We start from the raw sequence: 144,179 nt of genomic DNA on the forward strand, positions 1-144,179 counted from the left end.
CTTGCAAAGTAACTTATAGTCAACATAATGTTCAAATGAGACCATCAAAATAAAAGTGTTACCCCAAAAAAGTTGTAAATATTTACTACAAAAAACATTTTTGGATTTGTTGGACCTACACTTGTGCCCCAAAGGGTCATGCCTGGTTTCGGGGGAGGGAATGATTATCAGATATCTTCAATAGACACCACCCAAAAATGAGAATAAAATTCTCTTTAAGTTTTCAGTGGCTCTAAAATGATACCAAACATGAAAGGGAAAAACTATAGATTCATATGATACGTTCATACTTGACACTTGACATTTGACCTGACATTTGATATTCAATAATATTCCTGACATTTTTTCAACAGTGCTTCTGATCTGCCTACATTGACACTATTCTTTAAGAGCTGCTGTGCAGCCAAATTATGTACCAGTTATCAATGTAAAGCTGCTTTGACACAATCTGCATTGTAAAAAGCGCTATATAAATAAAGGTGACTTGACTTGACTTGACTCATATGTGGTATATTCTTAGTGAACTTTCAGTGACTTCAGTCAGGCTGAGAAAGGATGGGATTTGATAGAGAGGGATGAGTATATGTGGTGTGAAAAAGTGCTTCCTGATTTTTTTGTCTTTTTGCATGTTTGTCACACTTTAATGTTTCAGATCATCAAACAAATTTAAATATGAATCAAAGATAACACAAGTAAACACAATGTGCAGTTTTTAAATGAAGGTTTTTATTATGAAGGGAAAACAAAATCCAAACCCACATGGCCCTGTGTGAAGTGCTTGCACCCTGAAACTAATAACTGGTTGGGCCACCCTTAGCAGCAACAACTGCAGTCAAGTGTTTGTGATTGAGTCTGTTACAGCACTGTGGAGGAAATTTGGCCCGCTTGTCTTTGCATAATTGTTGTAATTCAGCCACATTGGAGGGTTTTCAAGCATGAACTGCCCTTTTCAAGCTTTTTCAAGCATGAACCGCTGTCAAGCCAACAGCATCTCATTAGGATTGAGGTCAGGACTTTGACTAGGCCACTCCAATTCAATTCAACTCTTGTCTCGCCAGTCCACAGAGTATTTTCCCAAAAGTCTTGGGAATCATCAAGATGTTTTCTGGCAAAACTGAGACAAGCATTTATGTTCTTTTTGCTGAGCAGCGGTTTTCATCTTGGAACTCTGCCATACAGGCCATTTTTGCCCAGTCTCTTTCTTATGGTGGAGTCATGAACACTGACCTTAACTGGGGCAAGTGAGGCCTGCAGTTCTTTGAATGTTGTTGTGGGGTCTTTTGTGAGCTCTTGGATGAGTCGTCGCTGCGCTCTTGGGGTAATTTTGGTCATCTGGCCACTCCTGGGAAGGTTCACCACTGTTCCGTGTTTTCACCATTTGTGGATAATGGCTCTCACTGTGGTTCGCTGGAGTCCCAAAGCTTTAGAAATGGCTTTATAACCTTTTCCAGACTGATGGATCTCAATTACTTTCTTTCTTATTTGTTCCTGAATTTCTTTGGATCTCAACATGATGTGTAGCTTTTGAGGATCTTTTGGTCTACTTCACTTTGTCAGGCAGGTCCTATTGAAGTGATTTCTTGATTGTGAACAGGTGTAACAGTAATCAGGCCTGGGTGTGGCTAGAGAAACTGAACTCAGGTGTGATAAACCACAGTTAAGTTATATTTTAACAGCACTTTTTCACACAGGGCCATGTGGGTTTGGATTTTATTTTCCCTTCATAATAAAAACCTTCATTTAAAACTGCATGTTGTGTTTACTTGTGTCTATGATTCATATTTAAATTAGTTTGATGATCTGAAACATTAAAGTGTGACAAACATGCAAAAAAATAAAAAATCAGCACTTTTTCACACCACTGTAGATGAGCGAGGAGAGAAGTCAGGCCGTGTTCCTGTGCTCTTTTTTGAGATCTTCTCTCAAGGTAAGTGGCTTTTATTGTTTTATTGCAGGATGTTTGATCTCACATTCTGTCTTAGCAAAGCCAATCTTAATTTTTTTCTGTCATTTTAGATAGTTCTCATGCAGATGTATGCTCAAGTGCTTGTTGAGACTTCGTCACAGACTCTGGACTCTATAAAGTACAGAAAATAGAAATTCATTTCCTTGTTTGTGTGGGGAACAGGGAACTTTGTAATGGCATGACTTTTTCTGGTATCCGCCTCCTGGCTTTTGATCCGGTGCTCTTTCCTGGAGGCACTGGCGACTAAGATGTCATCCAAGTACATAAATATAAAAAGTCCAGGTTTCGTAGGATTGAGTCCATCATGCGCTGAAAGGCTTGTGCAGCATTTTTGATTCCAGAAGGCATGAAAATGTAAAAAGTCCAAATGATGTTATTACTGCTGCTTCCATGTGGAGGACTGGCACCTGATGGTATCCTCATATAATGTCCACTTTCAAGAAATAGTTTCCTCTGATAATTGGGCTGAAAAATCCTGAATATGTGGAATTAGGTATCAGTCAGGCATGGTGATTATCTGCATGTAATCTCCATTGGGCTTAACCGTCATCCGCTTTTGGGACTATGAGGAGGGGTGAGGCCTAAGGACTCAACTTTTCCAACTAGGCCTTGGCAACTGCCAATTTCACTGGATCTAATTGTCGGCATGAATCACTGCCTCAGATGTAGAGATATGATGTACAACCCAAAAAACTGGCCACTGCTGAGAAGAAAGTGGGTTTAGTGGGGGTTGGTAGGGGAGTGCCCTTTTTTTAGATCAGAGCAACTGCCCCTCAAAATTCCTGTGCACGTCCCTGATTTTGAGATTGTATTGTGTCGTGAATTTTCCTTGGGGAGCCACAAACGGATTCACCCTACAGCGAAGGAAACCGGATGGCGAGGCAAAGTCCCTGAAGAGGAGGGCTGAGTGATTCCATTTGCTGCAGAGACAAACATTCGTTTTTTCTATGAGAAAGCAGTTGAGATAGCAGATTCAGGGCTCAACGATTTCCTACAGTTCTGTCTGAATTCTGCAGCATTTCCAGATAACGTGTCACAATGTTCTGCCTGGAAACAAAGCTTTGAGTGCTTTCCAAGATCAACTAAACACTGGATTTTCAATAGTGAAGTTTTATTCACACTTGTGTGTCTGGCTGAAGTCACAGAACAGCCTTTCTCCTTTTTTTCAAGGAAAAAGGGATCCTTTCCAGGCTGTTTTCCAAGAAACACAAATAGATTCTACATAACGTAGAACCTGGAGGAGCTGAACGTATGAGAATGAAACAAAAGAGAAGGCATTGTTGAATAAAGTTCTCATCGCTTCACAAAATAAAGGTTGATCACTGTAGTCACGCTGACTATTTTAACATTGTCTTTACTGCTTTTCACGACCTTGAATGTTGTTGCTTTACATTGGGTATAAAAAAAAACTTGGATTTCAGCAAAAAAATCTTAATTTGTTTTATGAAGATGAATGAAGGTCTTACAGGTTTGGAAGAACATGAGAGTGAGTACTTGACAGAAATTTTATTTTTGAGTGAACTAACTCTTTAAACATCTAGAACTAAACTCTTCAGACATTCTAGCATTTTAGTAACAACACCCATGTGATTTAGCCTACATTTGACCAATCAGTTTGGAGTTAAACACAGCTCTGAAGAGAGAACTGTCCATTTTGACTGCACTTTTTCACTCTCCTCACTGCAACCTCCCATTCACAAGGATCTCAGAGGATCATGTGGTCTCTGTCAAAGACACGCCCCCAGATACTTCAATATTGCTGTAGTCCAGTGATGCTGTTCCATTCATTCAAAGTACCAAAGCATGTTTGAGAAGAAAATGGAGCTTTTCTTTTGTTTGACTGCAACAATTTCTCTATTCTTCTTGGAGGGTAAGACATTTACTTATTTATTTATTTACTTATTTCTCTTCAGGTCAACGATAAAAAAGAATGAGCAGTTTATAAAGTTTCCTGCTCAAACCAGAAGTCTAGTCAAGACCCAGATCCAGATCCAAGTAGCTTAAATACTGTATTAATGAACCAAAATAATATTCAATAACTTTTCACTTATTTTTCTTTACTGAACAAATATCAACAAGACAGCTAACAAACATTTTATAAAAAATGTAATAGCTACATAAAAGTGAAAATAATTCAATACACTTTAATTTTGTAGTAAATTCATGTCAAGTTATGTCAATGCGAATCAAATTAACCAAACTTTGGGTGCTTTCACACCTGCCTCGTTTAGTTCGGTTGAATCGTACCAGAGTTCATTTGCCCCTTTGGTGCGGTTCGTTTGGACAGGTGTGAAAGCAGCAATCGCACTCGGGTGCGCACCAAAAGCGGACCAAACAAGCGTACCGAGACCTGCTTGAAGAGGTGGTCTCGGTACGCTTTCAAACGAACTCTGAAGCGGTTTGCTTGAGATGTGAAAGCAATCTTTGAGTGTCTTTGTCTTAATTTACTGATGGATAGAACAGCCAATCAGAATCCATCAGCTTTATAGAGCGCGAGCATTTGACAAACTAGAGCGCGCTTAAATAAACAGAATGTTACCGTAGGTTGGTGTGGACACTATAATTACCTTTTATAGTAATTTATCATTCTTGGTGTGAGAATCCATTCTCAATTATTTTGTTACATTGCAATAAATTAGCATAATATAAAATGAATGCAGTTATATTTTCAGGATGAGTGAATAGGTGCCAATCCTCACAGAAATGGTCGAGCACCCACGGAAAAACACGAGTTCTTCATTCATTTTCAGCTCTGCTCTCACAGATATTACATGTGTGCATTCAATCTTTGTCTTGTGCACTCACGAATTTCCACATGAAACTCAATGCTGCCAAAAGCTTTCAAAATTGCTGATTTAGTCAGCCAGTTGTCTTATATATATAAAACAACACCCAGCTAACAATGTTTTGTTCTAAGAAGTTTTCTTGATGTTAGTGGAATATTTTTTAAGGTTAGTATGATGTTCCTGAAACAGTATTTGAACTATTCCACCACCATCTCAACAATTAAGTACAAATGAACTTGTGTTGTAGGCACTAAAACAGTCCAGTACTTTGTAGACAAACTAAATTCAACCAGATGCTGAAATAATTAGACCGGATGTAGTGCATTTAGTTGTCCTGAGACCACACAAGATCAAAACTCCAACTTCAACTGCTGTTCTCACGGTCTGGCCTAGCAATTATTTTAAAAACTGTTGTGCACTGAAGTTAAGAATATAATTGTGAACACCTATGAATGCATGCAAACCTGAAGGATTTGATATATAATGCCATAGACTTACATAAAAACATGAAATGGTATTATTTGAGTGATAATGTGTTGGAAAATAACAATACACTTATTTTCCACTCCTTCGAATTATATTCATCAGGGAGTGTGAATTAAGCAATGATACATTCTGGTTGTGTGATTATATTATATGAATATGAATCAAGTTATGTGAATCAAGATGTGTGTTGTATGGTGTATGATGTAGCCAGCAATGAACAACTTATAATGATATGTGTTTAAAAAATTGTGGGGGGTTTTTATGCTACTTGTTGAGAAACTTTTTCACAGCACTTTCCTGTTTTATAATTTTGTACTCATCATGTCTGTTAGACATGGCTTATAATTTTATGTTCATTTCTTCTTCAGGTGTGTCTAGTGTTGATACAGAAGAAGTGTCAGTGATGGAGGGAGATTCAGTCACTATATGCACTCATGTTAATATAAACCAACAAGAAAAGATTAAATGGTATTTTAATAACACAATCATCGCTCTAATCAAAGGAGATCTCAGTGTGATCTGTACAGATGTTCAGTGTAAAGGTGGTGATGTGAGATTCAGAGACAGACTGAAGCTGGATCATCACACTGGATCTCTGAACATCAGAAACATCACAAACACACACTCTGGAAATTATACACTAATCATCATGAAAGGCAGCGACACTGAAAAGATCTTCAAAATATTTGTTCATGGTGAGTTATATGTTTGAAAGCAGGTTATGTTTAAATCTCATCATTGTGTTTATTAGCAGCTGTTTCTCTTTTTATCTCCATCATTGAACAGAACAGAATTAATTCCATTGATGATCCATTAGTTAATTTTAACAGTTAGTTTTGTTCTTTTCATTCTATTTCTTATCATCTGTTTAAATACATGTATTATTTCATATTCATTGCTTTAGTTCACTGGGGATCCAAAGTGCAGAAGATTATGTAAATGTGTGAAGATTGTGTGTTTATCTCATATATTGATCAGAATTGATTGCAAATCATTGTTGAAATTTCAATGCAGTAATGCATTGTACTATACATGTATGTGTGTAATACATGTGCAGGTCTTGACATATAAACAGTAAGGAGTTGACATATAAACAGTAAGTCTATATAAATAAAGACATCCACAATTAACTTGATATTCAGCAGTTTGACAGCTCAGTTTATTTTGTATTTATTCCCACTGAATTTAATATGCACAATTATTTTCACAGTTAATACTTGTTGTGGAGATTTTTCCCCCAAGAAAATCCTCCAGCATCTGTTGGTTTATGTTTTTTTTAGGTGTTTCTGCTGCTAAACGAGATGAAATGAAAAGAAAGTCAGTGGAGGAGGGAGAATCTGTCACTTTAGGTCCTGGTGAAGAAAGAAAACCAAATGATGTGATGACGTGGTATTTTAACGACACTATCATCGCCAGAGATCGGAGTAAAGATGTTAATGAGAGATTCAGAGGCAGACTGAAGCTGGATCATCAGACTGGATCTCTGACCATCATGAACACCAGAAACACAGATGATGGAGAATATAAATTACAGATCAGCAGCTGCAGATTCAACATCATCAGGAGCTTCAGTGTTTCTGTCACTGGTGAGTATTATGTAGTCATTTTAATTTTAGAATACATCATTTTTAAACTGATCCATTTTTTTTATTGACCTAATATATCATATATTAGAGTATCTATTATTTACTACTATAACAAAATTAATTAGTTAAATGCAAATGAAATTTAATTCAATGTATGAACAAAAACAACTAAAAAAGCCATGTTTTCCTTTTTATTATGGATCACTGTTATTCTGAGCACCAGTGGTATTTGTCTGCAAGTCTAACACTGGAAAAAGTTAGGACTGTACAAGTATATTTCACATTGTTGCAATGGGTGCAGATTATGCTGGTTGCCCCGTTTGATAATGAATTCATCAACAAGTTTAACTATCAAATCTGAGATTTACGAAGCATTTGTGAATCCAGGGGTGAGGTTTTGTAAGGTCTATTTTCGTGCAACTTTCATATATTTATTAACAAAGGTTTTATTTCACAACGCAAGCTGTTTAACCTAATATATTTAAAGGAAACTTTGATCTACTTTAAACTGAATCATAGTGTTTATTGTAGATAATTATATGTCATATGTTATTATAGTGTCACGGAATGCACGCAGACAAGATGGTAAGATCCAAGCGCAGCATTTAATGTGATAATGCTTGCGTTCTGCAAGTGAACGGCGCCTTGTGGTGCCATCACATAGGGGCACAAAATCACTCTCACGGACCTTTTCCGGGACTGTTCCTGGCTGGTGGAATGACCTGCCATGCTCTATCCGAGCAGCTGAGTCTCTAGCCATTTTCAAAAAAATGCTGAAGACGTATCTTTTTCGTCAGCACTTGACCCAGTTATAGTAGCACTTACCTTGATTTCTATTCTTTTTCTATCTATTTGTGTATTTATTAAAAAAAAATCTTGCTATGAGCACTTTACTGACATAACTGTGACTTCACACATACTGTTGTTCTCATGTTGATTTGATTGATTCTACTACTCTCATTTGTAAGTCGCTTTGGATAAAAGCGGGCTCCCTGGCTGGAGTGGACTCACTGGCTGGAGCGGGCTCTGGAGTGGACACACTGACTGGAGCGGAATCCCTGGCTGGAGTGGACTCACTGGCTGGAGCGGGCTCTGGAGTGGACACACTGACTGGAGCTGGCTCCCTGGCTGGAGTGGACTCACTGGCTGGAGAGGACTCACTGGCTGGAGTGGACTCACTGGCTGGAGCGGGCTCTGGAGTGGACACACTGACTGGAGCTGGCTCCCTGGCTGGAGTGGACTCACTGGCTGGAGCGGGCTCCCTGGCTGGAGTGGACTCACTGGCTGGAGTGGACTCACTGGCTGGAGCGGGCTCTGGAGTGGACTCACTGACTGGAGTGGACTCACTGGCTGGAGCGGGCTCTGGAGTGGACTCACTGACTGGAGTGGACTCACTGACTGGAGCGGGCTCTGGAGTGGACTCACTGGCTGGAGCGGGCTCTGGAGTGGACTCACTGACTGGAGTGGACTCACTGGCTGGAGCGGGCTCTGGAGTGGACTCACTGACTGGAGTGGACTCACTGACTGGAGCGGGCTCTGGAGTGGACTCACTGGCTGGAGCGGGCTCTGGAGTGGACTCACTGGCTGGAGCGGGCTCTGGAGTGGACTCACTGGCTGGAGCGGGCTCTGGAGTGGACTCACTGGCTGGAGCGGGCTCTGGAGTGGACTCACTGGCTGGAGCGGGCTCCCTGGCTGGAGTGGACTCACTGGCTGGAGAGGACTCACTGGCTGGAGTGGACTCACTGGCTGGAGCGGGCTCTGGAGTGGACACACTGACTGGAGCTGGCTCCCTGGCTGGAGTGGACTCACTGGCTGGAGCGGGCTCCCTGGCTGGAGTGGACTCACTGGCTGGAGTGGACTCACTGGCTGGAGCGGGCTCTGGAGTGGACTCACTGACTGGAGTGGACTCACTGGCTGGAGCGGGCTCTGGAGTGGACTCACTGACTGGAGTGGACTCACTGACTGGAGCGGGCTCTGGAGTGGACTCACTGGCTGGAGCGGGCTCTGGAGTGGACTCACTGACTGGAGTGGACTCACTGGCTGGAGCGGGCTCTGGAGTGGACTCACTGGCTGGAGCGGGCTCTGGAGTGGACTCACTGGCTGGAGCGGGCTCTGGAGTGGACTCACTGGCTGGAGCGGACTCACTGGCTGGAACGGACTCTGAAGTGGACACACTGACTGGAGTGGACTCACTGGCTGGAGCGGGCTCTGGAGTGGACTCACTGGCTGGAGCGGGCTCTGGAGTGGACTCACTGACTGGAGTGGACTCACTGGCTGGAGCGGGCTCTGGAGTGGACTCACTGACTGGAGCGGGCTCTGGAGTGGACTCACTGGCTGGAGCGGGCTCTGGAGTGGACTCACTGACTGGAGTGGACTCACTGGCTGGAGCGGGCTCTGGAGTGGACTCACTGACTGGAGTGGACTCACTGACTGGAGCGGGCTCTGGAGTGGACTCACTGGCTGGAGCGGGCTCTGGAGTGGACTCACTGGCTGGAGCGGGCTCTGGAGTGGACTCACTGACTAAAGCGGGCTCTGGAGTGGACTCACTGGCTGGAGCGGGCTCTGGAGTGGACTCACTGGCTGGAGCGGGCTCTGGAGTGGACACACTGACTGGAGCGGGCTCTGGAGTGCACTCACTGGCTGGAGTGGACTCACTGACTGGAGCGGGCTCTGGAGGGGACTCACTGGCTGGAGCGGGCTCTGGAGTGGACTCACTGGCTGGAGCGGGCTCTGGAGTGGACTCACTGGCTGGAGTGGGCTCACAGGCTTTCTTCTTTCTCCTTACCCTGCGCCTCCCAGTGGGATCTAGGAGATCAGGGTCTTGACTGATAGAGGGAAAGTCTCTATGGTAAGGTTCTGGTTGATCAGGTGTTGCCGACTGGCTTCTATGGCCGAGATATTTGACAAAGCCCAAAAAATCCAGGATCTGAAGCCATTTAGTTATTGTCAGAAAATGCCACCAATCAGGGAGTCGAAACAAGCCAAATGTGACTAAATATCTCTAGCTCTGCCCACTTCCATAAAGCAATTGGCGTAATCGTATAATCTTATTCAAGTGCGTATGTGCTTGTTTCCTGAGTTTCTGTGACAGCTGTTCATTTCTCTCTCTTTAACATTCTTTAATTTTTTTGTTTCCTTACAGATGGAGGATTGATCATTGATCATTCTGCAACATTATTCCCATTGACGTGAATCAGCAAAAACACACTTCAGCAGTTGCAGTTTATTAACCTGGAATATATCTACATTTATCATTTAACATGCTACTTATAATAATTGCCTTTGTTTAAGATTATGGATTAGTGAAGCGCTTGTGGAAGAGGTTTGTTTTCAGCTGTTTCTTGAAGGCTGAGATGGTTTCAGCAGATCAGACTGAGTCGAGTGTTTCTGAAAGAGATTCATTGTGATGAACCACTGGGTGGCGCTTATTCACTGTAGTTACTTCATTATTATGCATTCAGTTCAACAATAACCTAATTTTAGTATTCACCAATCTTGATAAATTCATAGAACAAATGCTTTGTGATATTTAGCAAGATAGAAACACTCAATTCGGTATTTTATGCTATATTTTGCATTGTGATAACTTAAGACTTTAAGACAATCCTACAGCTGTCAGGACAGTCAACATCATTTAAAAACATATTGGACAAATGTGAAGAGGATTTGCACTGCACATATTGTACTGTCAGTTTTCACTTGATTTGTTATCAATGTACTGTATTTACATACTACAATGTGCAAAGTGTATAATAATTGATACACATTGTTTTGCTTCAAAACAAAGATTGCATTATTGTGATTCAGCACAGAGCTGGTTTGTTTGGTTCATCAGAACTCAATAGAATTTGAAATCCTTATGGAGAAAATTAATTGGAAAAATACTTCTATAATATATGAATCAGGTTGTCACTTTTGCACTATATTTACATGTTTGTATTTTAAGTATATCATTTTAACTCTTGCCTTTAATAACAGAATAAATGTAACTGTTTCACTGTTATATATGATCATTATTTAACCAAATTATATTTTCAGTGAAACGACTGTGCCAGTGTTGTTTTAGTGTCAGTTCTGCTCAAAATGATTCATACCCTTGGTAAATATGAACAAGGCTGTGATAAAATAAATAAATAAATAAATCGGCATTGTTAATCCTTTTGATCTTTTATTTTAAACATTTACAAAACCTAACCTTTCATTGGAGAATAATAATTTTAAATGGAGGAAAAGTCTCGTTCTGAAATAAATGTTTTTCTCACAATTAATAATACACAGCAAAATCATCTCCAAATCAACTCTGCTCAGAGTACATTTGGTCCCTCTCTGAAGAGTAAAATAACACTGAAGCAGAGTTAAAGTTAATGAGATAATTAAGCAATTAAGTGATGATTGAGCATTAGTGATGAACACCTGCTGTTAACAAACAGAATCACTGAAGAAAAGAGAAACACAAGAACTACAAGTGACTTCAGCCAAAACCATTTAATTGGAATCAACTGAAGATAAAAATCGTTAAATCTCTGAAGATCTGGGGCCGTATGTATAAAGCCGCTCAGAGTAAAATAAGTGTGTCAAAATTCTAAGAATGATGTAATTTTACTCTTATTAGAATTAAGAATAAGTGTGATTCATAAAGGTTCTAAATTATTTAGGAGAGCTGGAGAGGTCTTCTAACCTAGTTAACAAGATGGCAGCAAAGAAGAGGAGACACACACTTTCCAATGAAGATATGATGTATTGGAGGTATATGATGACATAGAGTTGATAAAATTATATAATCTAATAATATATAATATTGTAACAGACCTAATAAGAAATTACATAACTTTAAATAAATGTAATAAATTCAATAAATATAACTTAAACAATAATTAATACATTTAATGCATATTAAATGACTTTGAATATACTTTTTATAATTTTAAATGTAACAACTTCTCCCACTCTACGAATGACTGTAGAAATGAATCTTTCTAGGTAACTGGAAAATGCAGCAGTGCATCGGTGATGACTTGAGCAGAAAGCAGGCTCATTAATAGTACTATTGCTAAACTTACCTCACCAAACATAGTGGCCAAAATTTATGTGCAATTTTTTTATGATCCTACAGTTTTGCTTAAACCATCAAAATATGAGGATTGAGGAAATATTTTTTATTTTTACGTTTCATATTATTCAAATGTTTTAAAATATGAGGGAAAGAATAAAACACTAAACTAAGCAAAGGTAGTCATCCGGCAACATTTTTTTGCAAAAAAAGGGAAAACTACAGCCACAGGTTTCAGAAAAACAAAAAAGCTCAGGAAAAAGCATGCTGACTACAACACAATTAATAAATAAAAATAATATTGTATATAGAATAAATAAAAAAATAATAATAATTAAAACAACATTTTTAATATTTTATTGGTCCTCTTGTTTTTGCATGTGTTCACAATTTCTTTGTAATTTCTTTGTATGACAGCCAGGCCAAAAATAATTTTAAATAATTTTAAATTTCATTTAATTTTCACACATGAAACGATTGACTCCAAGCACAGCTACACAATATGCTTACATCTTTTAACACATTTTTAAAAATATTTGAATTAAAGTTGAAGATGTCAATTTTCATATGCCTGGACATCACATTTGGTCACCATGTTGGTGGTCAGTGTTTCCTTTAGTTGGGCAGTTTGACTCTTGGGTTTTTGTGTGAGTTTGTGCTCTTTGTACGTGTTTACTAAAACACATCATTTGTTGCAAAGAAACCAGAAACAATGATGATCAGGTGATATAGTTTTCTGCCTCATAAAGCAGAATAGTTTACTAATCATGCTCCTGACCATTATGTGAACAAATATATAGTATAGAAAACAATAAAGTTTGAAGTCACTGTTATGGAGGTGAGTGTTTGCTTTAGATGGGCTCTTGATTCTTGATATTTTAACATTAGACTTTCTCTGGCTGCTTTAACTGTGTTTCAATACACACTTGTTACAGCAAAAATTGCAAGAGAAATTCTGATCAGATGGATTTGGTTGTTTAGTGATGGTGATTCAATCATCATGATTCACTGATCATCTCCAGAGTCTGAACTCTGAGTGTGTTGAACTCATGTAGGTTTTGCATTAATTAACATTTAGCTTTTTCTGTTTTTTTTTTTTTGTTTTGTTTTTTCTTAAATGCATTATATAGAGTGTTGAGCAGAGTCTTTTAGACACACAGACATCATGAATCAGCGTATGAACCTCAACAATGATGACAAAAAACAATCTTTTTTGTGACTTTATTAGCTTGTTCTGTGATGTTAAACTGTTTATCTTAAAATTTTGTCACCATTGTTGAGGTTTATGAAGAATCTTGATGTCTGTGTGAGTCTACATGATGCTGTCTGAATAATACTTGCAAAATGATAAAAACTTTAAAAGAATCAAAGCAGAACAGGATTTTATACATTATCACAGGACTACAGCATGAAAGAAATACAATATTCAGAGATCAGTGAATAAGACCACTGTATGATGAGAAAACTATCAATAATGAGCAATCAAATCCATTAATAAGCAATCAAATCCATTTGATCAGACTTTTTTCTCACTTTTTGTAATAAATGTGCTTTAGAAACAGTTACAACTGGAAAAAAAAGTTGAAAAGTCAAGGGTCAGGAGCCCAACTAAAGCAAGAGCTTACCTCCATAACGGTGACTTCAAACTTTATTATTTTCAATAATACATCAACACCTCATTAAGAAGTTTTGTATGAAAGAAACAAAGTCAGAGTGGTTTGTAGTGAAGATGCAGATATCTAGAGAGATCTGTTAGTGTTTCATGTTGTTTCTGTTATCTGAGTTTTGTGAGGTTATCATTGTGCTGGAGAGTAGAGCCTGTGCTTCAGTCAGTGATGATCCAGAAACTCTGATGATCTGCTGCATGTTGCTTTATTTAAAGACAGTAACTGTGTAGTTGCTGATGCAGTGATACAGCAGTTACATTAGCTCATGCATGTTTTGTTGTCAGCTAATGACTTACTGCAATAGATTTGCATTTTAAAGAAAAGGTTTTATAAAATGTGTTTACTATCGCGTAGAGCCACCAAACAGACTATAGCACTGTTTCATCCCACTTTCGGTGTGAATGGCTTTACAACTGTAACGACTATCTGTCACTACTTAAAAGAGTTTGTGAGCCGCGCCAAATTAAATGGAAGTGCGGCCACAGCTTCCTTTTCAGCTTCCTTCAGCAATGACAGTAAATCATTCCAGTCTTTACAGCCACAAAAAACACTGACGCATATTCCTGCAGCTGGCGGACCTGAATCGAACACAACAGTCTTTAAAGTTCTTTCACACCAAGGACGATAACTAGGCTATAACAATAGTCGTAAACAGCTCTAAAATTGTTCAAAATTTAAAATAAAAGCAGTTCACACCACAACTATAATGCTAATTATATAGAGACATGATATCATTGGAATCACTTTCAGAATGTTTTTTTTTTTTTTTTTCAGCTGATGAATGATAAATAAGCCAATCAGAATCCATCCTTCTTCAAAGAGCTCAAGCATAGAGAGAAAATGTTATGTCATGGCAGACAAACAAAATGTTTATGGCTACTCACTTAACCCTGGTTCCCTGAGATAACGAGAACAAACAGTTCTCTGACGCTTTTGGGGAAATTTTTCAGAATCCTGAAGCCTGATTGGTTCACGTCTGTGCAGGGTTGCCTGCCAAACAAGAAATGCCGTCCTCTCAGAATATTTTGACTGAGGAGCAGCTAGCATAACTAGGAAGCGTAGCAGCACAGCAAACTATGCAGTGCTCATTCCCATTATCTCAAGGAAACCAGGGTTACTTGAGTAACCATAAACGTTCCCTTTTGGTTTACTCGCACTGTGTCAGCTTACTGACACTTATAGGGAACTTAATCCAATAGCACATGCTACAAGCGTAGAACGGAAGAACTTGGGGGCACTCAGTCGAAGGCTCCTTGATCAGCTGCATATGGAGAGGCTCAGGTCACGGCCAGAGCCTGCTGCACAGTACAAGAATTTCAGGCTGACAACACCCGTGCTTAAAGAGCAGGGATTTCCAGGTTGTAAAATCTCATGAATGTGGACTGCAAGGACCAGCCAGCCACTACACAACTATCTGCGATAGAGACTCCACTGGACCACGCCCAAGAGGAGGCAATTCCTCTAGTGGAGTGGGACCTTACTCCTAAGGAGCACAACAAGTCCACAGATTTGCAAGCCACCGCTATCGCATCCACAATCCATCTGGAAAGTCTTTGGTTTGAAACGTGCAGCCTCCGATGCTGACAAACAGGGCCCTTATGGCACAGAGTGGATGAGTACCTGCCTGTTCTCCATGAGTGGAAGAGCTGACAGCACTTTCTGAATGGGGTGGGAAGCACTTTTGGCAAATCCTGCAGGTCGCTAACTCGCTTGACTGGCACTAAAGCCAGTAAGAGGGCAGTCTTAAGCAAGAGGGACCGAAGGCTGGTCATCTTGAGCGGCTCAAATGGAGGGCCCTGAAGTGCCCTCCATCCATCATTTCCGAGCACCATCTTGAGAAATGAAACCATTTCTGGCCGTAAAAGTGCCTTGTGAAATGAGCCCTCGCCTCCAAGATCATTCTCATGACCCCTTTGTATACCTCCTTGTTTGATACCCAATAGTTCCTTGTTGGTCTATAAAAGCAATAACTGTCCTGTTGCCTGAGCAGACCAGGATGTGATAACCTCTGACTTCCATCAGGAACTCCTTGGAGGCCAGAATTATCGCCCTTATTTTTAGACAGTCGATGTGCCATTTTTTCAAAGGAGTTGCCCATGAGACGAAGGTGATTCTGCCATCGCACAGGGTGCCCAAGCCTGTCTTGGAGGCATCTGTCATGACTACTGTCCTCCTGGAAACAAAGCCCAGCATTCTCATTCTGATAAAAACGGGATGATTTCCAAGGGACCAAGGCCTTGACGCAGTCGTGTGTCACCCTAAAAGTGTGTTGGCCCGTGCTCCATACATGACGTGGGACACAGACTTTCAAACAAAGCTGGTGGTCCAGCAGCTTCTGAAACCTCTTGAGGGGGAGAAGAGAGCCCACCTTGAACAAGCTCACGATGCTCTTGATTTCAGGGCATGCTCTTGTGAGAGCCAAGCCTGCAGTGAAAACCTCCCCCTGGAATGGAATTCGTTGGCTGGGGAGCAGCTCTTGCCAAAGTTGACTCTGAATCCGAGGTTTTCCAGATGGCTGAGGAGCAGGGATCAATTGGCACATAGCTCCTGTTTCGACTGGGCTATAAGCTGCCAGTTGTCAAGGTAGTTGAGATTCCCCTCTGTCTCAGAGGGGAGAGAAGTCTATGCTCTTTGTATGTGGAGCTAGAGAGAGTCCGAATGGAAGGGCTGAATATTATTATGGGCCTGGGTCGCTGTTGAGTCGGATGGCCTGTCTTACCATAAGTGGTGCTCCATACTACTAGGATGGCCATAGCATGCCTGATGGCTTGGGCGGTGGCTTTGGTAGCGTGCAGGGCCAAGTCTGTGACGCTGTGCAGCTCTTTGAACATTGAAGGGTCAGGTCCAAACTCAATGTCATGGAGATGCTTGGCCTGATAAACTTGAAGCACCACTATAAATACTTCCATAGTATATGAATCTGGATGTCACTTTTGCACTTTTTTTTGCATGTTTTTATTGCAAGTAAATCATTTTACTTTTGCTTTTAATAACAATTTTCAAAATGTGCACATTTTAAATAAACAGTTTCTGTGTTATAAATGACCGTTATTTAAGTATCTTTATTAGGAATTGTAGTTATTCATATTTTGAATTAGTTTTAGATCTTCTGTTTATATTTGTGCAGTCTACCACACGGTCAAACGGCTCAAAAAGTATAAAATGTATCTGCAATTCCTGAAACTCACCACTAGAGGTCACCAAACATCACAGCTTGCACTATGTAATTTACTCTGCCACTACTCAGATCAGACATCTAAATACAACTTATATTAAATATATAGCTAAATCGTGAACAAAACTATAATGAGAATAATACCATTTTAAAAAAGTGCAATATGAAATAAATGATACTGGAATGTCACATAAAACATGTGGAAAAAACCACCATGTCCATCCCCAAGTGTGCTGCACATCCCAGTGTCCTTCTACAGTATAGGTCATAAAACTGTCCCTCTCCAAGTAATCGATTAGGATGCGAGCCAAACTAAAAAATGCAATTACAGATAAAATATTTTTTCCAAATACGGTTTCTGTCATTTTAGGTAGTTCTTATCATGCTGATGTGTTTTCAAGCCATTAAATGTTGCATTTTCAGTTGAATTAGGGGAAACTGCTTGAAACATTCACTGTGTTCAGCTTTTGTTTGATTTGTTCATTGCAAACAGCTGAAAGTCTGTAAACTTTGCCAATAAACCTGATTAGCAGTGGCGGTCAAATAATTCTGATTGCAACTGTGTTTCTTTCCTTAAACAGTGTGATTTATTTTTTCATATATATATATATATATATATATATATATATATTCTAAACTTTTATAAAATTCCATTTGCATCTTTACAGATTAAAAATCCAAGATATCTCACAATATTTATGATAATCTTCTGGATCTGATTTCATAAACCAGAAGAATGACAGTAGCCACGCCCACCAGACCAGAGAGGACCAATCGGATCAGAGCTTCTGTTGGACCACACCAATGGACTTCTGAGGGGAAAAAAATATCAATGAGCCAAAAATTATTTTTGCAAAACAGAAAAATATTAGGGACTTATTCGTAGGCTGTGTGGGGAAATAATATCAGCACTGTCGTACCTGCACCCACATAGCAACATTGTGTCGGGCCAGAACCGGCCCACATCTGGCACATGTGGCATGATGATCTGGCCCACATGCTGCAATGAATTACGGCCCTTGTGTGGGCCGTTTCTGTCTGCCAGATCTGAGCCACAAGCAGGCCACAGCAATGCCACATGTCAGCCAAGAGCAAAGAAATAAACCAGAACTGGACCTTATCTGAGCCACACAATCTGTGTATATTAAGTATAGAGTGATCTCAGCCTTAATAAGCCTTTTAACAAGCAGAATCATTAAAGGAAAGAAGAGAACAGAAAAAGAAATGAGCAGAAACACAAGAACTAACTGACTTCAGCCACAGCCTTAGATGAAATCAACTGAAGATGAAAGAAGACATTAAATCTCTCAAGATTTCAACAGAGGATGATTAAACAACTCCACAAACAGCATTAACAGATTCACTTATTACTTACCAGATTGACTTTATTTCTGTTAGACATCAACAAAGGTTGTTATTGAGAATTAACAGAGGTTTAACTCTGTTTCATTTGAAGTCACCATCAGTGATGGGCAGTAACGCGCCGATTACTTTTTTCAAGTAACGAGTAAAGTAAGGGATTAAAATTGCAAAAACAGTAATTAGATTACTGTTACTTCCCCGTAAGCAGGCTGCGTTACTGCGTTAACCATGATTTTATTTTGTGAGACTGTCTCGTGACGTGAGTCGTAACGTGATAATGACGTATGAGCGCCGCGACGTCAGTGGTAACATGCGTAGTGTTGAGCAAGAGATAATATGGAGCGCGGGAGAGATCAGGATTATGCAGCGTTTAATGCTTGGAAGTACCGACATTACTTTGAGTTTGACTCGGTTAAAGGTGACAAAAACATCAGCGTCCGCTGTACACTCTGCGTGGGAAGAAAACTTTTATCTACAGCGAAAAATTCTACCTCAAATCTAAGCAAGCACCTAGCAAGCCAGCACAGTAATGTGAAACTTACTGAAAAAAACCCTGAACCCCCAACTGACATGACGACTGCGGCTACATCCAATTCCACCAGGCGAACCTCGGAGGGCCCCTCTCCTGCTACACTCAAAAAAATAACTTGTTGGTCTAACTTAATTCAATTATGACACCTATTTCCACACAGTTGAACTGATTTATTTGAACTTAAGATAGGTTAATTGTACTGATGAGTAAAATTCATGGTAATTGAATGAGATCACACCAGTTTCATTTGACATATTCTGTGAATGTTTCCTGAACATAATTCATTCTTGTGATCCAACCAGTGCATTGCAATTCAACTGGTGCCCTCGTGCAGTGTTGCTCAGTTTTCTGCACTTTTAAGGAAATGGAAAGACCTGTTAGTGTTTAAGTGTTTAATGTTTAGTTATTTTGAACATTTAAAAGAGTTTGTAGCGTATATATATAAAAATTTTTTTGTTACCATCATGGTGAAGATGTGCGCTTGTGCTTAGGCTGTGAATAGCTGTTGTACACAGACATACATGTTTCATGACCATTGAGAGGAATAAAGCTGATGACCATATGTAGACTGTGTAAATTATGTGCTGGCCCTCAAACTAATTTATTTATATTTCTATAAAAACTAAACTAAAATATCACTTTTTCATATGCAAGTAACATTTATAGCATGCAAGTAATGATCAGGTAAAGAACTTCTCATCACTGGCTTTAGCACAGTTAAAGCTTGTTGAGAACAACATAGATTGATTTCATGTAGCCACCATAGCCTAACCACAAGGTCTACACTTCAGCATAATGGTAACCTCAAAAAAATCGACATAACATAAACTCTTTTAAATGTCAAATATAACTGAACATCAAACTTTAAAAGGTATTTCCCTTTACTAAAAACACATTAAACAGCACTTAAGTTCAACATTTACTGTCCTGATCTTTCCCTACGCAAAGCATGCTGGGAACTAGAAATCCACTGCCCAGTTTCAATCAATGCAACATAAATGATTCATGTCATCCCAACACAAATGGTTTAGGTTAACCTAACATTTTGCAAATTTAATTTCATTTAACGTAATACAATTGAGTGCAAATGCCAATTAAGTAAAAAACTAAAGATTTGTGTTGGTTCAGCTTATTTTATTTAAATAAACTGAACAAGCAGCTAGAATCATTTTTTTGAGTGTAAACAGGTGAAAATAGACTTAAAACTAAAAGCAACAGGACTTAATGCCGATGAACTGAAGAAGCTCGTTGCTGGCTATATTGTCGAGGACATGCTGCCAATTTCCACTGTTGACTCTGAATCGTTCCGACGCATCATAGAAAAAATACCGACCAAACACGGTGTCAAGCTGCCACAGAGAAAGTCATTTGCGGCATACCTTGAGAGAGAATACGACATAATGGACGCTAATTTGAAGGCTGCACTCGGAGATGTAGACTTTGTTTCCACCACCGCTGACATCTGGACGGTGAATAACAAAAGTTTTATGGGTGTAACAGTTCACTGGATTAATTCCACTTTACAGCGCAACAAGGCCGCCCTAGCATGTAAGAGAATTAGAGGCAGGCACACCTATGATGTAATCGGAGCAGAGATTGAAGAAATCCATTCATCATATAGACTGCATGGCAAAGTTGTTGCCACTGTAACTGATAATGCATCTAATTTTGCCAAAGCATTCAGAGTGTGTCAGCCCTGTAATTTGGATTCTGAATCTGAAAATGAAGAAGAAGGTGATGATGAGGAACCGACTTTTACAGATGTCATAGAAGCTCTTTCAACCACATCTGGTGATGGACAGTTTAGCCTCCCTCCACACTACAGGTGTGCATCACACACAATTAACCTCATTTCAACAAGCGATGTTGACAAACATCTAAATTCTTGTGCAGACACAAAGGCTGTATATAGGAGTAGTATTGCAAAATGCTCTGCTCTTTGGACTAAAGCAAGTCGATCAACATTAGCCTCTGAACAGGTGGAGGAAGTCAGCCGCAGGAAACTAATGGTACCCACATCCACAAGGTGGAATTCCCTGTACGAGGCCATTTCCAGAATCATCACAATTCCGATGAATGAGCTGAATCCCCTGTGCGTAAAACTGGGAATCAAGTGCCTTAATGAAAGGGAGTACCTATTCTTACAAGAGTACTGCACCGTGATGAAGCCCCTGACCGTAGCACTAGACATCTTACAAGGGGATGAGTGCACCTATGGAGCTTTACTACCAACACTCACAAGCCTGATGTCAAAGACACTTGCCCTGAAAGATGACCTCTCTAGAATGACAGCCAGCCTTCCAGATGTTATTGTAAAGGTAAGATTATTATTTGATAATTGATTTGGTTGGATTTGTTGAATTTATTATGCCATTCATGGTGGGCAGATCTTACACTTTGTTTGTTTTAAGCAGTGAGTACAATTATTAAAATGATATAATATAATAAAAGATCAATTATTCATCCCCTGTTCAATATCAGGGATATTGATCATCATTAATCATGAATATTAATCTTAAAATCAATAGATGATTGAAATAAAGAGGTCAAAACAGCCTCAACCAAAATTAAATCTCATACAGTATTGATAGCACATGAGATGGTTTAGGACAGTAGAGCCCACAAAATAATTAAAATAGCCAATTTATATTGTAAAATAACTATATTCTTATTTATATCAAATTGTATTTTACAGGCCATCAAGATTCGTTTTGATGCTGTACTGGATAGCCGAGAAGGACTTCTTGCAGCGGCCACTTGTCCCAAGTTCAAACTTCGATGGCTGAGAGATGAGCGTAGGAGAGAGCATTTGAAGGAGCTTCTGACAACAGAGTGTCGTAAAGCTGCTCCTGCAGCTGACAATGCTAATGTGTCCCAACTGGCAGCCAGCCCAGCTGAAATGGACTTTTTTGATTTTGAGAACCAGTCCACAGAAAGCTTCTCAGCAGAAAATGAAGTAACTGACTATTTAAGGTCAGGGTATGAGCTTGAGATTCTAAATCAGTTCCCAAACCTCAAAAAGATGTACATGAAATACAACACTCCAACTCCATCCAGTGCACCAGTGGAACGGCTGTTTAGTTTAGGTGGATTGGTGCTTTCCCCGAAAAGGAACAGACTGTGTGATAGGAGGTTTGAGAAGCTTCTGCTGATGCGATATAACCACTGTTTCACTCCGAAAGAAAACAAAAAAACATAGGGCCTTGTCAGGGTAGCCATAAAATGAGGCTGGACTAACAGCCTAAATGTGGCATGCAACAGCATTTTCTGTTTAAAGATGTAAACACTTTAATGTTAAACTGCACTTTACTGTTAAAAGACGTAAATGTTAATAATTTGGAATACAGTCAGGAGAGACTTTCATTTTAATTATTTTATTGCTGTATTTTATTTACACCTAATGAAGGATTTTACAAAAAAAAAATTATTTTATATGCTGGAATATGCAGAAATTTAAGTTAACAGAAGGACTTTCTTTCATTAAAATATGGTGGAATGTGCAGAAAATAGGTTTAATTGTTCAAAAAGTCTGAGACTGTTGCATTTAATTTAATTTTTGCTTGATGCAATGTGCATAAAGTTAAAATATTAAAATTAATAAAACAAGTTTAAAAAAAATGTTTCATTTGATTTAATTTTAAGAATTTAAAGAATAGTATTAGGCTGAAAGGTCTATTGCTTTTTAGCGTATTCAGGTCGTGCATCATGTTTTTGAAAAATAACTTATTAAAGTAACTAGTAAAGTAACTAATTACTTTTGAAAATAAGTAATTAGTAAAGTAACTGGATTACTTTCTTGGAGAAGTAATCAGTAATCAGTAACTAATTACTATTTCCAAGTAACTTGACCAACACTGGTCACCATAATGGTGAATAGTTGTTCCATTAGTTGGGCTCCTAGCTCTTATTATACATTTGTCTTTTCTGATTGCTGTGACAGTGTGTTTGTTGTTACAGTAGCAAAGGAGGGTAAAGCAAAATGTCATCAGGTGATGATAGTTGTCTGCTGGTTGTTTTGTAGTCATCATGAAATGGCCTGATGTCTTTTGAATCTAACAATTGTGTTGCCGTTAATGCATTTACATTATATGTTACTACAGAATGAACTATTGCACCAACCAGAACATTTTAACAGACATGAGCACTAAAAATTAGTCTATGATGAAAGACACAGACATCAAGAATCAGCATATGAATCTCAACTATGGTGACAATCAAAAGTGCCACGCTGCAATGCATGCTGGGTGTTTTGTAGTATGCTGGTACCCAGCATGCATCCCACTTTTAATTGTCACCACTGTTGAGATTCATATGCTGATTCTTGATGTCTGTGTGTGTCATCATGAACTAAATTTTAATGCTCATGTATGTTAAAATCTTCTGATTGGTGCAATAATTCATTCTGTAGTAACACAGGTTATAATGTAAATTAATAGCAAAGCACTATTAGATTCAAATGATATCAGGCCATTTCATGATGACACAAAACAATCAACCAATAACCATCATCATATGATGTCATTTTACTTCAGCTGTCTTTACTACTGCAAATGTGTTTAACAATCACACTGTCACAGCAGACAGAAAAGACAAATGTACAATAAGAGTGAAGAGCCCAACTAATGGAACAACTATTCACCATTATGGTGACTTCAAATGAAACACATTAGAGTTAAACCTCTGTTAATTCTCAATAACAACCTTTGTTGATGTCTAACAGAAAGTCAATCTGGTAAGTAATAAGTGAATCTGTTAATGCTGTTTGTGGAGTTGTTTAATCATCCTCTGTTGAAATCTTGAGAGATTTAATGTCTTCTTTCATCTTCAGTTGATTTCATCTAAGGCTGTGGCTGAAGTCAGTTAGTTCTTGTGTTTCTGCTCATTTCTTTTTCTGTTCTCTTCTTTCCTTTAATGATTCTGCTTGTTAAAAGGCTTATTAAGGCTGAGATCACTCTATACTTAATATACACAGATTTTGTGGCTCAGATAAGGTCCAGTTCTGGTTTATTTCTTTGCTCTTGGCTGACATGTGGCATTGCTGTGGCCTGCTTGTGGCTCAGATCTGGCAAACAGAAACGGCCCACACAAGGGCCGTAATTCATTGCAGCATGTGGGCCAGATCATCATGCCACATGTGCCAGATGTGGGCCGGATCTGGGCCGACACAATGTTGCTATGTGGGCACATGTGTGACAGAGGTGAGTGATGTCCAGATGTTGAGTCTGGTTGCTGATGGGATTGTTCAGCACACAGCTGTAGGTGTTTTTATCCTGATATTCCACCTCCAGAGGTAGAGAGAGACTGATGCTGAGATCAGACACACTGATGCTGGACAATAAACTGTTTCCTTTGTACCAGGAGAGAGTCACATGACTCACATTCACAGCTGAACACACCAATGAACATGATGATGATGATGATGATGAAGATGATGAACAATCTCTGTTGATGACAGGAACAGGCAGATGAGCTGGAAAACATCAGAGAATAAAGATGATAACATGTCTGTCATCCGTTTAATCATTTTTGTAATGTAAGCAATACATGTCATCTCTACTCACCATAGACAGAAACATTGAGTGTTTTTTTTTTGTCAGATCCACTCCACTTATCTATAGTTGATAATCTCCAGCATGTTCAGTTCTGGTGTTTGTGATGGTCAGAGATCCAGTTTGATCGTCCAGCTTCAGTCTGTCTCTGAATCTCCCATCGGGACCATCAGATGTGGAGAGGATTCCAGCAGCTCTACTGATTTCAGCAATCAGAGAGTTTCCATGTTTCGACAGTATTTCTTCATCTTCATGTATTTCAGTAAGATCAGTGTATGAAGTGACAGAATCTCCCTCCATCACTGACACTGGCACTGACTCACCTGGAGAACAAAAAGATTTTACACAGATTAAAAATAAGAAGCAATTGATTTGTAAGATGAAAAATCAAGTTTATTTTCTAAAATAAAAATAAAACCGAACACCTCAATATTGCAATAAATCAAGGTCGACGCAACAACCTTTTAAATGTCTACAAACTCTCAAGTCTCAGTTGAGCTCAAGTCAATAAAAAGGCCATAATTAAAACAATATCCTTCAAAAAGGCCTTGTCAATATAGTGGATAAATAAAACAATATTAAGTAAAATTAAATAGTCAAAGTCTACTGTATGTGCTGGTTTAAGCCTCATCACCAGCTGCAGTCATTTCCTCATCTAATAAATCAAACACCTGTGATCAGCAACTACCTGCTAATGCACTCATTCATGTAAAGTATCCTTGTTGACAAGTTTTGGGTGAGTAAAGGCAAAATGCACAAGATATAATACCTTCAATGCCCTTAGATGGTGATATCACTTCTTTATATCAGAAACAAACTGCTGCAGAAAAAGTTAGCTGCCATGAAAAATGTAATCTGTAATTGCATTACTCATCACAAATGTATTGGAGTAAAAAGTACATTTACTTGCTCAAAAATGTAGTCAAGTAGAGAGTAAAAGTTGTCAATATCTTTGATACTCAGTACAACTACAAAGAAGCCAAAAAGATACTTATACAGAAACTAATTACATTTCCTCAAATACTTTACACCTCTGTCCAGTCAGTTGTTATCTCAGAATAAACCCCAGCAGGGTGATCAGGAATCAGCCTGAAGGGGTTTATTCTGAGAAAACAACTGGCTTTTTACACATCTACTTGCCAAATAAGTAAATAATTAGACACAAAATACTGATCTGCTTTGAAAACTTTCAGGTCCTCAGTCACAATTTAAATGTTACTGTGAATATATAACTTTGTTTGACGGGTAATATTACTGACTAACTAATAAGCAGCATGTTTTACTCTCTATTGCTGCATGTCTGTGTCTGTCGAAGTTTAATGTTTAAATATTATGCTAATTGATGTTAATGTCATCTCCGCTTCAAAGCTTGCATCATACAGTGCTTCTTAAAATACTGAATTTGTATTGTTTTATCTTATTTATATTTACATGCATTCAGAGCACCTTACAAAAGGAGAACATAAGCAATTAATTTGTCAATAATTTAAAATGGTTTCTAACATTAATTATAAACCAAATTAATGAAACTAGTTATGCATTCACTATAAGGAATACAGAATTTATTTGATTCCCAAAACAAAAGTGTTTAATAATAATAATAAAACTAAATCATTCAAGCCGATCATTCAAAACACTGAATAAGGGATTAAAGTAAGGTTTACACAGCACTGCATAACAAGACCTCGAAAAAGATTTTTGTTTTGTATGCAGACGAAAAACGTCACAAAACGTCATACGTCATCCCGCTACAGTGCGTAAAGAGCCTCCCAAATTATTACTTTCATTTTAACTAGGGAAGTAATGGCGTCGCCGTTAATACAGAGTAACAACAGATCACGTTTACTTCACTGAATCTGCGTTCATCTCTGAGCAAAAATTGAAAAATGAAGCATGTCTTTATTTCTCTCTTATTGTCGATGTGTTTATGTGTGCACGGTAAGACATACATTAAGTTACATCTCTTCCCGGTCAGCGATAAAAACGAACACAAGTCGCTGCTTAAAATTCGCAAACATTAATTTATTGCACATTGATTGGAAAGTCTGAATTTATCAGAAGTCCGAATGTGCGAATATAAAACCAACTTTACCCAAGTCGAACGAACGAGACGTAGTTCTCAGCCCAGATTCAGAGGCGTGAATGAAAACATTATGGCTAAAATATTGAAAATATGTCCCTGTAATGCTCGGGTCTAATTGTGGGTATAAACACATCTAAAAGTAACGAGTAAATGATGTGAGTAAATGTTGATAGCAGTGAATAAACTGTTCAAATGTACATTTAAATGTAGTGTGAGTCGCTTTGGAGGAATAAAAGTGTAAATAACAAATCTGAGATTGAAACAGTACACATAATAACGATAAAAATCTGCTGTATCTTAATGTTTTGGAAAATGGCACAGTTTCCTGAAGTGATATTAAGGGTAATACTATAATATTGATGTGTTGTATGATGTTCATGATGTATAAGATCATCCATGAGACTGTGTGTTTGTCTGATGCTGAGAGAATTAGGAACTAAGACTTCCTAGCTCTTCTATCCAGATAGCAAAATTCTGTTTTTACTGTTATTTCTATTCCTTATGTTCTATTTTTTATTCTTCTTCTTTATGTAAAGCACTTTGAATTACCATTGTGTATGAAATGTGCTATACAAATAAAGTTGCCTTGCCTTAATGAGTGAATGTGTGAATCAATGATGTTCTTCTGCTGTTTGTTTGAATGTGTTACAATGTGAATCCAGACAGATTTCTCTACTCACAGTCTTTATGATCTGTAGAAAAACATTTTTGATTGGCTTATAATGAACTGTTTATTTCTTCTTCAGAACAGAATTAATTTAAACTGTTTTCTTTTTCCATTGATGATCCTTTTAGTTTTAACAGTTAGTTTTGTTCTGTTCATACCATATTTATTCATCTGTTTAAATGGAATTTATAGTTTTATCTTCAGATTCAGAGCATTATGATTTAGAAACTAACTTGTTTTTCTATTGCTGGCAGTTTAAACAGTTTTGTTCTGGTGAAGATTAGGTCAGTTTCTCATCATATCATCTTTGATCTCCTTTTCTCATCATCTGATTCAGTTCACTCAATGTTTTTAGTTCACCAGGAATCCAAAGCGCAGAAGTTAAAAAGTATAAAAAATATGTTCATAAGTTCAAAATCTAGCATGAAAAATATATTCAATAGTCAGTTTTTCTGTGCTGATATTTCCAGTTGATCTCACAGTGCTGTGATGCTGTTTTAGCTGCTGTTCTTCAAAAACCCACCAGATTGAGCCATTCATCAGTTAAATCAATGTGCAACTGATTACCAAAGTGTAAAGGAAGAGTAATTTTCTAAAAAAATAATGACTGTCTGTCTTTATTATTTCAGAATCAGATTCAGGTCTGTCTCCAGATGTTTTAACAGGAATATTTGTTGCTGTTGGTGTTTTGCTCAATGTTGCTGGAGCTGCTGGTTTAATTACTGTTGCAAGCGTCAAGCAAGAAGAGGTGAGTGTAACATACAGATGGTTTAATAAGATGGAAATATGAATATTCTTTAAAACTTGTAAGAATTTTTTCTTTTTTTTTGCTCTAACTGAAGTAATGTGTGTTTAATTGAGTTTGTTGTTATTCCTTAAAAAGGTATCAGGACCAGGTGTAACAATCAGGTGAGATACTGTGAACACTGAGTCTGACTACAAAACAGATTCAGATCTGTGAGCTGATTAAATGTTTGTGTGCGATTATGTTTTGTTTCATAATATCTGACTCTTCAAGACTGATCTCACACTCTTACTTTATAAAAGAACAGTGGCATGAATACATTTCATATTATTATAATGTATGTATTATTATCATAAATATATTTATTTACCATAGGCTGATGATTTGACACTGGTCTAGGATCAGGATATGACACTTTTTACTTACAACTGAAGAAAAACACAGATCTACGGAGCCCCGGACATGACATGCAAGAAAAAAAAATTGTAGGCTAAATCATGCGCACAATTTAGTAAATCGAGAGAAAGAATTAGTAAATTGTGCGCACAATTTAATTTTTTCTTGCATGTCATGTCTGGGGCTCCGTACAGATGATTCCCAAATAATCTAAATGACAAAAAAATATAAAAACAGAAAGTACAACTTTATTAGAAAAGCAAGTAAGAGTAGCACTGCTCTTTAATACATTCCAACACGATATTTCAAGCATTTCGATGTGCATGTTGTTTAGGAAAGATGAATTATATTAATAAATGTGAAGAGAAACATCTTAGATTTAAGATATTTTGTCATTTTTTGCAGTTCCATGTCTTGTGTAATAAACATCAATCCTCTTTATTTCTTTTACCTTCTGTGAATCTGTTTTTTTTTTTATTCACAGGCTAATGGTATTGAAGATCCGTCCTCTCGTCAGAATGACACTCTATTAATGGAGACTATCAGCGACTCGTCACCTAATCAGGATGAGCCTGCCAATGACACGCCGACGTAACATTTATTATTTTAATGCTTTCATTAAAAGAGAACTTGAAGATGGGAAACAAGAAGAAATTCTCATCTCTCACAGAGAAACAGTGTCACGATACCAAGATTTCACTAGTTGGGACCAATACTAGTAATTTCAACTCGACCCATTTCAACTCATTCAAATTTAATCTAGTTCATTTTTAAGTAAATTAAATAATACATGAAAACATGTAGCCCAAATATATACTGCTCTAAATAACTTAAGGGATTAGTTTAAATTGGTTAAAATTGCCCCAAGCTTTACTCTCCCTCAAGCCATCATAGATGTGTATGACTTTCTTCTTTCTGATGAACACAATCAGAGTCACATTAATAAATCTCCTTTATAATGGCAGTGAACGGGTCCAACATGTTTGAAGCTCAAAAAAGTGAATCCATCCATCATTAACATGTACTCCACATGACTCCGGGGGTTTAATAAAGGCCTTCTGAAGCGAAGTGTTTGTGTAAAATAAAATCCATATTTAACAAGTTATAAAGCAAAATATCTAGCTTCTGCCAGACCACCTTACATTAAATATGAATATTTTTCTTACACAAACGCATCACTTCGCTTCAGAAGGCCTTTATTAACCCTCTGGAGCCGTGTGGGGTATGTGCTGGGAGACTCGGTCATTTGCATAAAATTTTCCTAAAGCATCTCCAATAAGGGTTTTCTGCAAACGAGTTCCTCACAGTTTTTCCTCACTCTGGTCAGACATGCTGCTGTTTGCAGACGCGCTCTCGTCTGATCCTCGAGCAATGCCAAAAACTGCTAAAGTGATTCAGACAGGAACAGTGAGCGATTTCTCTTTCTTTTCAGTATTGCTGTTTCTAATGTTTACAATATTTATTAGTGTCTTGACAACACTACAGGAACATCCCTGATAAAACACTAGTGTGATGTTATTCCTAACATTAATGGTACACTAAACTTGTGTTTTCAGCAGAAATCCTTTTGTTTATGTTAGAGTTGATGAATGTTTGGGTGTCGTAGCTTTGTGGTTAAAGAGTGAAGGTTCAAATCAAGGAAAATCACCATTGTGTCCTTGATCAAACTCTGAATCTCAGGAGCTGAACCTGTAAAAACTGAACCTGCACTGAAACACTAACATCAAAATGCCAAATATGTGTTTTCATAATATATTATGAACTGTTATTGACTGTTGCATATTAACCTCTTTTCTAGTATTAAGCATCTGAAGAGCATTTAATAGCATTTCACAGATATGTGTTGGTAAAACATGCATTTTGTACTGTAATGTACAGATATTTTTTTCTTTGTTAAATGTGCAAAATGAGTTGCTTTTCTTTGTATTTTGTTTTAACAAATGTCTTGTAAACGTTATTTTATGGAGCAGTTGAGCAGCTGATCAGTTTTGTTTTGTTTTGTTTGTTTTTTTACTGTAAAGTTTGTTCATTTCATGTCAGGATGAAGATGGAGACTTGTGGGGCGTTAAAGGTAAAGATTCACTCATTCACATCATCTGTTCATTATTAATGTTTTATTTCATGTTCATGCCTCTTTTCTTGAGTGTGTTCAGCTGTGCTCCACCTCGGTTATGTAATTATTTGTGTCTTTTTTATTGTAGAATATTATCACTGTGATGGAAATAATCACTTGAATACAGTCAATCCCCGGTTTCTGCAGACAGGAGTTTAATGATCCCAGTTTTGAACATCATCTGTCTGAACAAATCTCTTTGTGCAAATCTCTTTCCAGGTGTTTGATTTCTCTGTTCAAAGAGTTTATCATCTGCAGATCTCTCTGAAGGATTTAGAAGTGTATCATGGTGCCTGTTTTTGTAAATGTTTCCAGAAAAAATAATTTCAGTGTCATCACTAAAGTACTACTAACACTAAAGTCCTCACAAAAACCTGAAGCACCACCCCAGCAGAACACATAAAATTGCATTTTGAATGTAGACTTTTTATTTTATATTTTAACTTTGCATCAGTCAAGAAAAACATGCCTTGAAGTTTTAAACTGTATTATTTTCTGGGAAATGGAAATGAAATTGAAAGAACGTTGTATATTGATGTGATGAGTGCTATTAAAAAGATCTGATTCACTTGTAATGGCTTAAGTATTTTAATATTATCTTTTGTATTTTCACAAAACTAATTTTATGATGCTGGTATGCAAAATTTAGGCAGTATGTTACAAAAACAATGTTTTAGCTGTATATTTTAGAAAATGCTGCAGTGGATCAAAAATAATATATTAACAATTACTTTAAAAACAAACAAATTACAATATAAAAATAAGACAAAGAATGAGATGAATTATAATTTAATAAAATGTGAGAACTTTATTATACCAAAAGTGTTCTTAATAAAACATTAAAAAAATCACTTAAGAAAATAACTGACTTCAAAATTTTCCACACTGAATATTTAGAGAATGTTCTTATAACAAAATTCTGTTAGCTGGGAAACTATGATGTCAATATAAATATTGTTACTCTTGCTGTTCATAGTTTGTCCTCACTTACTGCATACTTTTTAAGAATATTGTGTGAAATAGTATACAATATGCAACAAAAAATGTTTCAGAGTAGTATGCTGCAGTGTTGTCACATGACCCACATTACCTACAAATAAACATGCTAACCATGCTAATTCTTTTTTTTTAATGTGTAAAATGAGTAAAAATGTCCTACCTTTCGACTTTCTTCACCAACGGTCCTGATCTAACCCATAAAAATTGTTTGTTGGTGTAAAATCAAGTTGATTAGGTGAAATTAAATCATGTTTTTCACTGTAAAATCAGTTAATTATATTTGATTTTGCTTGAACAAATAAAAGTACACTGAAAAAAACTGTATCAAAAATGTGGTAATGTAAATTAACTGGTTAAAATAATAATAATAATCCTGTTTGACTCAAATTGATTAGATTAGATCATTTTAAGGGTTCAGGAAACAATAAAGCTCCTTAAAGGAATTATGCCACTTTTACTGTGTTGAATACTTCAGTTTTGCCATTAATAAATGAACTCAGAAACAAACAATTAACACAATATTAACATACTTGCTACTATTAACTAACAAGAAACTCTGAATAATGGATAATAGGCCTATATAATTAATTAATTCTAAAGTTAAGATCATGGAAACTCACTAGTAATGAATCAACAAATCTTTCAGAAGGAACTAATTATTTGGATCAGTAAGTGAAGATCATGGAAACTCACTAATGACTAAACTCATTGTAAACTTTTGAGCTCTTTGTAAGGTTTTGAATAGCAATTACTCTCCATCCTTCTAAAGGAATTACTGATTATTTGGATCAGTATTCTAAAGTGAAGATCATGGAAACTTTCTAGTAATGACACAAAGTGTTAACAAATCCATGGGAAGGAATTATATGCTGATAAAGCTTAATGACGTCAGTCATTACTGGAGTTGTCATGCTTTTAACATTAGAATACATTTCTAAATAATTAATTGCTTCTGAACAATTTGGGAATATTTCATTACTAGTGTGTTACCATGATCTTCTCTATTGAATTACATTATGCATTATTCATATTAATCATGAACTTGTTGATTTTTTTTTTTTTTCTTCTATAATTCAAAGTAAAATCAAAACCACAAATCCCTTTACACTGGTTTATAAATGTCAAAATGAGCTGCTGGGTCACTGTTTAGTGCATGTCAGTGACAGTCTCTTTATCTCTTTCTTTGTATCAACTCAAATTTGTAGTTTAAATGAACTCAAAATTTTAAGGCAACCTGGCTAGACTACTTTAAGTTAAACCAACAAATTAATTTTACAGTGTAGTTTGTGTTCTTATTTCTCTTTCTTTCAGTGTTTGTTCACAGCACGTTTGAAGAACATTATAACTTATAAAAACGTTCCTGGAACGTCAAGAAAACTGGACGTTTTTAATGTTCCCAGAACAACACTGAATATTTAGAGAACGTTCTTATAATTGTTAGCCGGCCGTGTACCATCTCACATTGCTGGATGGAGTGTGCATCAATGCCAGGGTTAAAGCTCATTAGACTCAGGTCCTCAATCACAATATAAATGTTACTGTGAATATGTTTGTTTGACGGGTAATATTACTGACTAACTAATAAGCAGCATGTCTTACTCTCTATCGCTGCATGTCTGTCTGTCGAAGTTTAATGTTTAAATATTATTCTAATTGATGTTAATGTCATCGTTACTTCAAAGTTGCATCATACAGTGCTTCTTAAAATACTGAATTTGTGTTGTGTTTTATCTTATTCATATTTACATTTATGCATTTAGCTTTTATCCAGAGCAACTTACAATAGGAGAACATAATTTGTCAATAATTTAAAATGTTTTCTAACATTAATTATAAACCAAATTAATGGAACTAGTTATGCATTCACTATAAGGAATACAGAATTTATTTGATTCCCAAAACAAAATAATGTTTTAAAATAATAATAATAATAATAATAATAACTAAATCATTCTAGCCGATCATTCAAAACACTGAAATTAAGAATAAGCAATCTGTACTACCGTTTTAAAATAAGGTTTACACAGCACGATAAACAGACCTCGAAAGAGACTTTTGTCTTGTATGCAGACTAAAAACGTCACAAAACGTCATGCGTCATTGCGCTACAGTGCGTAACGAGCCTCCCAAATTATTACTTTCATTTTATCAAGTGAAGTAGCGGTGTCGCTGTTAATACAGAGTAACAACAGATCACTTTTACTTCACTGAATCTGCGTTCATCTCTGAGCAAAAACTGAAAAATGAAGCATGTCTTTATTTTTCTCTTATTGTGAGAAGGAGGTCTCTGCGGAGCAAAAAGGGGCGGTTCCCAACTTTGGGGTGTTGTCACACTAGAATAGGTGTTTTTTAACCTCTTTACCTGATTTGCTCAAATCTAGTGGGAGATTTCCAGAAAAACAATAAGAAATATGTCTTGTATATGAATGTAAGTGTTTTATTTAAGTCGTTTAATAGTTGTTTAACGTTTCCCCAGCTAACCAAAATATGTGACTGTTACGTAACTGCAACGTAATTTGGTGACCAAACTTTCGTCGTGGCGACGTAACTAGTTACGTTGTGGCAACCGGAAAAGTGAAATTCCCGGATACGTTGCCACAACGTAACTTTGTGACGTTGCCAGTTAGTAACTGCGACGTCGTGGCAACGTTGTGTATCAATGGTTGTGTGTTGGTAATCAGTTGGTAATTTTTATATTTATTTATTTTTCTATGGGGCGGACATGCAGTAATTTAACCTAATTTATGTCCTCATTTGCCCAAACTAATTTAAAGGCTATTCCAACAGCTGTGAACAATGAATGCAGAGCTCAAAATGAATTCAATTCATTTATTTTGAAAAACACGCAGAACATGAACAAAAATCCAAATAAAAATAATAAAATACACCCAAACTATAAATAAAAACATATCGCCTACAGCGAAACATAAAATAAAAGCATTCAAGACGTTTTGCACTCAGTATCATTAAAAACATATGCTATGCTAGCGTAACATTTTGCCAACATATATTTCAGACGTTCAATCACGGAGGTAAAAATATTAACATAAAGTACTTAAGGTAGACTGTGGGTAATGTTACTTAACCAATCTGACGCAGTTGTTGAACTTTATTGCTATAAAACTGACGAGAAACACGGAGAAACGTCGACGCTGTCCTCTCCAGCAGCTTGAATGTTTTCCCGGTTGTCATGGCAACTCTAACTGCCACCAGCACTAACGTAAACATAACAATAAAAAAGGTTTTGCTTCTTTCCAAAGTTAACTTTATACATTTTTATAAAAGCCATTTATTCGTTGTCACCTCGGAAAATAAATTCTTCTCTCAGAAAAATTAACTATTTAAATTTAACCATTTGTGGAGGCGCGCGCTGTATGTCACGTCACTATATATAAAAAGCAATCATCCATATTCTGACTTGGTGAAAAGAAACTTTTTTTTTTTTTCTTAAGGGACATTTCAGTCTTGTGTCTGACGTTTAATTACACATTTTAAATGGCAAATTCTGGTAATAATAACATATAAAGAACGCGTAAATGATGGTAATGAAATTACCAGCACATGACGTTGCTGTAACGTTGCCAGTAAGTCATGGAATGACCATTATATTACGAATAGAGTACGTATCTGGGAACGTCCTTGGTTTTCTTATAACGTTAGGAGATCGTACTGACGACGTTGTGATATGGTAATTTGATGGTAATAATATTACGGCCTACAACGTTGTAGTTACGTTACTAGTAAGTCATGGAATTACCAATATATTACGAATAGAGTACGTATCTGGAACGTCCTTGGTAATCTTATAACGTTAGGAGATCGTACTGACGACGTTGTGATATGGTAATTTGATGGTAATAATATTACGGGCATACAACGTTGTAGTTACGTTACTAGTAAGTCATGGAATTACCAATATATTACGAATAGAGTACGTATCTGGAACGTCCTTGGTAATCTTATAACGTTAGGGGGTTGTACTGACGACGTTGTGAGATGGTAATCTGAAGGTAATGAAATTACTGGCATGCGACGTCATAGTTACGTTGTCAGTTAGTAAGTCATGAAATTACCAAAAAGTACGAATACATTACGTAACTGTTACGTCGTGTGTTAGCTGGGTCTTTTGTGTGAATATGCTTCCTAGCTCGTTGTAAAAAGCTTCAGGCAATCTACTTTTACTCACTTCTAGCGAGAACTATTATCAGCTAACATTCGCTGTTCTATTTGATGAATCTTTTAGTCACTTGATTTGTTTTAGTTTTACTATCAGGTTGAGGCTACAGTGTCTGTGGTCAATAAAATTATTATAAGTTTAAAGTCCTCAGAGTCATCATTTCAGGTTAACACGTTTTCTTTATTTTAAAGCTTACACAAGGTCAGTAAATAGTCTCATTAATGCACATAAAGCTTATACTTGTACAATATACGCTGAGACAGTCATGTGTTTCTGTGTGGTTGATAGCCTAAAAAAAAAAAAAAATAACACAAAAAATTAAAGTTAATATAAATCACAAGCACTGTCTAGCCTACGTATTCTCTCTGCTCGTCTGTCAATATAGTGCAGTAGGCTAGTTATGCCATTTTAATATTATATACGGGCAGGAGTTAAATTGGGCCGGGGCCGTCCGGGGCTGAGCCCCGGCACATTGGCTCACCGGGGCTCGACATACGCTTGTCCGGGACTGCGGGACAAGTGGATTTTTTGATGTGAAAGAAAATTTTACTTGCCTGACCGGATAAGTAGCTTGATTAAAATGTCAATAACAACCAAAACGCGAAAATTATTCATTTAGCTTAAGTGGCGATTGATAGTGGATACTAATATAGCTATGTAATGTATTGGAGGTGATAGCCTGTTGCGCTGTTGAGGCGCACTAACCTCTTGAGGAGAATTCAAAACAAATGAGCTCTGTTCACACAAACAAAGTCTGTTATCAAGTTGCAATAAAAATTCAATATGTGGGGTTTTTATAGCTAGCTATTTAAGACATATGATAAAGTTAAGCATCACACGACCGAAAGTGCTGAATTCCTGAATATCACCTTAATCGAAATTGACACTAATTTCATACAACAGTTCAATAAACAAGTAGTTAATATTAATTACTTACGTTTTAGGTGCAATATTGCCTGTTTTTGTCTATTGTAGCAGCGAAAATAGTTCCAAACAAAGCAGAACCAGCCCCACACAGCAAGGGACTCCGTGGCGGATCCGCATTCAAGTCGCCAAACCCGCGTGACTGTCACATCCGTTTTTGACGCCGCCCAGAGGATCAGTCCGCATCCGGGCGGCACCATAAATTCTACTGTCAATCAGCGGATCCTGAGCGGACCCATGTCGGATCCGCGGACGCGCACGCGCCTTTACTGTAACGGTTGTATCGATTTGCGGGTCCCAAACGGACCCGCGCGGAGGTAAGGTTTAAATCGCGGATGCGGAGCGGATGCAGCGCGGAGCCAAGGCGGGTCCGTGATCCGCCTTCGTTGCGGATCCGTCACTGCGAGCAAGTGGACTCCGATACGGGTCCGTTCGCGGCAGAGGTGGAAAGTCCAGGGCTCAGAAAGTAAAAGTCCTGCCATATTTTTTTTCCACCCACTGAAGCATTAATGAGATAAATAAGTGATTAATTGAGTGATGATTGAGCATTATTGAAGACACCTGATGATAACAAGCAGAATCACCAAAGGAGAAAATCACAATTTTTAAGACACCATCACAGTGGTCATGGTTTGCTTTAGTTGGGCTTTTTGACCCTTCACTTTTTAATATTAGAATTTGTTGGGCAGTTTTAACTGAATTATAACAGCCAGACAAGCAAAGAGAAAAGCTGGTCAGGTAACGTTGGTTATGTTTTCACATAATCATTATTTGATCTGAATCACTGAACTCATTTAGAGCCCAATCTCTGAGTTTAGATTTACATTATTGATTACAGCACAAAATCAGCTTTATCAGTATAATCCAAATGGTTTCACAAAAGTTGCTCTGAATAAAACAAAAGAACGTTTCTTTAAGGCACACACAGACATCAAGAATCAGCCTGTGAATCTCAACAACGGTGACAAGCAACATATTCTGATCAACTCTGAACATTAGAAAACAAGCTTAAAAAGTCCCATAAAAACAGCAAAAAACAAAATAGTGAGAATAAAGAAATTACTAAAACAATTCAGCTCATAATTTATTCATGCAGCAATGCATGATGGGAGCCATGGATGAGTTTGATTGGTGGCACCCAGAATGCACTGCAACATGCTTTATGATGGCCACCACTGTTGAGATTCACAGGATGATTCTTGATCTCTGTGTGTCTAAATGAGGGCTTTTTTTCTAAGAACTTTTGATGAAACCTTTGAATTATTTTGAAAAAAAAAAAAAAAAAAAAAAATGGATCTTGTGCTGCAGAATCACAGTGCTGCTGTAATCAATAATATAAATCTAACTCAGAGATTGGGCTCTAGATGAGTTCAGTGATTCAGATCAAATAATGATTATGTGAAAACATAACCAACACCACCTGATCATGTTTTAACTTTGCTTGTCTGGTTAGTTTTAATGCAGTTAAAACTGCCCAAGTAAATTCTAATGTTAAAAAGTCAAGGGTCAAGAGCTCAACTAAAACAAACCCTGACCTCTGTGATGGTGTCTTAAAAATTGTGATTTTCTCCTTTGGCGATTCTGCTTGTTATCATCAGGTGTCTTCAATAATGCTCAATCATCACTCAATTAATCACTTAATTATCTCATTAACTTTAACACTGCTTCAGTGGGTGGAAAAAAAATATGTCAGGACTTTTACTTTCTGAGCCCTGGACTTTCACTTTCTGAGCCCTGGACTTTCCACCTCTGCGCGATACCTCCGTGGTGGATCCGATACGGAGTCCTTTTGCTGTGTGGGGCACATCTCGCAGCTACGCTCAGCCGTTTCGAATGATTCAGTGTTTTGAACGAATCGGTTGAGTGAAGATTCAATGGCCCATTCATAAACAACTGCTTCAATCTTGAATGATTCAGCCTTTTGAATGAATCGTTTGAATAAATGAATCAGTGGCTCACTCATTAGGACGGTCACTTGTCGCCATCTACTGGCGGTTTAATTTCATGTTAAAAAGTATAAATTTAGAACCAACATTTCTTATTTGTATATTCAAAAATATTTAAAGAATCTCATAACATTATTGAATGCAGTTGTACTTTTCAGTGTAAATTATTTAATTTGGTAACAGCCCTATAGTGTCTTAATATTTTAATTTATCAAATTAAAAGATTAAACATAAATGTAATTAGATGCCTTTATAAAGGTTAATAAAATACCCCCAGGGTAAATTACATAAATATGCAGATTTAAATATGTCACTGCTGATAAAACACTGATGAGAATGTTGCTTGTTTCAGAAATTATATTTACACAAAAAGCTACAAGCTACTTTTTTACTCTGTCAAGTAAATGACCAATTTAATACAAAACAATTAGCACAAAACAAAGCTTAATGTCAAACTCTGTATTTTGTATTTATATTCTTTCCTTTAATGGTAGCATCACTCTTATATTTGATACTGACACAAAAGAGCAGAAACAGGCCTAGTAGGCCTACAGAAAGATTTTATTGTCATCAGATGTTTGCACACTAACAGCAGTATAGAATTATTTTGATCTGCATTTTAGTGTTCATAGCAGAGGGCTCTCTCAACTTGATATATTTTGTTATGGTTTGTCAATTGATACGATTTTGTAGTCTTCACATACACATGCACCCCTGAAACCACAGAGCCCCCCCACATAAATCCCAATTTAACCCCTGTATACGGGGCAGTGCAGTATAGGCTAGTTATGCCATTTTAATATTATATACGGGGCCTAAAATTAACACCCGACCACGCGCCAAATGCGGGTGAATTTTGCAATTGGCAGGTAAAACTGTCAATCTACCTGCCACAATGGCAGGTAGCCAATGAGAATTGAGTGATTCAGTTTTTTGCGTCTGTTGTTGTTTTTTTTTTTGTTTTTTTTGGGGTAATCAAAATGTGCCGGCACATACTGGGGTAAAGAGGCCAGCTGAAACGAACAACCAGCAAAAAGATGAGGATGAGTCAAAGAAAAGTAAAAGACGACGTTTTAATTCAAAGTGGACAATTGGCGACAATGGTTGGTTCGTTAGTGGCTGATTTATGACAGCAGTACAGACGAAATGTATAGCCTACTGCAGTGACTGCCGTATGTGGCTCAGAGAAAGCAAAGTCAAATCCTTTTGTAATCGGGATTTAAAATTAGAAGCAATTAAGGACTAGCCTGACTACGTCAGACTTCCTACTTCCGCTCAATTTCATTTCGCTTCTGTACTCAGTCTGATACAGCGTCAGAGCTTTCTGTTTGCCACCGGTCTGGAAACAGCCGGGCAATCAACGAACAGAGGCGGGCTGAGAGCCGTGACGGAGATGCTAAGCGCCGAGTTTTACATTGTAGGTTAGAGAAATCGAAAACCGAAACGACCGCAGAAATGGGAAACGAGACACGGGATGCAATTCGCTCTGTTATGGAGAACATTCAACTCTTTTTCAAACGGTATTTCGCTCGCATCATCATGTGTTTACAACAGGTTTACAGTGGAAGTTCAATCATAGATTTGAGTTCGATGCATGATGTCTGTGCTTCGATGCGGCATAACATACGTCATAACTAAACGTATCTGATTGGCTTACGGGTAACCAATGATTTTAAACTTCAGACAAGCGCGACCTAGCGAGAGAGAAAACACTTCTCTATTATGCCATTCCAGACTCTGTCTACGAAGCAAAGTGAAGTAGCAGAGTCTGGTATTACCAGGCTAATTAAGGACCACGAGTCATCAAAAAGCCACCTACACACGATAAGTTGCAAAATAGCAAAGACTGCGCTTCCGGAGGAGACTGCAGCGGTCAAGGCACTGACGTCCATGAAAGCAGCGCAGTTTGAGAGGATGCGACTTCTCTGACTACGTTTGGATGTGCGAGTAAGTATTAAACTGTTGGAGATGGGATGAGATGAGATAAAGCAAAGCTGACGTTGGTTACGGTACAATGACAGTTACACAGATCTGTACACATCTGTGTAACTGTCATTGTACCGTAACCTGACAGCAAAATCCCCAGTGTTAAATGAACACCCAAAGTAAACATATGACTCCATCTTGCCGGGTGTTAAAAAGTAACTCTGACGCAGTGTTAAAGTCAATGAGATAATTGATTGATGTCTGAGTGATGATGACAATTAGTGGAGACACCTGATGATAATAAGCAGAATCACTGAAGAAACAACAAGAGAAAAAGAGAGAGACACAACAACTACAACTGACTTCCAGCCATTAAACATTATTACACTTATTATTAACCAGTTTGATTTGATTTCTGTCATACATCAACAAAAGTTCTTACTGAGAATGAACAGATGTTTAGATGTTAAAGTTTTAATGAAAGTTTAGTTTGAAGTCACCATGATGGTGAAAAGCATTTCCTTTAGCTGGGCTCTTGTCTCTATTAATTAACATTAATTTATTTCTGGCTGTTCCAACTTTGTGTTTGTAAAGCACATTTGTTATAGTCAGAGAAACTATGATCTATGCTTTGTTTCCCAATAGTGCTGTAAGCCAAAGGTTATCAGTTTAGGTTTACAATGCTTTGGGAAGCACAGTCATAAAGGTGTTGTTTTGATTATGACATTCTTTATGTGAAATGGTCAGATTCATTGATGACATCCAGTATTGTCAGTCATATAGATGTTATATTATTTCTTTCTATTAAATCTGTTACCACTTGAAATCTAGAAGAGCTTTTATAATCTGAAGAACAGAAAGAAAAAAAAAAAACACAGACATCAAGAATCAGCATATGACCCTCAACAATGGTGACAATCAAACAAAGTGCTTCATGTTGCAGTGCATGATGGGAGCCACCATTCAAATCTCATCCATGGCTCCCATCATGCATTGCTGCATGAATAAATTATGCAGATGAATTGTCCTGTAATTTTCGTTGATTGTTCATGTTTGCTGTATTTTTCTGTTGTTTTGTTGTGACAGTAGCTTGTTTTGTGATGTTCAGAGTTGATCTGTTTGTCAGTATTTTGTATTTATTTATCATCACCGTTCTTGAGAATCATATGCTGACTCTTGATGTCTGTGTGTGTGTGTGTTTATTTTTCTTGAGTCTTCAGATTATAAAAGCTCTTTTGGATCTCAAGTAGGAATAGAGCAAATGATATGTTTAGTCTGTTTTCAAATGTTATGTCAAATTTTCTCATTGTTTTTACAGTAATATTCACTACCTTGGTTATATATGAGCATCTTTAGATTTTTTTCCTTTAGATCTTTAGATTTTTCTGTATTTAGCAGTTGCAAATGTAAAATGTACGGTAAACTATTTATGTTCTTCATATTGTACTGTATTTTTAGCGGTAAAATACGGCAGCTGTGGTTGCCAGGAATTTACCGTAAAAATGTATCTGGTCAAATAAAATGCTGTAATTTGTTATACAATTTCACTGTGTTTTTTTACTGTCAAAGGTTTTAATAAGGTTTAACATATTTCTGTTATTTTTACAGTTATTTACCATAATAGGGTCTATCCTATTACTGTTAAATTAACAACAAATTACTGTATATATTATTATATTACAACTTTTTTTTTACTGCAAATATCCGTAAAAAGCTATGTATTTCTACCATGATTTTGGTAAAAAAAATGGTAACACTTTACTTGAAGGGGTGTGCATAAGACTGACATGACACCTTCATAATCTTGACATGACACATGTCATGATATGAAGGAGGTTTTATGCATGTTTATGACAACTGTCATTAAATGTCATTCGCTCAATTATGTCATTTTTAATGCAAAGATGACATTGTTTGAGATGTCTTTGTTACGACAACTTGACATAAACCAACACATCATAACTGTCAGTGTCTTGTCATGACAACTTGACATTAGCAAACATTCATAACCTGTCATAAATATGACATAGCAGATTAATTATCAAACTTAAAAAAACTACTTAGCTTTATGGGTTAACATTACATTACATTATTTTGGTAACATTTCATTATAGGGAACACATATATAAACGATTAACTATGACTTTTCCCTCAATAAACTCTTAATTTACTGCTTATTATAGTTAATTGTTAGGTTTAGGTATTGGGTAGGATTAAGAATGTAGAATAAGATCATGCAGAATAAGGCATTAATATGTGCTTTATAAGTACTAATAAATAGCCAATATTTTAGCCATATGAATGCTAATAGTAATAAGCAACTAGTTAAAAGACCCTAAAATAAAGTGTTACCATTATTTTATAACAGTGTCATCTTTTTTACGAAATTTGAAATTGTCTATTATCTGACCTTCTGTTGGTGGAAACTTAAAAAAAAAAAAAAAAAACATGAAATGAAAAATAGTCATGACGCTGTTATAAAATTATTTGTCAGAGTATTGTCACTTAATGACATTTTAATGACAAGTTCAATTTGTACCACTGTACTTGAGGTCAAGATACATATTCATGACACTATTATAATGGCCTCATGACAGCCAATGTCAAAACCAACTACATGACAGTTTAATGCAATGTTAACCCATAAAGCTAAATGATGTCAAGTTGTCATGACAAAGACACTGACAGGTTATGATGTATTGGTTTATGTCAAGTTGTCATAACTCGGACATCTCAAACAATGTCATCTTTGCATTAAAAATGACATAATTGAGCGAATGACACTTAATGACAGTTGTCATAAACATTCATAAAACCTCCTTCATATTCATGACANGAGTGGTGGGAACTTTGGGCACATATCCAGGCCGGGGTCTCAAGATAATGTGAGAGTTACCCGGCCCGAATTCCAGGCACGCTTTGTCAACCGAGAAAGCCTGCAGGTCCCCAACCCTCTGAACTGAAGCCAAAGCCGTCAGGAGTGCAGTTTTCAATGACAAAAACTTGAGCTCTACTGAAAGCAAGGGTTTGAAGGGAGCCCTTTGAAATGCAGAAACCACTGCGAGGTCCCAAGAGGGAACTTGTTGAGGGCGAGGTGGATTAAGCCTCCTAGCTCCTCTCAGGAACCTGATGATCAGGTCGTGCTTCCCTAATGGCTTACCGTCAACAAGATCATGGTGAGCTGCAATGGCATCCACATAGACCTTAAAGGTGGAAGGAGACAGCCTTCGTTCCAATCCTTCATGAAGAAAGGAGAGCACTGACCCAAATGGGCAGGAGCAGGGATCTTCTTGACGAGAAGAACACCAAGTGACGAAGAGGTCCCACTTCAGGATATAGGCCTAGTAGACAAGGCTCTAGCTGAAGTGAGGGTAGCAACCACCTGAGGTGGCAAGGTACCTAACCTTTCCGTGACCTGTCCAGTACCCACTCATGCAGGTTCCAAAGATCGGGACGTGTGTGCCACAGGGTGCCCTGTCTCTGAGAGAGAAGGTCCTTACTCAGAGGGATAGGCCAGGGAGGGGCTGTCGCGAGGAGAACTTGTTCGGAGAACCAGGTCCGGCCGGACCAAAATGGCGCAACCAAAAGAACCTGCTCCTTGTCCTCCCTGATCCTGCAGAACGTTTGTGCCACAAGGCTCACTGAGGGAAATGCATACTTGCGCATGGCCCGCGGACAGCTGTGTGCCAGAGCATCCGTGCCGAGAGTGCCCTCAATCAGGGAGTAAATCAACTGGCAATGGGAATTGACTGGGGAGGCAAACAGGTGTGTTCCCAAGTGTTCCAAAATCAGCTGACTGGGGATGGAGTCTCCACTCACCAGGGCGAGACTGTTGCCTAGAAAGCTTGTTGGCCGCAAAATTGAGTCTGCCCTGGATATGAATGGCACGAAGTGACCTAGATGCTTCTGACTCCACAAAAGGTGATGGCAGGCGAGTTGCGACATGCGACGAGAGTGTAGACCTTCCTGACGGTTGATGTACGCTACAGTTGCAGTGTTGTCCATACAGACCAGGACGTGCTTGTCTCTTAGCCGGACCCTGAAGTGGTGCAAATTAAGCTGAACTGCTAGCAACTCAAGGCAATGACATGCCACTGAAGTTGGGGTCCTGTCCAGGAGCCTGACGCAGCATGTCCATTGCACATGGTGCCCCACCCCGTGGCAGAGGAATCTGGTGAAACAACAACATGCCTGGACACCGGAGCTAGAGGAATACCTACCCGTAGAAACGAAAGGTCCAACCACAGGGTACAGGTCTGACGGCATGGAGCAATCCCAGCGGAATAACTGCCGCTGCAGATGCCATATGCCCCAGGAGCCTCTGAAATAACTTCAGTGGAACTGCTCTCTTGCCTCTGAACTGAGTCAGGCAGTTCAGCAGAGACTGTGCGTGCGTGCATAAGCTGCGCGAACATGGCGACCGAGTCTATTTCCATACCGAGAAAATAGATCCTCTTCACAGGGGAGAGTTTGCTCTTTTCCCAGTTGACCCAAAGGCCCAGACGGGCGAGGTGTCTAAGCACAAGATCCTTGTGCTCGCAAAACTGATCTCGAGAATGAGCCAGAATCAGTCAGTCATCGGAGTAGTTGAGAATATGAACACCTTGAACCCTGAGGGGAGCAAGAGCTCCCTCCATGACCTTCTTAAAGATGCGGGGAGACAGGGCCAACCTGAACGGGAGAACTTTGTACTGATATGCCTGCCCTTCGAAAGAGAAACCGAAGAAACGGTCTGTGTCGAGCAAGAATGGAGACATGAAAGTATGCATCCTTCAGGTCGATAGCTGCAAACCAATCCATGGGACGAATGCATTAGAAAATGCATTTGGGCGTTAACATTTTGAACGGGAGTCTGTGAAGAGTTTGGTTTAAGGCACGCAAGTCCAGGATCAGCCATAATCTCCTTGCTGCGGCTGGTGTGGAGGCTGCTGCTGTGGCCGTGCAGGAGCGGAGAAAGCCGCAGGAGGGTGCCCTCAGTGATGAGCAGGATGAGGCTGCTGAGCTGGCAGCTGTGCAGGAGTAGCAGCAGTCCGCTGGGGCAGAATATGTTTTATAGCCTCAGACTGCTTCTGTGCGGCAGAGAATTGTTGGGCGAAACTCTCTATCACATCGCCGAAAAGGCCAGCATGAGAGACCGTGGAGTTGGGGACATGAGTCCAATCAGACTCCGTCATGTCTGCCAGGTTTAGCCATAGATGGAGCTCCTGGACTACATATGTGGACATCAACTGATCAAAGGAACACACAGTGTTCTCTGTGGCAAGGCACGCCTCCTAAAGGACTCCTGGGTCAGCACCACCCTCGTGCAACTGCTTCAGCAACTTGGCCTGATAGACCTGTAGCATTGCCAGGTGGAAGTGGCTTGACCCGCAGCTCTATAAGCCTTGCCCACAAGAGTGGACAAGAACTTACAAGTCTTGGAACTTACAGAGCTTGGGATCACCGTGCCAGGTGGAAGCGCTCTGGGGACACAGTTGCAACGCGACTGAACGCTCCACTGGGGGGATCCCCGCATACACTTTGGCCACTCTGCCGTTGAGGGCAGTGAAAGCGGAGGAAGCACCTGAACGGTTTCGGGCAGTTAAAGGTGCCTTCCATGAACTGGTGACTCGGGGATCAGACTCGGGCAACGCTGTCATCCCAGAGGAAGAAAACACAGGCGAATCCTCATCTCCCGAGGACTCAAGGCCGCCCTGTGATGCGGCGATCGACATTTGGTCGTCCTCCGGAGCCCCGAATGAAACACTGGGTCCCATTTTTTTTATTTTCTCAAATTAGTCTTTCTCTTAAAAGGAGTGGTGTATGTGTGGGTTAAACTATCTTTCTTGCCAACAAAACTTACACAAGGTTTTCCTTTGGATAGCGACTTCCTTTTTCTCTTTGTTTCTCTGTTTGATTTTTCCATCATCTTCATGATCAAAATCTCCCTCTTCTTCTGCTGTGACTGAACCTCCAGATCTCCTCTTCTCTCCATCTTCTGGTGTTTCTTCTCTTGCTTCCTCATACAAGTCAGAGATAAGAAATTGGACCTGGTTTTCTTTGAGTATCTTCTCCACTCTTTCAAGTATCTCAGAGTGCAATCCTGATTTTCTTTCATCAAACTGAAGATGTTCACCTCCACACTCCTTTATTAATTGATGAATACAGTTACTGTTTATCTCTCTCTCATCAGTCAACACTAAAGTGTGTATAGGAGCCTCCTTACTGAATTCATTCAGCACATATTTCACTCTATGTCTGTTATTGTCACTGAAGTCGTTCTGCTGCAGTACAAGTATGATCACATGAGGTCCAGGAGCAGACAGATTCACACACTCTTTCACTCCCTGTGTGATCTGAGAGATTGACAGATTTGGCCTCAGCAGGTGAGGAGTGTTGATGACTGTGACGTCTCTGTCCTTCAGTTTTCCTCTGTGTTTCTCAATGTTCAGCTCTACATCAGCAGGTGCTTCACTCTCAAACGGTGCTCTTCCTAAGATGAAGTTTCCCACTCTGTTGTTTTCTGTTATATTCTTCCCCAGCAGAACAATCCTCAAATCACTCACTGGAACACAGAACACAAATAACAGTAAAACTCGACCCGTGATCCATGAACAGAGATGTCAGATTTCAGATTGAAGGTACTGGACCAGATCAACAACTGCCATTGAGATGAGTGGAGATGTGAACACAATCTTACACTATTTTACACAGATTTTTAAAATGTTTTTAAAAGAAGTCTCTTCTGCTCACCAAGGCTTCATTTCTTTGATTCAAAATAAAATAAATAAATAAAACAGTAATATTGTGAAATATTTTTACAATTTAAAATATGTTTTTTATGTGAATATATAGTAAAGTGTAATTTATTCCTGTGATCAAAGCTGAATTTTCAGCATCATTACTCCAGTCTTCAGTGTCACATGATCCTTCAGAAATCATTCTGATATGATGATTTGCTGCTCAAGAAACATTTATTATTATTATCAATGTTGAAAACAGTTGTGTACAATTTTTTTTTCAGGATTATTTGATGAATATAAAGTTCAAAAGAACAGCATTTATCAGAAATATAAAGCTTTTCCAGCATTATAAATGTCTACTGTCACTTTTGATAAATTTAAAGCATCCTTGCTTTCTTTAATTCCTTTCCAAAAAAAAAAAAAAAACTCTTACTGACCCTAAACCTTTGAGTGGTAGTGTATAATTATACAAAAGCTTTCATCTTCAGATAAATGCTGCTCTTTTTAACTTCTATTCATCAAAGAATCCTGAAAAAAAAAAATTCTACACAACTGTTTTCAACATTGATAATAATCATAAATGTTTCTTGAGCAGCAAATCATCATATTAAAATGATTTCTGAAGGATCATGTAACACTAAAGAAACGCGAAACACTAAAGTAAATTACTGATTTTACTATATGTTTGATAAAATAAATGAAGCCTTGGTGAGCAGAAGAGTCTTCTTTCAAAAATGAATTAAAAAATCTTAGTTGAAAAACTTTTAACCAGTAGTGTATATATAAACCTCCCTTTAGACACACAGTTTCTCAAGGATTTTGATATTTGCAGTACTGAATATTATGAATTATCATATTTGTTGACTTACTATTAGGTCGCTCAAGAGATATACTTCCACATCCTCTTTGAACTGCAAATAAAATAACATGGAAATTAAAACATTTACCAAATTCTGTTATCATCTTTATTTATTAAAGAAATAATTCACACAAAAAGAACAATTTACCAACATTTATTTTTCCACCTCAGTATTATACTCTTTCTTTCAGAATGCACAAAAGTTTATTGCCTGCATGGGGATGTAAATAATGCATTTTTAATTTTTTCAATATTATTTACATCTGCACAATCTTTGTTTGTTTGTTTGTTTGTTTGTTTTGTTTTGTTTTGTTTACCAGCAGTCATGTTATTACCTTCCTTGTCGGGGAGATCTTTGTGTTGTCTTTGCTGACTTCTGTTTCCTGCAGATAAAAGAAAGTTAAATTAAATACAATATTGACAAGTGAAAAAAAAGAATTTTTATTTGCCCTCTCATTGCATTAGATTTATTTAGGCTACTGAATGGCTGCAGTATATGACCATATCTATCTTCTGAAGGCAATGTGTGTTGAAGATTAGTCACATATCGAACATTAAATATGCTTTTATTGCTATTCTTTTTTTTTTTTTTTTTTTTTTTTTTTGCAGCACATGGGTAGAGCTTCATAATCTTTTTTTCTTCTTACAAACATACTCAAAAGCTTTTAAAAATGAATCTGCAAAAGGGAATAAAATAACAGGCCCTCCACCATTTGAGGAAGTGGTTAATATAGTCAGATGTTACTGAAAACTGTGCTGCTTTATGATTAAACATGGTGACAAACTTTGCCTTATTATTCATTAAGATAGGATCACATTTATATGCTTCTCTGTCTCACTATTCTGCCTTGCTAAAAAGGAAAACGTATTCGATCAAACTGGATTACAGTGATTTTCTTTCATTGTAATCCAGTGCGCAGTTTGACCGAAAACGTTTTCTTTTTCTTTTCCGTTATCCCACTGTACCGCAGCATTTATTATACATCTACTGTAGGCTATTACTTAATAAATAAAATAATAGGCCTACATGCTGTTACAATTTCAGTAAATATGGTATTTTAGCTTGTTAAACACATTTATTTGGTCTGATTTGATTCCTACCTGAACTAGACGCCATTACATGCTCGTGACAGAAACTGAAAGCGAAAGTCTGTTCGGGAGACGGAAGATGAGAGGAGAACACGACTGCGTTTCACTCAGAAGGGATCATCCGAAGGGATGAAGGGTGCAGGGGACAAAACTTCTGCGTCATCTTAACGAGACAATAAAGGAGGCGCCTTTGTCGCACATTTTGGCTGAACTCCCCAAAAAACACTCTCTGAACGAGGAGGAGATTGTGCAAACTGCGCCCTTTGTTTAACGTTAGTTTATTTATTTATAGTTTATCGCACCATACTGTATATTGTGTCTATGTATTTGAAACATTTGAATGGACTGATAAAGGGAGCTGTAAAGTATTTTTGTTGAAGTACAATGTCGTTTTGACCATAATAATATACCAAATCTAACTCATATAAATATTACAGTAATATAGAAAAATACTATACATACAGTCGAGCTCAAAATTATTCATACACTTGGTAAATATGAACAAAGAAGGCTGTGAAAATAAATCTGCATCGTTAATACTTTTGATCTTTTATTTAAAAAATCTACAAAAATCCAACCTTTCATTGCAGAATAATAATTTTAAATATGGGGAAAATCTCATTATGAGAGAAATGTTTTTCTCTAATACACACTGCTCACAATTAATTCAATACTTTTTGCAACCTCCTTTTCCCAAGATAACATCTCTGAGTTTTCACCTATAATGCCTGATGAGTTTGGAGAACACCTGACAAGAGATCAGAGATCATTCCTTCATGCAGAATCTCTCCAGATCCTTCAGATTCCAGCTCCATGTTGGTGCTTGGTCCGTGTACGTTTTGATAGTTTGTTTTCCAGTTTGAAATGAAATACGCAGAAACGAGAAAACGGTCGTTTCCCGTTTTTTCGTTTGTTAAAAAAAACGGGAAAAAGAGATTTTGACTCGATTTTCGTTTTTTCGGTCACGGATAGAAAATGGAAACACGACTTCAAAACTCGTTTTCCACATGTGGGCGGTCATTACACGCCCCTTTCAGCCGATTGGTCAATCAAATCTGAACCAGTGACGTCATCTTCAGTTCGTTCAACAAAAATAATAGTCCTCTGCCGCTATATCAGTAGATGTCATAAATCGGCTTCCTTCTGTGCAACCTAACGCGTATTTCACAGAAATATTTATTTCAGAAATGTTAATCAGCACACAGACTGTTGTAATGCTGTTTGTAGTTTAATATGCATAGTGAAACTGCACTACCCACACACAGAGGAGCGGATGAAAAGCACAGATTAAAAAAAACTACAGTTTTTATTTTATTCTATTTTGAATAAATAGAATAAATCACAATAAATAAGTAGTGTAAGCAATTTGGAAAAACGAACAATTGCTCATCTCTCTTTATTTATTTATTTTATATAGCCTAACATTGCTGCTGAATTATAGGCTAATGTTAATAGCCTGGTTAAAAGATTGAGGGAATATGTAAAGATCAAACATTAAAGATCAAAATTACAGCTACATAGCTATTTTAGTTATGACAAAAATAATATATAAATGTTAAGCCAAAACAAATTAATTTAAAGCTGAACTAAAAACAGAAACCGGCGTTATAACTACCTCTCTAATTTGACACAAATCCAAATGTTTCAGTATTCACGATTTGGAGGCTAAACTATATTTATTATTTAAACGCTTTTATTGTAGCCTACACAGACTACTTAAAATGAGCAGTATAACTTTTTAGATTTGGTTGAATGTATGTTATTTGACAGTTAACAGGCTGTGATGTCAAGTTACTAAAACTGATGTTGTGTGTGCGTGAGGCGCCGACGCGTTCACTTGAATTTTCTTATAAAAGCGGAAACAACTTAAAATACTCAGACATTTATGGTCAAATATATGTAACACCATTCGAATCTGTGAAGGGTTAAATAGGCCTATTATTTTTGTACACTCACAATAAAAACAAAACATTGTTCGTAAAATAAAGAAATTTTCTGCCGTCTCAGGGAAAAAATGCGACAATATGAGTGTCGGTTCATTTTTGAGAAGTTCACAGAAAGGAAACCTTTCATTTTGGTAATATGTTAATTAAGTGAAATAAATTTCGCGCATAGACATAGGCTATTTATTCCTTTTATATAATTGAATCATTTGTTGTTCACAGAAGCGCGGCAGGTGCGTGATGATGATGAATCCTCATGTTCTGTTGTTTATTCTGCTATTTGTTCATGTAGGCTAAAACTAAATCCCTGGGATTTTTTTAATGATTCACAGACATTTATCAAATTTCGTTTAATTCTAATTTACTATAATCTTGTCGGTTAATGAAATGATGATGATCGCATCAGTTGAAAGTCAGGGGGAAAAAACAAATTATATTGACAAGGCAACAATAATTTTCGTTTAGTTTAAGTTTTTCAAAACATTCACAGAACTGCATACAGTAAATTTTCCCGCTGTTTAAGCCACGAATATTTACAAAATAAAATAATTACAAAAATGATAAAAGATAATAAAATAATTACAAAGATAATAAAAGTTCTATGTTTAATATACGAGAGTTTTTGTTTTGCTGTTGTCCACTAAAGCAATTGACGCAGAATCGCCAATAGCCGTTAAATTGAAATTGAAAGTAAAATGTTCAGGGCCATTTATAGCTAATTCGTTCAAAAGCGAAGGAAAGACAGAAAAAGTGAGGATAGCAAGTAAACTGTGACATATAATAATGTTCACTGTGTTCATAAAAGTGTTTAATTTAAGAGATAAAATCTGTATGACCATTTATAAGCTAAGGAAAACTAAAAAGCCCCCCGATGGTGATACCGTTATTAGGTGTTGCCACCTAGTGGATAGCCTATTTTCTAATATGACTGCATAGTCTAATGCGTCTGCTAAATGATTGAACTTAAATGTATAAAATGTAAACAAAACATTAAAATAAGAAAAAAAAAAAATGAGTGCAGCCACTGATCTATAGAGAATAGTCTATGTAGCTATAGCCTATTGATCGGTGGTATTAGCCCAAAGGATGTCATGTGCTTGGTAACAGATGTTGAGGCATTTACATTTTACATTTTAAAAACACAATGACAGCTTAAAAACAGACTTAATTATGTAGTTTTTTAAAGCTTTTTTTTTTTTTTTTTTTTTTTTTTTTTTATCTGTGCAAACATATTTCTGTGAAATACGCGTTATAGGTTGCACAGAAGAAAGCCGATTTATGACATCTACTGATATAGCGGCAGAGGACTATTATTTTGTTGAACGAACTGAAGATGACGTCACTGGCTCAGATTTGATTGACCAATCGGCTGAAAGGGGCGTGTAATGACCGCCCACATGTGGAAAACGAGTTTTGAAGTCGTGTTTCCGTTTTCTATCCGTGACCCGAAAAAACGAAAATCGAGTCAAAATCTCGTTTTCCCTTTTTTTTTAAACAAACGAAAAAACGGGAAACGACCGTTTTCTCGTTTCTGCGTATTTCATTTCAAATTGGAAAACAAACTATCAAAACGTACACGGACCGTGCTTCTTCTCTTCAGTTCACTCCACTCATTTTCTTTAGGGTTCAGGTCAGGGGACAGAGATGGTCATGGCAGAAGCTTGGTTTTGTGTTCAGTGACACATTTTTGTGTTGGTTTTGATGTTTGTTTTGGATCATAGTCCTGATGGAAGATCCAACCACAGCCCATCATTGGATTTCTAGCAGAAGCAGTCAGGTTTTGATTTTTTATCTGTTGGTAGCTTTTAGCTTTTTTTGGCAGCAAACACAATGTACAGAAATACTGAGGTGTAAACAGTATCTGCCAATATAAAGTATAGATAACATCTAATTACTATTTACATTTATTGCAAAGAACTGATACTTTTACATGGTGCAAATAGAATATATCACTATTTTCATGTAGTGTAAATAACATATCTCTAAGAAAATGCTGCTATTGTCATTTAATGTAAATAGAATATATTGATATTTTCACCTGTACTGTAAATAGCTGCTGCCATTAAAAAGGAGTGGGTGGATTTTTATCATTATAGTGTGGTTGTGTTCACACACTGTCAACACATCTATGTTCAAACACCATGTAAAAGTGAATTTTGCATAATAGGTGCCCTTTAATGTATTCTCTCATTCACTGACATAAAAACCACTGGAGTCATTGTAAACTTTTGAGGTTTTTGTACAGTTTTGTACAGTAATTCCTTCTGATGTATTTGGTAACACTTCAGTAATTTCTAGTGTGTTCTCATGATCTTCACTTTTGAATACTGATCCAAATAAGCTGTAGTTCCTTTAGAATAATATAGTAATTCTTGAGTAATTACTATCCATACTATCATCTTTTCCAAGTGACATTTAAATCACACATATTTCACTGTATCTGCTGTTTTTGACATCCATCAGCTCATGCAGCAATAGTTCAGAAAAGTGTTTGGGACTGTGTGACTCTTGTGCTGCTTTCCAGTTCAGTTCCAGTTATGTTTGGACTTGTTTACTTCATCTCCAAACATAAAATGATCTTACTGTGTTTGCTTAATGGGTGTTTGCATGACAGAAAAACATGGATATGAACAAAAACTAACTCTAATCTACACAACAACAGCTAACTTCTTATCATTCAGTCTTATAAACTGATCTAACTTATGCATTTCCTCTTCAAAAACCTGAAATTCAATGTTTGTATCCACGCTCATGTTTTATATCAAACAAACACTCACTTTGAAAAACAAAAACAAAATACTGAATATCTCTCCTGCAGACAGCTGTCTTTATATAAACTGATTCATGTTTGCTTTATTAAAAACACTCAAAGCTATTAAACTTTAAATCACTATTTTAAACCAGGAAACCATCAGGACTCTTTCACGCAACTCCTTCATATAGCAAATCAGGAAAGTAAATCATTATAAACTTGTCTTCTTCAAATTCAGTGTAAATCCTAAAGCACTAGTGAACTTCTGCATGACTTTACTCTAAAGTTACTAATGTTATAGATATCTAATTGAACAGCATTAATTGGACAGTAAACATTTGATCATTTTACTAACCTTTTCAGTAAATAAAGGAGAGTCTTCAGTCGAACAGTGTTTACTGGAGATGTGCTGCAGTCGTCATGGCAACTCTGACCTCATCTGTCACTCAGTTTCAGAAAATGCAGCTCCATTCACTTTTATTAATTACACTCATTATAATATATTAGAGTCATTAAAAAACTATATAAATAAATAAAATATATGCAATTAATTTAATGTTTTTGTGACCTTAGCTCCATGTAAGAGGGTCACACTCTCCCAGACAAATCTCCCAATTTTCTTAAAACACATTTTCTCTTTGATTACTCTTTTCTCAGTATTCACACACAGGGTAAGGTCTGGTATGGCATTAAAGATTCAGATGGAGATGTGTATTAAGGAGGTGAGTATGTTGAGAGCAGCTGGTGATCCTGATTTAAACTGGATTATTCGGATCTGATCTTTCAAACAGCTCGGTTTGTCATCTCTTCAGGTTCAACACATTCACTATCTGCACCATCATCATTATCCATGGCAAGATCTGATCCAGTGTTGGTTCTGTTCTCTGAACTCCTGGTTCCTCTCTGACTGGTGCTGATGAAGTTTGTTCCCACCGTCTCCGGCTCTCAGAAGCTCCTGGCATCGATGGACTGCCGTCAGCTCACTCAGGTTCACGGATTCACCGATATTGTGCTCAAACCAAAGTGAAAAACTCTTTCATTGTGAAGCTTTCTAATGCTCTCACTTCTCTTGAAGAATATTTACTAGATTTAATGATCATCTACACTAAATAATAATTCAGTATTTTCATTCACAACTGATGAAAGTCAACAATAAAGATCCTGTTTTATTCATATTCTGTCTGTTGTTTCTGTGAGCAGATGTTCATGAACTCAAATCATTCTCAAATGTGTATTTACATATTTATTAGCAATTTAGTTTACAAGCAATATCAGTTATAGATTTGAACTCTTGACTTTATTCAGATAGCTTCATAAATTTCCTTACAAAATATCATGTAGAAACAATCTGGAAAGTCTAGAACTTTAGTATATTAGAAACAATTTCATAGTAGATTTGAAAATCAAAGTATTAATGAAAGACAAAAGAAATATATAGATGTGTAACGGTCCGTGTAACGCTTCACAATTCAATTTTCAGACCATACAATGCAAATGCAAAAATGAAAAATTGAAACCAGGCGTTCATTTTTTTCTTTTTTTTTTTCGTGTACTTACTTTAATAGATACTTTTGCTAAATTATGACTTTAGAAACTACCATTTGAATAAACGAAATCTAACCGATTTTCTATTTTTCCATTTTTTTTTGTCTTGTAATTTGCGCTGTGGGCTGTACCATTAGCACGGGGGTGTGGCCGCGGACTACTATCATCTCATTGATGTAACTGCTTTATTTACACTACATGCATGTTGAGGAGTAATTTAAAAGACTGAACACAGATGACCTTTTCCACCTGAAGTGCTATCATTTTTATTATTAATATAATAACTGTGCTAAACATAAGGCAGTCTCGGACTGGCCATCACGAGCAGCTGGGAAAAGTGAAATCCCGATGGCTTGGCTGTTTTGGCACATTGTCCAGCTTGTAGTTACCTACTTATTCATTATTACTTTATTTTATTAATATACATTATACCCTTGGTCCGGGGGTGCATTTTACTTAGTAGGCTACAGTACAACCATGAGATCCCAGTTAATTTTTCAGTGGGATAGACAGCAGACGGAGCGCAGCTCGAGCAACGCTTGCCAAGATCCTTCACGTCAGTATGAAAGAAAAATACTACCAAGCAAAAATATACAAAAATTTGAGCATGTATGTTTTCTTTATATCTGTAAGTAAAATCTACTTGATTGTGCAAATTCTTTTTTGGTTTTTATTTACATATTCTAAAAACATCACATCCACATTTAATCTTTTCAGATTTGATGTTTTTTGTTTGTTTCAGTTGACAGGTGTGATGATCAGTGGCTTTGAGTTTTTACCTTCATCATTAAGGCCTGGATAGAAATATGGATAGAGTTTGTCAGTGAAAGTCTGACCAGTGAAAGAGTAGATATGAGATCTGGAGTCCACGTCATAAAAAGAGACCAGACCCTCCTCATAATCCACAAACACTCCCACCTTCTCAGGTTTCACTTTCAGAGATAAAGAGACAAATTTGCTGTCACGAGCCGCATAATTATCATTCCAATGAGTCACAGTCCAGTATCCATTCTCAGGACTCTCGTCTGTGTTCTCCTTCCTGTTAATGGATTCTCTGGCCACTCCTAAATCCCACCTAGTCTTTCCCTTCACCTGCACCTCATAGTAAAATCTCCCTGAACTGAATCCCTGCTTTGCCAGAACACAAAACCAGGCATCAAATCTCTTTGGGTTTTTTGGGACGTCCTGGTGAATGCCTCCATCACCGACTTGTTTTCCATCATCAGACAGTTTGAGACGTGGATGTGCTGTATCAGGATCCAGAGTCACATCCACTGAGAGAGATCAGACATTATCAATCAACTTCAGAACAAACATTTTCATGAGTATAAAACACATTATGATCAAAAGTATTGTGAGTGTATTGGTGTCAATCTCACTGTACCTGCAAACTTCTGCACAAACTTCAACTCTGTGAACACAGATGACAATATAATGATGAATTAGTAATAGGAATATTTCAGTGAGTTTCTCTCTATTAACAGCATCAGTGGAATGTAAATGTTGATCGTTCATCAGTTTGTGAAACAGAATGTGTTTAACATTAATGCACTTACAATGAAGGTCTATGAGACGATCATAACAGAGGGTTTAAAAGCAGAAATGTCAAGCTTGTGTTTTTATTAAAGCTGTAATACTCATTCAGTGTAAAAAAAAAAATCATTATTTTTGCTGTTAAGTGTCTAAATTGTCCTTGAGAGGAGGGAAAACTTTTTAGACAGTTTATTTAGTAGTCAGATTCAGGTTGTGTGTCACATGATCCTGTGACAGAGTTTGTACAGAGATAGTTACGTCATGTGACTTACGTGTCACTAAAGTTCACATTACACTTCTGTAACTGGTTATGACGTGAGTTGTAGTTAAAAGATTTTAATAATGTAGTAATCACCAGCACATCACAGATGCTTAAAATTAATTTTAAAATGCATTTTCTTAGTTACTGACAAGAACCCTGTGTTTGATATTCACATACCAGTGAGTTTTTCATTTAGCAGTTTCTTCAGTTCAGTCAGAACTCTTTTCAGAGAGTTCACATCCACATCAGAGACACTACTGATCTCAGTCCAGTCCTTGGTGTGTGAAAGGGTGTTCAGGTACATCTACAGCAGAAGAGAGAAGACTAAGGTGCATTTGACTTTATTCCCTTTTAAACCATAAGATGGGTCCCTTATTTTATGTAGCACTTAAATAAAAGATAACGGGATAGGTGTTACACCGTGTATTGTGCTTAAACTCCGAAATGTCATAAGAGTCCCATGAAAACTGGAGGGAGACACCGTGCCTTATCTTCTTTCATTTGGATTTATTAACATAATAGTCAGATATCGGCTAGATGCACAGAATGTGGGAAAACAATTAAAGATGCCAGAAAGAAAACATCAAATTTTATGAGACATCGCATCCACAGAGGTTAGTCACATTAACTAAGATAGCTATTATACTGTGGTGTAGCTGCAAGGCTCATTTGCATTGCCAGCCTGTTAAAATATGAGCAAAAAAATATCTAGACTTTAAACATAGCACTAGGTTTTATCAATCTTTTCGTAGTATATGCAGCTTTTCTCTTTTCTAATGTGTGTCCATAAGATAATGATACTGTCGTCAATAACAACGAAGCTGTATAACAAACTGCTGTATAGCAAACAGTGACTCACTGGCGCCATCTTGGGTCCACTTAGCGACTATATTGAAAATGACTACTCGTGTTGCCAGGATGATTGTTTTGTACATTATAATTGATTATAAAGTAACAAGCTGGATGTACATTATCCCTTACACCATAGGACCTTAATTTTAAACAAAACAGATGATAGAAAGATCATATTATTTTGTCTATATAATACAACTAGGAAAAAAAATAGGATTTGTGTATGAGAATTTTTTTTTTTTTTTTAATGATTCGAGACTCGACTTGAACCCATGACAAAATACTCCAGACTTGACTCAGACTCCAGCTTAAAGACTTCAGACTTGACTCGGACTCCAGATAAAAGATTTGTAAACATCAATGCCGCTGGATGCAGCTAAAATTTAGACACTGCACCTTTAATTATTTAATGACTTTATTACGGTTTCATTCTGTTCAGTTACAGTGGCAGCTAGGATTGAAAACAGTGTTTGTCCTGTAATATTGTACATGATGACTGATGAGACAGATGTTCACATACCTGTATGAGGTGGAGATGATCGTCAGTGTGTGAGATCTGCTCCAGCTCAGTGTTTCTCTTCTCCAGCTCAGTGTTTCTCTTCTCCAGCTCAGTGTTTCTCTTCTCCTGCTCAGTGTTTCTCTTCACTTGCTCAATATTTCTCTTCTCTTGCTCAGTGTTTCTCTTCTCCAGCTCAGTGTTTCTCTTCTCCAGCTCGGTGTTTCTCTTCTCCTGCTCGGTGTTTCTCTTCTCCAGCTCGGTGTTTCTCTTCTCCAGCTCGGTGTTTCTCTTCTCCAGCTCGGTGTTTCTCTTCTCCAGCTCAGTGTTTCTCTTCTCCTGCTCGGTGTTTCTCTTCTCCAGCTCGGTGTTTCTCTTCTCCAGCTCGGTGTTTCTCTTCTCCAGCTCAGTGTTTCTCTTCTCCAGCTCAGTGTTTCTCTTCTCCTGCTCAGTGTTTCTCTTCACTTGCTCAATATTTCTCTTCTCCAGCTCAGTGTTTTTCTTCTCAGCTCAGTAATTTCCTGCTGCAGCTCTTTTATGAGATCTTCACCCTGTTTCTCTGCTTCTTTTTGCTGTTCCTTCATCTTCAGCTGCTCAGACTGACATCTCTAAATGGATTGGATCAGATCAGTGAAGAGCTCAACAGTGGAAGATTTCTCGTTATCTGTGCTATGTTACATTAAAAGTTATATTTTGAGTTTTAAGGTGGTTTGACTCTGCATTCTAACAGTGGACTGAGATGGGCAATCAAATCAAAGAAGATGGGCTTTACTGTACTGTCAACATTTGTCGTTAAAAGAACGGCATAGAAACGGCCTCAAATAAACTATAAAAAGAGAGTGAAGTTGTGTGTAAAAGCTGCAATCATTATTTTTACTGGATAAAATTAATGGAGAATATGTCTCGGTTATGTGTGTAACCATCATTCCCTGAAGGACAGAATGGAGACGTTACGTTAGATCATTCTGACGAATGGGGTCTCGCCCGAGAGCCCAATTACCTTTGAGTGGTAACAAAACTAGCCAATGGTAGGCTGAGTACCTTGGTCTGCGTAAACAACCTTTGCTTGGAAACAGCCTTTCCCTTCTGCTGGTGTCCGTAACAAACAAAGAGCTGGTCTGAGGTCAAAGTCGTCAGGAGCAGAATTTTAAAAGAAACTTCAGCTCGACTGAGAGCAAAGGCTTGAAGGGAGCTCTCTGCAGTGCTAATAGAACCACAGTGAGGTCCCAAGAGCTAGCCACCCAGGAACCTGATGACATCAACCAGGTCCGGCCGGGCCAATAGGGCATAACCATGAGGACCTGCTCCTTGTCCTCCCTGATCTTGTCTGTGCAAGAAGGCTCACTGGGGGAAATGCATACTTGAGTAGACCTTGCGGCCAGCTGTGTGCCAGCGCATCCATGCCGAGGATGCCCTCGGTCAGGAGTAAAACAACTGGCTGTGGGAAGTGTCTAGAGAGGCAAACAGGTCTACCTGGGCATCTCTGAAGTGTTGGGCACCTTCCTGCAGCCATCTCCTCACTGCGGCTTGGGTGGAGGCTGCTGTTGTGGCTGGGTGGGAGTCGAGAGGCAGCAGGGGGGGCCCCTCTATGCCGGGGCAGAATATGTTTGATGGCCTCAGACTGCTTCTGGGCAGCCGAGATTTGCTGGGTGAAACTCTTTACTGTGTCGCCCAAGAGGCCAGCCTGAGAGACCGGGGAGTTGAGAAGTTGAGTTCAATCAGACTTCCTCATGTCTGCCAGGTTTAGCCATAGGTGGCACTCCTGGACCACCAAAATGGACATCACCTGACCAAGAGACCATGCAGTTACCTTTATCTCCTGTAGAGCGAGGTCGGTAGCAGTGTGCGCCTCCTGCATGAGTCCTTGGTCAGCACTGCCCTCGTGCAACTGTTTAAGCACCTTTGTCTGATGTACAGGATGGCCATGGCATGCAAGGCAGAACCTGCCTGACCTGCAGCTCTGTAAGCCTTTCCCACAAGCGTGGACGAGAACTTAACACCTTGGATAGGTGCTTGGGATCGTCACGCCAGGTGGAGGCACGCTGAGTTGACAGCTGCATCACAACAGAGCGCTCAGCTGGGGGGATCCCTGCATACCCCTTGGCCTATCGAGGGCAGTGAGGACAGAGGCAGTCCCAGAAAGGTTTTGGGCAGTTAAAGGTAACTTTCACAAACTGGTGACTTCCTGAGGCACCTTCGGGAAGAAAGGAACCGGTGGGGAGCGCTTGCAATCAGCATGTGCAGCCCCCAGGAACCAATCGTCCAGCCTAGAGTGCTTGGGACACTGATGTGGAGCCTGATGCTCTCAGCTACCCGGGAAAGCTACCCATGGCCGTCAGCTCAGGATCAGACTCGGGCAACGCTGGCATCCCAGAATGAGGCAATGCAGCCGAAATCCTCATCTCCCAAGGACTCAAGCCCGCCCAGTGATGCAGTGATTGATATCTGGTCATCCGCCGGACCCCTGAATTAGATGCTGGGACCCTGATGAGAGGGACCAACAAACTCAGTTGGAAGCTCTATAGCTTGCAGTGTTTGTGAGGGGGGTGTGGCCTGAAGAGGCTGTCTCGTTGGGGAAGCCCCAACAGTCACCCTCAGATCACCCTGGCCACCAGCCAGATTAGCCCTCTCATGAGAAGAAGAACTAGATTTGGGTGTGGCAGAGGGGACTCTACCTTGTTTGAGGTAATCGAGTCTCGATCTTAACACTGCGATGGTCATGTTCATGAGTCATTCACGAACATAGCCTAAGCGAAAGCCCAGACACGTGAGACAGCCCTTGCGACAGTCCGACGGTGCCATATATCGACCGCACCCAGAACCACACGGGGCGGAATGACGTCTTTACAAAGATGCAAACTCAACCCGTGTTTGCTCTTTTTAGAGAGAGAAAAAAAGCTCTTTCAGCAATGTTAAAGCGCCCAGGGGAGACGCAGAGCTGGAACAGAAGCAGGAAGCTCTTTAAACGATCTCCACCGAACCACGCCGTCACACCAACACCACTGAAGACTCATAGTTACAAACACTCTGGTAAAAGCGCAGCAAAAATAGTGCTCGGCTCCGAAGCGAAAGCTTGAATGCGATAATTCTCATGCTGCTCCTTATATAATCACAAAGCGGGGCAGAGATTGCGATGCAAATTCCGCAGACCAAGGTACTCAGCATACCATTGGCTTGTTTTGTTACCACTCGAAGGTAATTGGGCTCTCTGGGGCAAGACCTCATTCATCAGAATGATCTGACGTAATGTTAAACACGTGACCGACTGAAAGGGAACTCAAGTTTTTACGTGGGTGCCTGACCATTTGGTGCCTGTGGCTAAGACCATTGCATCATTCAAAAAGCAGCTACACTACACTCCTAAACCAATGCAACACACTCACTCACTCCCACTCACAGTATATTGTTTAGGCAGGATGATCAACGCTGCTACCAACAGGACACCCAGACCAATAACCATCCAGTTTGAAATATGGACGGTTCGAGATGAAGTAAGGAAACAGTCATTGGAGATGAGAGTCTGCAAAAAAGAGTAAAATTCAGTTCAAGTAACACTTCTCGAAAAAAGATAGTAAAACTTGTGCAAAGTTGTGGCCCAAAGTGCAAGAGGCCAGAAAACATGTTCTAAGGGAAGGCTATTTACTCAGTAATGCAGTGTTTCTCAACTGGTGGGTTGTAACCGTTTTGGGTGAGTCGTGGAGTGTGTCGTCAAAGAAACAACAACAACAAAAAAGCCTTAATTCTAAAGCCTGATCTATACTACTGCGTCAGACCTACGCTGTAGCCTCTGCACCTTAGGTTTTCATTTATACTTCTGCATTGTTGTCCACATCGATGTGCAATTACACATGCAGGGAGAGGTTCTAGCAGACCAATAACAACGCTTGTGGTCTGCGTAGAATTGACACTGTGTTACATTTTTGGAGAGGTGGAGTCAGTATTTGCGGTCAGGTTAGATGTTAGGCTATATGTCAGTGTTATTATTCTGCTGTTGTTTCATAACTTGTTACAAAATAAAAACTCATAACGCTCTGAGCTCATAGCGTGACCTCTTCAATTGCGCGTACTGTATGTCACTTAATACATAACGAGCAAATTATTACGAGCATGCAACAGCATAGTTACATTGTTAATTAGTAAATCATGAAATTATCAAAAAGTACCAATAAATTACATAACTGGTACATTGTCTGTTAGATGGGAAGGATTTGCATGCAGGTATAATGTTTATTCTATTCATCAGGATCATTTCCAAATGTTTTATTAATAGTTCATGCTAGTATTGTGTTTTCAACATGGTAACTAAATACCACTTTATTTTCCCTTTGAGCTATTTTCTATATTTTTGATGACTGTGGTGGCTCTTTATTGTGTTATGAAAAACTAGTTTGGGACTGCTATTTTATAGCCTTACCTTAATACTGTTTATTCATCTGTGTTAGTGGTATGCTTACAATTTCTGTTAATTAAGTGGAACGGTAATTTTAAGTGTGTGTCAACCATTTTTGGGAAATAAATTAGTTTAGTTTAAATTCCTGTTGTGGAATTTTAGTTGTGGATTAATGACCGTGAGAAAATGTGGGTCCCACAGACAAACCAGTTGAGAAGCACTGCAGTAATGGACTCAGGTACTTTGTTAAAGAATACTAGGTTTAGGTTTGTGTATCAAATGGAAATAATCTGATAAATCTGTTTAATAAAAGGAAATGAAAATTCTCTCTTCATCTATTGGCCTCATGTCACTTGAAACTTTTTAAAAAAATATTATGATGTTTAACTGTTACAATAGGCTCAAAATTGCAAATTGAACAAGAGGCAACAAAGCAATTTATTTAAGAAAGTGTTATTATGATTAATTTGAATAATTTCTACGCACTTTTCTTGGCTTTACTGAGTGTTTGATCTGTTGAATTTTCTTCATTCTCTTCTGGATCATCTGCTGCTCATCTGTCTGTGTCTATACATACATGATGATACATAGAGAAAAAAACACACACATTTATCACTGAAATCTTAGCTTATTTGATCTAAAAACTCAATGAATTCAAAAGTCTCCTGTGCTTTTAGTCCATGTCTGTCAGCTTTGAAAGTGACATATGGTAACATTCTCAAAAACGGACAAAATTAACTTTTAGCTGATTTATATTAAAAAAGTGACAAGCCCTTCAATATGACCTGCACCAACATCAACACACGTGAAAACTGCATTTCATGGGGTGTTTAAAGTGTTTTGTCTGTAACTCTTTACCTTCTTCTCTTGACTCTCCTCCTCTATAGGAACAGTGTTGTGAGTACTGTGTTCTCCTTCAGTGCAGAACAGACAAACACACGTCTGATCATCTCTGCAGAACATCTCCAGAGGTCTCTCATGTTTCTGGCATATATAATCCTCCAGATTTTCCACAGCGTTGATCAGTGTGTGTTTCTTTAGACGTGGGACTCTGAGATGAAGCTCCAGATGAGAGACACAGTAAGAGCTTTGGCACGTCAGGCAGGACTTCACAGCTTTCTGCTTTCTTTCATCACAGAAGTCACAGAACACTTTAGATTCTTGATTAAGCTTATTAAAGTGTTGCACAAGCTTTACAAGTGTTGAATTAATCTTGAGATCAAGTCTTTTGCTGAATTCTTCTTTACAGAATGGACAGAAGCCGATCTTTCTGTTTGTCCAGCACTTGCTCAGGCAGGTTCTGCAGAAGTTGTGTCCACATGGAGTGGTGACTGGATCAGTGAACACTTCCAGACAGATGGAGCACTGGAGCTCCTGATTTAGTGCTGGAACACTGGAGGATGCCATGACTGAAAAGAAAAGTAATGACAGTTTATCATCTACATTGCTGAAGAGAGCAACTTTTATGAAAAGGTATGTACACTGAGTAATTTAGTTTATGTTCTAAAATGGATGTTGCATTATTTGAAGTGCCATTTTCAAAAGGTGATAACGTCTAGGTTACGTATGTAACCCTCATTCCCTGAAGGAGGGAACGGAGACGTTATATCAGAACAGACTGACGAATGGGGGGTCTCGCCATGAGAGCCCAATCACCTTCAAGTGTTAACAAAACAAGCCAATGGTACACTGAGTACCTTGGTCTGCGATATTTGCATCGCAAACTCCACCAACACAGAACAGACTGAAGAATGGGGTCCCTTACCAAACGCCACAATAGCTGTCTTCCAGTGACCTGTAAAAGTGATAGCACCCTGTCGTGAGACTCAGCACGAGCGAAGGACTACACTAAATACAGAATACACTGGGAAGCATACCCCAACAGGAATATGCTAACAAACTGCCTGCTCAAGGAGGTCTTACAAGGAATCAACCAGCATAATGGTGATAGGGAGAACTCTGAAGGAGACTCAGAGATAAGTGGCTGCCAAGGGAAGACACACGCACCTGGAACACATGTAGGATTACCCAGGGAAGGGAATCAACACATGGTGGCACCTAGTCCAACACAGGGGCTGACCGAAGGGGCATGCAAGTGTAGACATCAACAGTGCTGGAGGAGCCCAGGGTTCTAGCTGTGGAACTCACCTGAGGAAAAAAGCGCATGCATCCAGTGATCCATAGAGTGGAATGGCGCAGCAAGCTATAACACAGAGCAGGTCCTACTACAGGCCCGAAGAGGTGAGTACCTGAGAGGACACAGGCTCTACATGAAGATTATAGAATCTTGCGTATGTGTTAGGTGTCGCCCAGCCCGCAGCTCTACAGATGTCTGTCAGCCATGCGCCAGTGCCCAGGAGGAAGCCACACACTGAGAAGAATGGGCTCTCATCCCTAGGGAGCATGGCAAGTCTTGAGTCTGAAAAGCCAAGACAATAGCATCGACTATCCAGTGGGATAGCCTCTGTTTGGAGACAGCCTTCCCTTTCTGCTGGCCTCCAAAAGAAACAAAGAGCTGATCTGAGGTCCTGAAGCACTGAGTTCTGTCAACAAAAGTGCGAAGAGCATGTACAGGACAGAGCAGTGCCAGGGCTGGGTCTGCCTCCTCCAGGGGCAGACCACCTGGAGTTCACCACCTGGTCCCTGAAGGGAGTGGTGGGAACTTTGGGCACATATCCAGGCCGGGGTCTCAAGATAATGTGAGAGTTACCCGGCCCGAATTCCAGGCACGCTTTGTCAACCGAGAAAGCCTGCAGGTCCCCAACCCTCTTAACTGAAGCCAAAGCCGTCAGGAGTGCAGTTTTCAATGACAAATACTTGAGCTCTACTGAAAGCAAGGGTTTGAAGGGAGCCCTTTGAAATGCAGAAACCACTGCGAGGTCCCAAGAGGGAACTTGTTGAGGGCGAAGGTGGATTAAGCCTCCTAGCTCCTCTCAGGAACCTGATGATCAGGTCGTGCTTCCCTAATGGCTTACCGTCAACAAGATCATGGTGAGCTGCAATGGCATCCACATAGACCTTAAAGGTGGAAGGAGACAGCCTTCGTTCCAATCCTTCATGAAGAAAGGAGAGCACTGACCCAAATGGGCAGGAGCAGGGATCTTCTTGACGAGAAGAACACCAAGTGACGAAGAGGTCCCACTTCAGGATATAGGCCTAGTAGACAAGGCTCTAGCTGAAGTGATGGTAGCAACCACCTGAGGTGGCAAGGTACCTAACCTTTCCGTGACCTGTCCAGTACCCACTCATGCAGGTTCCAAAGATCGGGACGTGGGTGCCACAGGGTGCCCTGTCTCTGAGAGAGAAGGTCCGGTAACACTTTACTTGAAGGGGTGTGCATAAGACTGACATGACACCTTCATAATCTTGACATGACACATGTCATGAATATGAAGGAGGTTTTATGAATGTTTATGATAACTGTCATTAAGTGTCATTAGCTCAATTATGTCATTTTTAATGCAAAGATGACATTGTTTGAGACGTCTTTGTTACGACAACTTGACATAAACCAATACATCATAACCTGTCAGTGTCTTTGTCATGACAACTTGACATTAGCAAAACATCATAACCTGTCATAAACATGACACAGCAGATTAATTATCAAACATAAAAAACTACTTAGCTTTATGGTTAACATTACATTACATTATTTTGGCAACACTTCAGTATAGGGAACACATATATAAACGATTAACTATGACTTTTCCCTCAATAAACTCTTAATTTACTGCTTATTATAGTTAATTGTTAGGTTTAGGTATTGGGTAGGATTAAGAATGTAGAATAAGATCATGCAGAATAAGGCATTAATATGTGGTTTATAAGTACTAATAAATAGCCAATATTTTAGCCATATGAATGCTAAGAGTAATAAGCAACTAGTTAAAAGACTCTAAAATAAAGTGTTACCATTATTTTATAACAGTGTCATCTTTTTTAAGAAATTTGAAATTGTCTATTATCTGACCTTCTGTTGGTGGAAGATTAAAAAAAAACAAAAAAAAAAAAAACAAAAAAAACATGAAATGAAAAATAGTCATGACGCTGTTATAAAATTATTTGTCAGAGTATTGTCACTTAATGACATTTTAATGACAAGTTCAATTTGTACCACTGTACTTGAGCTCAAGATACATATTCATGACACTATTATAATGGCCTCATGACAGCCAATGTCAAAACCAACTACATGACAGTTTAATGTAATGTTAACCCATAAAGCTAAATGATGTCAAGTTGTCATGACAAAGACACTGACAGGTTATGACGTATTGGTTTATGTCAAGTTGTCATAACTCGGACATCTCAAACAATGTCATCTTTGCATTAAAAATGACATAATTGAGCGAATGACACTTAATGACAGTCGTCATAAACATTCATAAAACCTCCTTCATATTCATGACACGTGTCATGTCATGATTATGAAGGTGTCATGTCAGTCTTATGCACACCCCTTCAAGTAAAGTGTTACCGAAGGTCCTTACTCAGAGGGATAGGCCAGGGAGGGGCTGTCGCGAGGAGAACTTGTTCGGAGAACCAGGTCCGGACGGACCAAAATGGCGCAACCAAAAGAACCTGCTCCTTGTCCTCCCTGATCCTGCAGAACGTTTGTGCCACAAGGCTCACTGGGAGAAATGCATACTTGCGCATGGCCCGCGGACAGCTGTGTGCCAGAGCATCCGTGCCGAGAGTGCCCTCAATCAGGGAGTAAATCAACTGGCAATGGGAATTGACTGGGGAGGCAAACAGGTGTGTTCCCAAGTGTTCCAAAATCAGCTGACTGGGGATGGAGTCTCCACTCACCAGGGCGAGACTGTTGCCTAGAAAGCTTGTTGGCCACAAAATTGAGTCTGCCCTGGATATGAATGGCACGAAGTGACCTAGATGCTTCTGACTCCACAAAAGGTGATGGCAGGCGAGTTGCGACATGCGACGAGAGTGTAGACCTTCCTGACGGTTGATGTACGCTACAGTTGCAGTGTTGTCCATACAGACCAGGACGTGCTTGTCTCTTAGCCGGACCCTGAAGTGGTGCAAATTAAGCTGAACTGCTAGCAACTCAAGGCAATGACATGCCACTGAAGTTGGGGTCCTGTCCAGGAGCCTGATGCAGCATGTCCATTGCACATGGTGCCCCACCCCGTGGCAGAGGAATCTGGTGAAACAACAACATGCCTGGACACCGGAGCTAGAGGAATACCTACCCGTAGAAACGAAAGGTCCAACCACAGGGTACAGGTCTGACGGCATGGAGCAATCCCAGCGGAATAACTGCCGCTGCAGATGCCATATGCCCCAGGAGCCTCTGAAATAACTTCAGTGGAACTGCTCTCTTGCCTCTGAACTGAGTCAGGCAGTTCAGCAGAGACTGTGCGTGCGTGCATAAGCTGCGCGAACATGGCGACCGAGTCTATTTCCATACCGAGAAAATAGATCCTCTTCACAGGGGAGAGTTTGCTCTTTTCCCAGTTGACCCAAAGGCCCAGACGGGCGAGGTGTCTAAGCACAAGATCCTTGTGCTCGCAAAACTGATTCTCGAGAATGAGCCCGAATCAGTCAGTCATCGGAGTAGTTGAGAATATGAACACCTTGAACCCTGAGGGGAGCAAGAGCTCCCTCCATGACCTTCTTAAAGATGCGGGGAGACAGGGCCAACCTGAACGGGAGAACTTTGTACTGGTATGCCTGCCCTTCGAAAGAGAAACCGAAGAAACGGTCTGTGTCGAGGAAGAATGGAGACATGAAAGTATGCATCCTTCAGGTCGATAGCTGCAAACCAATCCATGGGACGAATGCATTAGAAAATGCATTTGGGCGTTAACATTTTGAACGGGAGTCTGTGAAGAGTTTGGTTTAAGGCACGCAAGTCCAGGATCAGCCATAATCTCCTTGCTGCGGCTGGTGTGGAGGCTGCTGCTGTGGCCGTGCAGGAGCGGAGGAAGCCGCAGGAGGGTGCCCTCAGTGACGAGCAGGATGAGGCTGCTGAGCTGGCAGCTGTGCAGGAGTAGCAGCAGTCCGCTGGGGCAGAATATGTTTTATAGCCTCAGACTGCTTCTGTGCGGCAGAGAATTGTTGGGCGAAACTCTCTATCACATCGCCGAAAAGGCCAGCATGAGAGACCGTGGAGTTGGGGACATGAGTCCAATCAGACTCCCTCATGTCTGCCAGGTTTAGCCATAGATGGAGCTCCTGGACTACATATGTGGACATCAACTGATCAAAGGAACACACAGTGTTCTCTGTGGCAAGGCACGCCTCCTAAAGGACTCCTGGGTCAGCACCACCCTCGTGCAACTGCTTCAGCAACTTGGCCTGATAGACCTGTAGCATTGCCAGGTGGAAGTGGCTTGACCCGCAGCTCTATAAGCCTTGCCCACAAGAGTGGACAAGAACTTACAAGTCTTGGAACTTACAGAGCTTGGGATCACCGTGCCAGGTGGAAGCGCTCTGGGGACACAGTTGCAACGCGACTGAACGCTCCACTGGGGGGATCCCCGCATACACTTTGGCCACTCTGCCGTTGAGGGCAGTGAAAGCGGAGGAAGCACCTGAACGGTTTCGGGCAGTTAAAGGTGCCTTCCATGAACTGGTGACTCGGGGATCAGACTCGGGCAACGCTGTCATCCCAGAGGAAGAAAACACAGGCGAATCCTCATCTCCCGAGGACTCAAGGCCGCCCTGTGATGCGGCGATCGACATTTGGTCGTCCTCCGGAGCCCCGAATGAAACACTGGGTCCCATTTTTTTTATTTTCTCAAATTGGTCTTTCTCTTAAAAGGAGTGGTGTATGTGTGGAGTGGTGTAACTTACACAAGGTTTTCCTTTGGATAGCGACTTCCTTTTTCTCTTTGTTTCTCTGTTTGATTTTTCCATCATCTTCATGATCAAAATCTCCCTCTTCTTCTGCTGTGACTGAACCTCCAGATCTCCTCTTCTCTCCATCTTCTGGTGTTTCTTCTCTTGCTTCCTCATACAAGTCAGAGATAAGAAATTGGACCTGGTTTTCTTTGAGTATCTTCTCCACTCTTTCAAGTATCTCAGAGTGCAATCCTGATTTTCTTTCATCAAACTGAAGATGTTCACCTCCACACTCCTTTATTAATTGATGAATACAGTTACTGTTTATCTCTTTCTCATCAGTCAACACTAAAGTGTGTATAGGAGCCTCCTTACTGAATTCATTCAGCACATATTTCACTCTATGTCTGTTATTGTCACTGAAGTCGTTCTGCTGCAGTACAAGTATGATCACATGAGGTCCAGGAGCAGACAGATTCACACACTCTTTCACTCCCTGTGTGATCTGAGTGATTGACAGATTTGGCCTCAGCAGGTGAGGAGTGTTGATGACTGTGACGTCTCTGTCCTTCAGTTTTCCTCTGTGTTTCTCAATGTTCAGCTCTACATCAGCAGGTGCTTCACTCTCAAACGCTGCTCTTCCTAAGATGAAGTTTCCCACTCTGTTGTTTTCTGTTATATTCTTCCCCAGCAGAACAATCCTCAAATCACTCACTGGAACACAGAACACAAATAACAGTAAAACTCGACCCGTGATCCATGAACAGAGATGTCAGATTTCAGATTGAAGGTACTGGACCAGATCAACAACTGCCATTGAGATGAGTGGAGATGTGAACACAATCTTACACTATTTTACACAGATTTTTAAAATGTTTTTAAAAGAAGTCTCTTCTGCTCACCAAGGCTTCATTTATTTGATTCAAAATAAAATAAATAAATAAAACAGTAATATTGTGAAATATTTTTACAATTTAAAATATCTGTTTTCTATGTGAATATATAGTAAAGTGTAATTTATTCCTGTGATCAAAGCTGAATTTTCAGCATCATTACTCCAGTCTTCAGTGTCACATGATCCTTCAGAAATCATTCTAATATGATGATTTGCTGCTCAAGAAACATTTATTATTATTATCAATGTTGAAAACAGTACAATTTTTTTTCAGGATTATTTGATGAATATAAAGTTCAAAAGAACAGCATTTATCAGAAATATAAAGCTTTTCCAGCATTATAAATGTCTACTGTCACTTTTGATAAATTTAAAGCATCCTTGCTTTCTTTAATTCCTTTCCAAAAAAAAAAACTCTTACTGACCCTAAACCTTTGAGCGGTAGTGTATAATTATACAAAAGCTTTCATTTTCAGATAAATGCTGTTTTTTTTTTTTATTAACTTCTATTCATCAAAGAATCCTGAAAAAAAATTATACACAACTGTTTTCAACATTGATAATAATCATAAATGTTTCTTGAGCAGCAAATCATCATATCAGAATGATTTCTGAAGGATCATGTGACACTAAAGACTGGAGTAATGATGCTGAAAATTCAGCTTTACAGGAATAAATTACACTTTACTATATATTCACATAGAAAACAGATATTTTAAATTGTAAAAATATTTCACAATATTACTGATTTTACTATATGTTTGATAAAATAAATGAGTCTTCTTTCAAAAATGAATTAAAAAATCTTAGTTGAAAAACTTTTAACCAGTAGTGTATATATAAACCTCCCTTTAGACACACAGTTTCTCAAGGATTTTGATATTTGCAGTACTGAATATTATGAATTATCATATTTGTTGACTTACTATTAGGTCGCTCAAGAGATATACTTCCACATCCTCTTTGAACTGCAAATAAAATAACATGGAAATTAAAACATTTACCAAATTCTGTTATCATCTTTATTTATTAAAGAAATAATTCACACAAAAAGAACAATTTACCAACATTTATTTTTCCACCTCAGTATTATACTCTTTCTTTCAGAATGCACAAAAGTTTATTGCCTGCATGGGGATGTAAATAATGCATTTTTAATTTTTTCAATATTATTTACATCTGCACAATCTTTGTTTGTTTGTTTGTTTGTTTGTTTTGTTTTGTTTTGTTTACCAGCAGTCATGTTATTACCTTCCTTGTCGGGGAGATCTTTGTGTTGTCTTTGCTGACTTCTGTTTCCTGCAGATAAAAGAAAGTTAAATTAAATACAATATTGACAAGTGAAAAAAAAGAATTTTTATTTGCCCTCTCATTGCATCAGATTTATTTAGGCTACTGAATGGCTGCAGTATATGACCATATCTATCTTCTGAAGGCAATGTGTGTTGAAGATTAGTCACATATCGAACATTAAATATGCTTTTATTGCTATTCTTTTTTTTTTTTTTTTTTTTTTTTTGCAGCACATGGGTAGAGCTTCATAATCTTTTTTTCTTCTTACAAACATACTCAAAAGCTTTTAAAAATGAATCTGCAAAAGGGAATAAAATAACAGGCCCTCCACCATTTGAGGAAGTGGTTAATATAGTCAGATGTTACTGAAAACTGTGCTGCTTTATGATTAAACATGGTGACAAACTTTGCCTTATTATTCATTAAGATAGGATCACATTTATATGCTTCTCTGTCTCACTATTCTGCCTTGCTAAAAAGGAAAACGTATTCGATCAAACTGGATTACAGTGATTTTCTTTCATTGTAATCCAGTGCGCAGTTTGACCGAAAACGTTTTCTTTTTCTTTTCCGTTATCCCACTGTACCGCAGCATTTATTATACATCTACTGTAGGCTATTACTTAATAAATAAAATAATAGGCCTACATGCTGTTACAATTTCAGTAAATATGGTATTTTAGCTTGTTAAACACATTTATTTGGTCTGATTTGATTCCTACCTGAACTAGACGCCATTCCACATGCTCGTGACAGAAACCGAAAGCGAAAGTCTGTTCGGGAGACGGAAGATGAGAGGAGAACACGACTGCGTTTCACTCAGAAGGGATCATCCGAAGGGATGAAGGGTGCAGGGGACAAAACTTCTGCGTCATCTTAACGAGACAATAAAGGAGGCGCTTTTGTCGCACATTTTGGCTGAACTCCCCAAAAAACGAGAACTGTTTTAAAGTCCAGTTTAAATTGCTAGGGGGAAAAAAGTATTCAACACATTCGTGTCATAAACCTTAAAAGCTTAATATACCGCTTCGATACGATTATTTCAACTACTTCCTTATTATGCGTGTAGATTAGGTGACGTATATCCGCTCGGCCGCTCCACTAGTGGAGGTGACGTATTTCCGCTCTTGAGTGGAGCTCCACTCGCTTATGGTCTGCAACCAGATCCTTTTGGAGAAAACACTCTCTGAACGAGGAGGAGATTGTGCAAACTGCGCCCTTTGTTTAACGTTAGTTTATTTATTTATAGTTTATCGCACCATACTGTATATTGTGTCTATGTATTTGAAACATTTGAATGGACTGATAAAGGGAGCTGTAAAGTATTTTTGTTGAAGTACAATGTCGTTTTGACCATAATAATATACCAAATCTAACTCGTATAAATATTACAGTAATATAGAAAAATACTATACATACAGTCGAGCTCAAAATTATTCATACACTTGGTAAATATGAACAAAGAAGGCTGTGAAAATAAATCTGCATCGTTAATACTTTTGATCTTTTATTTAAAAAATCTACAAAAATCCAACCTTTCATTGCAGAATAATAATTTTAAATATGGGGAAAATCTCATTATGAGAGAAATGTTTTTCTCTAATACACACTGCTCACAATTAATTCAATACTTTTTGCAACCTCCTTTTCCCAAGATAACATCTCTGAGTTTTCTATAATGCCTGATGAGTTTGGAGAACACCTGACAAGAGATCAGAGATCATTCCTTCATGCAGAATCTCTCCAGATCCTTCAGATTCCAGCTCCATGTTGGTGCTTCTTCTCTTCAGTTCACTCCACTCATTTTCTTTAGGGTTCAGGTCAGGGGACTGGGACGGTCATGGCAGAAGCTTGGTTTTGTGTTCAGTGATACATTTTTGTGTTGGTTTTGATGTTTGTTTTGGATCATAGTCCTGATGGAAGATCCAACCACAGCCCATCATTGGATTTCTAGCAGAAGCAGTCAGGTTTTGATTTTTTATCTGTTGGTAGCTTTTAGCTTTTTTGGCAGCAAACACAATGTACAGAAATACTGAGGTGTAAACAGTATCTGCCAATATAAAGTATAGATAACATCTAATTACTATTTACATTTATTGCAAAGAACTGATACTTTTACATGGTGCAAATAGAATATATCACTATTTTCATGTAGTGTAAATAACATATCTCTAAGAAAATGCTGCTATTGTCACTTTAATGTAAATAGAATATATTGATATTTTCACCTGTACTGTAAATAGCTGCTGCCATTAAAAAAGGAGTGGGTGGATTTTTATCATTATAGTGTGGTTGTGTTCACACACTGCCAACACATCTATGTTCAAACACCATGTAAAAGTGAATTTTGCATAATAGGTGCCCTTTAATGTATTCTCTCATTCACTGACATAAAAACCACTGGAGTCATTGTAAACTTTTGAGGTTTTTGTACAGTTTTGTACAGTAATTCCTTCTGATGTATTTGGTAACACTTCAGTAATTTCTAGTGTGTTCTCATGATCTTCACTTTTGAATACTGATCCAAATAAGCTGTAGTTCCTTTAGAATAATATAGTAATTCTTGAGTAATTATTATCCAATACTATCATCTTTTCCAAGTGACATTTAAATCACACATATTTCACTGTATCTGCTGTTTTTGACATCCATCAGCTCATGCAGCAATAGTTCAGAAAAGTGTTTGGGACTGTGTGACTCTTGTGCTGCTTTCCAGTTCAGTTCCAGTTATGAGTTGTTTTACTTCATCTCCAAACATAAAATGATCTTATTGTGTTGGATTTATGGGTGTTTGCATGACAGAAAAACATGGATATGAACAAAAACTAACTCTAATCTACACAATAACAGCACTTCAGCAGCTAACTTCTTATCATTCAGTCTTATAAACTGATCTAACTTATGCATTTCCTCTTCAAAAACCTGAAATTCAATGTTTGTATCCACGCTCATGTTTTATATCATACAAACACTCACGTTGAAAAACAAAAACAAAATACTGAATATCTCTCCTGCAGACAGCTGTCTTTATATAAAACTGATTCATGTTTGCTTTATTAAAAACACTCAAAGCTATTAAACTTTAAATCACTATTTTAAACCAGGACTCTTTCACACAACTCTTTATACAGCAAATCAGGAAAGTAAATACAAATTCATAAACTTGTCTTCTTCAAATTCAGTGTAAATCCTAAAACACTAGTGAACTTCTGCATGATTTACTCTAAATTTACTAATGTTATAGATATCTAATTGAACAACATTAATTGGACAGTAAACATTTGATGATTTTAATAACCTTTTCAGTAAATAAAGGAGAGTCTTCAGTCGAACAGTGTTTACTGGAGATGTGCTGCAGTCGTCATGGCAACTCTGTCCTCATCTGTCACTCAGTGTTTTAGGAAATGCAGCTCCATTCACTTTTATTAATATTCACTCTTTATAATATATTATAGTAATTAAAAACACCTATATAAATACATGTACATAATAAATAAAATATATGCAATTAATTTAATGTTTTTGTGACCTTAACTCTCCCAGACAAATCTCCCAATTTTCTTAAAACACATTTACTCTTTGATGACTCTTTTCTCAGTATTCACACACAGGGTAAGGTCTGGTTTGGCATTAAAGATTCAGATGGAGATGTGTATTAAGGAGGTGAGTATGTTGAGAGCAGCTGGAGATCCTGATTTAAACTGGATTATTCAGATCTGATCTTTCAACAGCTCGGTTTGTCATCTCTTCAGGTTCAACACATTCACTATCTGCACCATCATCATTATCCATGGCAAGATCTGATCCAGTGTTGGTTCTGTTCTCTGAACTCCTGGTTCCTCTCTGACTGGTGCTGATGAAGTTTGTTCCCACCGTCTCCGGCTCTCAGAAGCTCCTGGCATCGATGGACTGCCGTCAGCTCACTCAGGTTCACGGATTCACCGATATTGTGCTCAAACCAAAGTGAAAAACTCTTTCATTGTGAAGCTTTCTAATGCTCTCACTTCTCTTGAAGAATATTTACTAGATTTACACTACATGATAATGAACTCAAATCATTCTCCAATGTGTATTTACATATTTATTAGCAATTTAGCTTACATGCAATATCAGTTATAGAATTAAACTCTTGACTTTATTCAGATATTACAATATAAACCAAAAATCACAATATTTCACAAGTAATTTAGTGTTAACAGCTGGAGAGGAGAGAGAAAATGGCTTCAGAAATTTCTTTACAAAATATCATGTAGAAACAATTTCATAGTAGATTTGAAAATCAAAGTATAAATGAAAGACAAAAAGAAATATATAGATGTGTAACAAATTTGCCATTTACTTGTACATATAACTCACAAATATTTCATTATAGTTCATGTTTTGTCAGTGACTGATTTTCTTTTTTGCACTTGTGTCACATTTTAATTTTCTAAAAAGTAAAATATACTTGATTGTGTAAATTCTTCTTTGGTTTTTATTTACATATTCTAAAATCATCACATCCATATTTAATCTGTTCAGATTTGATGTTTTTTGTTTGTTTCAGTTGACAGGTGTGATGATCAGTGGCTTTGAGTTTTTACCTTCATCATTATCGCATGGGTTAAAATATGGATAGAGTTTGTCAGTGAAAGTCTGACCAGTGAAAGAGTAGATATGAGATCTGGAGTCCACGTCAGAAAAAGAGACCAGACCCTCCTCATAATCCACAAACACTCCCACCTTCTCAGGTTTCTCTCTTAGAGATAAAGAGGCACGTGTACTTTCACCAGCTTCGTATTGATTCTCATTCATCAGCCACACAGTCCAGTATCCATTCTCAGGAGTCAGTAAAATCATCACCTTCCTGTTAATGGATTCTCTGGCCACTCCTAATTCCCATTCAGTCTTTCCCTTCACCTGCACCTCATAGTAAAATCTCCCTGAACTGAATCCCTGCTTTGCCAGAACACAAGAACAAGTATCAAATCTCTTTGGGTTTTCTGGGACGTCCTGCTTAATGTCTCCATGACTGACTTGTTTTCCATCATCAGACAGGATGAGACGTGGATGTGCCGTATCAGGATCCAGAGTCACATCCACTGAGAGAGATCAGACATTATCAATCAACTTCAGAACAAACATTTTCATGTGTATAAAACACATTATGATCAAAAGTATTGTGAGTGTATTGGTGTCAATCTCACTGTACCTGCAAACTTCTGCACAAACTTCAACTCTGTGAACACTGATGACAATATAATGATGAATTAGTAATAGGAATATTTCAGTGAGTTTCTCTCTATTAACAGCATCAGTTGAATGTAAATGTTGATCATCAGTTTGTGAAACAGAATGTGTTTAACATTAATGCACTTACAATGAAGGTCTATGAGACGATCATAACAGAGGGTTTAAAAGCAGAAAAGTCAAGGTTTTATTTTTATTAAAGATGTATTAATAATTATACAGTCTAAAAAATGCATTATTTTTGCTGTTAAGTGCCTAAATTGTCCTTGAGAGGATGGAAAACTTTTTAGACAGTTTATTTAGTAGTCAGATTCAGGTTGTGTGTCACATGATCCTGTGATAGAGTTTGTACAGGGATAGTTACGTCATGTGACTTACATGTCACTAAAGTTACCATAATACTTCTGTAACTGGTTATGACATGAGTTGTAGTTAAAAGATTTTAATAATGTGGTAATCACCAGCACATCACAGATGCTTAAAATTAATTAAACACTTTTTAAAAATGTATTTTCTTAGTTACTGACAAGAACCCTGTGTTTGATCTTCACATACCAATGAGTTCTTCTTTTAGCAGTTTCTTCAGTTCAGTCAGAACTCTTTTCAGAGAGTTCACATCAGAGTCACTATTGATCTCAGTCCAGTTCTTGGTGTGTGAAAGGGTGTTCATGAATGAGCACATCTACAGCAAGAGAGAGAGAAGACATTATAAAGGGTACAACGGGGTGAAAGGCGGATTTGACTTAATTTAAACCACCATAGCAGCAATGTTTTGAAATGGCCGACCACAAGATTTTGTTCAATAAAGTCTTCATCAAATATTTTTGGTGCACAAAAAGTATTCTCGTCGCTTTATAACATTAAGGTTGAACCACGTAGTCACATGATCTGTTTTAAATATGTCTTTAGTAGCTTTCTGGGCATCTGAAAGTGTTTTTTTTTTTTTTTTGCTCCCTATGGAGGCCTCACTGAGCCATCGGATTTCATCAAAAATATCTTAATTTGTGTTCTGAAGATGAATGAAGGTCTTACGGGTGTGGAACGACATGAGGGTGAGTAATTAATAACATTATTTTCATTTTTGGGTAAACTAACCCTTTAAGTTAAATATAATGATATATAGTCTAATACAGTGCATATATTAAGCGAAAGAGTTCATTTCTCTGCCGAACCAACAAGCTGTGGACATGATCGCGTTTAGGGCTGCAACAAACGATTATGTTTATAATCGATTAATCTACCGGTTATTGGAACGATTAATCGACTCATCGATTATTATACAGGTTATTCCACTAGCAATTAGTTAAAATACTGAGTTATACTTTAAAGCTGCAGTCCGTAACTTTTTTTGGTTAAAAATGATCCAAAATCAATTTTTGAGCAAGTACATAACCAGCCAGTGTTAGAAACTATCTCATTATCTTAGCTCGATTCACAACGCTAAGCTTGTAATAATGTTTTATAATATGAGCGACCTGGTGGATTTCTGCAGGAAATTCGAGCATGAAGCAGTTCATCTGTGCGTCATTACGTCACATCCGTAAACAGAAAGGAAGTCCAGGCCAGTCGGTTTTATTATGTGTGGATGCTGCTTGTAGCGGATCATTTATAGCCTTTTCTCACAGCAGCTGAAATAATTAAATTTATCATTTTGATGGCGAATTGTAATCCAGAAAGATCCAAATGACAATCATCAGCAGAGGCGTAGCAATAGGGCAGGCAAGGCAGGCAATTGCCTGGGGCCCCGCATTTTGCCCCCGCATTTTGCCCCCGAGGGCCGATCATTTAAACGATCAGAAATGTTAATATCAATAAAACACACAGTGATGCAGAGACATCTCTGCATCCCCCTTAGGGGACCCTTCTCTCGTTACGTTGTTTATGCTTTTGCCGCCGCTTTCAAACTGGCGCAGCGCTTACTTACATTAAAATGCCTAATTCCATTTATTAAACATGAAGAGGACATATCTGTCTGGCAGGCAGAAGTGAAAAAGAAAGCATGAAGACGAGGAAAAGAGGAAAGAGGACAGCAGTAAGTGATTGAGATAATGATGATTGACTCAAGGATATTAATAACTAACAGTTCTTTTACAAAATCGTTTCACAATATTTTTTTTCTTTTCAAAGCAACTTTACAGAATATGCACGTGTCTAAATTACAATTTAGCGATTATTTGTTATTAACAGCACACATCAGTGTTTCGTGAACAATTCTGCAGCTTTGAACGAATCGTGAGAGTCATTCATTTAATGATTCATTCATAAATACAGCTTTCTCAATACGTACTTGACTTATGAAACGTCATCAGTCGCTGTCCAAGTACTGTTCCAATTCAAAGTTTGCATCTAGCCAAGTTCAGTTCAAATCCCCGGATGTGTTCTTGATCCGCCCCTTTTATCGAGGATGCATCGAGAGATGACTTGTGCAGACTTGAGACAGCCAGGTATCCCAGAATGCATCTCGCTCTAACCAGCAGCGTCAATAGTGAAGGAGAAACCCCGCATAATTTAAACATATTACTATTATTATGTCATGATTTGTAGTTTTAAGAGTTTTTCAGGCGAGAATGTGCTGGTTTAAAGCTCAAATTTGTGGTTTATTGATAAAGATAGTGCCTTTCTGAAAATTTAATCTGACGTTGTCGAAGTTGTGAGATCCAGGCGATCACCGGACTCTCAGCGTTCATGTACCCAGCCCAGAGCAGCCTTACCCTCGGCTAGTCCTTCTGACGTTTGCCGCTGGCTCCGTTTTGGCTGAGGGCAACGTGACGTTTCATAACTTTATATATGGCTATTTAACTTTTGTATCATACTAAAGCGCTGATTTTTTTTGTATGCTTGACTGAATTGTTTGCTCTATTTCTTATTGTATATTTTTATACCTTTTATAATGGCTATTATTGAACATTAAAACTGACATTTAACAAAAAGAGACAGGGTTGTGTTTATGTTATAGCCTATTTCATTTCATTACAGTGAAGATAGAGTACGCACAAATAGTATTACATTTAATATTTTTGAAATGTAAACGAAAAGAGGCAGGGTGAGCTGCGAGCTGAGTGACGTTATCAAGTACGCTGCTGTTCCATTTGCAGAATCACCGGACTTGCGTTCTCCCGTTCACGGGAGTTCGTTCTCCTGAGCCGAACGTGCCAAGTCCTAACTACCAAGGACGTGAGTCTGAACTTAGCGAACTTGGTTTTGAGAATGAATGAATGACTCGCTCATTAAGACTGTGATTTACCGCCACCTACTGATGGTTTTAATTTAATATTTAAAAGTATGCCATCATTAAGTTTTTTTCTATAGATTTTTTTTTTTAAAACATCTATTTTATAAAGTTATTCATAAAGTTTAAAAAAATGCACTGGAAAATCAATTTAGGGGGCAAGCCTCTTACACATCAATATAAATAAATATCAACTAGTTGACATTATTAAATTAGTACCTAGTTTATCCAGCTCACTTGCGCATGCTTCAAAAGAGGGCTTACAATGAGTTACAAAGATACATAACAGCTACGACTGTGTACACTACTTACTTTATGCAAGCACTATACAGGATTTACCCTATTATACATTATCGACACAAACTGATAGGTGAAACCACAAACAGCCACCAACAAATAGTCTATAAACAAAGCATCAGGCTGTCTTTGAGTTCACATGAACAACGGTTAAAGTTACTCGTCAGGCTACAGTTAAATTAAGTCTAACACATCTTGAGTCATGCAGAGCTATAACAACCCAGCCACAACACATCATTGCGAATAACATGCCTCACCTAAACACAGGTCTGGGGTCAGCTTCCTTTGCTGTTCGAGTTAACGTGCTAAACATGAGTGGAATTTGCACCACAGCGCCCCCACAACTTGATGCTCATGACAAGAATAGCATGTATAGTTATCTTTATTGAAGTGAATTAGGTTTAAATCACCATCATGCATGAATGAATGATTTTTTTTGCAATTTTACACATAATAATCCACGATGATCACATTACACAAAACTGAAATTGCACGTCAAAATAACACATTGTCAATATTTTTTGAGACCCCCCAAAATTTCACAAATCACGTTTTCAGGGGAACCCATGTCTTATTAAGGGGAGCCGAGCTCCCCCTAGCCCCCCCATAGTTCGCACCCTGTATGTAATATTGTGCAAAACTTTTTTTGGGGAAAACATTTTGGACATTGGATTTCAATGGCTACAAACAGATTGACGGTCAAAATTATAGTTTCAGTGCAGCTTCAAGGGCTTTAAACGATACCAGATGAGTAATAAGGGTCTTATCTAGCGAATCGATCGGTCATTTTCGAAAAAAATACAACCGTTTATGCTTTATAAACAAAATATCACCTTGAACGTACTTTCCGCTTCCGCATTCTTCATAACGTTTACGCTGAATGTTCTACGCCTTCCCTATTCTACTTACGGAACGAACGCGGCGCCAGTTTCATTTTTTTTCCGTAACTTGAATAGGGAAGGCGTAGGACATTCAGCGTAAGCGTTATGAAGAATGCGGAAGCGGAAAGTACGTTCAAGGCGATATTTTGGCGAATTTTTTTATTGTCGATAATGTCAGAATTTTCGCATGCGTTTTTTCGTATTCGTAATCCTAAAAATTCGTCACTCACAAAGTCCGTGAAAGATAAAGAAAATAAAACAAATAATCTAACTACAAGAAACAGCACAAATAAATACATGAGAGCTAAGATACAAATAAAAGAAATAATTCTTTACAGGTTTCTCAGGTATCTAACAGCTTTCAGGTACAGAAATTGAATAAAGTAATCAAATATAAAATAGCACTGCATATAAACTTCTTTGAATAGTTAAATAAAGATGAAACATTTTTGAAGTTACAAAAGCTATTCAGTCAAAAGTGATTTCTTCGTGCTTTGTCATTCGATTAACATTAAAACATAGAGCAGGAATATTAGACTGCTTTCCCTTTAAAGCCCAGGATACACTGCACGATTTTAGCAATCCTACAAGATCATTACAAATCACACTGTGCGACAAGGATCTATTAAACGTGGGTGCGGCATGCATGTAGACTGCATGATGATGATGACACCTGTTGACTCGAAGGCTACGAAACAAGTTTCTATAGAAGAAAAAAATGTCATCAGCATGCGCTAGTGTAGGGGTGCTCAAACCTGTTCCTGGAGATCTACCTACCTGCAAAGTTCAACTCCAACCCTGATAAAACACACCTGAATCAGCTAATTAAGATCTTCAAGAGCACTTGGTAATTACAGACAGGTGTGCCCGGCAAATTCGTAAAACAAAGAAAAATCATTTCTAGCTGATCAACATTATGAAAACTGGTAAAACCTTTAGGAACTTCAAAAGATAAAACAGCGAAATTCCTAATATTACTTCCAATATTTCCAAATTATGTTCATTTTCATAGAGCGGGCCAATATCGTGACGATTATTTAAAATCAATCGAGAGAAGCAGATATCGTTATGGTGATAAAATACGATTAATCGTGCAGCCCTAATTTAATTTAATTTGACTTGACATTTGATATTCAATAGTATCCTTGACATTTATTCAACAGTGCTTTTGATCTGCCTGCATTGACACTATTCTTTAAAAGGAAAAATTATATACCAATTATCAATGTAAAGCTACTTTGACACAATCTGCATTGTAAAAAGCGCTATATAAATGAAGGTGACTTGACTTGACTTGACTTGACTTGACTTGAGCAGGGCTGGATCTGAACCAAAGCCACTGGAAGGCAAGCCTGCAACCTTTAGCCAAAAAAGGCTAATGCCCCACCTCTGGTGGTATGCGGGGAAGGACACCAGAGGCCGTTTTTTGAATGGATGTCAATGGATGAGAGGCTTCACTATGCTGATTAAACAGCTTTTGTGGGGAAATAGCTAGTCATTTAAATAATCGACAGCCTGTTTGCTAATCTTCAGCATGTTTACACTAAACAATACTTTCGTTGGGAACTATATGTAGATTTTAGCTTGATAAAAATGTATTTTTTAAAAGAAGGCAGACTAGTGAATGTTGTGACTGACGTTACTGCCATTACATGATAGGCTGAGAGGTGCCACACGTGAAGTTAGTCGTTACGCTTTCTCCAATGGTAAGAGATACAGACCCTCTTATCTCCCTATTATATACAATCTCTGGCTGAACTCTGCAGGAAGGTAGATCTCCAGGAACAGGGCATGGGCACCCCTGCACTAGTGGATAACAAAAAGACCATGTTGAAGTCAAGTCAAGTCACCTTTATTTATATAGTGCTTTTTACAATGCAGATTGTGTCAAAGCAGCTTTACGGTGATAACTGGTGAAAATTTTTGTCTGCACAGCAGCTCTTAAAGAAAATGGTGTCAGTATCCATCTTAAGTAAATTCAGTATTGATTAATTCCATTGTAAATATCAATAATTAGTTCATTTATCTATATATCTGCACCAGAGAAAACAGTGAAGTCATCGTCCAGCTCAGTTCTGTTCGCATACAGTGTTGTCAATACAGGCAGATCAAAACACTGTTGAATATCAAATGTCACCAACTAAGTAAGCCAAAGAATCACACTTTGGCAGTTGTAGATTTTATGTGTGCGGAAAGAGGAAAGAGCTTGAAGGATTAGTTCACTTTTAAATAAACTTTTGCTGATAATTTATTCACCCCCATGTCATCCAAGATGTTCATGTCTTTCTTTCTTCAGTCAAAAAGAAATTAAGGTTTTTAATGAAAACATTCCAGGATTTTTCTCCATATAATGGACTTCAATGGGTACCAAACGGTTCAAAGTCCAAATGACAGTTTTAGTGCAGCTTCAAAGGGCTTTAAACTATACCAGACGAGGAATAAGAGTCTTATCTAGCAAAACGATCAGTCATTAAAAAAAAAAAAAAAAAGTTTAAGTTTTATAAGCACAAATGCTCGACTTGCTCTGTTCTGCGATGCGCGTTCGTGATGTGACGTAATACGCAATTATGCTGAAAAGGTCACGCTTGACATAGGCGGAAGTACCGAGTCGGTGTTTACAAGTTGAACGTGAAAATACTAAGTCAAATGGCATTTACAGACCCGGCGCCAGACACAAATTCACGGACGGGCATTACATTTTTTTCAGGGGGGCACAAATGAGATCAACCTTATTGCATAATAACATTATGAATTAAATGGACAAAAAAAAAAAAAAAAACGAGGAAGAACTAAACACACGTCGCATGGGCTCGACATTGCCCGGGACAAGTTGATTTTTAAAGGGGCAAGTAAAAGAGAATTTTACTTGCCTGGCCTGATTAAAACGCCAATAACAAAAAATGACTAGAGAATCACCAAAATGCGATAATGCTTCTGCATTCATTTAGTCTAAGTGGCTTAGTGCATAATAATATCGATATTATCGATAGTGCATAATAATATATAGGCTGATGTACTGACGCTAACAAAATGTTGCGCTGTTGAGGCGCTCGCGCTGCCTCTCGAGGAGAAATCGAAACAAATGAGCGCAGCAGAAACAAAGAAACTCAGTTAACACACTGCCAGAAGCGGCTCCTGGCCATTAATTTAGGTAGGGCAGATTCTGGGTCTTAGCGCTAGTTTATAATAAACGCCAATAACAAATATCCTAATCGCATTCGCATATTGTAATATCTTCTATAATGATTGAACTGAATCACACTAGATAACTGCACTGGTGGTTTATTAACATTATTGTTATAACAGAGCATACATACACCATAGCGGTTCTCTGACACTTCTTCTCTGGCTCACTGTAACAGCACTCACGTGATCCCGAAGGACAACAGCACCTCCTGTGGCACGGAGCGGAACAACTACAACATCAGGATACCACATCCCTCCCCCCTTAAGAGAAAAAATTACTCCAGAGGTAAGTCACATACGTTCCTTCCCACTACTCACACATGTACAGTAAAGGTGTCATTGCACTTAATACTTTAAACCTAGAGAAACAAACAAAACAAAAAAAAAAAACAAATCAACAAGAACTGTTTTAGCCATTCTGATCACTTATTGAACAGTTAACACAGACATCTCTTATAACTCTCACATGTTTCTTTTTCTTTTTTTTTTTTTTTCAACCAAAAAAAAACTAACTAGGAAGGTGGGTAGACTACCATCCTTCCAGTGAGTCCCAGAGCTCATTCTTGCTCTGACTTGAGGGATCTCACTACTATGTCACAAAGTCTTTCAGGTAAGTAGGAGTCTGTTTTGTGCGTTCGGACCTGCGCAGTACAGGTAGCGGATCAGCTCCTCTTGGTTTCTTTTCACCAACTGAAGGGTGTGCTTGAACTGTCTCTGAAGCACTCACTTCCTCTCTGACGGAAGTGGGGACATTTGAGTCTGCAGGCAGGGCCTCCAATGCTGTCCCTGAGACTGGAAAACTGGTAGGCTCCTCCGTCCAATCTGACATGCGCGTCTCGCTGCCCCCAATGGTATGCCGTTTTCTCATTTGATCGACATGACGCCTAATGACTCGGCCATCTCCTGTCTGAACTGTATAGGATACAGGTCCGGTGTTATCAACAACGACCGCTGGTATCCAACGAGGTCCATGACTGTAGTTGCGAGTGTACACCTCATCCCCAGGAGAAAAACTCCTCCACTTACTGTGAGTGTCATGTTGACCCTTCTGCTTGAGTTGTTTCTGACGTATCTTTGACTTCACATCAGGCAGCAGAAGATCCAGTGTTGAGCGCAACCTTCTGGACATAAGCATTTCAGCGGGTGACAATCCAGTTGTGGTCTGTGGTGTGATTCTGTAATTGAACAGAAATCTAGCTAACCTGGTGTCTATGGTGTCCCCCGTTATCTTCTTCATTCCTTGCTTGAACGACTGTACAGCTCTTTCCGCTAGACCGTTCGACGCCGGATGGAATGGTGCGGATGTTATGTGCTGTATGCCATTCTGTTTTAGGAATGCCTGAAACTCTTGGCTTGTGAAACAAGTTCCATTGTCCGATACTAGGGTCTGGGGCAAACCATGTATGCTAAAGCACTGTCTGAGCTTTTCAATGGTAACTTGACTTGTAGCTGTATTTCCTGGGTACACATCAATCCATTTGGAGTGTGCATCTACAATGACAAGGAACATTTTTCCTAGAAAAGGGCCAGCGTAATCCACATGCAGTCTGCTCCACGGTGACTCTGGCCACTCCCATGGATGTAGCGGGGCTCCAGCTGGAGAATTCCTGTTTTCCTGACATGTAGAGCAGGACATCACTTCCTTTTCAATTTCGGAGTCCATTCCTGGCCACCAGACATATGAACGAGCTAAGCCCTTCATTCTAGATATTCCTGGATGTGTGTGGTGTAACTGTTTTAAAATGGCTTTCCTACACCTCTGTGGAACGACAACCCTGGCTCCCCAGAGCACGCACCCATCCTTTACACTCAACTCCAGTTTTCTCTGACTGTAGGGCTTGTACTTTGCATCCACCTCCCGTGGCCATCCCTTCAAGCACCAGACTAGCACTTGGGAGAGTGTTTCATCCTTAGCTATCCACTGTCTCAGCTGCTTTGTTGTGATTGGTGGATCCTCCAGGACATCCAACATGAGAACCTGGTCTTCCACGTCCTCTTCCTCTATTTGTGGCAGTGGCAACCTGCTCAGCGCGTCTGCATTGGCATGTTCTTGCCCAGGTTTATAGATGATCTTGTACTCATAAGCTCTGAGTAGTGTTGCCCACCTCTGCACTCTCGGTGACCCCATCTGTGGCACTGGCTTTTTTTCGTGAAACAGGGATATCAGTGGTTTGTGGTCAGTACTAATGGTGAACGTTCGACCGTAGATGTATTTGTGAAACCTTTTGATTCCGAAAATGATCGCTAACCCCTCCTTATCGAGCTGTGAGTACCGCTTCTCGGCTGGTGTTAGTGTGCGTGACATGAACCCCAAAGGCTTTTCACTACCATCTTCCATGACGTGTGACAATACCGCACCTAATCCATAAGGCGAGGCATCACAGGCGAGCACTAGGTCCTTGTCCGCTGAGTAATGACCCAGGACCTTAGCTGACTTCAGTAACTGTTTTGAGTTCTGAAAAGCTTCTTCCTGCTCAGGGTTCCACGTCCACTGAACATCTTTTCTCAACAGTTTGTGTAGTGGCGCTAAGCGTGTAGCTAAGCTAGGTAGGAACTTATTATAGTAGTTCAAGAGACCTAAGTAGGCCTTTAATTCAGTCACGGTGGTTGGCGATGGAGCTTCCTCTATGGCTCTCACTTTGCTCTGCACAGGATGCAAGCCTTCAGCATTAACCACATGCCCGAGGTATTCCACCTCTTTTTTTAGAAACACACATTTGCTTCTGTGGAGACGCAGGCCAGCGTCCTTCAGACGTCTGAGGACCTCCTCTAGGGTCCTCAGATGTTCAGCTTCGTCTCTTCCTGTCAGAATAATGTCATCTAAATACACAGCTACTCTTGGAAGGCCTTGTAACAGATTTTCCATTGTTCGCTGGAAAATGGCAGGAGCTGAAGAAACTCCAAAAGGTAACCTATTATAGGTGAACAGGCCTCGGTGTGTGTTTATTGTGAGGTATTTCTTTGAAGCCTCATCCATCACAATCTGTTGGTAAGCATGGCTTAAATCAAGCTTGGAGAACTGTTTCCCTCCTGACAGTGCATTAAACAGATCTTCAACACGAGGAATGGGGTATTGCTCGAGTGAGGAGGCACGGTTAACCGTTAGTTTATAATCTCCACATATTCTGACTGACCCATTTGGCTTCAGAACAGGAACAATAGGCGCGGCCCATTCGGCGTACTTGACAGGAGCTATAATGTCCTCTTTCAGCAGACGATCTAACTCCTCTTCTACTTTAGCTCTCATGGCATAAGGAACTGATCGGGGCCTATAAAATTTAGGCTGCGCGTCAGTTTCCACCCGAATGGTTGCTGTCATGCCTTTTAACATGCCTAACTCCTGCTTGAACACATCCTCATTTCTCATGAGTACTTCTGGTAGACTCTGTGCCTCTGTTCTCACATTTTTTATTTCCTCCCACCTCAGCTTCAGGGCTTCCAACCATCCTCTTCCCAACAAACTAGGTCCAGTGCCTTCCACCACCACTAGGGGCAATGTCTTTACTTGCTGCTCGTAGTGAACTTCCACTTTTGCTACCCCCACTACTTTGATTTTCTCCCCGGTGTATGACTTAAGTGAAAGTTTAGTTTGTTTTAGTTTCGGACGTTGCTTCTCGCTCCACAGCTCCTTAAATTTCCTCTCATTCATTATGCTTACGCTACACCCTGTGTCAATCTCAAAATTCACTGTTTTTTCATTCACTTCCAACGTCACCTCAAACGGTTTTATCCGCTGAATTGAAGTCTCCGTTTCCATGCAGTTTAATGTGAAAGCATCCTCTTCAGATCTATCACCATCCTGCTTTTCCCATTCTACATTATGTGATCGATGTGGACGTGAACACCGCTCTGCCCTGTATGTTTTCTCTGCTCGGTATGCTTTCTTTTCACTGGGGTATGCGCTTTCTTTCTTTTTATTTCGGCAAGCCTTAGCTATGTGTCCTATTTTCCCGCAACAGTGACACTTTGCCTCTTTAAATTTACACTCGGCTGCGCTATGCTGCTTCCCATGACATCGGTAGCATTCTCTTCCTGCCTTTTTCCATTCACCCTCTTTTTTCCGTGCCCCCTCTGTCTTCATGCTGTTACACGCTAACGGTGTTTTATGGAGGTCTTGAACATTTTTACTAGCAGCTTCCGCCGCTACTGCAATTTTGAACGCTTTTTCAAAAGTCAAATCTGTTTCGGACAGCAAGCGTCTTTGGATCCTGTCATCATTAATACCGCATACCAATCGGTCTCTCAACATCTGTTCCAATGTAGTACCATAGTTGCAATCATGCGCTAACTGTCTCAATTCTGCTACGTATGTACTGACGGTCTCCATTGGCTGGCGGGTGCGCGAGTCGAATTTGTATCGCTGTACTATTTCGCTCGGTTTTGGGTTGAAGTGCTCTTTCATTAAAGTTTTCACTTGACCATATGTTTTCGAGCTGGGTTTATCTGGACTCACCAAGTTCCTTATGAGCTTGTAGGTGGCTGGTCCCACCACGCTGATGAGGATAGCTCTTTGCTTCTCTCCATCATCAATCCCGTTAGCTTCAAAAAACTGCTCTAGTATCTCACAATACTCTTCCCACGTCTGCTCCTTCAAGTCAAAAGCCGACAGAGTGCCTATCATCGTTGTCATCTTTGCGTTTTTTTCTGTGAATCCTCCGATCCAATGCTAACGTTAGCTTTTCGCTCTCTCACCATCAGCTCACTGAACACATTCAGTATCCTCCACCTTTTAGATCGACACTTCTCTCCTCCTTCCAGTATCCTCGTCGCCAATATGTAATATCTTCTATAATGATTGAACTGAATCACACTAGATAACTGCACTGGTGGTTTATTAACATTATTGTTATAACAGAGCATACATACACCATAGCGGTTCTCTGACACTTCTTCTCTGGCTCACTGTAACAGCACTCACGTGATCCCGAAGGACAACAGCACCTCCTGTGGCACGGAGCGGAACAACTACAACATCAGGATACCACACATATATTATCACATTATCCACACATCAGACACACTTTTGGCAGAATTCTAATGTCCTTGCATTATTCATCCTGAGGTTGGCGCTCTAATTGTTTGACAGACTTTAGGACACTGAATTACCTTAATGTAATATTTATTGCGTCCGAATGTTGTTTTAGGATGTTACAAGGTATGTAGGAATTCCAGCGAAGAAAAAAGTCATGTCTATTATCAGAAAAACATAAAACAAACACAACAGAACTACTGTATAAGCTATTCACATGAACTAAAGGGTTTATCCTCTCATTTATTTAATACGCTACTCCACATAGGAAGAACAGACATGCCAACTAGTTACTGACCTGATACAGACACATATGTGAAACGGACTGATGTTGTCTTGACCTGGAGCAAGGTTTACGTGACATAACGTCACGTGGAAGTAAGCGGGGCAGCCAGAAATCTGCTCAAATGGGTGCTGCAGTTCCATTTTTCACCACAGGTTTACATTGGAAATTTGTGGAGCGCTGTAGAGCTGGGAGGGCTCTGAGACAAGCTGCCCCGCTTATCATGATTCATGCCTGCCAAATCCTTGCGCTATATTTTAATATACCCTGCTCACTTTACGACTAGAAAATCTGAAAAATATTTGTTGCAGAATGCTGGACACATTTACAATATATTATTATTTCAGTCTATTTTTGGATGAATATTTTGTTGGGCTATGCCCCACCCAGACGAGCCGCGGCTGAATACTGCAGTAACAATTCAAATGTGGAGTTTTTATATTTATGACATATGATACAGTTAAGCAACATCACACGACCAAGAGTGCCGAATAATACCATCACGACTGAAAATGTGACACTGATTTCATATGGCAGTTCTATAAACAAGTAATTAATATGAATTTACTTACATTTTAGACGCAATATTGACTGTTTTTGTTCTGTTTTAGCAGCGAAAATAGTTCAGACAAATATCACAGCAGAAGCGCGTCAGTCTCACAGCAACACTCGGGCTTTCGCCTAGCATTATTACATCGCTGATCTCTCCTGCCAACTTTGGTGGTCTTTGATTAAAGAAACGCCGTATATCCTCTGTCACTGTCACACGAGATAGTTCAGCAGTTGTTTAAAAAATGACCGCTAACATTAAGGGGCAGCACTATGCTTAGCACACAACCAAACATTTCCGCGCTCATTATTTACAAACCAATCAAATCCGTTTATTTTATTTTATTTTTTAAATCAGATCAAACACATTTTTATCCAGTAGTTATGATACAAAACGATAACTTTTGATGACAGTAGCCTATTGATAAAAAAAGCAAGGACTGGTGGTTGGTGGGACGTGGAGTTGTCGACTCGTTCAGGGCGGGCACTTGTGACTCACAGGGCGGGCCATGCCCCCCAATGCCCGCCCATGGCGCCGGGACTGGGCATTTACAAAAAAAGGTAAAACAACTAATGGTTCTTCCATCCTGTGTTGTCAGTGTCATCAGACTGTCATACCCTTCTCCATCAGAACAAAAACACCTCTAAAGGGGGTCGACATGGGGGTGAGTAAATTATCAGCAAAAGTTTATTTAAAAGTGAACTAATCCTTTAAGGTAAGCAGTTTTAAGTTTTAGCGCCATGTCACGTTGATTTCATGTCGCATTTTCATTGGCTGGTCAATGGATGTAGATCATAGCAGCAAACACACTGTGCGTTGATCATGCATGCTGAACTTCTGACACTTTCAGAAAATGATCGTAGGCTATCTTTGGTCGCAAGACCAGGACAATAGCCGTCTTTGAACCTCTCTTACTGTACGGCATAGGACCACTGAGTAAGAGCCACGATTACTACGATTGTTTCACAATGGCAATCTTTCATCTGGGACAGCCAAAAATCGTGCAGTGTATCCCAGCTTAAGACATAATTTAAAGATCCAGTACACTGATCTGATACACATGCACTGTCTGTCTCGTTTTTCTCTTAAGACATAACCTACTATGTTTGTTGGGTTACTCGCTAAGATGGGCATGTTGACATACATTTTGTGTGAATTTGTCAGTTTATGTGCAAGAGTGAATTTTTTTTTTCAGGCCAAGTCATATTCCTTTAACCGTCGATTTATTTAAACAGTCGAGAGAAATAGCGTTTTAAGGGGAGATGTTATATACCGCTTTAATATTGCCATTTATTTTCATATTTTTTTTCTCTTAGTTTTGCTTTTTGAACAAATATTAAACATTATAAAATAGCTAGGTTTAGAAATACATTTTGTCAATGTGAAGTATGAAGTACTCACAAATCTCACTCTCATGAAAAACAATAACTTTTCATGTGAATGAATAACTTAGGGTGACCGTATGCACCATTCTCCCAGGACACGTCCTGTCCAGGATTTCTAAGTTGCATAAAATGTCCAAGTTTTGGTTTTATTTTCATATTTGCGGAAGGTAACGACTGAAAAATAATTTGACCAATAGCAGGCATTATACATAATCAACTGATCATGGCTTGCAAGAAGGCTGGATCTACAGAGAACGGTCAAAGCATTGCAAATATGACAACATTTTAATGCATTGCATGAAGAATGTCAATAAGAACAGTGGCTTGCACAGACCACTGGGTAGAAATCGTGTTCCTAAATCGCGTTCTTTCACAATTAAAGAGGCAAGGGCTCAAGCCATTTTAGGCAATTTAGAAATCCTGGACAGGGCGCGTCCTGGGAGAATGGCGCATATGGTCACCCTAGAATAACATAGAAAGCGAGTGCTGCGCTCTCACTTTATAATCACAGCAGCTGTCAGTCAGTGCAGCGTAAGATCAATGATTTCGGCACACTTGTAAAAACTCAAATTTTACTCAATGAATCTAACTAAAGTGCACAATAAATATTTAATTTTTGACTCTTTTTTTTTTACATGAAAGTGTGAAAACTGATGGTCGAATTGAATTTAGCCAAGGAGGAACACTGAGGTATGTCTTTATTCGTTTATTCTTTTATGCTGTCTTAAGTCTGAATAACTAAATTAATGCTATGCCTGACTATTTAAGTGACTATATTCTGATTATAAACTAAGTATTACACTACCAGCAACACACCAGAAAGTGACATTTCACTGGAAGTTTTCCAGCTGGCTTATATTATTGCAGAAATTTTCATAATTACGACAAAATTAAGAATACTGCCCTAAACTCACTAGCAGAAAGGTAGCGCGATATAAACAAACCAGACTAGAACTGAACAGGGCGTGACAGCAGCTTCACATTCTCTGTATCTACCGCCTCGATGCAGTTCAGTAGAAAAATCGCTCCTCTTCATAACAAAAGGATCACGTCCAACATATGTGATGATTTTTGTTTATATCTATCTTTTCAATAGTGTCTAAACCGCTACAATATGGACTTTTACTATAGCTGAATTTTGCATGTCACCAGAACCACGTGATTGCAAACAACCCATTGACGGAAATCCGTCGTAGACTTGCTGCAATTAACGGAAATCCATCGTAGCGACGGAGAACTTTAATCCATGCATTTGTTTACAAAGAGGGACTGTTTTGTCCATGTTCTTTTAATCGTCGCTTTTGTAACGTATTGGGAAACCAGAATGCATATATATCGCCTGAAACATACATTAGGCGAACCCGTCTCTCTGATTTGCACATTGTTTTCAACAAACCATATTGTAGATGCGTCGTCAGATTTGGGATGAACCGCTGTGCAAGTGCATGCCGAACAGTGGGTGGAGAACTGAACGGTTTGATTTTTTTTACAGCGAACCATCCCATCCCATATGAGTACGTCTTTATTTATTTTTTGTACTGTCTTACGTTTGAATAACTAAATTAATGCTATACCTGACTATTTAAGTGACTATATTCTGATTATAAACTAAGTATTACACTACTGATGCTCAACACACCAGGAAGTGACATTTCACCGGAAGTTTTAGAGCTGGCTTATATTAATGTGGAAGTTCTAAAGAACGCTCTGTGCAACCCACCACATGCTTTAGGGGTTCTGCTTTATTTCAATGAGCTGAAGGGAGGCACAAAAGACGCGGACTCCTGTTGTAACTTCACCTGCGAGTGTCGCTGTTGGACAGTTTCTTTTAAAAAATTAGCAACTTTTACACTTTTTAAAGGAGCCATAGAATGGACATTTCACAAGTTGTAATAAAAGTCTAATGTGTCCCCAGAATTTGTCTGTTAAGTTTCAGCTCAAAATACCCCATTGTTATTTTATTATACCGTTTTACCTGCCTATTTATTGGTGGGAGAAAAAATGTGCTGATTTGGTGTCTATACCCTTTTAAATGCAAATGAGCTTGTGCTCTCCGCCCCCAAGCTTGTGACTCCATAACACATTATAATAAATAATGCAGAAGTTCACACAGCAAATATAACTCTCAAAATGGATCATTACAAACTGTTCATGATGCAGAATATCAGATCACGTAAGTATGACATGTATTTTGTGGATGTTTGCTAACATTCGATTCTGAATGAATTTGATAGTGTGCTGCACAGCTAACGGGGCTAAAGCTACACTGTTGGGAAACTCAATAAGAATGCGTTTATGAATTATACAGACTGCAAACATTTTCAGGTAAAAAATGAAAATAACGACATGGATCTGGTCTCCGTGAATACAGATGGTAACTTTAACCACATTTAACAGTGCATTAGCAACATGCTATGAAACACATTCAGAAAAACAATTTAAAAATATCGTTAAACATATCATGATATCATGGTTCATAAACAGTTATTATGGATCCATCTGCCATTTTTGCTATTGTTCTTGCTTGATAGGCAAGGCAAGGCAATTTTATTTGTATAGCACATTTCATACACAATGGTAATTTAAAGTGCTTTATATAAAGAAGAACCAAATATATAATAATAATGGAACACATAAGAAATGGAAGTAACAGTAAAAACAGAGAATTTAGCTATCTGGATGGAAGAGCTAGGAAGTTTCAGGGAGTTTTTCTTTTTGTTGTTGTTGTCCATCAGAGCGGATCTAAATGGATCTTCATCACACAGAGGGATAACGTCTCGGTTACGTATGTAACCCTCGTTCCCTGAAGGAGGGAACGGAGACGTACGTCAGTAGTGACCGACGAATTGGGATATCGCTTAGAGAGCCCTATCAGCTTCGTGTGAACTAAAACAAGCCAATGGAATTGGCGTGCGATATTTGCATAATGCGCACCGCCTCCGACAGGTGTATATAAATAGGAAGCAGATGCAATCGCACTGTTTTTCGCTGAGGAGACAACTGGTGTCCGCACAACAGCGAGGGTACAGAAACTGTGGCGACGGGACGTACGTCTCCGTTCCCTCCTTCAGGGAACGAGAGTTACATACGTAACCGAGACGTTCCCTTTCAGTCGGTCACGTTCGACGTACGTCAGTAGTGACCGACGAATTGGGATCCCAAGTAAAGCGCCACAGTTACGAAACCCCTTCCAGTGCTCAACGCGAGCTCTAACCGCCCATAGCACCGGAGGACTGGAGAAGGGGGCGAGCTCACGCCAAGAAGTTTACTGCTGTCTTACCCATACCCACTAAGTAAACTAGACTACACTGGGGAAGCGAACCCGGGGGGGACGCTGCGGAGACCACTACCTACCCAATGGGGGAGGAGTTTACGTGGAGAATACACATACGGACTGGCCCGGGGGGCAGTACGCATATGGAGTCCCTGGGATGGCTCCACCTGGGTAGGGGGAGACTCATCTGACAGGTGACAGACACGGGCTCGCCGTAGGGAGTTTAAACCCATGGATAATTACACATATGGGACCGCTCACGTAGAGGAGTCACAACATATGGAACCCAGCCAACAGACAACGTCGGAGACGGATGTAGGCCTGGCATCAGACACTCTGCAATGTCCGAGCCGAAAGGGGAGGCGGAGGAACTCGACAGGGTTCGCCAAGCGGGGAACGCGACTGGAGTCAAAATATGCACGCATCCGGCCCAGGGGGCGGGAATGGCATTGCAAGCCGACACTTAGAGCGGGTTCAACGCGTCTACCGGCTAGTGGAAGCGAGTACACGGGAAGATACCGGCTCTACACGTAGGCTATAAAACCTAGCGAACGTGTTAGGTGTCGCCCAGCCCGCAGCTCTACAGATATCTGTCAGCGAGGCGCCATGAGCCAGCGCCCAGGAAGAGGCCACCCCTCTGGTGGAGTGGGCTCTCAACCCGAGCGGGCAAGGCACGCCCTGGGAATCGTACGCCAAGGCGATGGCATCCACTATCCAGTGGGCCATCCTCTGCTTGGAGACAGCCTTTCCTTCTGCTGCCTCCGTAACAGAAAAAGAGCTGATCTGAGGTCCTGAAGCTTCGCGTTCTGTCCACGTACACACGCAGAGCGCGGACAGGACAGAGCAAAGCTAGGGCTGGGTCTGCCTCCTCCGAAGGCAGCGCTTGCAGGTTCACTACCTGATCTCTGAAGGGAGTGGTAGGAACCTTGGGCACGTATCCAGGCCGGGGTCTCAGGATGACGTGAGAATCACCGGGCCCAAACTCTAGGCACGCTTCGTCGACCGAAAATGCATGCAGGTCCCCTACCCTCTTAAGGGAAGCCAATGCGACCAGAAGGACAGTTTTCAGAGACATTACTTTCAGGTCGACTGATCGCAAGGGCTCAAAGGGATGACCCCGGAGAGCTGAGAGAACCAGGGTCAGATCCCAAGAGGGTACGGAGGAAGGGCGAGGAGGATTCAGTCTCCTCGCCCCCCTCAGGAACCTGACGATCAGATCGTGTTTCCCCAGGGACTTACCCTCAACTGCGTGGTGATGTGCAGCGATAGCGGCAACATACACCTTCAGGGTGGAGGGAGACAGCCTTCGCTCCAACCCTTCTTGCAGGAAGGAAAGCACGGATCTGACCGAGCATGATCGGGGGTCCTCTCGGCGAGAGGCGCACCATTCGACGAACAGGTTCCACTTCAGCGCGTAGAGGCTCCTAGTGGAAGGAGCTCTAGCGGAAGTGATGGTGTCTACGACCGCTTGCGGGAGATCACTCAGAACCTCCGCATCCCGTCCAGGGACCACACGTGGAGGTTCCACAGGTCAGGACGCGGGTGCCATAGGGTGCCCCGTCTCTGAGTCAGGAGGTCCTTCCTCAGAGGAATCGGCCAGGGAGGGGCTGTCGCGAGGAGTGTGAGGTCCGAGAACCAGGTCCGAGTGGGCCAGTACGCCACTAACAGAACCTGCTCCCCGTCCTCCCTGACCTTACACAGGAGTTGTGCGAGAAGGCTCACTGGGGGAAACGCATATTTGCGCAGACCCTGGGGCCAGCTGTGTGCCAGGGCATCCGAGCCAAGCGTGCCACCGGTCAGGGAATAGAACCACTGGCAGTGGGCAGTTTCTGGGGAGGCAAACAGGTCTACCTAATAATCTGAAAATGGGTCAGTGACAAATATGGTGCGGCAAGATGAGAAATTAAAAAATCTTTTAAAAACCTGTTTTAAAAGCATGCATCAGGTATGTTAAAATGTATATATTGTGTCTAAGTTGATTTTATGTTGATAAAAATGACATTTGTACAATTTTGTACTAAAGTTAAGAATGAATGTACCTAAAAATGTCAAATGGTGTAACCGCCAAAGAATGAGAAATATTAAATATTTTATCCACCTAGATGGCATGTAAGCTCACTTATAGAAATATATAATTCAATTTAAAATATCAAATGAAAAATAATTTTATTAGAGTTATCTCTAAATGTAAATTTTAATGTGTTTTTGCAATATTTGGTGGGACACATGCTGAAAACACATCTGATTTCTAAATAATCTTTGACAAATTATGTTAAAATTGTTTAAAATCATGTTATTACACTAAACTAGATGATAACATTTTATTCCACATTAATTTTTCTGTATATAATTATATTTTTTATGAAAAATACTGGTTACGCCAATTGACACAAACCAGTTACACCACCTGACCATGTTACTTCTACAGCCAAAGGCCATTGTTTGTTGAACAAATTGACACTGAAAATCAAGCATGACAGTCAGCAAGTTAAGTTAAGTGGTTTCAGTGATGAAAAACAACATCTGACAACAAGAAATAATCATAGTACTGAACAGTGAAATCATGTCTCATATATTTTACAGTTAAAGGGTTAGTTCACCCAAAATGAAATTTCTCTCATTAATTACTGACCCTCTTGTCATTTCACACCCACAAGACCTTCGTTCATCTTCAGAACACAAATTAAGATAATTTTATCTCCCATAGAAAGCAACGAAATTACCCCTTTCAAGGTCCAGAAAGGTACTAAAGACATCGTTAAAACAGTCAACATGACTGCAGTGGTTCAACCTTAATGTATGAAGAGACGAGAATACATTTTGTGTGCAAAAACAAAACAAAAATAGCTACTTTATTAAACTATTTTGTCTCTTCCCTGTCATTCTCCTATGCTGTTGACATGGTAAACACAGTGCAGAAACTCCAGGTTTTGCATCAGAAAAGCAGCTCATTATTGGCCGGGTCCTGCGTCAGTCTCACACGCATGCGCTGTGCTGATCACGTGATCAGCTTTGGCCAATACTGAGCTGGCATTCGGACATAAACAAGGAAGCCTTCACTGTGTTACTGCGTCACCTACATGAGGAGAGTGACAGGAAGAGAAGAGATTGTTGAATAAAGTCATTATTTTTGTTTTGTTTTTGCGCACAAAAAGTATTCTCATCTCTTCATAACATTAAGGTTGAAACACTGCAGTCACGTTGACTGTTTTAACAATGGCTCTACAACCTTTCTGGACCTTGAATGTGGTCATTTTGTTGCTTTCTATGGGAGATTTAAAAAAAAGCTCTCAGATTTCATCAAAAAATATCTTAATTTGTGTTCTGAAGATGAACAAAGGTCTCACATGTTTGAAACGACATGAGGTTGAGTAATAAATTACAGAAATTTCATTTTTGGGTGAACTAACCCTTTAAGGAACAATATCTGATAACAAGAAATCATCAAAGTGATGATTTCTTAAGAAAAAAATATCTGACAGCAGGATCAGAATTCACTGGTGCTCTGTGATGAGCCACTGTTTCCTTGCTTGAAACTATATTGATTTATCTATTGGGGCAACAGGGGCTCTGTTATGTCGTTTTAATTATAAAATCTTAGAAATTTAATGAATTGTATTTTATAGATGTAAATTGTAGTCTTTGGTTAAATGCACAATATGTAAGACTTTTGGATTAAAATATCCAAAAACCACTTGAACAATGTTATATATTTTGTTGACTTGTGTACTTGTATTATGCCAGCTGTTTCCAAGAATGTTTAAACCTAGAGAAATAATAACCAGGACACGAGCCATGTCCGTGCGTCGCCTATCAATGACATCATACCCACGTTAACCTTGGTTTCCGGTTTTATTTTGTCGAAACCACAGAAACACCAAAGACGCTTTAATATATTATGTGTTTTATAGACAGGTGAGCAACTGTTTGGATACATTCGTCGACAGAAATCTAATCATATTATATGGCTAAACACGTTTAGTCTTATTGTTTAAATCTTGTTTTCTTGATTTACTGTGAGTACCATGTTTTACCAAGCCTAATATGGATCTAGTTGACTGCAGTGTGCAACAAGTGTCTCATGGCAGCTGCCGAGTGAACGCACAGAGTAGCATTATAACAAATTAGAACACACAAATGTGTGTAATATTTTAAAACAGAGCTGCTTTACATCACATACGCTTGACCTGAAGAAGCAGAAGCAGCGACTGCGGCATAATAAAAGCTGCTCTTGATACGTTTGACGCACTTGTCTTTCATTAGCAATCACTCCATGATTTTATATTGCTTACATTTTTAAGTGAATGGAATAGAAATATTGAAGCTAAACATTTCAATGTTAAACATTAATGTTCTAAACATTAATGCTGTGCAACATAATTATATATTATTTTACTGAATTACAGAGCTTTAATAATAAAGTTGTGGATAAAGCACCACTTTCTCAAAAAAATAAAAACATTGAACATTTGAAAATAGTTCCAAATAGTAGTTTAGTTTATATTACATCTTTAATCGGCACCATAAACTAGTGATTTTGACTAAATTTGCCCCTAACAGAAAGGCTTGTAATAGAAGTCAAATGGTGTAACCGGTTACACCATTTGACATTTCAATTTAAAATCAAATTTGACAGGTATTATCATGGACACCTATGTAAGCACATGGCCTTGGTGGAAATATTTCAAATGTAATTTTTAAAGTTAATACACATTTTTATAATAATGATGAATTATCAATGTATTCATGGGGTCATACCATTTGACATGTATACCTAAGAATACCTAACCATACCCTAAAAATGTCAAATTATCTCATATTTTAAAGACAGTTACTAACCTTTGCATGCAGCATTTAGTGTCACCAGGGGTCCCTCTTTGTGATATAATTTCCTGTCACATGGTTTTCTTGCACAATATTAACAAAATGGCTGCTTGAATAGTGGTTACACCACCTTGACACTTCAGGAATTTGACTTGACTCCTATGATTCCCCAAATTATTTATAATATTCAGAACAATGGTGTTAAATTTATTTTTATTTACTATTAAATTGTTCTAATGTAAGATTATGCCAAACTAGATAATATGGTGTTTTATTGAGAATTTCACCTTTTTTAAACAAGATCAATTATTTGGTACTAAGTTTTTACGGTTACACCACATTGACATCAGCAGTCACTAGAATTATGAAGAAGATGGAAAATTAAGGAAAATTCTGTCCTCTTTTTGGGTGGTGTCTCTTCTCCTCTCCCCCAAAACAGGTGTTGGTGTAATAAACATTTACGATCCTTTTGTTCTGGTTCTGGTATAAAAGGTAAAGAGCAAAGCAGTCATGTGGGATCTTCTGCAGACCCCCACAGAGATGGGTGAATGTCTGAGGACATTCACCCATCCCTGTGTATATATGCATTTCTTTGAGTAATCGATGTTATGCATTTAACATTTCTGAATTGGCTTCTAATTGTCTAATTGTAATGTAATTGGCATGATATATTTTTACTTGACAAATAAAAGGTTATATTTGGTTGATTCTGTATTATTCTTAATCCATTATTTCTAGTAGATCAAAGCGAAGGTATTACCTCAAATCTGTGTTCAGGATTGTTCATACGAAAGGTTTAATAGATGGAGCATAGGGCACGTCAATTAAGTCCATTCTGATTTCTGACAATCACTGCCTTAAATAAGTTGCAGTTTTCGTAAATATATCAAAACTATGCTTTTTGTTACGAGTAAGCAGAGCGCGACCGACTTAAAGGTAGATATTTACCCTGCATCCAATGTTTAAGGTCAGACTGACGAGTTTGTGTCCGGGAAGAGCAAGTTGGCCAAAGTGACTCTTCTAAAGCGATACTGGGACTGCAGTGAACGAAGTAATTGAAGATATAAGGTAATCAGAATAACCGAATATCTAAATTACAGTTTTTCTCAATTGTTTACACACAAATATTGGTACTTGAGACACAATGACCACAGCATGTAACTCATGCACCAACCCCCTGAACCAATTCTGCTAAACTACAAGCACAATTCCTGCTTTACACTCACATTGCAGTTCTAAAACACACTTTTTTCAAAACACTACACACAATTCTCTGCATTTGGCACAATTTTCGGGCAGAAAAATCTCTTGTTTTCACAAGGAACACACTGCCATTCAAATATGCACACTGACTCATCACATGGGCAAACACCTGTCACACATTTTTACAATTAGCAAACAGAGCTTTAGCATAAAAGGGCAAAAGGTGAGCTCTTCTGTTTTGGAGCAATGGATGCCAACAATGGAAACAGAGGCAGAGCAGCATAGTTTTTTTTTTTACTGTAACTGTATACAGTAAATTCTTCTGTTGTTTTGTACGGTATGTGCAACTTTGCATTGGTTGGGATGTGCACTGTACATTGTTTTTGTTGGAAAAATAAAATATATTTGTTACCGTGTATTTGTGTGTTCTGACTATATATATATATATATATATATATATATATATATATATATATATATATATATGTGTGTGTATATATATATATATATATATACTACAAATATTTTACAACACACTTATGTATGTACTGTCTGTAGTAAGTGTAACTCTGAACCAAATAAAGACCAAAGTCATTATGATGAATGGAGAAGTGTTTTCCAATCATCATAGTGTTTTACATTGAGCACATCAGTGTTCAACTGGTTCTTATAAATGTCTATTCATATGATGGTTTGTGTGTGTCATTTGAAAACAAAATACCATTTTGAGAAGAAAGAACATTGTTTTGAATGTAAAGTTTAATTTTGCAGGAGAATTGAGGGGTTTTGCCTATTGTGTGTGTGTGTTTTGATTTGTGTGTAGAGTTCTGAGAGTATGAGGCATGCTTTCAGAAAATGTGTGTAAACAATCAAGAAAAACTGTAATTAGGCGAAGTAAAATTGACACAATTGTCCCACTATCAGATGCAGGTGTAGCATTTTGCTCCCTTGAACGCGTCATAGAAACACAATAAGAGTTTTAAATTCATGATTTAATATTAATGAGATTTTTATTCATGTAATGTTTTAATTCTAGATGTTTATTTATGTAAATGCTGCATTTATGAGTGTGCGTGTTCATCATTCAAACTGCATTTCAAGCTGATTCTGGCTCACACTGAAGCCCCTGAAACATGCTATTGCTCTAGCCAGTTGCCAAGACAAAGGAATTCATTATTTGCACAAAACATGATATAATAATTAAGCCAGTTTTACTTAATGGCCAAAATGTTGAAATTGTGGAAAATTATAATTATCTTGGTACAGTTCTGGACTCGAGCTTCTCTAGTATGTTTTCAAAAGATGCTCACAGAGACTCTGTCTTCTCAGACATCTCAGCAGCCTTTGTGTTTGTCAGCACATCTTAAACTGTGTTTCACAAGTTCACCTGCCCGTTCAGTCTTAATGGTTAATTGATTTGGCTTGCTGTCCTCGCAGGAGGCTTGAACCCGAGGCTCGGCTCGAGCTCCAAACTAAACCCCTCTATAACAGTACTGTGCAGAGGGAGAATAAGAGAAATAGAGGAGATGGGGAGGAGGAGGGATGCTGGAAGAACTGCCGCTGGGATGACGCAGTGACTGCTGCTTATATACACTCATAATCTCCAACTTTATTTATAGAGCACATAATAAAACAACAGAGTTGACCATAGTGCTGTACAATGAAATAAAAATTACAAATATTAAAAACCACAACAAAAGCCTCACACCCAACATTCAAGACTAACTTGGTAGCTACAGCGACAATACCCCAATACTCATACCTGATCAAAAGCCAATGTAAAAAAATATGTTTTTAACTGTTTCTTAAAATCATTTAGAGATGATAATTGTCTCAAATATTCTGGTAAACTGTTCCATAACCTTGGAGCAGCTACTGCAAATGCACGGTCACTTCTGGACTTTAGTTTAGATCGAGGAACATGTAGGAGATTTTGTGCATTGGGATGTAATGTTCTCTTTGACTCCTGAACATGAATTAGATCAGCAATGTATGGAGGGACTGTGCCATGCTCAGATTTAAACACAAAAAGTAGAATCTTAAAATTAATTCTATAAGGTACAGGTGAACAATGCAATGCTCTCAAGACAGGGGTAATATGGTCATATTTCTGAGTACCTGTCAATAGCCTTGCGGCAGCATTTTTGACCATCTGTAATCGGTCCAAAAGTTTCTTTGGGAACCATAATAAAGTGAGTTGCAATAATCTAGTCAGGAAAAAATAAAAACATTAACGATCTTCTTCAAGTCTGTACGTGTTAAGAAAGGCTTAATCTTAGCAATCATTCTAAGTTTATAAAAACTAGCTTCAACAACTTTTTACTTGATGTTTCCTAAAAGGGCTCAATGTACCTAGATTAATTCCAGCTGTATCACTCATTTCGGAGAGCCCAAATATAATCACCTCTGTTTTCAATTCATTCAGACTCAAAAAGTTTGCAGTCATCCATGACTTCACGTCATCTATCAGGCCAACAAGTGCCCCAGGACACTGGAAGAATTTGGGATAAAGGACAAATACAATTGAGCATCATCAGCGTCAGAATGAAATGACACACCATATTTACCCATAATCACTCCTAATAGCAGCATATAAAGAGAAAAGAAAAGGGTGCCAAGATCGAACCTTGCGGGATATCACATGTTAAGGGTGCTGAGGCTGATGCAAACTCTCCCATGCAGACCGAGAAACTCCTATTTTGAAAGTAAGACTTTGTCCGTCTTAGGGCATTTCCACAAATACCCACACATGTTTCAAGACGAGATATAAGAATCTGATGGTCAATCGTATCAAACGCTGCTGTCTAAGAGTAAAAGTACTGTAAAATTGCCACGGTCGGTCACAAGAAAAACATTGTTATAAACTCTCAGCAAAGCTGATTCCATACTATGATGTTTTTAAAGCCAGATTGAAACTCTTCACCAATCTCATTTGCATCAATAAATGACTGAAGTTGAATTGCTCTTCTCCATAATTTTAGCCAAGAATGGAAGTTTCGAAATAGCCCTAAAATTAGATAACACACTCTTATCCAAGTTTGATTTCTTCAAAAGGGTTGAATTACTGCATGTTTACAGTAATCAGGCTCAACTCCTGAAAGCAAACTCTTGTTAATTATAGACTCTAAAAATGGGCCAACTGATTCAAAAACTTGCTTTAACAAATGAGTCGGATCAATATCCTGAGGAGAACTTGTGGACTTTAGTTTATGCACAGTGTCCTCAAGGATAGAAAGAGAGATCGGCCTAAAATTGGAGAAAGTAACACCAGATATAGATTGCTGTACAACCGTATATGAACAATGACTAATGTTACTACATATATATGATATTCAATTCATGAAAAAGTTTAAAAAACTCGTCAAAACAGTCATTTCTCCTACCACCTCTAATTTAGGATAATAATCGAATCTTTCATTGAGAATTGAACACTAGGCTTATGTCGATTTTCTCAATCAGTTTTGCAAAGTGTCTCGATCTCGCAGTTCTTACAGCCCTCTGGAATTTAGACAGAGAATCTCTTCACATTTCAAACCAAATTTGTAACTTTTGTCTTTTTTCTATTTTCATTCCCATCTTCTACAAACCTGTCTTAGGGAACGAATATTCTCATTAAACCATGGAGCTGATTTATGCCTTATGCTTTATATATGCTTATATAATGATGATGGACAGGACTGAATGTTTAGGCTCCTCCTGAACCTGCGTTTGGAGCTACATATAAATCTGTTAAGAGTCTTCTGACCTTTCATCTCCCTGCCTAGCTGGTATGGTCACATCAATTGTAGATTTAAGAATAATCTTTATAGAATTGTGTCAATGGCAAGTAAAATAGTTGGTAAACCCCAGAAGTCCTCAACATGACTTTTCACAGAAAGGGTGATGAAGAAGGCGAGGAGTTTTCTAGAAAATCGCTCCCATCTTCCCTTCAGCCAGTTTGAGCTCCTGAAATCTGGGAGGCGCTATAGAGTCGGGAAAATAAAAATGTGTTCATGAAGTCCTTCATCCCAAATGCCATTAAAATTCAGAAAGAAACAGAAAATGACATTAACTGTACTTTTCTGCATAATGTGATCTTGTCTGTGTATTGTTTTATTATTGCCTGTTAGTTTTTCAGTAGATGTTTAGGTGTTGGAGAGCCAAAGACAAATTTCCACTCTGGTGAATAACATTTGAGTTTGTACAGGGATAGTTACATCATGTGCCTTACATCTCACTAAAGTTCACATTATACTTCTTTAGAGCTGCAGTCTGTAACTTTTGGTGCTCTAACGGTTGATAAACAGAACTGCATGCGTCTTGTGGAGGAACATTGGTTTGGAAAATGTATTCATGATGTACATGTTTATTATATAAATTTGGAAATTTTGAACACACAAAAAGTTAAGGACTGCAGCTTTAAATGATTATGACATGAGTTGAAGATATAATGTTTAGTGATTTTATAATCACGTGGTAATCAGCAACATCACAGATGCTTAAAATTAATTTAACACTTTTTTCTTAGTATTTTCTTAGTTAATGACAAAAACACTGTATTTGATATTCACTTACCAGTTTGAATGAGTTTTTCATTTAGTTGTTCCTTCAGTAGATTCAGAGCTCTTTTCAGAGATTTCTCGTCCACATCAGAGATCTTGGTGTGTGAAATACTGTACAGGGATGAGAACATCTACAGCAGGAGAGAGAAGACTATTAAATATTAATTATATTCCACATTATCACTGATGAGACAGATGTTTACTGACCTGTATGACATGAAAATGATCATCAGTGTGTGAGAGCTGCTCCAGCTGAGTGTTTCTCTTCTTTAGCTCAGTGATTTCCTGCTTCAGTTCTTTAATGAGATCTTCAGCCTGTTTCTCTGCTGCTTTCTGCTGTTCCTCCATCATCTTCAGCTCTTTAATGAGATCTTCAGCCTGTTTCTCTGCTGCTTTCTGCTGTTCCTTCATCTTCAGCTGCTCAGACTGAAATCTCTAAATGGATTGGATCAGATCAGTGAAGAGCCAAAGACTATAGATATAGAAAGACTCCTCTTAGTTATGAATGGAAGAAACGGCAACACGCAATATGGTGGAATAGGTCCCGCCTTCTAAGTAAAAGAGCCAATCGCTGATTGATCAAGTCTTTGCATCACTGCAGCTGCTGTTAGAAGCTCTGGTTCCCATAGAAACCCGAGACTCACGCTTATGACTGCACATGAGCATTGGCTCCTCTAGCCTGAAAAATAAGCTTTTTTAAAGCTATTTGAGCACAAGAAACAACATTTATGGGACAGTTCAGGTCAGATTGTGTTGAAGATATGAAATGTTATTTAATTGAAAGTTTTTGGGATTTCCCCATTCTAATAGAGATAGGACTTGGTATTAGATGTGGAAATAGCTGTCAGGAGGCGTTGCAAATATGGCCGTCAAGTGAATAGACTTTCCTTGAAAGGGACTTTGGAAGAGTTCAACGCTGAATGATTTCTCTTTATCTGTGTTCCCCTCCCCCCAACTGGACAAAGTTACATATGTTTAAGCTGGTTTGCCTCTGCGTAACAGCGCTCATCAATGTCAAAATGATTGAGATGGCCAATCAAATCAAAGAAGATGAGCTTTACTGTTCACTTTGATTTTGTTTTTTGCTTCATCTCTGGATTTCCCTGTTCTTGCCTGAGCCCTGGACTCCATCTTTGTTTGGACTGCCCACTCTGTGTTTTGAACGTTTTGCCTGACTATGGTTTATGATTGTGGATTACCCTTCACTAAATACACTGCATTTGGATCCTCCACCATTCGTGTCTTGGAGCAGTCATTACAACCGAACTGCTGAGACCATTGCATCACAAACACCTAATCACCCCACACTCCTAAACCAATGCACTTACACACACACACACACACACACACACACACTCACGGTGTATTGTGTAGGTAAGATGATCAACACTGCTATCAACAGGACACCCAGACCAATAATCATCCTGTTTGAAATGTGGACGGTTCGAGATGAAGTAAAGAAACCATCATTGGAGACGAGAGTCTGTAAAAAGAGAAAGATTCAGTTCAAGTAACACTTCTCGAAGCCTTCTCCTATACTTGCAATACAAAAGCAGGGACCATTCCCTGTCTCCCATTCAATCCTAGCAGAGCATTGTTCCTTATATGGAAATGGTTCTGGTACATAAAGAAAATCATATGTTATAACATAAAGTACAGCTTCAACAGAGGACAAAAGACCCTCTGTCCACTTTCCTTCAATGCTGAGACCAACATAAAATCTTTCAGTCACAAAGCTGTGACCAAAGTACAAGAAGCTAAATGATTTTAATCATTTTTTCACTCACTTTTCTCGGCTTTACTGAGTGTTTGATCTCTTGAATCTTCTTCATTCTCTTCTGGATCATCTGCTGCTCGTCTGTCTGTGTCTGAACCAGATGATGAAACATACAGAGAAAAACACACACCTCACTGAATTTACTGTTCAATCTTCTGACCAAAAAAAAAAAAAAAAAAATCTTATTACAATAATGAATGTAAATCAGAATTAAATTTTTTTTAGTCCATGTCTGTCAGCTGTGAAGGTAACATTTTCAAATTCACAAAAGTTGACAAAATTAACTTTTAGGTGATTAATTAAAAAAAAAAAGTGTGACAAGCCAATATAGTGTATTTCAATATGACCTGCACCAACATCAACACACAGTAAAACTGCATTTCACAGTGAGCTTAAAGTGTTTTGTCTGTAACTCTTTACCTTCTTCTCTCGACTCTCCTCCTCTATAGGAACAGTGTTGTGAGTCCTGTGTTCTCCTTCAGTGCAGAACAGACAAACACACGTCTGATCATCTCTGCAGAACATCTCCAGAGGTCTCTCATGTTTCTGGCATATATAATCCTCCAGATTTTCCACAGCGTTGATCAGTGTGTGTTTCTTTAGATGGGGGACTCTGAGATGAAGCTCCAGATGAGAGACACAGTTAGAGCTTTGACACGTCAGGCAAGACTTCACAGCTTTCTGCTTTCTTTCATCACAGATGTCACAGAACACTTTAGATTCTTGATTAAGCTTATTAAAGTGTTGCACAAGCTTTCCGAGTGTTGAATTAATCTTGAGATCAAGTCTTTTGCTGAATTCTTTTTTACAGAGTGGACAGAAGCCGATCTTTCTGTTTGTCCAGCTCTTGCTCAGGCAGGTTCTGCAGAAGTTGTGTCCACATGGAGTGGTGACTGGATCAGTGAACACTTCCAGACAGATGGAGCACTGGAGCTCCTCATTTAGTGCTGGAACACTGGAGGATGCCATGCCTGAAAAGAAAAGTAATGACAATTTATCATCTACATTGCTGAAGAGAGCAACTTTCATGAAAAGGTATGTACACTGAGTAATTTAGTTTATGTTCTGAAATGGATGTTGCATTATTTGAAGTGCTGTTTTCAAAAGGTGATAACGTCTAGGTTACGTATGTAACCCTCATTCCCTGAAGGAGGGAACGGAGACGTTACGTCAGAACAGACTGACGAATGGGGGGTCTTGCCACCTTCGAGTGTTAACAAAACAAGCCAATGGTACGCTGAGTACCTTGGTCTGCAATATTTGCATCGCAAACTCCACCATCACAGTGTGGGTATATATGGAGTAGCCAATCACCCAGCATTTCAGCGGAACAGCAATTGTGGCAAAGGGACATAATTTCTCTGTTTCCTCCTTCAGGGAACGAGGGTTACAAACGTAACCTAGACGTTCTCTTTCAGTTGGTCACGTTCAATGTTATGTCAGAATAGACTGAAGAATGGGGTCCCTTACAAAACGCCACAATAGCTGTCTTCCAGTGACCTGTAAAAGTGATAGCACCCTGTCGTGAGACTGAGCACGAGCGAAGGACTACACTAAATACAGAATACACTGGGAAGCATACCCCAAAAGGAATATGCTAACAAACTGCCTGCTCAAGGAGGTCTTACAAGGAATCAACCAGCATAACGGTGATAGGGAGAACTCTGAGGTATCCAGCCCGCAGGGTGGGATTACACATCAGAGATGGCAAGTGGCTTGCCAAGGGAAGACACATGCACCCGAAGGAGACTAATGTGGAACACAAGTAGGATTACCTAGGGAGGGGAATCAACACATGGTGGCACCTAGTCCAACACAGGGGCTGACCGAAGGGGCATGCAAGTGTAGACATCAACAGTGCTGGAGGAACCCAGGATTCTAGCTGTGGAACTCACCTGTGTGGAACTCACCTGTGCATGCTGCGTGAGTTCCACAATGACACCGAGCAGGTCCTACTACTGGCCTGAAGAGGCGAGTACCCGAGAGGACACAGGCTCTACACAAAGATTATAGAGTGAATGTGTTAGAATGTGTTAGGTGTCGCCCAGCCTGCAGCTCTACAGATGTCTGTCAGCGAGGCGCCATGCATCAGTGCTCAGCAGGAAACACTCAGAGTAGACAAAAACTTGAGCTCTACTGAAAGCAAGGGTTTGAAGGGAGCCCTCTGCAATGCAGATAAAACCACTGCGAGGTCCCAAGAGGATTAAGGTGGATTAAGCCTTCTAGCCGCAATAGCAGCCACATAGACCTTAAGGGTGGAAGGTGACCGCCTTCGTTCCAACCCTTCTTGAAGAAAAGAGAGCACAGACCCGACCGGGCAGGAGCAGGGGTCTTCTTGACAAGAAGAACACAAAGTGCCGAAGAGGTCCTACTTCAGGGTATAGGCCTATCTAGTAGACAAGGCCTAAGTGATGGTTGCAATCACCTGAGGTGGCAAGGTACCTACCTAACCTAATCCTGTCCACTCATGCAGGTTCCAAAGATCAGGACATGGGTGCCAGAGGGTGCCCCGTCTCTGAGAGAGAAGGCCCTTCCTCATAGGTTTAGTTTGGAGAACCAGGTCCGGCCAGGCCAATACGGCACAACCAAAAGGACCTGCTCCTCGTCCTCCCTGATCTTCACCCTCCTACCTCGGTCAGGGAGTAAAACAGCTGGCAATGAGAATTGACTGGGGAGGCAAACAGGTCTATCTGAGCGTCCCCGAAGTGTTCCCAAATCAGCTGATCCGACTAGGGATGGAGGGATGTCTCCACTCCCCAGGGTGAGACTGTTGCCGAGAAAGCTTGTTGGCCGCAAAATTGAGTCTGCCCAGGATATGAATGGCACGAAGTGACCTAGATGCGGGCGAGTTGAGACGGGAGCGTAGACCTCCCTGACAGATGATGTACACTACGGTCGCAGTGCTGTCTGTACGGACCAGGACGTGCTTGTCTCTCAGCAGGACCCTGAAGTGGTGCAAAGCAAGCCGAACTGCTAGCAACTTGAGGCAACTGACATGCCCCTGAAGTCGAGGTCCCGTCCATCAGACTTGGGCAACACTGTCATCCTAGAGGAAGGCAACGCAGGTGAATCCTCATCTCCTGAGGACTCAAGGCCGCTCTGTGATGCGGGAATCGACATTTGGTCGTCCTCCGGAGCCCTGAATGAAACACTGGGTCCCTGAGTAGGAGGCTCAGGAATTTCAACCGGAAGTGAGGGGGGTGTGGCCCAGGAGGCTGACTCGTCGGGGAAGCCCACATCGTGACCCTCAGTTCACCCTGGCCACCAGCCAAAGTAGTCCTCTCACGAGAAGAGGAACTAGATCGGGGTGTGACAGAGGAGGCTCTACACTGTTTCAAGTAGTCGAGTCTCGATCTCAACATCGCAATGGTCCTGTTCCCACAGAGAGAACATGAACCATTCACAAACGCCGCCTCAGCGTGCTGAAAGCCCAAACTTGACCAACTAAAAGGAAACTATTTTGATCGCTATTGCTGACTTTGTGATATGTTTCTCTTTCTTTGAAGCGCTGGGTAGTTTCACATCGCTTTCTCTCGTCTGCTTCAACTTGACACACATAGATAACGACACATTTTGAAGAAAAGTGGGTAACTTCTGTCCACCTCGTCTATAAGCAATGACTAAAATAAAGAAGTTTAATTGAATTAATATCGATTCTGGAATAATAAAAAAAAAAATCTTTAAAATCTTTAAAAAAGGACAAGAAAAAAAAAGTGATAGGTGAATCGATGTTTTTCTCCTAGCCCTAATGTTTATTACTTTCGATTTGTTGTTTATTTTATGATTAAACTTTACTTTGATCATTCGCTGGTTCCCACTTCTTTCTTGCCTGAGCTTTTAACATTGTTACAGTAATAATGTTTATTATCAGTTTATTTTTTACCAAATCTCCACAAATTAATATGCAGTCACATAAAAAAAAAAAAAAAAACTGTACATTTACTGAGTTTGCAGTAAACATAAAATGATAATACTGTTTAATATCATTTATCATTATAAACCTTTTTTTAATTATTATTATCTTAAATTAGTCTTTCTCTTAAAAGGAGTGGTGTATGTGTGGGTTAAACTAACTTTCTTGCCAACAAAACTTACACAACGTTTTCCTTTGGACAGCGACTTCCTTTTTCTCTATGTTTCTCTGTTTGATTTTTCCATCATCTTCATGATCAAAATCTCCCTCTTCTTCTGCTGTGACTGAACCTCCAGATCTCTTCTTCTCTCCATCTTCTGGTGTTTCTTCTCCTGCTTCCTCACACAAGTCAGAGATAAGAAACTGGACCTGGTTTTCTTTGAGTATCTTCTCCACTCTTTCAAGTATCTCAGAGTGTAAACCTGATTTTCTTTCATCAAACTGAAGATGTTCATCTCCACACTCCTTTATTAATTGATGAATACAGTTATTGTGTATCTCTTTCTCATCAGTCAACACTAAAGTGTGTATAGGAGCCTCCTTACTGAATTCATTCAGCACATATTTCACTCTATGTCTGTTATTGTCACTGAAGTCGTTCTGCTGCAGTACAAGTATGATCACATGAGGTCCAGGAGCAGACAGATTCACACACTCTTTCACTCCCTGTGTGATCTGAGTGATTGACAGATTTGGCCTCAGCAGGTGAGGAGTGTTGATGACTGTGACGTCTCTGTCCTTCAGTTTTCCTCTGTGTTTCTCAATGTTCAGCTCTACATCAGCAGGTGCTTCACTCTCAAACGCTGCTCTTCCTAAGATGAAGTTTCCCACTCTGTTGTTTTCTGTTATATTCTTCCCCAGCAGAACAATCCTCAAATCACTCACTGGAACACAGAACACAAATAACAGTAAAACTCGACCCGTGATCCATGAACAGAGATGTCAGATTTCAGATTGAAGGTACTGGACCAGATCAGCAACTGCCATTGAGATGAGTGGAGATGTGAACACAATCTTACACTACAGGGCCAAAGTTTTTGAACTGTAAGAGTTTTTACAAGAAGTCTCTTCTGCTCACCAAGGCTTCATTTATTTGATCTAAAATGCAAAAACAGTAATATTGTGAAATATTTTTACAATTTAAAATATCTGTTTTCTATGTGAATATATGTTCAAATGTAATTTATTCCTGTGATCAAAGCTGAATTTTCAGCATCATTACTCCAGTCTTCAGTGTCACATGATCCTTCAGAAATCATTCTAATATGACGATTTTCTGCTCAAGAAACATTTATGATTATTATCAATATTGAAAACAGTTGTAAAACAGTTTTTCAGGATTATTTGATGAAAAGAAAGAGAAAGAACAGCATTTATCTGAAAAAGAAAGCTCTTGTAACATTATCACTACCGTTCAAAGGTTTGGGGTCAGTAAGAGTAAGATATATAAACCTCCCTTTAGACACACAGATTCTCAAGGATTTTGCAGTACTGAATGTTATGATTTATCATATTAGTTGACTTACTATTAGGATGGTCAAGAGATATACTTCCACATCCACTTTGAACTGCAAATGAAATAACATGAAATTTAAAATTTGGTAAATTATTTTACCAAATTCTGTTATCATCTTTATTTATTAAAGAAATAATTCACACAAAAAGAACAACATTTACCAACATTTATTATTCCACCTCAGGATTATACTCTTTCTTTCTTAATACACAAACGTTTATTGCCTGCATGGGGATAATTAAATAACACATTTTTATTTGTTTGTTTTGTTTTGTTTTTACCACCAGTCATGTGCTTCCTTAACGGGTTGATCTTTGCACTGTCTTTACAGACTTCTATTCAATTCAATAGAATTTCAATAAACATGGTATTTTATCTTGTTAAACACATTTATTTGGTCTGATTTGATTCTTACCTGAACTAGACGCCATTCCGTCCACACGGAGCGTTTAGGTGTATGTGCAAAAATGTTGTATCTGATAGACGTTTCGTCCAGAAGAATCAGGCGTTTTCACAAAGTACGAGGTCTTTGCGGAACAAAAGAGGGCGTTTCTGTATTTGTGGGTGTTTTCAAACTGGTGGGTGTTTATAGATCATGCAATGAAAATGACACCCTTCACCCGACCCCACCCCTAAACCCTCTGACGTCAGCAAATCAGGTAACGCTCTCAAAACGCCTCTCTGCCCATCAATCATTAATGTCCTGCAGAGACCTGTACCTGTTTTCAGAAGGTGAATCACGTTTCAAGCACTGATTTTCAGCAGCGGCGCTTCAATGTAGAGGTCTGCGCGGGACTGTTTTTTTCGTCCCGCTCCCGCAATGGTTCTATTCCGCACGAACCCGCTCCCGCCTAAAATTCACTCTGTGTTCACCCGCCATCCGGATGTAGTGATTTTCTTCCCGACCCGACGGGTCCCGCTAAAGATCGTTTCCAGAATCTTGCGTTGCATTTAAACTTCCCCTAAAAAAGAGAGTGATTGGGGATAACTAATATAAAATGTTGCATATATACAAGTATTTGTTATTTGTCTATAATGCTGTCAACAACCTAACAAATGTCAGAGAAAAAATGTCACAAAGAATAATAGGCTAAATATCACAGAGAAAAATAAGCTAAATTAAATAGCCTACAACATGTCACTCAAAACTATATAGGCAAAGCCAAAATTACATAAAGGAAAACTGTTGGCTTACTAGCTATAGCTACTGCAAAATGAAATATTTTTTAACATCCAGAATGACGCTGACTGACGACCGTTTCAGAACGTCTCTAATGCAAAGAACACAGGTTTCTCAGGACAGGGAATTTTCTCAGGACAGGGAACTAGACGCCACCACTGCAGAAAGTTTTGTTCACTTCAAGTTCAAGCACATATGCGCTGATGTCAAAGCATCTCGGGAGCGACCGGGTTATTGTAAGACCGCCCGCTCCCGCCTAATGCACTATGGTTACCGACCGCAATTCGCCGTTCATTCAAAATTTAATCCCGTGCAGCAAGAAATCTTATCGGGTCCTCTACTTAATGCAGACCTCTACTTAAATGTGATGACATAAAAAAAGACAGAGTAACGCAAAATAATGGCAAGAAAACTCATGTGCAAGACGGTTGCACGCGCACGCAGCGCGCTCAGTGTCAGGTTCATTAACAAATGACTCTTATGAACCGATTCTTTGTGAGTCAAAAACACACAGCGCAGCCAAGTTCACTTACGAAATGTTATTTAATTTGTTCGTGAATCAGAAAATGACTGCTTCTTGACTAACTCATAATTCCTCTGAGAAATGTGATCCCATCTGAATATGTCTGAGATTCATTTCATAATTCTTTCTTCAGACATCAACTTTTTTATTCAAACACACTGAAACTAGTGATTATATCTGATATTCACTCACAGGTCAGTGACAGAAATGTAAGAGTTTGGTAGTTTAATACCATGATGCAGTTTTATCCCAGGTGAAAAAAAAAAGTTCACTTCCATAATGTACTTAAAGTGCTCTATTTTCGTGCACTAATTTTGTAGCTACTTAATATACTAAAAGCTCTTCTTCAGTACTTCTTAAGATAATCTTAAGAACATCTAACTGTACTCAGCTGTGCTATTTTGAGACACCATGAAATATGAACTTAAATGTGCTTTTAATATACTATCTCTGTATTTAAAAATGTATTTAGATACTACATTTGAACCCATAGTGTACTACAAGTGGTAAGTACACTGTAAGTACATTGAAAGTTCACGTACTGTAAAATAAAGTGCATCTGAATGTGTCACCATAATACGGTGGCGCATTGCTGCCACATACATATTATTTTTTCCACTCAATTATGTCGTTCAAACGACATCTTTTCTCGTTCAAACGACATATTATTTCGTTCAAACGACATCTTTTCTCGTTCAAACGACATATTATTTCGTTCAAACGACATCTTTTCTCGTTCAAACGACATATTATTTCTTTCAAACGACATATTTTCTCGTTCAAACGACATCTTTTCTCGTTCAAACGACATATTATTTCGTTCAAACGACATCTTTTCTCGTTCAAACGACATATTATTTCTTTCAAACGACATATTTTCTCGTTCAAACGACATATTATGTCGTTCAAACGACATCTTTTCTCGTTCAATCAGCAGATTTATGTCGTTCAAACGACATCTTTTGTCGTTAAAACCACATATTTTGTACGTGACGTGTACGAGAAATACCTTTATCTAATAGAGAATTTATATAGCCTAGATCAGTGCCTTTAGCACACTTCCGCACTCGAAAAGCAGAAGCAAATATAGTGTAAAATACCTTTCGATGCCTGGATCGATGGCAGAGCAAAGTAATGAACACAATATTATTGTTTTAATTGGCCTATATGCAGTTTCTAATAGCCTAATAAAGCACAATTTTATCATTTAGCATTCCTTATTTTCTGGAAAATATAGGTTTATTGGCCTCAGTGAGTCTGAGACTCCCGGTCAGAGATTGTGTCTCAGACGACATTAAATATTTTGTGAATATTTGTAAATATTCGTGGCATAACAGGTGGAAAAATGACTGTACTGCAGTTCTGTGGATGTTTTGCCTAGGCAAGGTTATTAGCCCTTAGTTAACTAAAATAAATAAATAAACTGTTAAAAATATTTATGCTGCAATATGAGAAAATATAAATATTAGTTGAAAATGCTATTTTTAATATAATTTCGTTTTTTTCCCCTGACCTTCAACCGATGCGATCCTTTCATTACCCAACAAGATTGTTAAATTAGAATTAAATGAAATTAGAGTGAAGAAAAAAATCCCATGGGTTTAGTTTTAGGCTATACATATAGGCCTAGATGAAACAACAAAACATGAGGATTCTTTGCATCACATGCAGCGCTTCTGTGAACGGAGAAAAAAACAAGATGAAATCTTATAAAAGGAATAAATAGCCTATTCCTATATAGCTAGGCATACACGAAATATATTAAACCTAAATAATTAACATATTAAGAAAATGAAAGAAAAAAACTGCGACAAGTAGACCATTTCGATTCATTTTTGAGAAGCAAGTTCACGGAAAGGAATTGCTTGTCTTTATTTTTTCAAGCAATGGTATGTTGAGTGTACAAAAATAATAGTTATACCTGCAGATTCGAATGGTGTTACTCTTATGACCATAAATGTCTGAGTATTTTAATTGTTTCCGCTTTTATAAGAAAATTCAAATGAACGCGCCGGCGCATCACGCGCACACCATCAGTTAGTAGCACTTGGCATCGTAGCCTATTGTCAAAATAAACAAATTATATTTGCATTCATTAGCTAACCTATATTTTATGTGGCTAACATTTACTTACCATTTTTTCCAATATATGTAATCTTTTAAACAATTTTTTTTTAACTCTGCATTTGTACAGTAAAATTAACTTGAATGAATATTATAACAAAATTTAGCAATTTTAGGCTGTTGTTGTTTCGCTTAAAATATAGGTTAATGAATGCCAATATAATTAATTTTATTTGCATAGAACAATTTAAAGGATTTGTTGTGGAAATAGCCTAAATTGCATGTTTTGCATATTTTTTGTAAATATTTCGTTTTTACCGGCAGGCCCGGTTCCAGGTTGGCATTTTAATCCCATAGGGGGTATCACTACATAGGCTATTTTAGTTCCCCTTGCGCTACAAATCTTTTCAATTTAATGGTATTCAGAAAAACAGAACAAGAATGAAAAATATAATATATAAACGTCAAGCCAAAACGAATTAATTTAAAGCTAAACTGAAATAGAAACCCATTTGGCATAAATCCAAATGTGCAGTTTTTGGATGTTAAATAGCCTATAGCCTATTTATTATTTAGCTAAACGTTCTGATTATACACAGACTATAAATTAACAGAGTAACTTTTTTCTATATTTGGCTATAAAGATATTCTATCTTTTTCTATATTTTATTTTGACAATAAACAGGCTGCAATGTCAAGTAGCTACTAAAACTGAGCCTTGCGTGTGCGCGTGAGGCGCCGGTGTGTTCATTTGAATTTTCTTATAAAAGCGGAGACAATTAAAATACTCAGACATTTATGGTCATAAGAGTAACACCATTCGAATCTGCAGGTATAACTATTATTTTTGTACACTCACAATAACATTGCTTGAAAAATAAAGACAAGCAATTCATTTCCGTGGACTTGCTTCTCAAAAATGAATCGAAACTCATCGATGGTCTAGCCTACTTGTCGCAGTTTTTTTCTTTCATTTTCTTAATATGTTCATTATTTAGGTTTAATATATTTTGTGTATGCCTAGCTATAGGAATAGGCTATTTATTCCTTTCACACAAGCGCTACATGTGATGCAAGAATCCTCATATTTTGTTGTTTCATCTATAGGCTATAGCCTAAAACTATGGGATTTTTTTTTTTCTTCATTCTAATTTCGTTTAATTCTAATTTAACAATCTTGTTGGTTAATGAAAGGATCGCATCGGTTGAAGGTCAGGGGAAAAAACGAAATTATATTAAAAATAGCATTTTCAACTAATATTTATATTTTCTCATATTGCAGCATAAATATTTTTAATAGTTTATTTATTTATTTTAGTTAACTAAAGGCTAATAACCTTGCCTAGGCAAAACATCCACAGAACTGCAGTACAGTCATTTTTCCACCTGTCATGCCACGAATATTTACAAATATTCACAAAATATTTAATGTCGTCTGAGACACAATCTCTGACCGGGAGTCTCAGACTCATTGAGGCCAATAAACCTATATTTTCCAGAAAATAAGGAATGCTAAATGATAAAATTGTGCTTTATTAGGCTATTAGAAACTGCATATAGGCCAATAAAACAATAATATTGTGTTCATTACTTTGCACTGCCATCGATCCAGGCATCGAAAGGTATTTTACACTATATTTGCTTCTGCTTTTCGAGTGCGGAAGTGTGCTAAAGGCACTGATCTAGGCTATATAAATTCTCTATTATAGATCAGATAAAGGTATTTCTCGTACACGTCACGTACAAAATATGTGGTTTTAACGACAAAAGATGTCGTTTGAACGACATAAATCTGTTGTTTGAACGAGAAAAGATGTCGTTTGAACGAAATAATATGTCGTTTGAACGAGAAAAGATGTCGTTTGAACGACATAATATGTCGTTTGAACGAGAAAAGATGTCGTTTAAACGACATAATATGTCGTTTGAACGAGAAAAGATGTCGTTTGAACGAGAAAAGATGTCGTTTGAACGACATAAAATGACGTTTGAACGAGAAAAGATGTCGTTTGAACGACATAATTGAGTGGAAAAATAATATGTATGTGGCAGCAATGCGCCACCGTACCATAAAGATTTCATGTTATCCACTATCTGTGTTTGACTGACATGAAACATTTTGAGGAATTTGTACTGCTCATGTATCCTACATTTACAGTACAACTGAAAACCTTGTACTTTGTACTCCCTACAGTCTCATTTAGACTTTCAATTTATTCCTTGAAAGATAAGAAAGTCTAGAATACCTGATAAAAAGCTATCTGTTGCATTTACATTCATCTTAATGGCAGTTGCATGACTTTCACATGAAATCTAGAAATACAAAACCTAGAGGAGGAGAGTCGAGAGAAGGTGGTAAAGAGTTACAGACAAACACTTGAAACACCTCATGAATGCAGTTTTTCGTGTGTTGATGTTGGTGCAGGTCATATTGAAGGGCTTGTCACTTTTTTACATAAATCATCTAAAAACTAATTTAGTAAATTTTTGAGAATTAAATATGTTACCTTCAAAGCTGACAGACATGGACTAAAAGGAGACTAAAATTTTGAATTCATTCATTATTCAAATAATATTTTTTGCTAACACTATTTTAGGGTTCAATTCTCACTTTTAATTAATTTCTTTATATATTAGCTGCATATTACTAGTATATTGGCTGTTTATTAGTACTTATAAAGCACATTTTAATGCCTTATTCTACATGACCATATTCTACATCCCTTAATCCTACCCAATACCTGAACTTAAATGCAACAAAAACGACCTTACTAACTATTAATAAGCAGTAAATTAGGAGTTCATTGAGGCAAAAGTTGTAGTTAATAGTGAATATGTGTTTCCCATACTGAAGTGTTTCAATTTTTTTTTTTTTTTTTTTTTGTCGGAAGATGGAAATGTGTTTTTCTCTGTATGTTTCATCATCTGTTTCAGACTCAGACAGACGAGCAGCAGATGATGCAGAAGAGAATGAAGAAGATTCAATAGATCAAACACTCAGTAAAGCCTGAGTAAATTAATATTAGTAAATTAATAATAATTTAATTTGCTAAATAAATTGTTGCCTCTTGTTCAAATTTTGAGCCAGTTTTTACAGTTAAACATCATAATATTTTAAAATCCCACATTTCAAGTGACATGAAGCCAAAAGATAAAAAGATAAATTCTTTTATTTCCTTTTATTAAACAGATTTATCAGAATATTTCCATCTGATATAAACCTAAACCTGTTTTTTAACAAAGTGAGTCCATTACTGAGTGAATAGTCTTCCTTCAGAACATGTTTGGCTTCTTCCACTTTGGGCCACAACTTTCTTTCTTGGAGAAGTGTTCCTTAAACTGAATCTTCCTCTTTTTACAGACTCTCGTCTCCATTGACGGTTTCCTACAGGGTTCCCACACACCTTGAAAGTACCTGGATTTCAGACACGTGAATTCAAGGCCTGGAAAGTACTTATAAACAATATAAATATAAAACAAATATTGGTCCTTGAAAGTGCTTGAATTAAAAGGTTAAACATTTTATCCGTGTGCTGGTCTGACACATGCTTTTCTGAGCGGATACACCCGAAGCGCACACACTCCAAAAGCCTGTCAAACACTGAATTTACTGGACAAAGTCATCATTCGCATCTTATTCTCCTAATGATGTTTTATTAACAAAATTCGGGAGGAGCAGGTGCAGATTATTAGACTAATTATCACAGGTGGAAAGCTTTCAGCTAATCAACCAATGGAGGTATATATACGGCACACTTACCTCCGTTCGTTTGACAGTTTATCAGCATTTCGGTTCGCCCTTCTGCTACTATGTCTCAAGTCAACGTCTCCCCGTCTAACGACAAAGCTAACTTTTCCGAGGATCCTGCGTCTCCACCTGCCGACCCCTCGACAACTTCTCCTCTGCCCGACACTGCACCTGAGCCCCAGGCTCCCAGGCGCGGCCGACCACCTGCCCATGCAGCTACAAGCTCGCCTAGACGCCGAGCTCAGCCCTCGCCTCCACCGGCGAGACCTCAAAATACCTCCCCGGCATCTTCCTATCGTTCAGCCGTCCCAACGATTCCACCTATTGGCAAGTGGACAGTAGTAGGATTGAGGCAAGCGCTGGCAAATTCGGATGTACAGTTCTCGCGGAAAATGAACAAAGCGGAACTGTACGATCTATACGTGAGTTTACAGCCAACCTACCTCACTCCGAAGTCCACTCCAGCTCCCAAGACGGCCAACAGGCAGAGCAAAGCCCGCAAAGGTCAACGTTCGCCTCGCTCAACTCCTCCTTCCTCCCGCACAAGATCTAGCTCGACTCAACTGTCGGGCTGCAACAAAAGGCATTCGGCGAGCCTGGGCCGTGCCCCAGATGCCTCCGCCATAAGACCTAGTCCGCCTCTCGCTGAAGCCCAGCATTTCTACTCGGCTCCTCTTGCCGCAACACCTCATGCGGCCGGGCCAACAGGCCTTCCCTCAGCTTCTCAGCCTTTTCTCGCTGTCCACAACCCTACCTATTATCAGTGGCCTCCAGCTCCCTTCGCAGACACTAGCACGAGGATGCTGGCAACTCAGGCTCAGGGCTTTCACCAGTTCCCTCCGAACATCTCTAACCCCGCCCCTTCTCAGTGGCAGGCAGCGCAAGCGAGGGCGCCTACGCCTTCAGCTCAAGATTTTAGAGCTCTCAACCTTTCAATCTTCCTTTTCAAGCCCCAGAGGCTGATCTAAGCATGAGGCCACCGCAGCTGACAAACACAGCTGCAGCCACTGCTTCTTGCAATCCACTCCTGCAAAACAAATCACCTTACTCTCTCTTCACAGCATCAGCGATGCCCGTCCCACCGAATGCGGTCGCCTCGGAGCCCCCCCCAGTGGCTCAAAACATCCGAGCGCAGATCCTGGCAGGTGCGGACGTAGATTTATCATCTCTTCTCTCTTTAATACCGGCTCCAGATTCTAACCGTCAAATAGACTGCGGCGATTTCTCAGTCACCCTAAAAAACTCAAATCCACATTCATCTCGTCTGCTTTCTTTTTCTGAGTTTTCTATTGCTTTTTCCCGTTTCACTGAAATAATCTGTTCAGCTTTCCCCCATAGGCGGCGCGAACTAAATGATTATCTGGCAATCATAGCTGAGCTGGCGCTGTCCTATGGGGGCGGGCACTTCTACACCTACCACAAACTGTTTTCTGCAAAATGTGCCGTGCGAGTCGCCCAGTGGAATCAGTGCCCTTACTGGGGTGCACTCGATGCCGATCTCCACAGCAGGGTGTTTCTAGGCTGCAGAAACATTTCGTGTGCCATATGCAGGTCAGTGGCACATTCTACCATGACGTGCCCACAGATTAACCCTTCCATTCCCCCTGCCCGGACACCCAAGTCAAATCCACCAGCTATGTGCCAAGACCAGCAACCTTCGCAACTGAAAATGTGAGAGGAGCCCCGCCACCTCTCACAGACAACAGGCAGCCCTGTAACAGTTTCAACACTGCAGGCTGCTTCAGACAGCGCTGCAGATATTTACATATCTGCAACTTTTGCGGCGGTGCTCATGCCCGTCACGTATGTCCGGTGTCTAAATCACTTATTAAAAAACAGAAAAATTATTTATAGACTCCTGTGAACATTTCTCGTCTTTCTATCGAATTGGATCACCACCCGGATGCCGAATTTACTAATTATCTGCTGTCTGGTCTCGAACACGGCTTTAAACCCGGCATGGAATGCCCGCTCACTCAGTCTATCATTTGTAATAATCTTCAATCCGCACTCGCAGAACCAGAAGTAGTAAATGATCTGATCAAAAAAGAAGTCGAGTCAGGTTTCATGATCGGCCCGTTCGACAACCCCCTTTCGAAATATTTTGAATCAGCCCCATTGGAGTGGCTACGAGGAAATTCTCCGGAAAAAAGCGTCTTATAATCGATCTATCAGCCCCGCACAATTCCTCGTTACCAAGCATCAATAGCTTGATCCCTCTCGACGAATTCTCTCTAAAATACCATGACATAGATCAAGCAATCGAGATGATTAAAATCGCAGGTCGAGGCTCTTGGCTTGCAAAAATCGACATCACCTCTGCTTTCAAAGTGATGCCTATTCACCCTGATTTTTGGCACCTGTTCGGGGTACGCTGGCACGGAAAATTCTACTTTGCCGTTCATTTAACATTCGGTTGCAAAAGCAGCCCCAAGATTTTTGATATGCTTTCAGAAGCCGTTTGCTGGATTTTGTCCAACAATTATGCGATTCCTCACCTCATTCACTTGCTAGATGATTTTCTAGTCATTTCGCCACCCAACGCCATTCCAGCCGCGCATATCCATACAGTTCAAACTGTTTTTTCCGAGCTCGGAATCCCTATCACCCAGGAAAAAACCATGGGTCCTGCCACATCCATCGAGTTCCTTGGCATTAATTTAGATTCTGAGAAATTCCAGGCTTCCTTGCCAAAAGAAAAAATCGATAGAATAATCCTCGTCTCGTCAACCCTCCTGCATAACTCCAATTGCTCCAAACGCGAACTCCTATCCCTTCTCGGACACTTAAATTTCGCAATGCGCATCATTCCACAGGGCCGCTCTTTCATTTCACATCTCCTCTCACTCGCGTCTTCGGTTCACGCGCTAGAGGACCTAATTTCCGTGACTCAGGCATGCAGCGACGAACTCCGGTTATGGATATCATTCTTAAATCAGTGGAACGGCCTAACCTTTTTCTATAACAGTCTCGTTTCTTCCCCCGTCGATATCCAACTGTTCACAGACGCAGCCCCATCAACTGGTTTCGGGGGATTTTATCAAGGTCGCTGGTTCGCATCACCATGGCCACCGCAGCTACAAGACTTTTCACAGTCTTCAGCTCTATTCGAGCTTTACCCTCTCGTAGTCGCAGCTTTTCTGTGGGGGAAAGAATGGTCTGCTAGTAGCATATTGGTGCACTGCGACAACGAGTCAACGGTCCAGTGCATTAATAAAGGCTGTTCCCATTCACCCGCTCTGATGCCCATGCTGAGACGTCTGACCTGGATTTCAGCATGTGACCAATTTATCATACGTGCTAAACACGTTCCTGGGTCTCAAAACCAGATCGCTGACTCTCTGTCTCGTTTTCTTTTTCAGAAATTCAGGACGCTGGCTCCAGAAGCAGACCAATTCCCAACTCCCGTACCTCCTTATTCAGATCTGATATTCCCGTAAACCACCCATTAAAACCCCTTCTCGATGCATCACTCGACGCCATCCTGCAGGCTGTTTCCCCCAGAACCATCCAATCCTACGTGACAGCATGGAGATGTTTCAAAGCTTTCCATTGCGCATATAACTTGCAGTTCCCTGATTTTTCTCTCCTTTCAATAACCTCATTCATCTCCTATCTCAAAAGCGTTAAGGGCCTCCAAGTCGGGTCCATCAAAGGCTATCTGAGCGCCGTCCAATTTTTCCATAAACTGATTTATGGCGCCCCCTCCGCAGAAATAAATAACTCTCAAACCTCTCTCTTAATCAAAGGGATCCAATGATCCCAGCCCTCCCGCCCTGATTCCAGACAACCTATAACGCTGGACATCCTCACCAAATGTATCCATACCCTTCGCACAAGTTATCAGCCCCTTAATACCGCCCGCACCCTCAACGCCATATTTCATTCTCGCCTTTTTTGGCTTTCTCAGATGCTCCGAAATTGCAATCACCTCAAAGTTCGATCCGAAACTCCACCCCACCATTTCAGACCTTTCAGCAATCGACAGCGAAACAATCTCCTACTTGATTAAGCAAAGCAAAACGGACCAAGCTAAAAAAGGCCATTACATATACATTTTCAACCTCTCATCTCCAATCCAACCATACCAAACCGTCTTAGCATATCTGAAGATCAGAAACGCCCAGGCTAAATCTCCTCTCGAACCTCTTTTCATCGATGCTTCCAACAAACCTGCTACACGCATCTGGTATCAAAAACACCTCAAATCAGTTCTCCAGCAATCCGGCATCTCAGCACACAATTTTTCCAGTCATTCATTCCGCATTGGGGCAGCAACATCAGCAGCCCAAAAAGGCCTCTCCCAGCAGCAAATCCAAGCTCTAGGAAGATGGTCCTCAGATGCTTTCCATAGCTACATCAGGACCAAAAAAAAAAAAAAAAACGCCGATGCTGCGAGTCTTGATCTCCCATCGGATGCTGCAAGAGCCCTCCTGCTAAGTTTCCAACTCTTCCCTTCCTCTGTCTGGCGAGGCTTACCCGTCTGATGCCGTGAGTATTGATTTCCCATCGGTCGCAGCAAGAGCCCTCCCAGTCAGCTTTTATCCTTTTATCTTTTCTCTGACGGGCAAGGCTTACCCGTCTGACACAGTGAGTCTTGATCTCCCGTCCGACGCAGCGAGAGCCCTCCCGATCAGCTTCCTTGTCGATATCCTTCTTCGTCCGGCGAGGCTTACCCGTCTGTCGCCACGAGCATTGGTCTCCTGGAGCCTTGGTCTCCCTTCGGACGCAGCGAGAGCCTCCCGGTCGATCTTCATTGCTTAACTTCTGCCTGTCTGTTAGCGAGGCTTACCCGTCCGATGTTATGAGCATTGGTCTCCTGGAGCCTTGGTCTCCCATCGGACGCCGCGAGAGCCTCCCGGTCAGTGCTCATTCTCTCCTCGTCCGGCGAGGCTTACCCGTCCGAGGCCCTGAGCATTGGTCTCCTGGAGCATTGGTCTCCCGTCGGACGCCGCGAGAGCCTCCCGATCGAACCTCTGCACTTTATTTTCCGCCTGTCTGCTAGCGAAGCTTACCCGTCTGATGCCATGAGCATTGGTCTCCTGGAGCCTTAGTCTCCCATCAGACGCTGCGAGAGCTCTCCTGGCTGGGCATTCTTTCCGTCCACCACACTATCGACCAACATTTTTCGATTGGTCGGTCAGTCCGAAACTTCGGTCGGTAGGGCTCACCCGTTCAACGCCGTGAGCCTCGGTCTCCCGTCGGACGTAACCAGAGCCCTCCCGATCGGGCGCTCCAAATCACGCGCTCCCCGTCAATCGGCCGGTAGGGCCCGTCCACCTGGCGATGCACGATCCCGTCAGAGGCAACACGGACCCCCCCAGTTGGACAGTTTAAATCATACTGCTCCTCATTTACCGGCCGGTAGGGCTTTACACATCTGATACAACAAGCATCGGTCTTCTGGAGCCTTGGTCTCCTATCAGATGTTGCGAGAGCCCTCCCGATCGGTCGTTCCAAATTTCAGCTACTCATCGTTTGTCAGGCTAGTAGGGCCCGTCCGCCTGGTACAGTGATACGCTCCCGTCAGTGGCAACACGGGCCCTCCTGGTCAAACGACCAGGCTTCTTGAAATGCCAGTCCGCCAATTCTCGGCGTCTTTTGGGGTCTTTAGTCTGGCGGCTGTCCTTTTGCTCTCTTGCTTTTGGGGGGAGTACTCTGGGTTCGGGCCAAAATTCCGAACTCGGAGCCCTCCCCCTGGACAGCACGCCAAATACGCATTACTCTCTCTATCTAATCATATGTATATGTGAACTCGTGAAATGATGTTTTATTAACAAAATTCGGGAGGAGCAGGTGCAGATTATTAGACTAATTATCACAGGTGGAAAGCTTTCAGCTAATCAACCAATGGAGGTATATATACGGCACACTTACCTCCGTTCGTTTGACAGTTTATCAGCATCCCTCCACCACCCCATCTCCTCACTTCTAAATTCCATCTCTCATAACCACATCCGGGGGGAGTACTCTGGGTTCGGGCCAAAATTCCGAGCTCGGAGCCCTCCCCCTGGACAGCACGCCAAATACGCATTACTCTCCCTATCTAATCATATGTATATGTGAACTCGTGAAATACTGTCAGCTTAAACTTGTCCTTAAAGGGATAGTTCAACCAGAAATGAAAGTTCTGTCTTTATTTACTCACTCTAAAGTTGATCTAAACCTGTATTAATTTCTGTCTTGTTCTGAACACAAAAGATTTTGAAGAACGTGGATAACCAAACATTTGCTGGTACCCATTGACATCCATCATATTTTCTTTCCTATTACGGAACTCACTGGGATCAGCAACTGTTTGTTTACCCACATTCTTCAAAATGTTCAACAGAAGAAATGTATTCAGGTTTAAAACAACTTGTGAGTAAATAATGACAGAACTTTTTTTCTCTTTAATAAAGTAGCTTTAACAAGAAACTTATAAATTAGTATTTTTATCTTCATCCACTTGAAATGTCTGAAAGTCTGTCATTGTATTTCTTTTATAATGTGTTACCTTGTAAGGCTACTCTTTTAATACATAAGGAAATAAGTTTGTACCGCTCAGTCACTGGCAAAATAGTAAAACCAACATGAAAAAGATTTGTGATCAAGTCATGAATCGTGATATTTTTGCCATATCACCCACCCCTGCTTATTAATAAGAATATTATGCATATTATGTTAGTTACCCCCACTCTACCCTAAATTCACAATTGTGAGTTAAAAAGTCAGAATTGTGATATATAAATTGCAATTCTGATTTTCTTTCTCAGAGTTGCAAGCTTATATCTATAATATATTGTATATATTCTGACTTTATTAGCCACAATTATGATCCATATAATCCTTATAACCAATATAATTTTTTTCACTCAATTGCAAAACTTATTTTTTACAATATTCTCTCTATATTATAATGTTTTGACTCAAGTAATGATTCACAAAAAATGAAAATCAAAACTAGTGTGGAAAGATTGTGTAAAGAAGCGGGACTCAGGCAGGGATCCAAATGCAAAGCTTTTACTAAAAGTGAGCGTGGTCATACAGGCAGGGTCAAGGCAGGAACAGCAAGGGACAGGCAGAGTCGTAGTCAGGATACAGGCAAAGATCAGGACAGGCAGATATCACTCACAGGTCGGTAAACAAAGCACAGGTCAGGGGTAGGCAGCTGAGGATCGTAAACAGGTAACAGGCAGGAACGGTAACAGACAGGCAGACAGGATAATAAACGCTCGGAATTGTAACACACGATAAACAAGACTTCGCGATGAGGTGGTGTGTGTGTGAGTCCTTTATAGTCCAGATGATGTGCTAAGCTGTATGTGGCGACAGGTGATAGGTGTGGAGTGTGTGCATGTGACTGGCAGAGAGGATGATGGGAAATGTAGTCCGGGAACTGACAGGAACTGACGGTGATCATGACAGATTGTTAACATTAGAGCTGCAAACGGGTTTTATTATATTTCCAAAATAATGTACAAATGATTCTGTACCTCTTCCGGGTTAAAATGGATGCAAACGCAATAGGAGGGTTAAAATGTTAAGTACTGTCAGAGGTCTTCATGACGTTCCATATGCTGGGATGTGAATTTGATAGGTGCTTGATATAAAATAAACAGTGCTTTAAATAGTCCTTGAATCTGGTGTTCGTGAAAGAGTGGGAACTCTGGTTAAAGCCTATTGCTAATTTCTGCTCGTCCGGCATTTTGCAACAACACAGCCTTGTTTCTGCTGCGACTTTCAGCATGTTTCCTAAAACAACGTCTGACGTTTACGTTTTATGTTGCGTGAGAAAGTCACATAAACCACTTGAAATCTGATCAGAGCGTCAGACTGAGACGGATTTCCAGAAATGAGATTTCAATAGGATTCCAAACCACATATGAATGTAGCTTGAAACGGATTTGTAAAAATCGCATTTCATGTGGTTTCTGGCCGTTCAGACTTGCTAAATCTGATCGGATTTCAAAAATCGGATTTGGACTGAGAGTCTGAACGAGGCTGAAGGCTACATCCAGATCGGATTCAGAACGATGATGAAAACAGATGGAGCAGATCGAGTCCATCATCAGTCCTGAAGCTCTGGATCATTCTGGTCATTCAGTAACTTTAGGCAGTTTTGAACTTATATGCTGTTTAATGTTGATGATCACGTGATTTTACATTTGTGCGAGCAATCTTTTATTCTGCTGCTTCTTCGCCTGTGTTTTGAAACAGAGATTCTGTACTAGAAGATGTGTAATAGCGCCCCCTACCATATAAAACACTGATAGCCTGAAAATTCAGTCAATGGAGGGAAAGAGTAAAGTAGGTTTGAAGTAAATCCCAGTGGACGAGCCTACACAAAAATTCAGATACTCAGAATTAGGAACATATGCGTTTTCTTTATAAATCAATATTTTCAAACAATGTAAGTTTATAAGAGAGTATGTAAAACTATTTTAATAGGAAACTCAAATCAAAAGAGTAAACACAACTACAAGCATACTTTAAAGTAGATCTTGATCAAAAGATTGAGTAAAAGTAGCCAAATAAACTTAGACCTTTCTGTCAGTATAAGTCAACTAAACATAAAAGTGCATAAGTTTTAGGTTAATTTCTGAGAAGTACATAAAAAGTAGACTGAAAGTAAACTTTCCGGTTAATAAGAAGTATACTAATAGCACACTTATTTTTCATAAGGGTTATTATGTATTTACATATTTAAAGGGATAGTTTACTAAAAAAATAGAAATTCTCTCTTCATCTACTGACCTCATGTCACTTAAAAGTGCCCCAGAAACAGTTTTTACAAGATGTAATATAAGTCTAAGGTGTCTCCTGAATGTGTCTGTGAAGTTTCAGCTCAAAATACCCCATAGATTTTTTTAAATTCATTTTTTTAACTGTCTATTTTGGGGCATCATTAACTATGCACCAATTCAGGCTGCGGCCCCTTTAAATCTCGCGCTCCCTGCCCCCCGAGCTCTCGACTATAATACAGTGCATTTACAAACTTCACACAGCTAATATAACCCTCAAATGGATCTTTACAAGATGTTCGTCTGCATGCATGCGTCGGATCATGTGAGTATATTATTTATTTGAATGTTTACATTTGATTCTGAATGAGTTTGAGGCTGTGCTCCGTGGCTAACGGCTAATGCTACACTGTTGGAGAGATTTATAAAGAATGAAGTTGTGTTTATGAATTATACAGACTGCAAGTGTTTAAAAATGAAAATAGCAACGGCTCTTGTCTCCGTGAATTCAGTAAGAAACGATGGTAACTTTAACCACATTTAACAGTACATTAGCAACATGCTAACGAAACATTTAGAAAGACAATTCACAAATATCACTAAAAATATCATGTAATCATGGATCATGTCAGTTATTATTGCTCCATCTGCCATTTTCGCTATTGTTCTTGCTTGCTTGCCTAGTCTGATGATTCAGCTGTGCACAGATCCAGATGTTAATACTGGCTGCCCTTGTGTAATGCCTTGAACATGGGCTGGCATATGCAAATATTGGGGGCGTACATATTAATGATCCCGACTGAGATTCGCCTGTTCTTCTGAGGTCTTTTAAACAAATGAGATTTATATAAGAAGGAGGAAACAATGGTGTTTGAGACTCACTGTATGTCATTTCCATGCTGAACTCTTGTTATTCATCTACGCCAAGGTAAATTCAATGTTTGATTCTAGGGCACATTTAAAAGCTTTTTTAACTCTATTTAATGCAACTTTATTAAGCAGATTGAAATATTTTAATGCAATATTAATTTTGCATTTTTAACTTCCACTCACTTTTCTCAGCTCTACTGAGTGTTTGATCTCCTGAATCTTCTTCATTCTGTCCTGATCATCTGATGAACATCAGTCTGTGTCTGAACCAGCTACAGAGAAAAACACAGGTAACTTCCATATTATGAAAAAATTTCATTTGAATAATGATTTTGAAAACCATTTTAAGACCCCATGACTGCCTTGGCTTTGAGTGTAACATATGCCTGTGTACTCTTGAAAGTTGACAAAATTAACTTTAAATTTCATGATTCATCTTGAACTACAGAAGTGTTTGTCCAGTTGAACTGGCTAAAATAAAAGTTGCAAGTCTTTTCAATATGACCTGCAACAAATAGGAAATAAGCTGCATTACACAGTGTGTTTAAAGTGTTTTGTCTGTAACTCTTTACCTTCTTCTCTTGACTCTCCTCCTCTATAGGAACAGTGTTGTGAGTCCTGTGTTCTCCTTCAGTGCAGAACAGACAAACACACGTCTGATCATCTCTGCAGAACATCTCCAGAGGTCTCTCGTGTTTCTGGCATATATAATCCTCCAGATTTTCCACAGCGTTGATCAGTGTGTGTTTCTTCAGACGTGGGACTCTGAGATGAGGCTCCAGATGATCATCACAGTAAGAGCTTTGACACGTCAGGCAGGACTTCACAGCTTTCTGCTTTCTTTCATCACAGATGTCACAGAACACTGGAGGACTGGAGGACGCCATGACTGATGAAACAATGAAGAGCAAGAGAGCAATTTTGAATAAATTTGTATAAATCTGATTGTTGCAGACCTCGCTCAACAGATGAGAATGTGTGTTTTAGTAAATAAAGGAGAGACGAGAGTGTGTCTTCAGTCAAGCAGTCCTCTGTGTTTACTTTACTGAAAACACTCAGAGCTATTAAACTTAAAGTTCACTGTATTTTAAACCAGGACTATATAGACACCAATATAAACACTCATTAACAAGTAAATCTTATCAATATGTAGTCAGTCTAGACTCTTTCATATAGTAAATATGTTTTTTTTTTTTTTCTTTTTATGTACAATCATTCATAAACTTACTAAAACACTAGTGAACTTCTGCATGATTTACTCTAAAGTTACTAATGTTATAGATATCTAATTGAACAACATTAATTGGACAGTAAACATTTGATCATTTTACTAATGTTTTCAGTAAATAAAGGAGAGTCTTCAGTCGAACAGTGTTTACTGGAGATGTGCTGCAGTCGTCATGGCAACTCTGTCCTCATCTGTCACTCAGTGTTTTAGGAAATGCAGCTCCATTCACTTTTATTAATATACACTCATTATAATATATCAGAGTCATTAAAAAACTATATAAATACACGTACATAATAAATAAAATATATACAATTATTGATAATATTTTTGTGACCTTAGCTCCATGTAGGAGGGTCACACTCTCCCAGACAAATCTCCCAATTTTCTTAAAACACATTTACTCTTTGATTACTCTTTTCTCAGTATTCACACACAGGGTAAGGTCTGGTTTGGCATTAAAGATTCAGATGGAGATGTGTATTAAGGAGGTGAGTATGTTGAGAGCAGCTGGTGATCCTGATTTAAACTGGATTATTCAGATCTGATCTTTCAACAGCTCGGTTTGTCATCTCTTCAGGTTCAACACATTCACTATCTGCACCATCATCATTTTCCATGGCAAGATCTGATCCAGTGTTGGTTCTGTTCTCTAAACTCCTGGTTCCTCTCTGACTGGTGCTGATGAAGTTTGTTCCCACCGTCTCCGGCTCTCAGAAGCTCCTGGCATCGATGGACTGCCGTCAGCTCACTCAGGTTCTGTTACGGGTGCTGGTTATAGAGACGAGAAGTATACGGATATCCACAAATCAAAGGGTATTTAATGAACACAGGAGCAGAACAAACAACCAACACAATCTATATAACATTTAGGACAGACAAGGAGTGAAGGGAGTGAGTCCATTATATAGGGAGTGAAGACAATCAGGAACAGCTGCAGGCAATCCGTGATGAGGAGGAGAAGACGAGGGAAGTGAGTGCAGGTGAGGAGACACGAGGATCATGGGATTTGGAGTCTGGGAGACAAGGGATCCGTGACAGTACCTCCCCCTCCCGGTAGGCGCGACCTCGCGCCGTAGATGGAACACCGGGGAGGGGGGTGGGCGCCCTGGAGACCTCATACCGGTGCAGGGAGAGGCATGGGTAGGAGTGGAGGTCTCCAGGGCGGGTCCATGAGCCATGGCGGGTCAGGTGCAGTGGGCTGCCACGGCGGGTCAGGTGCAGTGGGCTGCCACGGCGGGTCAGGAGACGTGGGCTGCCGTGGAGGGTCAGGTGCAGCGGGCTGCCGTGGAGGGTCAGGAGCAGCGGGCTGCCGTGGTGGGTCAGGTGCCGTAGCCGAATTGCCGACGAGCCCAGGTGGCGGTGAGGATCCGGCGGGACAGGGCGATGCTGCAGGCTCGGCCGACCGAGGCGCAGGCGGGGCTCCAGAAGGCCGCAGAGGAGCCAGAGCGACAGCCGACCAAAGGGACGCAGGAGGGAGTGAGGAAGCCAACGGAGCGTGAGGGACGAAGGGACGAGGTGAACACCAAGGAGTGCAGTCCTGATGTGAGGGAAGGCCGACGAATGACTGATGCGGAACCGGGGGGAGGATGGAGCCTGGCGGAACTGGTGGACTGATGGGCCACGGTGGAGATGAGGGAGGTTGGAGCCAAGGGGGAGCATCTGGACCAACGGGCCGAGGTGGAGTCCTGGGTGAGGTGGCTTGAGGTGGAGGTGCATTGTGGACATTAGTGGGAGGAGGCGGGAGAGGGAGGCAGGGAGGGAACACAGTCTTTGGGCTGGAGGGTTCAAAAACATAGTTCATAGTAGGAGCGGATTGCTTGGCGGCGGCGGCTGGAGCGGATTGCTCGGCGGCGGCGGCTGGCGCTGCTTGCTCGGCGGCGGAGACTGGCGCTGCTTGCTCGGCGGCGGAGACTGGCGCTGCTGGTTCGGAGAGGGTTGGAGCGGTAGGCTCGGAGAAAAAGTCAATAAGCAAAGCCGTCTCGCTAGGCGACTCGTGTGAGACTGGAAGAGGGTTGCAATCCATTCCCTCATACACAATTAGAATTCCCGTAGGGACGGGAGCGGGCTCTGGAGAGACGGGAGCGGGCTCTGGAGAGACTGGAGAGACTGGCTCGCAGGAGACTGGAGAGCGCTCGCCCTTCTTCCTCTTCCTCCTCTTAGGTTTACCGGACCCAGCGGAGATTTGTGGGCCCGGCAGGACACAGGGGAAACATTCACTGGAGGGGTATGCGGAGGAAGACGGAGCTTGGCAGACTGGCCGGGCTGACCGTGTTTTTGGAAGGACTGGACGAGAGGAACACTCAACATTCTGAACCTCTTGGACTAGGAATTCGGAGCAATTTAAATACAAAACTAAATTTATAGCATCAGTTAAGGAAACATAATCGTCAGGTTCAATAAAGCGAATAGTGTTCTCATCCAGTCCATCCAAAAACAGGGCGATCAAATGAGCATCCGACCAATCTGTCAAATAAGCGAGCTCTACGAACTCCTCCACATACCTCTCCAGTGAACGTCCCATCTGGAAGAGCCCGATGAGCCTATTAGCCGCTGATGTAGATGTGAGAGGCTGTGGGGGAGCAGGAGCCACGGGAACAAGGAACAAACCCATGTTGAATTTGTGGATGTCCAGTCGGTTTTGGTCTGTCCTTCTGTTACGGGTGCTGGTTATAGAGACGAGAAGTATACGGATATCCACAAATCAAAGGGTAGTTAATGAACACAGGAGCAGAACAAACAACCAACACAATCTATATAACATTTAGGACAGACAAGGAGTGACGGGAGTGAGTCCATTATATAGGGAGTGAAGACAATCAGGAACAGGTGCAGGCAATCCGTGATGAGGAGGAGAAGACGAGGGAAGTGAGTGCAGGTGAGGAGACACGAGGATCATGGGATTTGGAGTCCGGGAGACAAGGGATCCGTGACAGGTTCACGGATTCACCAATATTGTGCTCAAACCAAAGTGAAAAACTCTTTCATTGTGAAGCTTTCTAATGCTCTCACTTCGCTTGAAGAATATTTACTAGATTTAATGATCATCTGCACTAAACAATAATTCAGTATTTTCATTCACAACTGATGAAAGTCAACAATAAAGATCCTGTTTTATTCATATTCATATTCTGTCTGTTGTTTCTGTGAGCAGATGTTCATGAACTCAAATCATTCTCAAATGTGTATTTACATATTTATTAGCAAACAATTTAGTTTACAAGCAATATCAGTTATAGAACTGAACTCTTGACTTTATTCAGATATTACAATATAAACCAAAAATCACAATATTTCACAAGTAATTCAATGTTAACAGCTGGAGAGAGAAAATGGCTTCAGAAACAATGTAGAAACAATTTCATAGTTGATTTGAAAATCAAAGTATTAATGAAAGACAAAAGAAATATATAGATGTGTAACAAATTGGACATTTACATGTACATATAACTCACAAATATTTCATCATAGTTCATGTTTTGTCAGTAACTGATTTTTTTCTAAAGGCCTGAATATATATTTCTTTTTTGCACTTGTGTCACATTTTAATTTTCTTTATATTTGTAAGTAAAATCTACTTGATTGTGCAAATTTTGGTTTTTATTTACATATTCTAAAATCATCACATCCATATTGAATCTTTTCAGATTTTATGTTTTTTGTTTGTTTCAGTTGACAGGTGTGATGATCAGTGGCTTTGAGTTTTTACCTTCTTCATTATAACCTGGGCAAAAATATGGATAGAGTTTGTCAGTGAAAGTCAGACCAGTGAAAGAGTAGATATGAGATCTGGAGTCCACATCAGAAAAAGAGACCAGACCCTCCTCATAATCCACAAACACTCTCACCTTCTCAGGTTTCACACTCAGAGATAAAGAGACAAATTTGCTGTCATGAGCCACATATTTATAATTCCAATGAGTCACAGCCCAGACTCCCTTATCGGGACTCCGCCATGTATGCTTCTTCCTGTTAATGGATTCTCTGGCCACTCCTAAACTCCACTGAGTCTTTCCCTTCACCTGCACCTCATAGTAAAATCTGCCTGAACTGAATCCCTCCTTTGCCAGAACACAAGGAGAGTAATCAAATCTCTTTGGGTTTTCTGGGACGTTCCTCTTCATGTCTCCATCACTGACTTGTTTTCCATCATCAGACAGGATGAGACGAGGATGTGCTGTATCAGGATCCAGAGTCACATCCACTGAGAGAGATCAGACATTATCAATCAACTTCAGAACAAACATTTTCATGTGTTTAAAACACATTATGATCAAAAGTATTGTGAGTGTATTGGTGTCAATCTCACTGTACCTGCAAACTTCTGCACAAACTTCAACTCTGTGAACACAAATGACAATATAATGATGAATTAGTAATAGGAATATTTCAGTGAGTTTCTCTCTATTACAGTTTTTCTCAATCGATTTGGTACATTTCTCCAAACTCAGGTAACAGCTCTCAAAACAGTTAACACAGTGATCAGTACACTTTGTAATTGTCCTAAACAGATAGTAAATTCTCCTTCATTTCATACAAATCACAAATCAAAAGCATAATTTTCTCAAAACACTGTGCACAAAAATCCCAAATTTTATCACAGCAGTTCATACAGCCAACCAAATCTTTAATATATCAGGAAAAACATTTGTAACTTTTTCATTGTTCTTCACAAAGATCACAAGCATTTTTGTACCATTTTCAAAACACAACAAACAAAACTCTGTGAATTGTAAAATAGTCAGTTGCACACCTCGTGTCTTCAATTAACGCCAAATTGTTATCTGATGAGTTAGTAATCCACTCAACACAGAAAAAGCCAATTTCCTAATTGTTCACACAGCTGTCTTACGTAATTACAACAACTACAAAAGGGGAAGAGAAGAAGAACAAAGAAGACAAATGAGGAGATACAGTAAGACAAAAAAAAAAAGAAGTATGAGCAGTGGAAACAGAAGAGGATTAAGAGTGAGAGGTGGTGGCCAGGGTAGAGGGAGAAGAGGAAGAGGAGATAGAGAAAGAAGAGCTGAAGATGTAGGAGGAAGAGCGAGAAGAGCTGAGGATGTAGGAAGAGGAGAAAAGATTGAAGAGATGGATAGATTGGAGGGCAATGGTATAGTGGAAAGAGAAAATATAAGAAGAGGTGGACCGGGAGGAAGAGGAGGGCAAAGAGGAAGAGGATGCCAAGATGTAAGAGGAGGGAGGAGAGGTAGAATGAGGGTAGGGTACACGTGTGTTTCAAATGAAATTAGAGCCACACTTATTGACCATATCAAAAATCATGGTCTCTCATTGAGAGAAGCTGGCCAGAGAGTTCAGCCCAATATAAACAGATCCACAGTGGCTTCAATTATCCGTACATTTCAGAGGGAAAACCGGTAAGTAACTATATCATTCTACTTTTACAATGAGAGTCCATGTAGTCTTGTTTGACATAGGTCTAGATCTCTACAGTAAATGTTCCTGCTTGTCCAAACCTTTTTCAGAATTGAAGTTAGAGAACATTCAGGTGGACGAACAAGACTTTTTTCAGTTGAACAAGAGCATGCCATTGTTGACATGGTGGTCCAGAATAACACCCTCCGCCTCAAAGAAATTCAGCAAAGAATAACACCGGACAATCAACTGTTCCACAATATCCACCAATGCAGTCTCTCCACAATTGACTGTGTTCTAAGAAGAAATGCTATCCGAATGAAGCAAGTATACAAGGTGCCCTTTGAGAGGAACTCCGTTAGAGTGAAGGAGCTGCGATTCCAGTTTGTTCAAGTATTTGCAACCCAATTACTGCAATTTTACTGTCAACTCAAAGATATATTTTTCCTGAATTTTAAGTATGTGTCCATAAACTATTCCATGCTACTATATGTGAAAAGATTTAGGCATATCTATGTATACTGCTGCTTCAAAGTGTGAACTCAAACTTCAGCAACAATTTCACAGTAGTATTGACTGCAATCAATGCCATTACTGTAAAACACAAATTTACTATATTTTACCTTGTGTTCTTTTTACTCTAGAGAATCTTGGAGTTGGATAGCAGTGCAACTCATTATGAGTACCTGTATATTGATGAAGCAGGCTTCAATCTTCAAAAAAAAAGGAGAAGAGGGAGAAATGTGATTGGCCATCATGCTACAGTCAATGTCCCTGGACGACGACGAGGCAACATCACTCTCTGTGCAGCAATTTCTACAACTGGTGTTGTGGCACACAATGCTGTCTTGGGACCATACAACACAGCAAGGCTCCTACATTTTTTTTTTTTTTTTTTTTTTTTAAACATCAATGAAATCCTCTTTTCGCAGGGTGATCAGGAGCAAATGGTGCAGAATTTTGTAGTTGTTTGGGACAATGTCCAATTCCACCATTCAGCACTAGTGCGAGAGTGGTTTGAGAATCACCCACAATTCAGGATGGTGTTTCTTCTACCATATTCTCCTTTCCTGAATCCAATTGAGGAATTCTTCTCCTCTTGGAGATGGGAAGTACATGATCGCAACCCTTACAACCAAGTAAGTCGTCTTCAAGCGATGGAAGAGGCCTGTCGAGATATTGGGGCACAAGCATGTCAAGGATGGATACAGCATTCAAGGTGTTTTTTCCCACGATGCATGACTCGTGAAAATATTTTCTGTGATGTTGATGAAATTCTCTGGCCATATGTAATTGAGAGGCATGATCAATAAAATAATTGATTCAATGAATGCAGTACATTTATCACTTTATTTTTTTTATTTACCTATGTACTTATTTGCACAATATATATATTTGTGTGTGTGGGGTGACAACTTATTGTTATACACCTGAACTCCTCATTAAAGAACTTAATGAAAAACATGTATTTTCATTTATTTCTTTGTCTATCTTCAGCTGAATTTGTTATAAAATCAACAGAGAACACACTTTTAGTTTTGATGTTAATATTGAATTTTAATAAATGCATTACTAGAATAAAATGCTGTGTTTCATTGTGCAGTGAATACTTAACGGTTTCGCCAGCATAAGAGTGTGTTTAGTTTGCTGTGTTAACTGTTTTGAGAGCTGTTACCTGAGTTTGGAGAAATGTACCAAATCGATTGAGAAAAACTGTAACAGCATCAGGCGAATGTAAATGTTGATCGTTCATCAGTTTGTGAAACAGAATGTGTTTAACATTAATGCACTTACAATGAAGGTCTATGAGACGATCATAACAGAGGGTTTAAAAGCAGAAATGTCAAGCTTGTGTTTTTATTAAAGCTGTAACAATAATTATTCAGTGTAAAAAATGTTATTTTTGCTGTTAAATTCTCCCTGTAGTCAATAATTTTATCCCTTAAACTCATCTTGATCACCAAAATGACATTTCTGTGAAATTTCTTTTTTCATGGCTTAAAATAGGCATGAATAGAGGAGGAACAAGACACAGACTGGAAATTACTGTCATTACCCTGTCAAACGAGTGTCCGGTAAGAAACAAACTAGATGAACTTATGCTAAGTGTAACGAGGCGGGACACGAGGTGAGATCCATATGCAAGCTTTATTAGACTGAATTCATCGTCAAACAGGCAACGGTGGAACAACAGCAAACAGGTATGGCAGAGAGTAGTTGAGGAACAGGCAATAGGTCAGGGCTGGCAGATAACAATCGTAAGTCCAATAAAAAATACACTGTCCAAAGGCAGGCAGCAGGGAATCGTAGACGGGGAACAGACAGGGTAAATAACAGGCAGACAGTAACAATAAGAAGTGATCAGAAGCGTAACCAGAGTATACAAGACCTCGCAATGTGTGTGAAGATGTGACTAGCTTAAATAGTCCAGATAATGTGCTGCAGCTGGGTGTGGTGATTACTAATTACAACAAGGGAGGATTATGGGAAATGAAGTCCAGGAATGACTGGAACTGTGACACTAAGAGCTGAACATGATTGTAAAATCAGACAGAGCAAACTCATTTTCCCTACAGAAACTTGACTCAAAGATCATCATAAACCCCAGGCCTAACGAGACGAGATCATTTCAATCCACTGGAGGAGCTGTGTGTGTTTGACAATAGCTGGTCACACAATACTGTGTTCGGGTGGAGATTTTAACTATTGATTTCAGATCATTTTATCTCCTGCTGGAGTTCAGTCAGATCTGTCATATGTTCCTGGACCGAACGTTGATGCTGCAGTGGAGAGAATAGTGAAGAACAATGATGCTCTCACTCGCTCTGCAGATCAACCTGATTAAATTTCTTTCATTGATGTGACTTATCTGAATATCTGCATTATCTTCAGCAATATGTGGACTGTCCCACTCATTTAAACTGGAATATTAATCGCTGTCAGGGGAATATTCCTGGAAATCTGACCACTATGTAATCAGGGATGTGATTCTTCTGGATTAAACTGGAATTCCATTTTTTTTTTCAGCCAAAAATCCTGAAGATGTGAATCATTTCAATCATTTAACCAGCAGAACCCCCGGTGGTCAGGGTTATGTACTGCATGATGACTGAAATCAGAAATGGCCTAAAACAGTTAATTAACCCAGATAACGATGATCTGGCGGTCCGCCAGCGTTTTTTTGGGCGGCACAAAGTCAGTGGCTAGACACAGTTGGACCACCATCGGCACAATCCAACTAATCTGAAAATGCTGTCGGTCTGACAGAGTTTTTTGGGTGTCACACCAGCGGTTTTCTGTTGGTACACCAGTGGCAAACTGATAGTCAGTCCAGTTTCTACTGAGCGCTTACAGGACATCTTTATTTTATAAATGTATATTTATTCTATATTATTTTTACAGTTATAAAGAAAGCACTGAACAAAAGACTGACCTAATACATCAGAAGCAAAGTGTTGGTATAAAAAATCATTCATTGATCATTCGAACCATAATTTCAAGCTGATTCTGGCTCACGCTAAAGCCCCTGAAACATGCTATTGCTCTAGCCAGCTGCCAAGACAAAGGAATGAATTATTTGCATAAAACAAGATATAATAATTGAGCCAGTTTTACTTAATGGCCAAAATGTTGAAATTGTGGAAAATTATAATTATCTTGGTACAGTTCTGGACTCGAGCTTCTCTAGTATGTTTTCAAAAGATGCTCACAGAGACTCTGTCTTCTCAGACATCTCAGCAGCCTTTGTGTTTATCAGCACATCTTAAACTTTCACGAGTTCACCTGCCCGTTCAGTCTTAATGGTTAATTGGCTTGGCTTGCTGTCCTCGCAGGAGGCTTGAACCCGAGGCTCGGCTCGAGCTCCAAACTAAACCCCTCTATAACAGTACTGCGCAGAGGGAGAATAAGAGAAATAGAGGAGATGGGGAGGAGGAGGGATGCTGGAAGAACTGCCGCTGGGATGACGCAGTGACTGCTGCTTATATACACTCATAATCTCCAACTTTATTTATAGAGCACATAATAAAACAACAGAGTTGACCATAGTGCTGTACAATAAAATAAAAATGACAAAAATTAAAAACCACAACAAAAGCCTCACACCCAACATTCAAGACTAACTTGGTAGCTACAGCGACAATACCTCAATACTCATACCTGATCAAAAGCCAATGTAAAAAAATATGTTTTTAACTGTTTCTTAAAATCATTTAGAGATGATAATTGTCTCAAATACACTGGTAAACTGTTCCATAACCTTGGAGCAACTACTGCAAATGCACGGTCACCTCTGGACTTTAGTTTAGATCGAGGAACATGTAGGAGATTTTGTGCATTGGAATGTAATGTTCTCTTTGACTCCTGAACATGAATTAGATCAGCAATGTATGGAGGGGCTGTGCCATGCTGAGATTTAAACACAAAACGTAGAATCTTAAAATTAATTCTATAAGGTACAGGTGAACAATGCAATGCTCTCAAGACAGGGGTAATATGGTCATATTTCTGAGTACCTGTCAATAGCCTTGTGGCAGCATTTTTGACCATCTGTAATCGGTCCAAAAGTTTCATTTGGGAACCATAATAAAATGAGTTGCAATAATCTAGACGGGAAAAAATAAAAACATGAACGATCTTCTCCAAGTCTGTACGTGTTAAGAAACGCTTAATCTTGGCAATCATTCTAAGTTTATAAAAACTAGCTTTAACAACTTCGCTTATTTGAGAGTTACATTTTAAAGCACTGTCACAGATCATGCCTTATTTTTTTACTTGATGTTTCCTAAAAGGGCTCAATGTACCTTGATTAATTCCAGCCGTATCACTCATTTCGGAGGGCCCAAATATAATCATTTCTGTTTTCAATTCATTAGACTCAAACAGTTTGCAGTCATCCATGACTTCACCTCATCTATCAGGCCAACAAGTGCCCCAGGACACTGGAAGAATTTGGGTTAAAGGACAAATACAATTGAGCATCATCATCAATCGTATCAAATGCTGCTGTCTGAGAGTAAAAGTACTGTAAAATTACCATGGTCGGTGACAAGAAAAAACATTGTTAAAAACTGAAAGCAAACTCTTGTTAATTTTAGACTCTAAAAATGGGCCAACTGATTCAAAAACTTGCTTGAACAAATGGGTCGGAACAATATCCTGAGGAGAACTTGTGGACTTTAGTTTATGCACAATGTCCTCAAGGATAGAAAGAGAGATCGGCTCAAAATTGGAGAAAGTAACACCAGATATAGATTGCTGTACAACCGTTTATGAACAATGACTAATGTTACACTGCAAAAAATGCTGTTCTTACTTAGAGTTGTTGTCTTGTTTCTAGTCAAAATATCTTAAAGTTCTTAAATCAAGAAGCATTTTCTTGACAATTAAAAATTATCTTGTTGTTTTTAGGAAAAATAAGTCAAAATTAAGTGAGTTTTTCCTTAAAACAAGCAAAATAATCTGCCAGAGGGGTAAGCAAAATAATCTTATTTCAAACCAAAAATAAGATATATAATGTTGCTTTCAGTTTGGATTAAGATTATTTTGCTTACCCCTCTGGCAGATTATTGCCTTATGCTTTATATATGCTTATATAATGATGATCGACAGGACTGAATGTTTAGGCTCCTCCTGAACTTACGTTTGGAGCTACATATAAATCTGTTAAGAGTCTTCTGACCTTTCATCTCCCTGCTAGCTGGTATGGTCAACATCAATTGTAGATTTAAGAATAAAATGTATAGAATTGTGTCAATGGCAAGTAAAATAGTTGGTAAACCCCAGAAGTCTTTAACACGACTTTTCACAGAAAGGGTAAGGAAGAAGGGAAGCAAAATAGCAAATCGTTCCCATCTTCCCTTCAGCCAGTTTGAGCCCCTGAAATCTGGGAGGCACTATAGAGTCCCTCGGGCAAATAATATTAATAGTTGTTGTTAATAATAATAATAAAAATGTGTTCAAGAAGTCCTTCATCCCAAATGCCATTACAATTCAAAAATGACATTAACTGTACTTTTCTATATAATGTGATCTTGTCTGTGTATTGTTTTATTATAGCCTGTTAGTTTCTCAGTAGATGTTTAAGTGTTAATGAGCCAAAGACAAATTTCCACTCTGGTGAATAACATTTGAGTTTGTACAGGGATAGTTACGTCATGTGCCTTACATCTCACTAAAGTTCACATTATACTTCTTTAAAGCTGCAGTCCGGAACTTTTGGTGCTCTAACGGTTGATAAACAGAAGTGAATGCGTCTTGTGGAGGAACATTGGTTTGGAAAATGTATTCATGATGTACATGTTTATTATATAAATTTGTAAATTTTGAACACACAAAAAGTTAAGGACTGCAGCTTTAAATGATTATGACAAGAGTTGAAGATATAACTTTTAGTGATTTTATAATGTGGTAATCAGCAACATCCCAGATGCTTAAAATTAATTAAACACTTTTTTTCTTAGTATTTTCTTAGTTAATGACAAAAATCCTGTATTTGATATTCACTTACCAGTTTGAATGAGTTTTTCATTTAGTTGTTCCTTCAGTAGATTCAGAGCTCTTTTCAGAGATTTCTCGTCCACATCAGAGATCTTGGTGTGTGAAATACTGTACAGGGATGAGAACATCTACAGCAGGAGAGAGAATATTATATATTAATATTAAATATTAATTATATTCCACATTATCACTGATGAGACAGATGTTTACTGACCTGTGTGAGCTGCTCCAGCTCAGTGATTTCCTGCTTCAGCTCTTTAATGAGATCTTCAGCCTGTTTCTCTGCTGCTTTCTGCTGTTCCTTCATCATCTTCAGCTCTTTATTGAGATCTTCAGCCTCTTTCTTTGCTGCTTTCTGCTGTTCCTCCATCATCTTCAGCTCTTTATTGAGATCTTCAGCCTCTTTCTTTGCTGCTTTCTGCTGTTCCTCCATCATCTTCAGCTCTTTATTGAGATCTTCAGCCTCTTTCTTTGCTGCTTTCTGCTGTTCCTCCATCATCTTCAGCTCTTTATTGAGATCTTCAGCCTCTTTCTTTGCTGCTTTCTGCTGTTCCTCCATCATCTTCAGCTCTTTATTGAGATCTTCAGCCTCTTTCTCTGCTGCTTTCTGCTGTTCCTCCATCATCTTCAGCTCTTTAATGAGATCTTCAGCCTCTTTTTCTGCTGCTTTCTGCTGTTCCTCCATCATCTTCAGCTCTTTATTGAGATCTTCAGCCTCTTTCTTTGCTGCTTTCTGCTGTTCCTCCATCATCTTCAGCTCTTTATTGAGATCTTCAGCCTCTTTCTTTGCTGCTTTCTGCTGTTCCTCCATCATCTTCAGCTCTTTATTGAGATCTTCAGCCTGTTTCTCTGCTGCTTTCTGCTGTTCCTCCATCATCTTCAGCTCTTTATTGAGATCTTCAGCCTGTTTCTCTGCTGCTTTCTGCTGTTCCTCCATCATCTTCAGCTCTTATTGAGATCTTCAGCCTGTTTCTCTGCTGCTTTCTGCTGTTCCTCCATCATCTTCAGCTCTTTAATGAGATCTTCAGCCTCTTTCTTTGCTGCTTTCTGCTGTTCTTCCATCATCTTCAGCTCTTTAATGAGATCTTCAGCCTGTTTCTCTGCTGCTTTCTGCTGTTCCTCCATCATCTTCAGCTCTTTATTGAGATCTTCAGCCTGTTTCTCTGCTGCTTTCTGCTGTTCCTCCATCATCTTCAGCTCTTTAATGAGATCTTCAGCCTCTTTTTCTGCTGCTTTCTGCTGTTCCTCCATCATCTTCAGCTCTTTATTGAGATCTTCA

At 39.3% G+C, this 144,179-nt stretch overlaps 6 protein-coding genes, 1 long non-coding RNA gene and 1 pseudogene across 9 annotated transcripts in view; 2 read left to right on the forward strand and 6 right to left on the reverse strand.

Moving 5' to 3' along the window:
* The first annotated feature begins 5,607 nt into the window (after positions 1–5,607).
* LOC125265461 lies at positions 5,608–7,235 on the forward strand. The gene is made up of 2 exons (XM_048185699.1): positions 5,608–5,933; positions 6,519–7,235. Exons 1-2 carry the CDS (start codon positions 5,642–5,644, stop codon positions 6,890–6,892), a joined length of 666 nt encoding a protein of 221 aa, XP_048041656.1. The 5' UTR covers positions 5,608–5,641; the 3' UTR covers positions 6,893–7,235.
* Positions 7,236–45,799: 38,564 nt separating this feature from the next.
* LOC125265396 (GTPase IMAP family member 7-like) lies at positions 45,800–49,006 on the reverse strand. 3 transcript variants are annotated; one of them, XM_048185592.1, is made up of 5 exons: positions 48,818–49,006; positions 48,052–48,099; positions 47,869–47,927; positions 47,727–47,768; positions 45,800–46,679 (listed from the first exon to the last, which is right to left on the reverse strand). In XM_048185592.1, coding segments are annotated over exons 4-5 (729 nt in total). In that variant the 5' UTR covers positions 47,728–47,768; positions 47,869–47,927; positions 48,052–48,099; positions 48,818–49,006; the 3' UTR covers positions 45,800–45,951. The 3 variants fall into 3 exon arrangements, with proteins under 3 accessions (XP_048041549.1, XP_048041559.1, XP_048041538.1); XM_048185602.1 differs by having other exon boundaries at positions 47,865–47,927; XM_048185581.1 differs by lacking the exon at positions 47,869–47,927.
* A 5,114-nt stretch (positions 49,007–54,120) lies between these two features.
* On the forward strand, positions 54,121–54,673 carry LOC125265557. The gene is made up of 2 exons (XR_007184284.1): positions 54,121–54,222; positions 54,313–54,673. It is a non-coding gene; the product is annotated as an uncharacterized LOC125265557 (long non-coding RNA).
* Positions 54,674–55,157: 484 nt separating this feature from the next.
* Positions 55,158–72,680, reverse strand: LOC125265516 (annotated as a pseudogene).
* Positions 72,681–75,639: 2,959 nt separating this feature from the next.
* On the reverse strand, positions 75,640–112,107 carry LOC125265508 (E3 ubiquitin-protein ligase TRIM39-like). The gene is made up of 8 exons (XM_048185782.1): positions 111,357–112,107; positions 107,682–108,232; positions 107,272–107,352; positions 106,845–106,967; positions 105,692–105,919; positions 105,498–105,615; positions 76,765–76,791; positions 75,640–76,654 (listed from the first exon to the last, which is right to left on the reverse strand). The coding sequence occupies exons 2-8, from the start codon at positions 108,228–108,230 to the stop codon at positions 76,116–76,118; spliced, it is 1,665 nt and encodes a 554-aa protein (XP_048041739.1). The 5' UTR covers positions 108,231–108,232; positions 111,357–112,107; the 3' UTR covers positions 75,640–76,115.
* LOC125265243 (uncharacterized protein K02A2.6-like) lies at positions 84,935–89,234 on the reverse strand. Its single transcript, XM_048185361.1, has one exon. The coding sequence runs from the start codon at positions 89,023–89,025 to the stop codon at positions 84,985–84,987; it is 4,041 nt and encodes a 1,346-aa protein (XP_048041318.1). The 5' UTR covers positions 89,026–89,234; the 3' UTR covers positions 84,935–84,984.
* A 22,042-nt stretch (positions 112,108–134,149) lies between the features above and the next one.
* LOC125265345 (E3 ubiquitin-protein ligase TRIM39-like) lies at positions 134,150–143,845 on the reverse strand. Its single transcript, XM_048185489.1, has 4 exons — positions 143,115–143,845; positions 142,911–143,028; positions 135,341–135,367; positions 134,150–135,230 (listed from the first exon to the last, which is right to left on the reverse strand). The coding sequence occupies exons 1-4, from the start codon at positions 143,838–143,840 to the stop codon at positions 134,695–134,697; spliced, it is 1,407 nt and encodes a 468-aa protein (XP_048041446.1). The 5' UTR covers positions 143,841–143,845; the 3' UTR covers positions 134,150–134,694.
* LOC125263226 (E3 ubiquitin/ISG15 ligase TRIM25-like) overlaps positions 143,843–144,179 on the reverse strand; it is a 22,414-nt gene continuing 22,077 nt past the window's right edge. Inside the window, exon 6 of the mRNA XM_048182236.1 lies at positions 143,843–144,179. This exon is cut by the window's right edge and continues 227 nt beyond it. Within this exon, the coding sequence (XP_048038193.1) occupies positions 143,843–144,179 (337 nt within the window).

The sequence above is a fragment of the Megalobrama amblycephala genome, linkage group LG1 (genome assembly GCF_018812025.1).
Source record: "Megalobrama amblycephala isolate DHTTF-2021 linkage group LG1, ASM1881202v1, whole genome shotgun sequence".
Classification (NCBI taxonomy): domain Eukaryota; kingdom Metazoa; phylum Chordata; class Actinopteri; order Cypriniformes; family Xenocyprididae; genus Megalobrama; species Megalobrama amblycephala.

What these genes read in the sequence shown, in the direction of transcription:
- LOC125265345 (XM_048185489.1), bottom strand. Translation starts at nt 143,840, where the DNA reads ATGATGGAGGAACAGCAGAAAGCAGCAGAGAAACAGGCTGAAGATCTC. An exon ending in AGCTGGAGCAGCTCACACAG is followed by an intron (nt 143,029 to 143,114) that starts GTCAGTAAACAT and finishes CTCCTGCTGTAG; the next exon opens with ATGTTCTCATCCCTGTACAG. An exon ending in GTTTGTGCAGAAGTTTGCAG is followed by an intron (nt 135,231 to 135,340) that starts GTACAGTGAGAT and finishes GATCTCTCTCAG; the next exon opens with TGGATGTGACTCTGGATCCT.
- LOC125265461 (XM_048185699.1), top strand. Translation starts at nt 5,642, where the DNA reads ATGGAGGGAGATTCAGTCACTATATGCACTCATGTTAATATAAACCAA. An exon ending in CTTCAAAATATTTGTTCATG is followed by an intron (nt 5,934 to 6,518) that starts GTGAGTTATATG and finishes TGTTTTTTTTAG; the next exon opens with GTGTTTCTGCTGCTAAACGA.
- LOC125265396 (XM_048185581.1), bottom strand. An exon ending in AGATCTCCCCGACAAGGAAG is followed by an intron (nt 47,769 to 48,051) that starts GTAATAACATGA and finishes TTTTATTTGCAG; the next exon opens with TTCAAAGAGGATGTGGAAGT. An exon ending in ATCTCTTGAGCGACCTAATA is followed by an intron (nt 46,680 to 47,726) that starts GTAAGTCAACAA and finishes TCTGTGTTCCAG; the next exon opens with TGAGTGATTTGAGGATTGTT.
- LOC125265508 (XM_048185782.1), bottom strand. Translation starts at nt 108,230, where the DNA reads ATGGCATCCTCCAGTGTTCCAGCACTAAATGAGGAGCTCCAGTGCTCC. An exon ending in AGGAGAGTCGAGAGAAGAAG is followed by an intron (nt 107,353 to 107,681) that starts GTAAAGAGTTAC and finishes CATCTGGTTCAG; the next exon opens with ACACAGACAGACGAGCAGCA. An exon ending in ATCATTTTCATGTCATACAG is followed by an intron (nt 105,616 to 105,691) that starts GTCAGTAAACAT and finishes CTCCTGCTGTAG; the next exon opens with ATGTTCTCATCCCTGTACAG.
- LOC125265243 (XM_048185361.1), bottom strand. Translation starts at nt 89,025, where the DNA reads ATGACAACGATGATAGGCACTCTGTCGGCTTTTGACTTGAAGGAGCAG.